This window comes from Labrus bergylta, chromosome 17, assembly GCF_963930695.1.
Source record: "Labrus bergylta chromosome 17, fLabBer1.1, whole genome shotgun sequence".
NCBI lineage: Eukaryota > Metazoa > Chordata > Actinopteri > Labriformes > Labridae > Labrus > Labrus bergylta.
The window spans coordinates 12,850,968-12,972,898 of record NC_089211.1 but is presented as its reverse complement, the minus strand read 5'-3'; the positions used below and the strand labels follow the sequence as shown (position 1 = coordinate 12,972,898).

Below are 121,931 nucleotides of genomic sequence, written 5' to 3'. Positions count from 1 at the left end.
CCGGATCGCAGAGGGGGGAGCCAAGTGAACAACATACTGGCGAACAGAAAAGGTAATGCAGCCGTTTGATTACCTGCACAGAGATCGTAGCAGTCGCGGGCATACACTGCACTGACTCCAGTCACAGGATATAAATGTCACTCCCCCCTCCCATTGACTTGAGGTGGATTCTCTGGATAATATCATGCTGCATGCTCACATAAGCTCACTTGGACTTGTTGTTGAAAACATATTAGGGGGCTAGCAGGAGAAACTCTGGGTGAAGTCCAACGGAAAAATGTGTCTGTTTAGGCGTTTTCTGCAAGTATGAAAGTGGTTTGCTTTGCTGGAGGTTTTGCTGTATTTCATTTAAAGAGCCCATATTATGCCCTTTTTGGGGTTCGTATATTTCATCTATGTACCTACTAAAGTATGTTCACAACAGCTAAAGTTCAAAAAAAGTGTCTGTTTTCATGTACTGCCGCTCCATGCACCGGCTCGCTTCTGACTCTCTCTCTAAGGCTCTGAAGTGCCCACGTTCAGAGTCCCCACATGTGCCAAGTCTGATCTGATTGGTCGGCCTGTTGGCTCTGCCGTAATTGGTGAGTCGCTCAGCACGGTTCTCGGAAATGTCCCGCCCCTTTTACCATAATGGGAATGCAGCCACTTTGGCTCCGTCCGAGGGGAGCAAAAACATTAGCACCTTAGCACTACTGTGCTACCGCAGGCTACGGCACATCGTGGGCGTGCTACAGAAGTTCACGGGCGTGCAACATGAGCTGCTGGGCTTGCCACAACGAGCCAATGGGCTTAGATCAGTGATCTCACACTGACAAGACGTCACACTGGCAAAACATTTTCGAGGGGGGCTAGAACCGAGCGTTACATGCAGATGATGCTGCAGCTAACAGGAGGAGGTAGGAGAAGCCATGCGTTTACGTGGACTTTGCATTTTTGCAAATGGATGTGCCTAAACATGCACAGGATACATGGAAAACACACTAAAGAGCATATTGTCATGTCCAGCTCAGGGTCTTAGGTTGTTTTTATTTCTATCTGGTTTTATTTTCTGTTTTGGGTCACTAATTTCTCCTCTCGTTTCAGATCCGTCACTTCCCGCCCTCATGTGTTTCCCACCTGTGTGATTGTCTGCCCCGTCCTGATTGTTCCCAGCTGCATCTCGTTGTCTTCCCCCTCACCCTACTATTTAGTCTGTAGCTTCCCTTCCTTCTGTGCCAGTTCGTCTTCGACCCCTGTGAGAAGCGTTCAAGCCTTTTGTTTCCCCTTTGATCACTTTTTTGGATTGTATCTTCTTCAAGAGTAAAGACTGTTTTTTCCCCCATCAAAGACTGCGTCGTGAGTCGTGCTTTTGGGTTCACTTACCTGTGGTGTTGTTACACATATAAAACCAGAAAAAGCATAATATGACCCCTTTAATGTGATGATGCCTTTGAATCTGAATGTTTGAAAGCTTTTAATAAGTTCATGACAGAGTGTCAGCATAGCCCTAACCCTCCAAATTAAGGGATCAAGTTGTTTAATCTAACTGTCAGAGGCAGGCAAGGAGAAAACTGATGAAATTGACAAGAAACAAAAACACATTATATTACTAGTTCTCAGTTACATTGCAGTTTAAGAATGATAATCAACATGATACCTGAATGCATGTGAAGAAAAAAAGGAACCCCCAACAGAGCTCTTCTGCCCTGAGAATTTCTTCTTCATTATTGACCAAACTTTGTACATTTCTCCTGTATTGTGACAGAGAGAGAACCCTAACTCTAATAATTTGTGAGTGACCTCAGGTGCTAAAGTTTAAACAAGCAGATGGTTGTTTGCAGTCATGCAGATGTTGTTTCATAGTATTGAAAGGGGCTTGTTTGTAGTGCACATCGGGACTGTACACAGGTGTTCTTGATTATAGGTGGTGTGACTGGCAATAGTTTAAACAGCATCACATGCCTGAACCACATAGGACTGGGCTGGACTAGAAGAACTGGAAAAAACATTTCTCCAAAATCAAAAGCTTTCTGCTGTTGTCCGTTTCTGCATTTGCTCACTCTTAAGTTATATTTCCTCATAGCCTATACTTTATTCTTTAGCTCAATGGTTTATGTAAAGTAATGGATGCTCCAAAACGGATTAAATACTGATGAGATCGACAGACATTACATTTATACTTAATTGCAATAAAAAAAACAGACGGATGTGTGGCTGTCTTTTGACATGGTCCTTTTGCTCTTTACCTGTCACAACATTTAGTCTGAAAGAGTTAGAAAAAAACATCGTATCTTTTAATCATTAGGTTTATGATGTCCATAAAAGTCATCAACTCTCCTCTGGGAGAAAAGCTATTTTGGTTGAAAGGAAAAAACACAAACCGTTTGGATCGATCCTTAAGAACAGAAAAGGTGATCAAACTTCGGGAATCCTGTGAAACAATGATCTTCTCATTTCCATGTTAAAACCACACGCATTGCACATTTGGGTGGCTTGAAGTTTTTACTTTAGTTCTTCAATTAAAATGCAGCGTGAGAAAGGCGTCTAGGCCCACAGAGAAATCACACACAAAGCAGAAGAACCTTGATGTAGTCACAATCCACAATATTCATTGGTTTACAAGAATTCCCATCACATCAAAAAAGAAGAAGTGATGGAATGTTTGCTTGTTTATTACAGAATTTAAAATAGATTTTTTAAATAGATTTTTGCACACCAGACACTTCTAAATTAACATTTTGCAAGGAAGGTGTTTCTAGGAAGGAAGTATTTCACTACAAGCTTAATGCAGTCTGTTTTTAATTCATAAATGTGATCTAACAAAGGTAAAAAGGGCAAATATTAACCATATATGATTTATATTGCTTGTAATTGGGATGAAGTAAACATCTGTTGAGTATTTTAACATAAAATTGTTTGAATGTGTTGAATTAAAAACCCCAAAGTGCAGCGGCTCCACTGGGCCTACAAACACTGGCTTGAGAACAAAAATATGAACACCACAAGGGTTAAAAAAGCCTCAAGGATTCCCAGGCCACATACTTCCACACAGAGAGCCTTTTAGGGGATTAAAAACAATCTCTTTAAATGTCTTTAAATAGCTGTTATGTAAACAATCAAAACAAGTGATTGCACTGAAAGAATAGTCTGCAGTAGAACAGTACACACACAAAAAAAATAAACAGTATATGGTAGGCAATACGAGAAGTTGATGTGATTTGTTTAATTGGTATGACGAAAAAAACAAGACACGTTTCCTTTATTTATCAATTCCCCTTTAAGAAGAAGGTAATGAAAAGGTTAATTGTTTTTGTGCATCTGCACTGCATTCACACGTTGCTTTCTAAGCTGCTCAGCAAACAGCAGGAGGAAGCCAGATGACTGATGCTCAAACACACTGAAAGATACAAATCATCCCCCTGAATGTGGAGCCCGTTAACTTCTTTTTCTATCAATAATCAGAGACTCAATGTTCTCGCTGAGCTAATTGTGGATTTTAACTAAGAAAAGCGTTCTTTTTTTTCATCTGCCGGATCCATCAGCCCAGGGTGAGGCTGCAGTAAAAGGTAAGGTTTGAGTAAATTCTCTCCATAGAATAAGCCACATTTTGCTGAACCATTTGAAAGTAATGTCGATGGATGGCCTTGTGATTTGACTATAGATCTGTAGGCCTCAAACATGCAGGGGTGTGTCCACATTTTTTTTTTTTTACTGCAGAACTGGGAAACAGACTTATGAAGGGGTGAAATTAAGTAGAAGTAGAAAAAGCTATTTTTTATTGAATAATCATATCTTCCAGCAGTAAGTTATGCGTTACATCCCAGTACATTTTAGTCCCGCCTCTCACAAGAGTGATAGCCAGTGATAGCCACATCTGGGATTGGACAATCAGATTTCTAGTTGGGGCAACTTGCCACCCCCTGAAAACACCCCTGCAAGTATGCAGTGTGACATTGAGTGCCAAAACTTTTAATTTCAATATTGTATTCACTCTATCAATTAGAAAGGCCCAAAGCCTCTTTGTAGGGACAGCTTGGTTTGAATTTCTATTCCCAATGCACCAAATATTCTCTTAAACCTGCAGACGGACCATCATGTCAAGCTGCCCAGACACTCTACTGTTTCGTTTCCCCGCCCACACTGACTCCATCCTCAGCAAAATAAACGGGCTGAGAGAGGCGCAACACTTCTGTGACGTCACACTCCTCCTCTCAGGTCCACCAGGAGCCACTGCCCAGGCCCGTTATTTCCACGGTCACAGAGTGGTCCTTGCTGCGTCCTCAGACTTCTTGCGGGACCAGTTTCTCCTGCACGAGGGTCAGGCTGAGCTGAGTGTGGGTGTGGTTTCCAGTGTGGAGGTTGGGTGGAGGCTTCTGCTGTCGTGTTACACTGGGCTCTTAAAGGTACAGTATAATTCTGCTCTCCTACATCTTTACTGTGATACATAGCAGAACATCCAGGTAACCGCCATGACGCTAAAATGAATACAGCTGGTTGGTGTGTTACAGCAGGTTTCCTGTTGCACTGTACTTTCACTTAAGAATTAATGACTGTGAAGGTTTACGATAATTATCAGACAGGTTCTTGTTATTATAAGGCAGGTTAAGGGACAAATATCAAGAGTAACATTACCAAAACAGAATTGAGGAACAAACAAACTGTTGCTACAACAAGAGTGGGTGTTATGTGGATATGGAAGTGAAGGATGACTGAGAGTACTTTGCTCAGTGATTGCAGCTTTGTTTTTGTGTACATTTCCTAATTGTGAATGTTTAGTTCTTGAAATGTGTGTTGTTTCAAACTTCAGGTCCCCCTGAGAGAGCTGGTGAGCTACCTGACTGCAGCGAGTACGCTCCAGATGACCCAGGTGGTGGAGAAGTGTGCCCAGGCCATTTCCACTTACCTCGATCCCACCCTAGCATTCTTGAAACTGGATGGACACTCAGAAAGGGAGAGGGAAATCCAGCAGCAAGACTGCAGCCACTCAGGAACTCACTTCAAAGTTAAGGAGGAAAGGGATGCAGCCCAGGCCAGCACTAGCAACCAGGAAGCCAGCACTGAGGAATGTGGGATAGCTGTGATTCAGCTTAAGTTGAGGGTCAGCCAAGGAAAAAAGGCAGAGATTGAAGAACTGTGTGAGGTCAGAGATGACAAGGGAGCAAATGTAGACAATGAAGAGTTTTTTGAAGGTGCATCATGTTATCTGGAAACCCTGGAGTTGGAGGAAGCTGGAAAAATCCCACTTGATCAAACAAACAAGCCATCATATCAAGCTGATCACATTGCAGGTGGTTCTAGATGTAGACCCCACTTTCCTACAGCTGTCTCAACTAGTATTTCTTCAACAACTACAGAAAGTTCTTCTCAACTTGAGGAATTGTTGAACAATACTAGTAAACAAGATAAAGGAGAAGAAGAAGAGGACAAAAGAGAAGAAAAAACAGCTAAACCACAAGAATGTAGAGATAAAGCAGACTTACATCTGACACAGGATTCAGACAACCCATTGGTCCAAAGGCCCTACTTGTGCAGGAGGTGTGATAGAGTCTTTCAGCACCTGGAGAGCTATGTAGGCCACCTGAAGGAACACAGACAGTATCTGTGTTTGGTCTGTAGGAAAGTATTTTCCCAGAAGAGCAACCTGACCCGACACATACAGGTCCACACCGGTGTCAAGCCTTTCAGGTGCCCGCTGTGCCACAAGACGTTTTCCCAGAAGGCCACGCTGCAAGACCACTTCAACCTGCACACAGGAAATAAGCCCCTTAAATGTCACTGCTGTGGTGTGCACTGTGCTCATAAACTGGATCTCAGGCGCCATCTTAAGGGCATTCATGGTAAATGCAGCCTGCAGAACCTGCTGGAGGCTGTGGACTGATAATGAAGTAGTTACTGTGGAGCATACGAAAAAAAATAAGGTAACATTAAGCACAATATAATTCTAATAATCATGACTTGCGGGGTAATAAATATAAGGGATTATAATTAAAATTGTTTTGTTTTGTGTTGCAATGGTTTTTTTTGGTTGTTTTTTCTGAAACTGAGGTCACATAAAAGGTTTAATTAATTAAATGATAGAAATATATTATAATTATAATGTGACTGATAAGTGGGAGACAGTATTAATAATTAAAAAGCTATAAAAACACTCAAACCAATAGAACAACTTATTGAAATAGGTAAGAATTTCCCTGTTTTTCCCTCATATTTGATTTATTTGCATAGAGTTTAGAATCGCTGTAATAAATAAAGATTACTAATAAAATACAGCACATGGAGGGACATAAATAACACATTTGTTGGAGAAGTTAAAACTTCATTTGGAAGTTTTGATTGGAGCCCCTGGATATTTTCTTGTGAAAGAGGAATTTTCCCATCGATAAAATCAGACAAAAGAAAAAAAGTTGTTTTACTTTCAATACATTAAGTAATTTATCTATACTGAAATGTCTTTGTCTATACAGTTTTTATAATTCTGAACATTAACCTAAAATACGTCACGCCAGTGAAATTGGAAAGATATTTACAGATTAACTCATCAGCTGAACATTGCTTTTACAAAGACCTGGTGTTTAAACTACAAGCTATACACAAACTAGTTGAGACCTCAAGTAAAATTCTTGATGATAATAGGCCTACATTTACACATCACACATGACATCTCTTGTTTATACAACAATTAGATTGGAAAACTGCTTTCATGGGATTTTAGGGATTTCTGCATAGTTACATTTGGTAACATAATAATAAATAATAACTGCACTATTACATGTTCTAGTGCCACCACACTCAAAGCACACGTGAATCAACTCCTCTTGGTTGTACTATATACTTTGGAAAAGTTTGCTTTAGATATAATTTTAAGGATTACTTTATAGGTATGATAATCATTAAAGTCACTGTTGGATATATTTTCACAATCACATAACACATTACATCCTGTTGTTTACACTGCAGCACTTTGCTGCTCAGCAACCTGACAATATAAAGCCTGGTCTTCAATCCACTACTCTGCCAGATAATTCCTTCTTGTTCTGTAGTAATATGTGCACTTTCTCATGGGGCGGCTGTGGTTCAGTTGGTAGAGTCGTCGTTCCTCTATTAAAAGGTCGAGGGTTTGATCACCAGCTCATGCAGCAACATGTCTGATGAGTTTTTTCTTATACCTACTTGTGCCAGCCTCTGCTTTAAGGTTCCAAATAAACCAGAACCTAACAATTAATTGTTATTTTTTTTAACAATTTTCTGCTCTTGGTAGTACTTGCTGGTATTAAATGATCATCTTATGACTGCCTCATGCCCACAGCCTTGCAACCAATCAGATAAAGGAGGCACAGCACTAGCCAATCATGAGCCATCAATTAAGCTAAGCTGATGAGACAAGAAGTGCTTCAGTACTTACCAAATGGATTTAACATGTTGGCGGAACACCCATCACAAAATATGAAGTTCAAAGTTCATCAAGTTGACTGGCTACAGATTGATGCTGTGTTAATGCAGTAAGACACCACCTCAGGGCGCTAGAGGACACGGTAATATTACGTGCACTAAGGAGGTGAAGGAAAATAAAGATGAAGTGAAGCATGTTGTACATCCTTCCATACAGTTCTTGTTTTTACAAGTGTAGAATACTGCATTATGAGCGACCAGGATGGAAATTGTTGTGCCTTCACCTGCACCGTTCATGCCTTGCACAGGGGAACTGGCTATTTCTTTCCCTACTTGGTTACAAGATATTCAATAACTATATGCTAGTTATCATTGCTAACGGAGATCGCTGGCCAGTTGGAAGGAAATGTGCAGTACTTTTTCGTGCGCTGGGACAAAGACTGTTTTACACTTTGCCAGACACGGATACTACCTTCCCTTCTGCTGTGGATGGACAGAAATAACACTTTTTTCCCAAAGTCGACGTGATTGCAAAGCAGCACAACTTTCATAAGACAGCACCAAGACCTGACAAGACGATTAATCAGTACCTTGCTTTATTACTTGAGCTGGCTGCTACCTGTGAATTTAGTGTGATGGAGGAGCAAATGCTTTGTGATCTGTTGATTCAGGGTGTTGCAAATACACACATACAAGACAGACTGTTGCTGGAACCGAACCTCATCCTATACAAAAAGCTACTACACTGGCTCTGCAAATTGAGGCTGGACTACCGAAGATTGACTTTCTCTCCAGAGCCTGTCATGTAGATCAAATGACAAAACAGCAAGAACTGCTCCTGCACCACCTATGTGGAGCTGAATATTGGACCTTGGGAAAAGGTTGCCATTGACATATCAGGTCCTTTAAGAGTGCAACATGGCACTGCTGTTGAGCCATCACTCTAACTGACTACTACAGTAAGTGGCTTGAAGTAGCTTGTGTCTCTACTGTAACAGCAGAGGCTGTTATTCGCTTTTCAACCTAATTGTTCTGTCGTAAAGGAAGTCCTACATGGTCTTCAAGGATATCAGTTACCTCCCATGCATTCAGCATCTTTTTGAGAGATGCTCACAGATAGTAAACACCTGTGCTGCTGTGTTTACTATCTGTGAGCCAATGGAGCCATTGAGAGGTTCAACATATTTTTGAAAGATTGCATACAGACTGCAAAAAGAATGCACAGACCATGAAACCCAGCATTAACAGAGTTCACAACTACTGTACACCCCACGCCTCAACAGGAGGAACTCCATTCAAGCTGTTAAGGAATAGGAACATGGGCATAAAACTAGTGTCCTTCCTGTTTCACACAACACTAAACCACAAAGGAAAGTGCAAATAACAGCATGTCAATGTGATCTTTTCAGCTACGTGGACAGGGCTTTCCCTATTTTTTAGGACACATGACATGGAAGGACATAAAAAGTTAACTGTGCTGCACATATGCTCTGCACTTGTACTGAAAGCTGTTGCTAATTCCATTGGAAGTAAAATAGATGACAAAGATTAAAACGTTTTTGCAACCTCTGCATTAGCCAGGTTGCAAAACAAAACCGATGCCCTCAACATCTTGCAGTCACTGAGCACTGTTTTATATGCAAAACACAACAGCACACTGTCCTTCTTATTCTGAAAGCCACGCAGGAATTAATAAAGGCAAGACCCTTGAAATGGATGAGACGGAAACGGTGAAGGACAGCCAACTAGCTCAGGAGGAAAATGATGAAGAAAAAAAGAAATGTCTGTAAAATCATTGGCAGATCTCCTTTCACCTATAAATTTAAGGAAGGTCTGGAAGAGGTACAAAGCGGATGTCCAAGCCCAACTTACTAAAAATTCATATCATTGCCATGGCATTGTTGATATCCTTTTCAAAAGCTACCTGGGCATTTTCCACTTTGGAATTTGGAAAGGTATGCATCAGCCAAGGATGAAAATAACTTTGGCCCAAGTAAAATAAGGAACACAAACGGCCATATGTAGAGATGGTTTGGTATAATCAAACACTCAATCTGTAAAAAGCAGAGATGGCTGACACCAAAGACTTTCATCAAAAATTGTATGGCTATCTTCACTGTATTTGCCTTTATATGTAGCATTGGACATGTACATGTACATACATGTAGCATTGGTATAAAGGCAAATATTCTCTTTAAAGAATCATATAGCTGACTCATGTTTTGTCTGCTCTCCAGCGTTTTGAATTTGGACTGCAGTAACCATTTTAAATGCTAGGTGTCAGACTAACATATTGGTCCTCTAAGATTTTTCTCTTTCCCCTTGTATGTTTATGGTCAGAAGTGACAATTTAAGTGAAAATAAACAGGTAAATTAAAGACAGTAATTGTTCCTTCCGCTGTGTGCAATGGGTGATATTTTGAAGAAAATCCAAGTTAAATAGATAAATGACTGAGTTAACACAAAAAATGTATGTAACCTCTTGTGAGCTGTCTCACTTGCAAAAATACCTTTATTGGCAAGTCGGTCCATTGCAAGAGAGAGAGTATGTCCACAAGTTGTTGCTCAGAATTTTTATGGAAAAGGACAAGAATGCAAAGTATATACTGTATTTGTAACTGAAATACTAACATGGCCCTTTCCACTAACTCCCAACTTACCTGATGTTGGTGAAGCTATGTCATCAGCCATGTTGATCTGTGAGACAACACTCCCAGAGAACATTAGGAGGGAACTTTCCAACATGACCGTGGAGCCATGTGAATCTTTTTTTTAAAGATTTATTTTTGGGGCTTTTTGTGCCTTTAATGTAGAGATAGCACAGTGGATAGAGTCGGAAACCAGGGAGAGAGAGTGGGGAACGACATGCGGAAAGAGGCCACGGGTGGAGGCGAACCCGGGCCTCCCGCTCAAGACGACAGCCTCAACACATGGGTCGCGCGCCCCAACCACTGCGCCACCAGTGCGCCCCACACTGATGACTTCTTGAGGGTGAAACATAAGAATGTAGGGGTGTTTTTGTGGCTGAACCCATTCTTCCTTTCGAAGGTGGTGAGTGAATGAGGCTGTGGAATTGGAGGCATTTTGTCATGAACAGGCCTGCCAAGGGGGCATATTTCTTCATACACAGTAAGAGCATTGAGGGCGTATGTTGATTGTACACGGCAGCTGAGGCAGGCACACACTCAGCTGTTAATAGTTTATGGTAACAATTGCTTGGGCAACCGGCTGTCTAAGCAGCGCCTGTCCCTCTGGCTAGTTGAAACTATTTCTCAGGCCTATTCATGTCAGGTGTTACCAGTCCCTGAGCATCTGGTGGTTGACTCGAGATGTAGAATGGCAACTTCATGGGGTTTGCTATCACTGATAAATGTGCAGCAGCGTCATGGAGTAATCCATTCATTTTTTCCATATTTTCTAGAAACAATGTGATGTCTGCATTGATCAGCTCCACTGTTTTATGTATCTATGAGACATAACCATGACTGTCACCATCTCTTATCTTGATGCTCAGAACTGGCTGAGGCGTTCCAAGCAATAGGAAGACATGTCTGCCCAGGATGCTTATGCTGTGGGGCTGGCCTCCTCAGGTCAGTCACATGACTTGTTGATATTATGGTCAACAAGTCATGTTTAAGCTTCTCTGTGTCAAGGCGCCAGGTGTGGCTAAATTTTGCTGCAGGATGCTAAAGGATCTGGACATTGTTAGGCCAAGTGGAGGAGTTTAAGTATCTTGGGGTCTTGTTCACAAGTGAGGGTAGTCTGGACTGTGAGATTGACTGACGGATTGGCCGGTCGATCTTCGTTCCAACCCTCACTTATGGTCATGAGCTATGGGTAGTGACTGAAAGAATAAGGTCTTGCGGATATAAGCGGCCAAAATGAGTTTCCTTCAAAGGGTGGCTGGGCTCAGCCTTAGAGAAAGGGTGAGGAGCTCAGACATTCGGGGGGTGGGGGGGGCTCAGAGTTGAGCCGCTACTCCTTTGCAAGTTGAGATGGTTTGGGCATATGATTGGGATGCTTCCCTTTGGAGGTTTTCCAGGCACGCCCAACTGGGAGGAAACCCCATGGTAGACCCAGAGTTCGCTGGAGGGATTATCTATCCCGTCTAGCCTGGGAACACCTCAGAATCCCCCAGGAGGAGCTGAAAAAAGTTGCTGGGGAGAGGGAAGTCCGGGTTGACTTAGGGCGCGGTCACACTGGCCATCCGTACCGTGCCCAAGCAAGCTTCAACCCTAAAGTCCAGTTCGTTTGGCCAGTGTGACTGCTCTGTGCTCAGGCACGGTACACTTCCTTGGCTTTGGCACACTTCGGAGAGGTGTGCTTCGGCATGGTACACTTCATGCACGAGCACAAGCACGCGGGTCACAACGCTGACAGCCTTCATTATGGAGAAATCCAGAGTTTCATGTCTGACTAAAATGACACAATGTAAGCCACAAAATTGCTGTCATGTTCTCTGTGTCGTTCTCCAATGTGCGGGTGCGGACTCGGCCGCGCGTCTATTTTATTTTTTAATTTATTTACGGCTGTGTCTGATTTAAATGGCTTAAAAAGTAGCCGCAAAGTCAGTAAAGTAGCTGTCATGCTCTCTGTGTTGTTCTCCAATGTGCATAATAACATAAAGCGTTCATATGTTGTATTACAACGTTATGTACACGAGGTAATCATGCTTAAGCACGGTTAGTCCTGGCCAGTGTAACCGCAGGTCCGTGACGGCCATTGTGGGAATGGAGCAGCGGGGGGGGCAATCGTGCTTGAGTACAGCATTGTACGGATGGCCAGTACGACCGCGCCCTTACTGCGTTTGCGGGCGCTGCGACCCAACCTCAAATAATAGAAAGAAAATGGATGGATGGACACCTGTGTCTCTGGAATGGGCTTTCAGTATCTTCCTGTGTGCCCTTATAGTTAGTTCTTAGGTCTGCTCATGCTCTGTTCAATGTTTTACTACTCACCTTTGTTTTTTTGCAGCTCTTTTATGCTGACACGACAGAGAGCCAAACGAGTCCATCAAAAATGTTTAATTTCTACAACTTTTGCATTTATTGATGATGTACATGCATAGTGTGACCTATATCTAATGTTTTGTACTTTTAGTTTTTCCTTCTGATATGTTTAGTAGCCTATAAGAACTGCTGTGCTTAATGTTCAGTGCTTATGTATATGCAAAGAAAAAGTCTATGATATAAATATTCAAAATTCCTATGGTAATTTAAACGTACTGTATCTCTCTGATGAAACAGAACGATTTAGTATTTATTGGTAATTCAAAACTTAAAAAAGAATGTGCTAATTGTAAACATTTTTTTCTGCTACGCAGTTTGTTTGTTAATATTATTTCCATCATATGCTATTTAACACAGTTGCACTTGCAGGTGATTAATGTGCTCCAGCCAAAAGTATTGGAAAATACAGACGGACCCAAGATGTTAATACCATTGTTTCTCTTTTTGACCTGACTGTGATTCTTTGCAGTTGGCTGAGCATTACAGTATCAGTAAGTGGGTTCTCCTGCATGGCTGAGAGGGTTTCCATGCTCTGTCACCCCACTCTTGAGTCTTGAGCTTCATATCTCTCCTTCTTTTATCCTCTTGGCCCAGAAATCGAGTAATCATCACCAATCTCAGTGAACACCAGTCATGTTGAGCTTTTTGAGGCATCTGCTGAACAACTGAATTGAAATTTACGAGTGGGTATCAAACACAAAGTTGTACTGCTTTCATATGAATGCACAATATAATGTTATATTATGAGCAAACTAGTCAAAAAAACTTATATACAATTATATTATATTATAATTATATACCTATAATTTGCCAACATATGCCAAAACACCAACCTTTTCATGTTTGATGCTCACATACACATGGTCAAACTGTTGAATTCAGGGCATATCCATTATGAATGAGAGATATAATAGAAGGATGAGGTGGTTGGGAGGGTGAAAGAGTAGTAGACAAAACTGGTGGAAACAGCTCAATGCAATGGCATCCAACATACAACTCACACACTGGAGAAGGCAAAAGTAATGTGTGTGTTAGTGTTTAATCAGTCCAGGTCAGTACACAGAAAAAATCCACAAGGCAAACAAATCCAAAGGGGGGAATTAAGATATTTCAGTGTGTTCAACGGTGAGTAGCTATAATACTAATCTACATCTTCAGACTTTGCATTTTTTATGCAGTCTATGGGCATTTGACAGGATTTTGGTACTGAAAGTGTTATGGTTTTCGTATGCAACACATTTCAGAGGTTACTGGTTGAATGGAAGCATTGAAAAGTTGGCCATCGTTTCTAAAGGTATACAGGTCTGACAGTAGCGTACGGGATCTCAGGTTGTTAAAATACAAGCTTTGAAAAAAAACTCTTCAATAGGAATGTAAATGAACCAAAGTAAAACTGCTGTGTAATTGTTTTTTTTTATAATGCTTGTATTTAACACAAAGTATGCATAGGACATATTGCAAAGATTGACACTGACATTGTAGTGTTTGTTGACTGTTGTAGAGCAAACCCAAGTGCGTTGCTGACTAGATATATATGGTTTAAGGGCACAGTTATGAAAACACTACAAGCCTGTTAAAGCTCATTTCGATGACTTTGATGACAAACACTGTAACTATACTGTCAAGTTGTTCTCCTGATTACTTCAGCAGCATGATGATGCTACATAACCTGCAGCGTGGGGGGGTTCTTTCTCTATGGTTATAAATTCATCCCTTTTTAGCAGAACAGTCTATAGGGCTATGTTTTTTTCAACATGGTTGTGTTGTCTATAAGATTAAATAATCTAAAGTGCTTTTACTGCCAGTTTATATTAGAGTGTTTGACATCTTGATCCCCTGTGAGGATCAGTGTCTAGCCTCTTCATTATGGACACTTCTAATGCAAACAGCTCACTTCAGACAGTGAGTCACATTTAACTGAAGCATCCAAATAAAACATTCACTTCGGAAGGTTTCTCTTTCCACCTCCAGACTTGTTATGTAACTGAATTTGAGTTCCACAGTGCCAAATGCAACATGTTTCAACTGAGGCAGGCAGATATTCACTAACCAAACTAACTTTTTCAAAAGGGGGGGATATAAAAGATATCAGGTTTTGTGTGTGAGTGACCTGGAACCTGGAATTACATGTGTACAACAGTGAGCCAAAAGAGAGCAGTACAAACTGGTATGACACAGGTCTTAGTTAATAGTTCTTGCATGTAAAATAATTGTATCTCTAGCAAACATTTTCTCTTCTTATATGTAGCCTATCATGTGTAAATCAGAAACACATTTCATCCTAAAAAATAGCTCTAGCCAATAGGTCATTGAGGGGAGAGTTGAGTTATAGCCTATGGAAGTCATAATCAACATGGAGGGGAAGCCTGTTGTCAATGAAACTGTTCAATTATATTGTAAGATGTCAGACCAAGGCTATTTAAATGTGCAGGATGGAGCTATGTGACTAATCTGATATTGCCTACCTGCAGGCTGCCGTTTGTCAACACAATAAATGGCTGGAGGACGAGCATAATAGGCCTACTATATGAAAGCTCTAGCAAAATATCATATCTGGATTAAATTTGACACTAAATAACATGTAGGCGTATAGCTTTACAAAAAAAAACAAGACCGACTTCAGTTTCAAAGAAATGCTGCTACATCCCGAAAATGACAGAAGAATTCGTAAGTCTCGTGAAAGAGTTGGAGATAATCAAACACTACAGCCTCATTATCGCTAGACTATAGCCTTCGTCATGGGGAGGTACAGACTTCAGATAAAAGGAAAAGTACACTGCCAGTTTTCCTTCCTGTTCTGGGCTTCTCTAAACGCAGAGCTGCATTAAAACAAGCGGGAACTGCGTATGTTTGCATGTGAGTGGACTTCCTCCTCCTCGTAGGCGCACTTGCTGAAGCGCATCCTCTGCTGCTCTGGCTCAGGCTCTCTGTCTGCTCCTTTAAAAGCAGGCAGCCCACGCCTCGAAAAGCGGCTTGTTCCGGCTTGCCTCTTTACATCTTTTTTATCCTTGCTCACAACGTCAAAATAGTGCCCCCCTCCCCCCCACCCCCCCACCACCCTGTGTCTTAAAGTTGCGCACAGGCATTTTCAAGCACCGTATTAGGGCTAACTAAACGTGGTCCCAGACGGACCATATCGGCGATGCATAGCGGTGCTTTAGCTCTCCGCCTGTGCAGCCCGGTGGGTGAAGCTGAGGCGCATCTCGGGCTCCGTCACCGGCGGAGCGATACCACCATCTCCTCTCAGCGCTGGTTTGACAAACAGAGAGTGTGTGGCGCGCTGTACCTGAGCGAACGTGTTCGTCATATGCTCGCAGAAAGGGGGGCAGAGGACCAAAACTGGACCAAGGGACCTGTATCTAATGCTCTGAAATGCAGTGCCGTGTCATTCTGGGGTCAATAGTTATCTATCTGGGCTGGCTGCAGTGACTGCTTTGCATCTGATGAAGATTTTTTTTAATTTTTTTTTTTTTTTACATGTATTTTGATGCGCGTCTATGGATGAATATGTTTACACTGATGCTGTGGTGTAGTGCGTGAGGTAAGTGACTTATCCAGAGGTGCGTGCTACTTTCTGCTGCTCCCCTCTCTTCTCTTTTTCTGTTTTCCCCCCCGGCCTTAAACGAGGTTTCTTTTAGCAGCTTCAGATTTCAGAAATAACACCGCAAGACCTGGAACTCTCCAAATTCACTGTCATTTTCTGCAACTGGTGCTGATGGAGCCTTGCATGAAGGCTGGTTGTATTCAAATAATGGGCCCTGGCCCATCATTGCACAATATGAAATTTAAACGAGTGTTATTTTATGGAATCTAGGCAGGGATTGCATTATGTAAAGCAACATAAAACTCTTCAAATGTGGGTAAATATGTGATTTTGGAATTAGCGCAAATTGGATATTTAGAGTGGAAGTTCCTCTTTAGTCTCAAACTGACTGCTTAGCCCCAGAACATTTTCTTAGTTCAGGTGTTGCATGTAATTCCCAGCAGCCTTCAGTCTGACACTGTCATAAAGTTTAAGTATGCAGCAGCTTGTCAAGCTGTAGGTTACTGCAACCTGCTGAGGCAACATGATATTCTGACAAAATGATCCAAGGTTACAACAAACTGATGCTTCCCCAAGATTGCGTAACTCTGGGCTGCTCTTCTTTCTGCATAAACTCTTCACAGGGGGGTAACAAAGTAGGCCTGGCCTATACTATACAGGATGTTCTGTATATGCACTGCAGCCTTACGGTTGTCCTGCCTCTCATCCACAAACTACCCCCACACACTGTGATGACAGCCATAATGAATTAATAATCACACAGACCCACATACCCCCACTGTGCACTCAAAAACAAGTGAGCGAGACGTGGTGGAACAACTGTAGTAACCCTGGCGTCTATTATGAAGAGAAACATTTTCATATGACAGGAGAGCTAACTTCTCCAGCCAAATAGCATTATCTTATCCTACAAAAACAAAAACAAATACTAAATGATGTGAAGGGTAATGCTTATTTATGATGTGATTTGATGTGTTTTTCATTTCAGACTGGAAGTGCATTATAGTGTTTATTACTTATTTCCCTTAGAGAAACATACTAGACCATATCCACTACAGTTAGTGTTTTTTTTGTTGAGCCTAACAAAAGATTAACAACATCATCATCAGTGTTAATGTTTAACTTTCTCTTCATCTTTCACCTTCCTGCAGCAGTTTCAGGAAAAGTTTTCATTTCACAGTCATTGGCTGCAGCTCCCCCAACCCACTGAAATAGAAAGTTTAGTGTTTCAGTCAGTATAAACACAGCCTGCTTCTATTTGTTTCACTTCGTTTAAAATAAGTTATATTATAATGAGTAAAAAGTGAATTTCCTTCTATTCTTCTGAGCTTGCTAAACTTTAAAACAATTTTACAGTATTACAGGGTTTCTTTTTTTACGAGAATATACTGTTGTGGGTGTTAAGTTTCAAATCCTGTTGTGTGTTGTGCACTAGTCTGTTTCAAGACCTCGATCAAATGTATGAGGTCATTTAAGCAGCCTCATTCAGTGAGTCTGTCATAGCACCAATGAGAAAGATTGCTTCAGTGAAGAATAGTACTGTCTTGAATGAAAGAGTCATTAATCATCAAGTTTTTTTTTTAAATAGTATTTGCTGATTTAATTCCATCTTCATTGTAACTAATATGTTTTTTGTAAATTATCCAGATTTAGTAAATCTGCTCCCTGATAAAAAAAAAAAAAACACCAACCCAGTCTTGCTGATTCTGTGATATACCAATCACTTGTGTGCTTACTCTTGCTCTTTGACATGCTGGTACATACACACAAACTCGCACACAAACACACATACACTGTATGGTATGTTCTAAATCTGGGGTCATGGTGACACCGAGAAGGAGTCTGGGGGCTTCATGTTACTTCCGATAACTCTGCTTCAGGTTGAACTCATGTTCTGCAGGGAGGTTTTAGTGTGTGTGTTTGTATGTATATGTCTCCGTACTTTGCCTATCTTATCCCTACTGGTTGTTGATTTAGTCAAAGTTTTAACTTGTTGTTTATTGTTCAATTTTGTTTGCATTTTGTTCATATCAAGATGGCAGAAAGCATGGAGCATGAAAAAAGGGATGACAGGCAACCCTGTGGTGTGTGCCTAAGACCACGAGGTCATGAGGAGACCACAGACTCACGGCTGTCTGAGCTATGATGTCAGTTTGGCAAACATATCATAATTGCTTAAATTGATATATTTTTTTAAACAAAGAATGAAATGTTCTTTCTATTGTTTGTCCCCTCCCAGTTTAATGGCTGATGTGTCTTCCTACATATTCAGGAGTGAGATAGAGATATTCTGTTTTATTCAGTCCTCTGGGCCTCAAACTGAGGTTTCATAGTGACAGTGAAATGCCATGGCACAGCGGCACAGTGGCACACACACTCACACAACAAATGCCTGCAAGGATGGAAAAAGTCACATACACACTCAAGTTAATTCTGAAGATCCCAACACAGCCACATCCACTACTACTACAGTGCTAACCTTAGCTCCGACTATAACTTAAACCTAATCTCTACATGAGGGTGTGTACTGCGTAGAAAGCCTCCCATTGGCTAATTGCTATTCCACCTCCTTCTATTCTGCCTTCGCTTGCGCTGCTACATTTCTAAGCTTGATTTAAAACCTTGTAAAACGCAAAAAAGAGGTTGTCTTCCCAACATTTCAGCCAAAATATGGTGAGAAGAATCTGCCAATGTAACAACACTGACCTTCACCCCTATACAAATCTAACTTTAACAAAAAGTAAGTCTCATATACCTGAACCAAAGTCCCCTGAAGAGTGACAGCGGGCACTCTGCCTACCGATGGCAAAAATGTTCTCACCTCATTGTTCACATGAACACTTTCTCCAAACAGTCTCTCTCTTTCTTTTCCTGTCTCTGTCTGTCTTTGAGATGTGCCAAAGGAAAGTCCCCCCCCCCCCCCCTTACAGAGAAGGGGGGGCCAATTGAGGACTCACTGTCCTGAGCCAGATGATAGCTCGCCAACTGTTGGCTGTAAAGACACAATGTACTTCTCATCTTCCCTCCCTGTAGAGTGGATGGCTCAACAGGCCCCTACAGCAAAACACTGCTTAGGTTTTATGAAATTCTTCTTTTAAGGACGTTTTGCTCTTAAAATGTGATGTTTTTGCTCACGTCTAAAATAACATAACTCACAAACGTGTCTTACACTATAGGACCAGAAAGACTAGATAGATAATTTTCTCATTTGAGATAAATCAGTGGGGGAGAGAAGTATGAAGAAGTCGAGGTTTCAAGCAATAATACAACACGCCCACTTCTCCCTGTCACAAGACTGGTCTTATTCATGACTGTGGGGGCTTTTTGTGTGTGTGCATACATGAGTAGTTATCCATTCAGGCAAGTAATGAAAGTCTTGTGTACCTCGTGATATTCTGGACTCCCCATGTAGGCCTACGCTGTAAGATGATTATTATAAATCTGCAATGTGCACTTGCTTGTATGAATCCATGTGTGAAGGAATCATTTGGTCTGTGTGTGTTGGCACAGGCTGATATTCTCTGTTAAAAAAAAAAAAAAAAAAAAAAAAGGTGTAGGCCAGCATTTGTTCAGTGCAGGAACAGGTGGCTGTCAATGTAACTACAGTCCGTTTATCACTGTGGACAGCTGCCCCCTGAGTTTGCACCATGCACTCCCTGTACCGCGGTCACACAGGGGCTCGCATAAAAACTGCCCGCCTTCTTCTTCGTCTCTAAATTTACCCTTGAAGCAGTTTCTTTACTGTTCTTGAGACGGTGGTACAGCAGTTTGTGAGGTAGCATAGTCGTCTTATTTGATGTTATCTCTGGGCATCTCGCGGAAGGTTTAAGATGACGCACGAAGTCAGAGCGGAGCTGTCCGTGCAGCCAAAGAGGGCAACGCGGGAGGCGCGCGCTGCGCACAGCCTGCAAGGTGAGTATACCTGGCAATATACTGCTGGGACGGCGCCATTGTTATGCAAACGGTCGACATTGAAATACATAACTTATTTAATAGCGCGAGCAGTCCCACTTACTTTCATTTTTCTCATATAATGTTCACATTGCAATGTAGGCTTTTGTATCTGTTTTCAAAAAAAGTTCTTGAAGCTTGTACAATTTGGAGTCTTTTTCGGGTTATATTTTTCTAGACATTTAGCCTTTGTTTTGACACATGCACTTGTACGAGACAATAGGCGATGCATTTATATAAAACGAGGCCCTCATCTGTTCCCATGTTGTCAAAACATAGACACAGTCACACTCAGATTCCAGTTTAGGTCTATTTAAAACAAAACATGTAAGGTTAGTTAAACAAGACGCTTGGTCCTCTCTTATCTGAGTTCTTGTAAGAGTTTATTTTACTGTGTCTCAGCCGTTAGTTTCTTTTTTGACACCTGCGCTCTGAAGGTACCAGCTGTTATTTTTGGTTTGCAGTTTGAACAGATGTGACAGATTCAAAGCAACAGGTGCTGGCTGTCTGCTGTGCCCCAAAAAAGAAGCAATGCTATGCATAATGGAGCCAATACTGGTCCTTTTGTTTTTTTTTGTTTTTTTGTTGTTGCCATGTTCAATTGAATAATAAAAAAGGGTCTAGAGGTCATGGAAAGAGTAAGATCACAAAGGCGTGATTGTACTGTTTTGTAAGAAAAGGAACATTTCGTGCTGTGAAGCACTTTAGGAAATTGTACAAATAAAGGACATTTTGATAAGACGTGACAGGAAATCAGTGGAAAAATAAGAAAAGCCTGGATCAACACAGAGTTTAGGAGTGGGTTATGTTTTTCCTAGAGCCAGAGAGCTGTAGATGTCAGTCAGAACGAGAAGTTGACATACTATATATATCCTGGTGGCTTTCTCCTATTTTGTTATTTGGTTCATTCACTGCCTGCATGTTTACTCACCCCCACAGCCCATCCCTTACTCATTCGAAACTTGTTGAAGGCAGAAGTTGTTTCATAAAGTGAACTTCTGAAAAGTTAAAGATTAAATTGCTATACTTAGCAATAAGTCATGGCATTGTGCAGCGTTTTGTGCAGGGCTTTGGAGTTTCTGATCTGCTCAAACCAACCTCTTTTATTCTTGATGTTTTTTTTATCTCTTCAGATATTGATTTGTTTCTTTGCCTGTATTTAGAAGTAAAATACTCATGGCAATCAAAAGAAAGACCACCAACTGGAGACCCCAAATATGAACTCCTTTAAAAAAACACACCCATCAAAGCAAATGGTAACTTCGTTCTTCCAGATATTCGTGGTCATGTAATTAATGTGAAAAACATGAACTCAATAAATGGTTCCATCGATAAAAATGTACAACAAATATATGCTATTTATGCATATTGGTAGAATTCGATGATTTGAAATTGTAACACCCAAAACCAAAAATTTAAATTATTATTATTTTTTTTTTATTTCATTGGAAATGATCAGAAACCGAATAGTGCACTTATTTTAAAAGAAACAGAAAACAATGCATAAAAACACATGTATCTAAGAACATATTACACAAGCACACAATAAACGTCAGACACCTTTATCTAAAACTCTTAACAATGTCAGCTGTACTTGTTGATGTAATTGTATGTTCTCCTTTAAAATTGAAACTGTCTTATTACATTATTTTGTTCTGTGGGTTTTTTCAGTCATAGTGTTTCTGAACACTCTCTTCAGTCAGCAGTCTCTACAGTCTATGTAATGACCTAACAATGGCTTCATAACTTTGTGTCTTGTTTCTCATAGTCATTACTGGCTCAGGTGAGCAGGAGCTGTTGTCAGGCCTCGTTGTCATGCATTCACCCTGAGCTGGGTGACGCCATCCTCAGCGTAGCAGCGGCAGGATGCCGGTGCAGGCGGCCCAGTGGACAGAGTTTCTGTCCTGTCCCATCTGCTACAATGAGTTTGACAGCAGTGGCCACCAGCCCATCAGCCTGGGATGCTCCCACACAGTGTGTAAGACCTGCCTACACAAACTGCACCGCAAGGCCTGTCCCTTTGATCAGACGCCAATCAGCACGGATATCGACCTGCTGCCGGTCAACTGCGCTCTGTTGCAGCTTGTCGGGGCTCAGGTGAGTCAGGAAGAAGAATGGCAAGTCAGTGTCAAAATGTGTAGACGTTTTTTTTTCGTTTTTTTTTCTTGTGGACTTGTGTGTGCTTATGTTGTGTGTCTCTTAGGTCCCAGATGTGCAGCCGGTGAGCCTGAGCAGTCCAGCTGAAGTTGAGAACTATGAGGCGTGCAGGGTGTGTGTGGAAGAGCTGGCTCTCTACCTGAAACCGATCAGTGGAGCAAAAGGTTTGTAGGTTTAATTATTTGTGTGTTGTTGGAGAATTGTCGACACATTTGTGAGGAGAATGAAACTCTTTGTACTGAATGTGTGGGAGATGCAGTTGAGCTGCCTGTACAGCTTGGCATTCATATTTCTAACACCTCTCATGACGCCTGAATGCTGAAAAAATCAGCTTGCTGCGTAATAAGACAAGGCAGAAAGGCCCTATTGAATTTCACTTGTTCCGGTTGTTGGTTCAGTCAATTATGTGTGATGTTTACTTTGTGGTTTGTCATTGTTACTGAATTAGATACTTTGAACAGTTCCCTCTGCATCATGGTTTGGTTCCTTTAGATGTATTTGTGAAAGATTAGAGGCCTGATAACTCAACCATTAAATGAAGAAGCTTGTCAGTCCTTATTAATTGATGGCCATGACAGACTTGTCAATGCTGCTTGTCTGTTAATTTTTGGTTTTGGGTGCTACATTTCTTTGTTTGATTGCTTTACATTAGATGAAATATTTCCTAAAATGACAACTTTTAAAAATGACAAGGTTCCACAGAGACACTGTTTTTAATACCCTCTACAGGTGTGGCGACACTGAGTCCAAGCGTGCTCAGTCGGCCGATGCAAAGGAAGCTGGTGACGCTGGTGAACTGCCAGCTGGTGGAGGAGGAGGGCCGTGTGCGTGCAGTGCGGGCAGGCCGGTCTCTGGGCGAAAGAACAGTAACTGAGCTCATCCTGCAGCACCAAAACCCCCAGCAACTATCTGCCAACCTCTGGGCAGCGGTCAGGGCGCGGGGCTGCCAGTTTCTGGGACCTGGTGGGTGCGAAAGACGCACAGCACTCATACATTTCTGTAATATAAATATCATTCATCAAAACTCATAAACCTTTGAGGCATGGCTTCACATTTGATTTTAAAGACATTTAAAAAACAAAACACACTTTTCTGAGTTTGTGTTATTGTTGTAAAGCCTGTTGACGTTTTGAATGCAACAGGATATAGCCTATTAGTTGACTGGACTCATGGTGTCCAGTAGCTGTCTTGTGAATAGTCTAAATTGCCTGTTAAGATTGCCTCATCAGAATGACTGCTGGTGCTGGCACCCGGTGTCCTGTGATGATTACTCATAGGGCAGATTCTGACGGGAAACTGTTTCTCATCATGATAACAGAATGAGTTTATTAACAGTCTGAGGACACCTGGTTCAAAATGAGTTTGTTGTTTTGTTTGAGGATGACATATTTTCCATACTTTTCCTGCATATGCATGATTGTTGAATATGTTTCTCTTATTCTCTATATTTCTCTCCCACTGTCTCTTTCCCCACCTCTTCTGACATGTTTTCATCAGCTATGCAAGAAGATGCACTGAAGCTGGTTCTTCTGGCCCTGGAAGACGGCTCAGCTTTGTCCAGGAAGGTGTTGGTTTTGTTCGTAGTCCAGAAGCTCGAGGCTCGCTTCCCACAAGCCTCTAAAACCAGCATAGGCCACGTGGTGCAGCTGCTCTACAGGGCCTCCTGCTTCAAGGTACAGGTACCAGGAGGGAGCATGCAGACAAAGATACACAACTAAACATTGAATACGTGTACATTTAAGAACATTTGAGCCACAACAAGCTCTTAGGATATAGTCTACGTCAAAGTGAATTAAAAAAAAAGCTCAGTTTGCTGATTTCCCAAGAACACAAGCCATAATAAATGACCTGATTAAATGAGGGGTATTTAAATAGATTCTCATCTACCACATATTCATTTACAGCAGAGATAGTGCTTCAACTGAATACTTTCTTTATGTCATCAGTGATTCATGCTCACAAACACAATTACTTCAGATTTAGTCAAACCGTCTAACGAGTGTCACAAAACCACTTTTCAGTTGTGGATAACACTTCAACTCAACTTGACCTGGTTCAGCATGAAAAGCTTTTTCATTCTCTAAAGGGCGAACTCATCCTGCTAACATCTTGTCCTACATTAAAAGTCATGTCTGTAATAAGGATACAGGCTTCTGCGGGGAATATTTACTATGTGCAAGTATATTTTTGGGTCTGTTATCTAATGACAGACATTGCTGGTAGGGTAGATATGCCAGCTATCTGTTGTGACGTAACAGCAGTTTATATTTGCCCTTGTTGCCCCGTCTTGCATGACACAGATAGACAGAACATAGAAGCTGAGAAAGATAGATGGAAGTGAAGGAACGGGGGAAAAAACCTGCGGAGGTGGAAAATAGAAAGATGAAATCTGACTGTGTGTGGTTGTAATTTGTACTGTTACTCTGCAGATTTGTAAGCGATACAGTACATGGTGTTGGTGTCTTATGATGATTACTCATAGGGCAGATTCTGAGAAGGGGAAATACCCTTCATGTGATCTGAATTTGAGTTCATTAGCCTGAAGACACCACAAACAGACAATCACTAGTTGGTAAACTGAATATGACAATTAGTATTTAGGACCTACCAAAACATAATAGTATTTTATTTTGAAGAAACCAATCTCCCCTAGATGACTATTTCTTTTCTCAATGGTAAACATCTTCCAGTCTGACCATACTGTCTCTCTCTTTTTCTTCTTTCATTTTTTTTAAATCAATCTACCGTCTCAATCCATCCTTTTCCTCGTTGTTTCTCCCGCCGTCATCATCTCTCTCATCTGTCAGGTGACTAAACGCGACGAGGACTCCTCGCTGATGCAGCTGAAGGAGGAGTTTCGGACGTACGAGGCTCTGAGGAGGGAACACGACGCTCAGATCGTCCACATCGCCATGGAGGCAGGCTTACGTATTTCACCTGAGCAGTGGTCGTCTCTGCTGTATGGAGACCTGGTCCACAAATCACATATGCAGTCAATCATTGACAAGGTACCAGTATGATTTAAAAGCTTGGCAGTAGTAACAAACTTTTAGCATTGACTATTGATAAACTCATGTATAAAAAAAAACATAGTAAGTAAAACAAGCCTCTTGAGAACAGACACATAGCTCAAATACCTTTATCTTTTTTATTTTTCTTTAAAAGGCTCACTCTCCTCTTCCATCTTCTGCTCCAGTTGCAGTCTCCAGAGTCTTTTGCTAAAAGCGTTCAGGAGCTGACAATCGTCCTGCAGAGGACTGGAGACCCTGCCAACCTCGCCAGCCTTAGACCGCACCTGGAGCTACTTGCTAACATAGACCACAACCCAGGTAGTAGCAGCAAACTATTACATTTTTCAGTCTCAGCAGTACTTTGTTGAGTGCGAATTGAGCACATTATAGCATGCCAACATACTTAAACAAGATGCTGATCAAGATAATCACTAACTCTGTGCAGCATTAAGATGTTAGTGTGTCATTGTGACAAGTTCAGCATGACAATGTAAGCATTTAGCGCAAATCAGCATTGTGGAAAAGTAAAGCCTGATAGAGGAGCCTAGCATGAGTGTAGCTTGGTGTTAATTGATCCTCTTTTCATACAGGATAACTTGTCCCAGACATTTTCTTATATGTATGTCATTTTTTATTTAGTATAAATTATAGACAATGATAAATCTCAGGCGCATGTGTCCTTGTCTGAGAAGAGTGTTTTACCTCGACTTGAAAGAACCAGGATGTCTAATTTGAAAGATTTCTCTACTAAAGAGACTTAACTGGTGTTGTTGATATGGCTGCAGATGCACCGGCACCTTCCTGGGAGGAGCTGGAGAGTGTGATGCTAGCCGTGAAGTTGGTGGTTCACGGACTTGTGGAATTTATACAAAACTTCAGCAAGAAGAGTCATGATACTCCACAGGTACTTTAATAGGTTACAGGAATAGATTAAAACAGTCTTACTAATTAAATAAGAAAGATGAGATAAGACGATTACTTAAATGAGCTTGGCAGAATAGTAGTGCCTTATAATTTGGGGATTTGAAATAAAATTAAAAAGATTTCTGGTGCTCCAGCCAGGCTGAGGGGAAGTCTACTGACATGGAAGATAAGATTTTCTGTTTCCAAGAGCACATTTTGTTCCTCCTGCCTCTTTGTTGGTTTAGATAACACAACATGGTCCTTGTCCACTTGCAGCAGAAGAGTAATAATGTAACTCAGACAGAACAAAGTATATTCTTATAATCAGGAGATAATGTAGCTGTTTTCTCTTACCAAGCTCATAGTATAGTTAAAAAAAAGATCTGTCAATTAAGAGGCCAACTGTTTTGAAAAAGCCCTGCTATAAACTAATTTATTTCCCATAAACATTTTTTTATGATATACTTGTCACAACCTACAACAAGGCTAGAGCCATATGTTTAGTATTTTGGTGTGGCAAAACTATTTGTCTTAATTAACAAAACGGCTTAATGTCATGATGGGAAAAGTAAAAAGTGATGGAGGCAGAGCAGAAGCAGAGATATTTCTTGTTCAAGGTGTATAAAAAAAAAGTGTGTTCATTTAATTTTTAGTTACTGGAAGTGTATCGTTTCCTTCCGCAGCCTCAGGCCAACAGCAAGTACAAGACCAGCATGTGCCGAGACCTTCGTCAGCAGGGAGGCTGTCCCAGAGGAACTAACTGTACATTTGCTCACACACAGGATGAGCTGGAGAAGTGAGTGTGCACTCATAAACTCTCAGAGACTCTCCTTTCTAGGTCATCTGTGTCCACACATCCTTTTTAAACTCCATTTCTCTAAAGTATCTACTCGTATTTATTTTACACAAGGATTTACAAAGACCCTCTGTGACATGGGTCTTCCTTTTTATAAGGATACACATGTGCAAGACTGCAATTGTTGTACATTATTACAAATCCTCAATCTTAAAACGTTTAAGAAGATTTATCTCTTCTGAGGGAAAAATGAATCCAGCATAACACAAACATAAACTAAAATCCTAAGATCCCTGTTTTCCTGTCTTCTTTTTACAGATTTAGACTAAGAAACAAGAAGAGCACCAGTGTCAGCCGTGCGTTCCCTCTAGCACCAGGGGTTATGGGTAAAACCTTCACCATGGAGGGCAGCCTGCACACTGATGTGTCTGCAGGAGTGGGGCAGGGGCTCAAAGGCACAGGGGAGAACACAGCTGCCCTGACAGAGGGATTGCCCAGCCTGACTCACCCTCAGCTGGTCCCCAGAGGGGCTGACGTGATTGAGGACTTGAAGAGAGTGGTGCCAAACGGATCCAGTGGGGCTAACGGGACCAATGGGCTTCCAGGCACCAACAGAAACACACCTGGCTCAAATGAACAGTAAGATTGATAAACCCAATAAATCATTGATGCTTGTAATTCTTCGGTTTTGGCATTTAACCCATTGAACCACAACTACATATCATCAAAGTAAAGAACATTTAAATGTAAAGTTTCCTGCGTGGTCCTTGACCTCGTTTACATTTGATTTCATGCTGTCAATTCCACATTTACAAGTAACCTGGGTATGTAGTCTTCATTAGATTTTGCAGTTTGATTATGACAAAAAATGCCCTGCGAAAAATGCTGGATGTGCTGAGGGGAAGGTCTGACTTTAGGTATCACCAACTGCAACCGAGCGGCATTTTGTTTTTTGGCCTTTTCTTCATGTTGATAGTGTTGAAGAAATCATAAAATAAATATCTGATGTGTATAGAGAAGGGGACAACTGCTGTTTTTTTTCTATGTGTTGACATTTGATGGCTTTTTGGGTTTTAAGAAAACTGTTAATGTCCATAAAAAGTGCATCCAAAATAGTTGTATTTACTATGTGTTGAATTTAGCAGTTGAAAATGTATAGGTTTTGTGGTCCTATTTGTTATCTTTTTTGAATTGTTAATCTACATTTATTGTATACGCATGTTCAAAATAAAGACATACATTATTCTACATGTTGCCTTTTTCTCCAATAGAAAGCCAATCTCTCCTTCCAGAACTCCAGTCAGCCACTCTTCAGCCTCGTCTCCCTTGGCAACTGTTGGACGGGGCGATGGTGTTGCTCCTATGCCTAAACATGGTCCTTTCCTTCTGCGTGCACCACATCCTTCTCAGGCGTCAGAGCTGTACTATCATGATCCCCACTCTGCATATGAAACCACCCATTATCCCCCAACATGTGAGAAAAATAAAAAAAACTTTAAGAAAAAAATAACATTTATCGTTGTCTTGGAAAGTACAAATGAATGTATTTTACTTTTCATTTCTCCTCCTCAGCATGTTCCTACTACCCATCTACTCTTCATCCTCCCCACAAAACTTGCATGGCTCGCTTCCTTCGATCCTCCAACGTCCCAGAATCCTCCCTGCCCCCCTCGATTGGCCCTCCACCATCTTCCTACCCCGGCGATCCTCAGACGCAGCACCCACCTGTCTCCTCCTCTTCAGGATACCCACCACACCCACCTAGAGATCGTATGGTACCTCCAGCCTTCCATCACCACCCAGGGCAGCCTCCTTATGGGCCTCTGGCTCCTGCTCACGGTGTTTATGCTCCCCTATATGACAGCAGGAGAGTTTGGAGACCCCAGGTGAGCAGGCTGTTAATTATCAGGTGTTAAGTCAACCCTGTTGTACCTTTTACTTACATTGATTTTTTTTTTAAACATTACAGCTGTACCACAGAGAAGATGCCAGGAGTAACTCTCTGCCCCCAGAAGTGCTGCACTCCTCCGTATACCAGCCTCCACTCAGGGAGAGATTCAACTCTTTAGACAGCAACTACTGCTCTGGAGCTGAACACCGGCTACACAGGGTAGGTCAAACAACTCACATCTTATAGGAGTGCTGTAACCCTTCTGGCCATTGATTGGCTGAAAATAGTCTCTAACTCAAGTCCATTATTACAAAGATAAAGGCAAAGATTACAGTGTAACAAGACTTAGAAAAGACCAAGACCTTCAGGGATTCAAACCAAGATTTAGACGGGGAGTGTCCAGGTCACACACTGTATGATAAATTTAGAATAATCTGTTCAAACCAAATCTATATATCACTTAAGAATATATTTTTTTCATTCAATTTTTTTTCTTTTATCGTAGCCTGTACACCACGTGCTTATCTACATGTTTGCTTTAAATGCCTTTGCAAGCAATCGGCTGCATTTGAAATATGATGTTATGCACACAGTTACCGGACTATTTTAAATCATACAAGGCACAGGCAGTTTAGCAATATCCCCAAATCCCCCTCAAAATACAGTTGAGTGCTAGACTAGCCTGAGACCTTTGTAAAGTGACCTTGAGACCGGCCTTAAAACCAAGACTGATCTTTGAGCACTACAACACTGGCTGAAGAGGTTATTTTCAGTGATCAACGAAGCTCTGATTCCACCAACATTACTATTTAAACCGAAGAAGAACGGTATATCAATCACATAAAGTCTTCTGCCTGGCTTTTACTTCACTACTGCTTGTCCCACTTGTTTGAGTCATGTTGATTCCACATTTGACGTTAGCAGTGCAAAGAAAGAATCTATTTAAAGAAGTCGTACAATAAGAGAGATAATCCATTCTGAGCCATACAGTAATTAAAAAATAAATCTCTCTGCCGAGGGTTATATTATAATGAGTTGCTTCTTGTTTTTCTCGTCGCAATGGAATGGAACCAGTAAATCCAGTGATGAAACCTATTATTGCCTGATGTCGGTCAGTCTAACATTGGACAGATTTATTGCTGGATTATTTTCAGTTTCACGTTTCCTTTCCTCCGCTTTTTCCTTTTTCCACCCACATTTCATCTCACCTCTACCTTCTGTGCCAGCCACAGAGCTGCAGTACGAAGCAGCCTCCTCTGTAGTCCTCCCACTTCTCACCCAAATATGTCTCTGTATGCCCACTCACTCCCATCCTCCTCTCATAATCTTAAGAGTATCATCAGTATGACTACTGCAAAACTATAGTTATCCAGTCTCATCAATGATTCTGTGTGTAGCCATATTGGCTACATTGGAGACATATTGCAAATTACCAAAATTGTATATATCCTAAGTGCGTTCATTTGTGTCTTCCAATACGATCACATCCATTCTGCTTTCTTTATATACAGTAGCACATTTTAAAAATATTAAAGTTAACCAAAGTGCTGCACCGTCAATGAAAAGCAGAAATGAGACATGGCAGGTATTAAAACAAAGTGACATAAACAAGCACATAAGAACACTATAAAATATAAATATAAGAGACATAAAAACATAAAACACATAACAGCCAGTTAATCTCCTTAAAGATACAGTGTCTTAAAAAGGGATGTTGAAAGCTGAAGATCTTTGTAGTAGACTATTTCCCATCATATATGCAGCAAGACATTTTTTCCATGCACTGTTGTGAGTCAGATAAAGTCAAATAATCTCTTAATCGTGCAGGCAAAATTATAATTTTTTTGGATTAAAGTACCAATTATACATTGCAATTAATGCAGATTAAAGAACCTCCAATAGGAATATTTAGTATACCTCTTATTTCCACCATCAAATGTTCATAACATGGTATAGCAGAGCCTTATGCTTAGAGGGACCAAACCACAACGTATTAGCTTTCTTTGTTCTTTCTTCTAAAGAAAATTACTGGAGAGTTGTTATTGCAATGCATTATGTTACATCTTATGCATCTGTTGTTATTGTTTCCACCACCATGTAATCAGTAAGGGCCATTTTCTCTTTGTAGAGATGTCTAAACTTGAACACTTCTAACAGAACTCTTCGATCTGAGGGAAGGTTTTGCAAAAAAACAGATTTACAAAATTGATAAACTGGAAGTTAGAGTACTGTGACTGCAGAAGTAAATCTCATGGTTTCAATACTCATTGGTTGATTAAAATGGTTAAATATATTATTATTATTTTGATATAAGTATCTGTTCTCTCCTTTTTGACTTTGTCTGTGGTATCCTATGCTGTCTATGCAGGATTACGGCCGTGTTCCTCTGGGTTATGAGGATCTGTTTAGGAGGAAGCAGGAACAGTGGGCTCATCATCACCACCACCACCATCACAACGCCAACAAACCCTCCCAGTCCTCCCCCATCTTCACCATTGATTTTGGAACAGAGGTAGGAGGCAAATTAACGAGACAACATATGTACACTCCCGAATGCACACTGTTGCAGGCTTTAATATGCAACTAAAATATAATGCCAAACGGACCAATCTATTACTGTTTGACAGCAGCCTGCTTCAAGGATTAATAAACAGCTTGTGTATTTTTCCATTTTTAAATATATAGGATTTCATTCCCATCCCAGAAGCTTGCGCTTCCGCTGTGTCCAATGCTATTTAAGTGGGAGATAGTTGCCTAGCAACTGTGGAGGCAGATATCATAGCAAAACACAATTGTGGCATGTGTGTGGGTGTGTGTGTGAGAGATAGGGAAAGAGAAAGCGAGAGTAGGGACTTTAACAAGCAGTGACTCAGGCTTTCGGCAGAGTAAAGCTTTGTTCAGCGGCACATCAGATAAGACGTCCTCTTCAAGAACTGAGCTCTTATTAAGGAAACCACAAGAAGTTTTTAAGTGTTTTTTAATTAACTCAATTTAATTTTGATGCCTCTGTCAAATGAGAAAACAAGATCCATAGTGAGAAGGAGCAGCTTTTCTGGTTTTTGAAAGTGGAGCACTTGCCCACTGGTTGGCAGCTAAGTGGCATCATGTCATCGCCATCAGTGAGAGCATAAATTCAAATCAATAAGCAGCCAAGGCAGTTATATTCAAAAAAAGGCTATATCTGTAAACCTGCACATTTTGTTCAATGATAATCATATTCATCTTTCATCTTTATATAATCATCATTACCAATCACACTATCCATCTTCATGAATCAGGTCCAGTGCTTTACTTAGGTGAAGTTTAAGGTTTAAGAACTTATCTGTACTTTCTACTCTCTACGTTTCAAAACAGTCTCGTTTGCATTATTGTATGCCTCCTCCCAACATCAACACAGATTTCAACCAAACAGTAAGAAACACATAAAAAGTATCAAGACATTGATGAAAGTAAATCCGTAAATATTAATCACATCTGAGCAGATTCAAAGCAGACACACTTCATCCAACTTGTTAACTCATTTAAGGAAAATAAATGTTAACTTTATTATTTCAGAATATTGTTCTTTTATTTATTAAGTTAACATTTCAAGCAGTAACAGTTGGCACTGTAAGGACATTTAAGAGCCTGCCGCTTTCATTGCACAGTAAAAAAGATTGAATTACTTCTTCTACATTTGATTTGATTTTTACACAAGCCTTTTTAGATCTGCTTGAGTATGTATGAAAGTACTTAAACGTCTGCTTCAACACATGATTTCTCTGTCTGATATTGGCCGATTAGTTCAGGTTTAGAAGCCTATACTAATGGAGAAGTTTGTATCACCATCACTACAAAAAGCCTCTTTCTTTCAGCATGTGGAAAGCAGTGGAGGTCAATGCGTTGGGTGCCGGTTCAGAGGCGAGGAAAGTTTAGCGCACTACTCTCCGTGGTCCTGTGGTACCATCGGCCCCTGCCTCAGCCCCTTTGAGCCTGAAACACTCACAAACACGACGACTCACTCCTGCTCAGGGCACTCGGTGAGACAAAAGACAGATCTCCATTTATTTTCAATTCATTGGTAGTTGCAGGGAATGTTTGCATAGTCCCTCTGTCTTACATTGTCCATGTTATTTATGCAGGACTTGGACAGTAATGCAGGTGGGGATGTTGGTGTTACCAGTGTGGGGAAGCGATGGCTGCATTCTTTGGATCACTACCGGCGCTTGAAAGATGAGGACCCGATCATTCCTTTTAGTGAGGGACCGATCATCTCAAAGTGGGGTGCCATATCAAGGGCAGCTCGGACAGGCTACCACACCACCGACCCTGTCCAAGCTACAGCCTGCCAGGGTAGTGTCAGCACTACACCCATCAACTTTAAAGGTGAGGAGGGATAACGACACAGGCAAAGAAAGTAGACAGGATGGTTAGCATGGGGATAAGCAGAAGAGGAAGGAGAAAAGAAGTGATGTAAATAGGGATTTTATTTCCTTTCTTTGTAAGATAGGATTGTCTGAGAGAATCCTGTTAGAATTGAGCAATTTATATAGTATAGCTTTGGCTTATGCTAAATTTGAAAAGGAGAATAATTGATACGGTTATAATTATTAGGTAAACTGTTGTTTGTTTTTTCTCTAAGATTACAACCCGCATTTGGATCACAGCGACTACAGGTGGAGCTCCAGAGGCTCAGACTCTTCCAGCCACTCTAGTTTTTTAGAGAGGTACAACACACAGTCGCACGCACTCTCACACACACACACACACACACACACACACTAAACACAAAGCAATTTTTGCTGTTTGTGTTAGCATATTTGCTCTAACTGTATGTCTGGCTGTTTTCACATACGCACAATTTTCTACAAAATTTCAGAACGCATTACTGCTGAAAAAAAAAAGTCATTATTCACAATAGTTCCTCAGAACTTAAAGATGCCCCTGTCATACAGGAGACGGGGGTCTCAATAACAGAACATGACGATAAATAGACGCTGTAGTTGTAATCTTTGACCCATAAGATATCCATGGTGGTGAGAAAAGCCGAGCCTGATACTACAAAGACAGGATACATCATATCCAAGCAAAATATTATTGGTTGTATATTTTAATTATTGTCAACTAAAGTGTGGAGAAGAACAAACTGGATTACATCTGGTAAAGTTTCCGACTATGATCTGCTGTGTTCACTCACCACCTTACTCTGCTAAATTTACTAGCAGGCTGGCAGGAAAGAGTCTGGATAAGTCAGGTGAAGAAATTCTGCCGTGTGTCTTCACACATGTAGTTTACGGCAACATTTTTGGGAAATTTTCAGGAGTTTCATGTTTGAATGCAGCATCTGATTCACTATTGTTATGCAGTCTTTTCCTCTTTGTGACTAAAAATAGCCCTACTGGCTAGTATAACCCACTGAGCAGCCATAAAGGAATCCGGAAAGCCCTCTGCTCTGTTGTCTCTGATGCAAAAATATCCATTAAACAACATATCATGACTATTTTCATTGTAAGCAATCTTCCTAATTAACAGGCCATTCACACTTTATATAACTGACTTTATGTAGTTTTACCTTTGTTTTTACATCCCATGCCCAAAATAGACTACTGTATGGTTGTTTGTGGTTTTTTTTTGGTTTTAGTGAGCTTCACTGCCGTCGCACATCAATAAGCAGTGGCGAGAAAATTGTGTCGGATCTGCAAACTCATCAAACAGTCTACAGCCAGGATCAAGACCGAGCTGAGAGCGAATCTGACCCGGGTCGAGACATTGAACTGGAACTGTGTGCACTTGACATGGAAGATTCAGACCCGCAGGAGATCAAGTCTCAGGTTTGTTTGATTTTATTACACAGAAAATGTTAACCATACACAGACTAAATGGACCGTGTCTATCATAATCTTCTTTTTTTTTAAATTATGTTTGCCTCTCAGGATTCTTTAGACCTGGCCACTCAACAGTCTCAGGATGCTTCCAACCTCCTCCCACCTTCCTGCTCCTCTCCCCTCCTCTCCTCTCCCATGGAGGAGCAGCCCCAATCAGAGGGTCCTTCGACAGAAAAGATGGACTCTCACCTGCTGAAAAAGATGGCCTTCAGGTGAATCCCCATGGCAAACATTGTTTCACAGGATCGCCCTCACTCTTGAGTGGTCTTGGACTCGATGGGCTGACAGCGTGAAAGCTCCGCGCACAAACACACACACACGCCACTCTTTCTTACTCTCGTCTCTTCCTTCCCTCTTTCCTTCCATCCTGTGTCTGTTTTCCAGGAAGTCTCTGTCTCCTGGAGGGTTGGTCTCCGGAGGCCTGGGAGTCTGCAAGCTCCTGATGCGTACTGGACCTCCTCGATTGGGGGACACCACTGCCACAAGGGTCTGCCCTGAAACATCTGTGACAGGGATGCTGCTCAATGGAAGCTAAGGGCACTCCAAGTCTGACACTGACTTGCACCAAGCAAGAGATCACCTGCTTTTCTATAACCAGATCCTGGTTAAAGGGACTACAAATTCCAGCCTTCATACATGTCAATAATATGCCTAAATAAAGCTTAACAGACATAGCTCAACAGCAGCAGCGCCGCATAGTAAAGTCCAAAATAAAACATAATGTCCTGCCTTCTAATTGGTTTTCTTAACCGCTCTTACAGCTCCACAGAGAATCATTTAACACTTTTAATGCCTATTAAGATGTATGACCAGTTTGCCCTTACAGTTAATCCTGAATATGTTTTTGTTTTCTGTTTCAACCCCTGATCAAAACTGAGGAAGACTTGAGGTCACAGTATCTTCCTTACATGTTTTAAACGACATTTTACTCCTGAAGTTTACACACCATGTCGTTTTTATTTTCTTTTTTTACATTCAACATGGCTGACAGAGATGAGTCTTTTTTGTACAATACAACATTTTCTGTCTGATAGAGAAAACATATACTGTTGGAGAATTATCCACAGTCTTTCAAGTTTTCTTTAGAAAACTATTTATTCCATGTTATTCTGTCTTTTCACTTATTCATCATGCTTCAGACATGTAGAGCTGCTTGACAGCGAGTCGTCTTGACATTTCCAGTCAGATTCTGTCCTGCTCCCACTACTGAGGTTTAATGCAAAGAACTTATAATTAAAATAGCAGCGTCATTATTTCATTCATATCATTTGCTGTCATTAAATTGCTGTTTAGCTTGTTTGAAGCCACTCAGCTACTCAGATGCACGAGTTAGAATTGTATTTCAGAATTATGAAAATCTACCTATTATTGTTTACGCCTTGCTCTTTTTTTTACATCGTAATGCACTGATTTTAATTAGCAAGCTTACATGGCAATGCCCTTTTCAAGCTACATGCCACTAGTTCATCTCTCAACTTTATGTATGGCTGCACTGAAAATATTCACACATTCAAACAACGAGACAGACATGATACACAGATGATGAAGAAACTAAATCTGGTTTTAATTTAAAGCCTCGGAGAAGATTAGAGAAGAGGTCACACATCATCACTGTGATTCTTTTGCAGTTCTTATATGGTCATATGGCCTTTTATATGTTGACCTCTAACTTCAATTAACTGTCATGAGATCACATGCACAACAAGAACACATTTAAATGATCACAGATAACCGGAGGTCAGGTGATCAGTGAGTGGAATGCAGGAGGAATGTCAACAAAACAACGATGTATGTACACTTCTCGTCTTTATTCACTCTCTGGTGCTTTGAACATGTTTTCTTAGTTAACTCATTCGGCATCACTTAAGACTATAAGGATATTATTGAAAACAACCCAATGTATTTTTAGAAGGAGATGAAGCCTATTTAGTAGCTGTTTAGAAAAGACACGTTCACACAAATTAATTCTTAAAGACTTGTTCTTTGTGTGCCTGCAGTCTTTATGGCATTTAATCCTGCTGACTGTGATTGATAATCAGTCTCACTGCACTCTCTTTCACTCTCTCACAAACACATAACACACAGAGTACATGTGTGCATGAGCTTTCATTCACACAGACAATAACTTTGAAAAGCTGTGGCCTTTTTCTCCAACACAACGGACTCTTTCCTCCAATTTTAAAAGGTGTAAGCTCTCAGAAACTGAACACTGGTAATGACATTGTTCTAGCCCTTGGTGTTCTTTTGTGCTTTCCAGTCACCTTAAGAAAAATGGAAACAGTATTCAGAGGTTATGCATGATGTTTGAAGCTTAAGCCTACTGATGTTAGAACCACCACTTCTTATGTTTCTTTAAGCTCTATTCTGTTTCACTTTTTCAAATGTTTTGTTTTAGGAATTGCTAACTTCTGTGAAGTTGTGTGCCAGGGTATTTTGTATTTTAATTTTACCTAACAGAGACAAAACATATTGTCTTGTCGTCAGAACACTGTTTTGTTTCATGTTATTTTGTGCAGTGTGGCTGATTCCCATACAGACTAACTCCTTTTTATAGATCTTGTCGTGTGTTTCTTCGTCTGAATCAGTTCAATAAATAGCATGAAAACATTTGACATTTTACACAGGAATTAAAGTGAGGAAGACTGAATTTGTTTACACCTGTTTTAAATCTTAATAGATTTGTGTAGGATTGAGAAAAGTGGGGCTTACTTTTCTTTGAATCTTCAAGCTTCCACTTTAATTTCCTCTCAGATTTTACACTGGATCCCATTTTAGTGGATGTTAGAAGTGCTGAACTTGAAAAAAAGTTTTTTTAAGGTTCCAAGTTAAAACTTAAAAAAAAACCTTGAACAATGAAATAGTGGACTAGGAACCCTGCTGAGGGGTTTCCCTTACCCCCCACCCAACATACGCTGGGAGTAACAAAACAGCACCACTTGATGTTAAGATAGTTTTAAAAAAATGTCTTGCAGAGTTCATTTCTGTGATGAAAAGGCAAAAGCTGCTGCAGGGATCTGGCTGCTCTAAGTCCTGAAATTAGCTCAGCTACCCATTTGTTTACAACTTCACTTTTGAAGTCATGTAAGTGCCATGTTGTGTACAGTACAGTACAGTACAATCAACCCCTGATATGTCCTTAAGCTTTTCATATGTCTCAATGTTCCTCTATGAGAGAAGGGAAAGTGCTTGGTCAAGAACAAGAAGTGAGATACATCTGTTGCAGTTCTGCTTTGTTCCATTAGAGGGGGCTAGATCCTTGTCTGTCTGAATCACTCAGGGAAGACTTCAGTTGCTCAGCTAGTTTGGCTTTTTCTACTTTAATTTCTCTCATATTTTATGGAAGTATTTGCCTGAGTTGACATTTTGCTAATAGCTGGCACTTACACCCAAAGCATTAAAGAATTACTGCTGATTAAATTGTTTGCCAGTGTTGACTTTGCTGTGTTTTCTTTTGCCTCTTGTTATCAATATTGGCTTTGCTATTCCTGTTCTCATAGGAAAGGGATGGGTACTACTGCATGATATAACAGTATTGTGAGTACCGAGCTAATGTCACAGTGATACTCCTTGTGTGTCCACTGCTATAGTGGCTAACTACTGTACACCACACTAGTCCCCATCCCATTGATGCCAGCAGACACACTGCACCCTTAACCCTCTCCTCACCCTTTTCTTCCTGCATCCTGCATGCGATATAGTCCCTCTTGTGATGGCGGAGGAGTATTGATGATTCTGTAGTTGTGATACAACACTCCAAGCGCTGTAAGAGTTCTGCACATGCCCACTGTGTGGCCACGTCAAGTGCTGAAGTTTGCTTGCAGCGTTCTACTTGTTTGCTCTTGAAACTGAATTATTGTTTGATAGAAGTTATACTCTCATTATGACTATTATTGTTATTACCACATGAATTGGTTGTCGTGGTATTTTTCATTCTTGGTCAATTCTAAGTCTTTGTTTTGAATTTGAGAATTTACAGGAAATGTTTTTTTATCAGAAAAGAAAGTGTTTCATTGTTCTTTATTACATGGAGAAAAAAAGGCTGTTTGTTGATTGTGAAACATGATGAACTGATGTTTTCTGACTATTCATGTCTGTATTAGACATTTTATTTGAAAATCTATTGTTCGATTGAAATGTAAATGAACTATTAAGAGATGGTACACATCTGTCATTGTATACAGTCTGGCACCATCATTAGATGGACTTATAGTATAGATACTCATTTATACAACCTGTGATAATCAGATCTATATTTCAATGTTTCAATCAATGGGGCATTTGTATAATGTTTCAGAATAGGGAAAATAAACTCCTTCAGAGACAGCATATGTCAAAACGTCCCCGTAATGAATAATACTGTTACGTATTCCATTTATTTCCTTGGAAATATCACATTGTGAAAGGTTTCCCTTTTTACTTACTGTAAAGGTAATGCAGAACAGGAGTGAATACAACCTATGGTGAACACTATTGATGTGCTTTTAATGATGAATGAAACTGTTTGAATGGTATTTGACATACTGATTGAATTTCTGTGTGTTCTCTGACTTTTCATCTATTGCGCTGACTTGCAGACAACGTGGCTGAACAGCATTCTGCTTCTGTGTTGCACTGAGAGATGCGTAAAAGTAAGATTTCAGCACATGAAACTGCATGCTACAATTAAAAAACAACAACAATGGATAAGGCTTCTTTTGTGATGATTGTCCTCATTTTTTATTGTTGTATAATCACAGGAAATGATATGAATTCCATTCATAGGCCTTTCACTACAGCAGAATAGTATTTATTTTATTTGTTTATTTAACAGCGACACAGGCAATGAACATTGCTTCATATGGAAAATACAAAGTAGATACCATGCATGCAGGTTTCTAGCCATGGCTAAAAGCAACACCTGTATTTATTACTTATGTTAAGAATATTAAATTAAATTAAATATACAGAGTAAGAGTATATACTCCACATTCTTATCCCTACCTTTCATAAATGATCTGCAGCATTTCCAAACCTTTTTTTTTTATTTTATTTTTTTTTACATTTTACAAGGGTTGTTGGATTTTCCTGAGCTGGGAGACACTGAAGAAAACAGATCTCACATTGTCTAACTCTAGTATAATGTTTCAGTGTAGTGAATCTAACAACACAAACAAATGTGCTTACAAACACAAGAGGGTGCTAAGGAATCTCAAAAACTGGCATAGAACATTGGAGGAGAAATAAAATTGGAGAGGCCTTTGCGGCTGTATCACAATACATTTTCCATGGTAAACAAAAAAATCTAGTGACGTAAACATGTGTGAGTGGAACCAACTCTGCACTGTAGTGACAGGCTTATAATATGTTAGAGAGGAAGAAAGAAAAGCTTTGTGTTACAAGCCCCCGACTGGCTGGACAGGAAGGGCCAGCATGACCACAACACAATGAGAACAGTGGGTGTGTTTCTAACTGCTGACTGCTGTGGTCTTGTGCCTGATTCACAGAGATTAATCGCCCAGAATCTGCTGTAAACACACAGATGCAGTCCCAACAAAACTACCCTTCAATGTGAAGTAGGTGAGGAAGGAGATGACACAACTAAAAAAAACATCTCTTGAATGGGTGTATGATCATATTTACTAATTTATCTTTAAATGGCCAAAACACTAAACTGTAGGAGGTAGAACATTTAAAAGTGATTTTGATCTCAGTGAGGTAAAAATGATATGAATTTGCAAGAGGTCAATCCCAGTTTAAAGTTGACATCTTTATTCTAAGGACAGGTAAAACATTGTTAATAAACTTGGGCAATGGGGATGTATAGGCTACTTATACTAGACACTAACAGAAATCACACAAAATAATAACTTGAGAAGCCATAGAAAGTGTCAAGTTTTGACCTCGCAAACATCCTGTGAAGACAAAGGTGTTACATTTAGCAGTAATCTTAATATAGTTAACTCTTAGCTAGAAAAAAACAAAACAATAATTGCAATTGATAAAAAATAAGGTGATGACTTAGATATGTCCTTAAGATCTTGACACTTGCCTTGACGATAGTTGAGACTCCTCCAATTTGTCTTGGAACTTAAAGTGGTCCTCAAGACTCACAGACACCTCTGCGCGCATCATGCCGAACCTTCACGTCCCCCAGCACAAGCGGCAGAGGACTGACAGGCGCATGCGCAGTTCCGGTGTCAGCGGGTTGGTGGAGCTTGTGTTTACAGCTCGGCTGGATGCTGATGTTGTTGGGAAAGTGTAATGTTGGGCCACCCGCCATTGGAATAAATATAACAGTGGGAATACAGGTAAGCTGTTTTGTACATGCACATACCTTTCTCCTCAAAGCTCAAAATGGTTGTGTCTTTTGTTATGAACAAATATAGCTACCTTTTTGTTTGTTGTAACTGCCTGTGTAGCATGGCTAGCAGGCGTAGCTAACTAGCCATGTACAGTAATGGCCCGCATGAAAGCTGCTTTCAGCGACGGCCTGTCAGCGGGGGTTTATTTAACAAATGTTTGTGCATAGCTTTACGTGCGTTTGCATTAACACAATGTCGCTGTAGTTTATCTAGTTGGCCACTGTGTTGTTTGTCGTTCTTGTCGGGACTTGTAATCGACTGCTGTGTAGCTGTCTAAGCTAACATGAACTGGGGGCAATGAGTTAACTTCAGAGCTAGCTAGTGTTCAGCACGCCCTTGTGTTATCGAGAAAAAAGGGTCATTAATCTGTCAAAATGTATGAAGGCTCAGAAAAGTTTGTGTGGTTGCAGTGGCATGAAGCAGATTTAATTGCTTCTACAAAAGTAGGTGTACCCGCTGCGACCAGAAAGCCAATTAATGCCTGCTATCAGTGTACCGAAATAAGCATTGTGGTGTAGCCTATGGGCTGGTAGTGTAAGGTTTCTGTACGATGAGTTATTGTGGAGTAGGCTATTTACTTTTCCGAGTCCACAGTGTACAAAAAAAATCACATCTACGGTTCAGTTTCCTGTATTATACCACTGCTGCTTGGCTGGGGCTACTTTAGTTCACTTGTTTGTGGACTGTTGAACAATAAAACAATAAAACAATAAAACAATAAAACACTACTACTACTACTAAAGTGAATCACTTGTTTAAAGGTGTTGCAGATATAACAGTCTGTGCAGCAGATGTTTAATCCACTCTGTTTTGTTTGTTGAAGTCCTGTTGTTGTCGTCACATGAGAAGGGAGGGACCAGCAGGTATTATTTGAAAAAAAGTCTCTTGTCTATGTGCACAGGTAGACTTTTGAAACACTTCAGATTTGAGAGTTGTCTGCTGGCCTCAATGACACACACACACACACACACAAATATACAAAAACACACCAAACATATATTCTGCATGAAAAAGAGCTGAACTTGAACAGTAAACCTTGATATTGCTGCTGTGCTATAATCAACAAAGTGGCTGTTTAAATATTGGACATGGTTTTTTAAATGAATACGTTTTCGCCGACATATTTTCTGCTCTTCTTTATTTGTTGAATGGTTCAAGTTATCCTCAAGGTATTATCTATATTTCTCTCATTCTCCAGTTTAGTGAGCCACTAGAGGTTACATCAGCACACTAGCGGGTTTAATTGATTCATGTTTTTAACCGACTAATGTCATTGTCCATAATACTTTGGTTGTTAGCGGATGGAAGTTGGAATACTTCCTACTATTAAAGAACACGCAATGAGCCAAATGTGCCAACTGTGCCAACTGTCACTCCACCTAACTCAGTGCTTTGTTCCTGTTCTGTTTCCTGAAACTTTCCATTACATTTAGTCCTCACATGTTCAAGTATTTGCATAATTAACAACAATCAATGTGTTAAAGGGAAGGAGGAAGGTTAGTGCTCCATATATATTTTGTGTTATACTTTTTAAGCCAACATGTAACCAGTATGATTTATTTTCCTAGTTATATTGTTATGTTTGTCTTTTACAACATGTGTAGTTGCTTTAAACACACTCAACAAATCAAAACAGCAGTTTTAAGATTCCGCTGATCTACAGTTTATAAAGTGAGGAATAACAAGAACGAACATAAACACTGTTATTCATGTGATCAAGGTTAAAACTATTTAATACACTATCAATATTAAGCTAGCTCTGAGGTCCAGCTTCTTGTATGAAATGGAAATAGAAAATAGCAACATTTTAGCATGTGCTGTCCAACTTCTCCCTCCAGTGTAACCATATTAAAATCATGATGAATGTAAGCCCACTCGCCAGAAGCAACGTAATGCCTGATGCACTTTCTGTTTAGATTCTGATTCCACACATTTTTTTCTTGCGTCCCCCTTGTGACCTTCCTGTAATTGCTCTATCTGCACTTTCTAAGTTTGAACTGAACTCTGGATATTCTGAAATCCTGACAACGCCCCTCTGATGCACCTGTCATTGGGGGGGTCTGGTGTAGACTGAGTGGCTTGGCAGTGGAGGGCTGTCAGCAACAACTTCTTCTTTGACTTCTTTGTGGAAAAAAAAAAGATTTATTTTGTATGGAACCCCTGAAGTCCCAAAAAGTAAAATAAATATATCTTATGTGTGCATAAGTTATTATCTTGTAAGTTCTCACTCAGAAATAGGCAAAATTACTTTACTTATCATCAACTAAATACACATCACAGTTTTATAACATAAAAAAAGGATGTTGGTTGTTTTGTTTGAATATGTATTAATGTAGCAGGTAATTTACAGTAGATTAAGGTTTTAGTGGTTTTTAAGGTTGTGCCTGTTTTCATATGTGGAGATCTCTGGGTGAGTGTGAGGATTCCCTCCTAATTACTCAGATCAGAAAAGTAAATGTTTGCCTGTTATAGGGAGCTGAAATTATTCAACCTTGCAGTCATCCCCTGCAGAGGGTTCAAACTTTAATCAGTGTTTAAAATCACCGATTGCCCATTAAATATTTCATGTTTTGATCTTCCTGGTTATTTTTGGACGGTATTAATGTTTTATCGTGCTGCTGCCGTTTGGATTTCATAATAATGCTTCCTTTCAAATGTCTGAACAGACAGACATGCAAGACCCACAAATATGTTTCCCATGTTTTTGATTCTTTTTGTTGTCGGGCAATTTGTGTTTTTTGTGAAACTAAGATAAACTCATACATTTGATCAAATTCATCCATTTGTTAAGCTTGAATGGATTCCAAAATGCAGTTAATTTCCGTGTTAATTTTAAATGTTTTAAAAGTGCCACTTTTGAATTTGATTTTGAAATAGTTACTTGACAGACACTTTGTCTGTGAGCACATTCTCTAAACACATGTTTCCTTTATAAGCGGTTGTATTTGTCTTTATTAACCAGCAGAGACACAGCAATGTGTGTGAACAGCCGCACATTGTTAAGCTGACAGTGGAGGGGTTTGTTGCTTCATTTCAGAAGTTGAAGGAAGGCCTGCACTGTGTGATCCGTGCAGTCATGTGAGATTGTTTTTTTTTGCTGAGTGTTAGACATTCAGAGGTTTAATTTCTGGATATTCAACTGGGAGTGTGTTCTAGCTGATCTAAATGATGGTAATATTCTCAGCACAAATAACATTTAAATGAAGGTATGCATGAGGGCTTGTGTGTGTGTTTCCTTGTTTTTTACAGTTCATGTCATAAAGAACAGAGCTCCTCTTCTTTTACCTTTCTCTCCCTTTCTTCTGCACCTTGTTACTCACCTCATATAAGTTCAGCCATTTCTGTGGCTGTATCTTCCTCTCCCTTGTGAGGTGCACACAAGGCCCAGCTGGCAGCCCAGAACAGCCTGTTCAGCCAGAGAGTGGTAGAGGAAAAAAAAAAGACAAGGGCTGAGATTCCTGCTCATTTTGAAATAGAGATTGATGTATGAAAAGCTTGTAGAATATACGCTTCAATTGTCAAAGTTTCCTAATAGTCATTTAGTCTAAACTGTTCTTATGGTGCATTGCAGGACACACCCAGACTTGTTCAACCTAAATACTGTTATCACTTTACATATCTGATGAGTGTTGGTTAAACCTCAGACCTACTACACCAGACACTTTAGTTTGTAATCTTAAAAATACAGTTCGGAACATGATTGCAACTTTTTTATGAAGCATATGTTAGCAACCTGCAATTGTTGAAAATACTCATGAATGTAGTATTCAACTGCAGCAGCATAAAGAATCAAATGCCATTGCATGTTTTGCATATTAATATTATTAACTCATCAAAAATGTTATGACTGATCCTTAAGTCAATGCCAAAATACATTTTCAATTATTATTCAAGAAAAAGATGCCAAAAGGTGCCAGAATCCAGCTTATCAGAAGGGAAGAATTGCCACAATCAATTATAGAAAATAAATGTTGGTTTTTAATTGTTTTTCAGGCAAAATGGCTATTTTTACTACCATTTGCGTATTCTCTCTTAAATTTAAAAAGCACCATATGGTGTAAATTTGACTCCCTGTGCCAATATGTAAGTGCCATATGTACTGAGCTGACGATTCAACCTTTTGTTCAGGCAACATACTGTACAGTAAATTGCAGTAAACAGTACGGTAAGTGCAGAGGGTTTACAATACTGAACGATACTCTCAGCACTATCTGCAGCACTTGCACCAGAGCATTTTTTTAATTGAACCTTTATTCAACCAGGTTGGTCCCATTGAGATTAAGAACCTATTTTTCAAGGGAGACCTGGCCAAGACAGTATCACACTTGACCAGATATTTCTTGTTGACATTGTAAAAAATGTGAAATGTTATCTATTACATTCCAGTGTTTAGGGATGTGGCTCTTTTCTCCCTCCTTTGCAGAGTGATCTCTTTGATGCTCAATCCTCATAAAACAGGTTCAGTCACTCTCTTTTTTTTTTTTTTTTTTTACCTGTTGTCAGTGGCCTTTTCCCTAATGCGCAGTTCACTTCTGCCATGTTTTGCTGATATGAATAATCTAAAATTTGGCCCATAAATGTAAAAATGAGGCCCATGAAAAATACTGAATATGTGCTGGTGATTTTTTTGTTGTTGATATAAGAAGAACCGTAATTAAATGCATAAGCAATAACTCCCAGTCCTAAATAAATAAGAAATCCCAAATACATAACCACTAAACCGGCATTGATTAATCTGAGTGTAGTTGAAAGCTATCTTGAGTTTCATCTGACTGTGCCATGCCTCCATCACTGCACGTTTAGATAGAAAAACAATCGTATTCATTGCAATAAATGGACAGACCATGTGTTTGTTGGTAATGCTCATATTGCATTAAAGTTCCAAATTGTTGAGTAGCCCTTTAAAAAAAAAAAAAAAAAATGTTACAGGCTGTTAAGATTACTGAAATTTAACGACTTTAATGACCGTCTTACTCGATGGCGATGTCTTTAACTTGAACAAAATTGCCCCTTAAGCATATAATTAATAGAGCACAATGATATTTTAACGTAAATGAAAACAAAAATACATGTAAGAAACAGGCTGAGAACCAAAATGAATGAAAAATGTTTGTTTGAGCATTTGCCTGAGTATCATCACTTTTGCCAGAGGTAGTTTGGACTAAATGAAACACTGAATGACTTGTTGTCACGGTGACAGAAACAACAGCGCTCTATCAGAGGAAACTGCTTCCTGCTTCTCTCCCCCTTTTCTTCTCCTCATCCCTCCTTTCCTCTTCTTTCCAACATGCTGCTTTCAATTGAATCTTATTTGAAGAAAGTCAATGTTTTAAACTTTAAAAGATATAAAAATATGTTGAAACAGACACCCGGAAATAAAAAGGAAGGTTGTAGCTAGTTATTTAATCAGTTAAAAAATATAACATGCTCACAAGCCTAAAAAATGTCTGCCAGTTTAAGAAATGTAGGGACCTCTAAAACATGCAGGCAGAAGGTGATGCTATAGCTAATTTCTGTAACAATCAATGGTGTGATAGTGGATTGTGTGTTGTTTTTGGCAGTGTAACAAAGCACTGTAAAGGTTGATAAAGAACAGTGTAGCGTGGCAGGAGCTGGCAGAGGGCTGTGTCTGAGGATTGGGAGGAAAGCAGCATGACAAGGCACCCATTATAAGCCTGTTGGAGCCGCCAGCTAGTCAAAGACAGAGAGTCAGAGGGATGTGTGTGTGTGTGTGTGTGCACATGTGCGCCTGTTGGGGAGTGCTTATTTGTGTTCATAATACAGCTGCTTCTGCGTGTTAGTGTGTGTGTGCCCAAGGTACGTGTGATCCAGTATGAAACAGTACTTTCTCTCTGTGTGACTATGCCAAACTGCGAATGTTGATAAGTTTTCAGTGCTTTAGGAGCTTTTTTTTTTTTTTTTTTAAATAAAGGATTTATTAGAACTAACTGGCATTTTTTTCACAAAACAGCACAAATTAAGTCTCAGCTTTAAAAAGACCTTCACACATTAATTTATCGAACTTAAAAACCCTTTTACAGTGTAAACAAAGAAACAAGCAATACATGCAAATAGATAAATAAGAAAAGAAATGTAAGCAATCATAAGCCAGAATGTTGATTGAAATTGAAACTGTATTATTTGCCAAATACACTCATGGTTGGTTCGAGCTCTACTGTTTTGAAGCCAGGTGTACTGTATAGCTCTCTGCATCATGTTCTGGTTCTACAAGTGAACAGGCCAGGTCTCCCTTGAAAAAGAGATTTCTAATCTCAATGGGACCAACCTGGTTCAATAAAGGTTAAATACAAAATAAATACAAATATTAAGACAATATGGAGATACATTGCTGTATCTACTGGTTGTCGAATGGCAGTTTTAGGGACTCGACAGGTAGCTGTGAACTACAGTGAACCAGGCTTAATTGTATATTTTAGCCAAGTGGCAAGCTCCGGTCTTCAAAAATGAAGCCAATGTGGAAGTGCAAAATCCCACAGATTGTCAAGTGTCCGCTTGAGGCTTTCTTCAGGAACACCAGAAGTCACATACACACCACAGCCAAAAGTGAGCTCCAGCTCTCAGCCTGTCGTTAGTTTGACTGAAAGTGAGGCTGAGACAGCCGTTCCTGCATGGCGGCTGCTGCCAATGAGTCTCCGGAGCCCCCTGCCATAACAGATGGCTGATGTCACTCGGGCTTCGTCCATTAATATTTACAGTCTATGATTTTACCCAAAACTGGACCATGATTCTCAAAATGAACATCAGATTTACATCAGATACAGACTACATCCTCTCTTATATAGCTCATGGTTGTTGATTAGTCTGATTTCTTATCTGTCCCTCTATCAAAGTAGAAGCTGTGGTTTACATGAGATATTATGGCAGTACTTTAAAATAGGTATTATTAATCAGCCAAAGTGCTGCTGGCAGGATCAGCAAAACCTAAGACCAAAATATGGAAAGACTGAAATTCATCAACACTGAATGTGAGGAAACGAAGTCGACTAATCACTCAGGGGACAAGTGTGCTAAAAATAGAAATCAGCTGCCTTTGAGCCAAAAGTAAACATCTGCAATGTCTCTTGAGGATTAAAAGCCTGAGCAGATAAGAAGGCACTGAGGAGTGATGCAGAAGTCCTTCTTAGGTTGCAACTGAGTCAGGTGCTCTTTTTCCCCATGACTCGTGGGTTTTAATTTGATCAACTGTTTATAAGTTATACAAATTTGTTAACTATATGATATTTTAAACCTAAATAACAAAATGTTTAAAATAACGAGTAAGTTACCTGTGTGTTACCTATGTCCTGATCTGTTGCTGAACATGAAACAGGCAGCAAACTATTCCACTTCATTTTTTCAATACAAGAGAATAAATAGCACACTGGACTTTCAGAAAATGACCAGTTCAATCAGTATAGACTTAAGTTAGAGTTTACAATTATTTATTTAACAGTTTTAAGAAAAGATAGTCTTTGGAGATTAGACTCAGTCATGATGACTTCATGCACTCAGAGGGGTAGCGAGGCCGACAGCAGGATAGGATTTCCCTACAGAGTCTAGACACTGGTGGTGGTGGTGATAGAAGAATGCAGGATGTGATGAGGAGTAGTTTCTGAGGCTGTGTCTGAACTCTGCTGAGCTGGAATGGAGGTGACAGGGGCGGAAGAGGATCGCAGTGATCGCACTGAAATGACAAACTGACTGTGGAAAAGAGAGATAACAACAGATTTTAAAATGTGACCGCAGCAGGATGATTGGTTGGCAGAATCGAGTTAATGCCCCAAATCAGCCGATCACGATAGCAGGGAGATGGTGGAAGTGATAGAGAGGGAGTGGCTAAGTTAAATGAAGAAAATGCAATGAATGTGTGAGAGAATATAACCAGTCTTCCTGCTTGAACTTACGCTGAGCTCCATTTGTTACTAAAACTGTCAGTTTACTTTACTCTGTGTTTTTGCCCTAAGAAAACCTCCATTGAGGTTCACTCTGGGTTGCTATAACAATGTTATCATGAGTAATACACAAATTATTAACTGCATTGACCTTTCTGCTGCTACTTTTCTATTGTGGGATCTACTCTGAATAGGAAGGGCGAGTTTTTTTTTGACAAGAGAGCAACATGAAATAAAAAAAGCAAGTCCAAGGAGTGTGAGGCAAGCCCTTATTTTAGAGCAGTAATGGATGAAAAACTAAGGTTGAGAGAGATATGGTGGGTACAGAGAAAGAGGGACGCATGAGAGAGGATGAAAGAGAGGAGTAGAGTTGGGGAGAAGGCCAAAAATAGCTTGTTTTGGTCTCTTCTTGAGCGTCTGCCAGAACCTTCTGTTGCTCCTTTCTTCCTGTGTTACACACATTGGCAACTAGCTTTCTCAAGCAAACAATAGAGTTCAGGTTACTCGTTTTAATTACGTCCTCAGTGCTATAGTTCTTCAATTTCCACACATTTTATTGAACATTTTGGACTTTTGGAGGTTAGAATTAATCCTGTCTTTTGCTGCCCTTCAATCATGAGATTTTTGAGATGTGAATTAATCGTTTATTCATTTTGTGCAGACATATGATGTCTTATAAATTCCATTCCATTGGTGGAAGGAGCTGAGTGAAGGAAGAGCTGTAAATGTGCAGCAGATTTTCCCTCTCGATCTCAGCTCACTTTATTTGTGGTTGTGGCAGCAGGCCTGGAGTATAGTCATGCAGAAAGGAGTGCATGCAAGAAAGTACTTTCATTCAGCACATCTTTTTTTCTAAGTAATATGTGTTTGATGTACTTGAAGTGTTGGTGGGTTACCGCAATTGAATCTTGATAAGATGCAGCACTGGCATGGGTTAGGTAGATGGTCGTTGTAACCAGCTGGAAAGATGTTTCTTAATTTCTCATGTTCATATCCATAATCCTTTTCCAATGACACATCACCACGGCTTTGCATTGCATCTAGCGATTTTTCAAACATATCGCCTTTAATTGGCTGAGATTGACAAAATATCCTGAAATGACCCACAGACCGTCCTTTCCTCTGATCATTCCTGTATTCTCTTCCTCATTGTAGCCTTCACTTTCACCTGATATAAGCTTCTTTGCTTGACCTTTCTTTTGCCACCTCTATTTTCTCCTTTTAAGCCCCACTCTCTGGGTTTTTTCCAACGCTGCCCTCAGTTACCTTTAGGCTTTAACAGACCTCTTAAAGAGAATAATAGAACCTTTTCTTTTTAGTGAGCTAGCTAGGATACGGTTCAAAGTCAAGATTCCAGTTGCCTTAAAAGATGCTTTTCATGGATTTCATCACATCATGACTGTTTTCTGCTTCTTTTCTTTATTTACATTTTTTTTTTTTCTTTTTCTAGGGGATTTTGCTCATCATCTCCCACCACTTCCTCCTCCCGTCTTCCATTCATGAGCAGCGTGGCTGAGTTTATACAGCGGCAGCCATGGATGACAAGGGCTCGGTGGGGAAGATAAGCGTGTCTTCGGACTCAGTGTCCACCCTCAACAGTGAGGACTTTGTCCTTGTGTCCCGGCTGGGGGACGAGACACCCTCCTCCACTAATAATGGTAGTGATGACGAAAAGACAGGACTGAAGGTAAGGATGGTTGGGTGTAGGTATGGATGCAGGCAAAAGGGATAGAAAGGAGACTTAATGGATGCACTGGTCAAATCAGAGTTTAGGTGCAGAGTGTAGGGTCAGCAACTGGTGCTCCCGCGCCAAAGCTGGCTCCCTAGCAATAATATCTGGCCCGCAAGATTAGTTTGATTGTGACTTTTATTTATTTTGATATTTCCTTAACAATGCAATGACTATCAGAGACAGACATTCACACCATGGAACAGTTCGGGAGCAGCGCTGCAGACAACGGACAGCGCCTGGTGCTGAACTAAGCAGTTATCACCAGAATGACCTCCTTTTAAGTCTTTTGCAAAAAACACAATAAATTGCGTTTGTACTGTACTATTTGACTACAGAATACATAATGTGACGAGCGCGCTAATACACTGAATGGACATTGACAACGTCCAGACCTCACTGAGCGCACAGATTTGTAATAAGTGTGCTGCCCAGTGCACATCGTACATGCACAAATACAGTTTAGGAAACCGTCCCCACAGATTAGAGATTTGCAAACTGAGGGTACGAATTTGAAAACAGATTTTTATTTTGTCTTCTGTGTAGCCATATTGTACTGTACAGGTTTAAAAAAACAAAAAAAAGCACTGTCTTGCCCTTTTTTTTGTAGGTAAAGAGCGAAAGAGGAGGTGATTCTGGGTATAACTGTTGCTGCCATGACGGTGCTTTGATTCAGCACCAGGCGTTGTCCGTTGTGTGCAGCGCTGTTCCGTCCGAACATGAGGTCGGGCGAGGTGACTCCTAAGTGCGGTTGTGATGGTGTCCTAACATGTCCACGGTTTGCTTGTTAATATCACCGTGACAGCCCTAGCTGAGTGTCTGATGCCTATTGACATTTACGGTATAAAACCCTTATGGATACAACTATTTCCCCATGAAAAACAAACAAAAAGTATGGTCATTGCATATTATAATGGAAGTAATAATAATGGGAGTCAAATGGAAAGCACTAATTATTTTCAAAATAACAAAAGTACAACAGGACCAGAGTGCACTGGGCTAAATGGTATCATTTTAGCAAACTGTTAACTCACAACAATTTGCATGATTTACCCAAACATCTTGAAGCTGATTTCATCATTCTTAGCAGAGACTTGGACAACTACTGCTGTGATTCATAGCTTCACACAAACACAAAGGGAGATATAATACTTGGTACTAGTTTGCGGCTATTTGCTACAACCTGTTGGCTTTCACATGAAGCCAAAACACAAATGGTGAATGCCAGTCTAAATGGGCCTTTCTGCAACAGTGCCACAATAAAGATCCCAGCATGATGCATTTATAATCACACATTGCTTCCTCAAAGGCGAAATATGGTTGTCCCAGTGTGATGTTTCACATTGCATTAGTGGAAAAGTGATAGGCACAGTGTGTGAACACACAGCTGGAGCTTCACATACCCGCTCAGAGATGATCCGTCCGGCCTGCTGTGACGTTACCCATCGCCAACTTCTCCCTATTACGCCTCTGTGACTACCTCTGACGGTGGATCGGTGGCAAAATGACTCCCCTCCACCATTCTGCCTCCATGCATTACACATTGCAGACAAGAAGTAACAGGAGCGTTGGTAACCTGCCTTGAACTGGCAGTGTGCAAGAGCCAAAAGACTATGTGTGTTACGTGTACATGCATCCCACGTTGCAGTATGGTCCTTAAAATGATCTGTGGTTCAACTGTTTTTAGCTTGAACTCCAAATGATCCTAATTGTCAATTAGTATTGTTTGAAGTACAAAAAGAAGGCTAGTAAGGGCCAACACAGTCTCATGGTAAACCACTGCTAACTGCAGTGATGGTAGCCAAATCATCAAGAGGTTATAGACACATAGACTTTATTTTGAACCCAAAATTAGAATAAAATAATAAAAAACAAAACAAAAAGTAATAATGTCCGAAAAAGAGGGTATATATTCCCTACCCCTTTCTAGTCACATCAGCGCACAAGTAAAAAAGCTCTGCATAGATTTGAGGCTTACCTTTATTAGAATTGTAGCTCAGGGGTCTAAGTCCATACTCACTCCGTTATAAACAGGTTGTGTTCATCACTCACATGCTAAGTCTCACACTAACCATGAGGTTAACCATCTTTGGTCTTCCTATCCACATTCTCACTCAACTTTCTTATCGTTGGTTTATCTAATGTTTCTAAGATGTGTGTGTGTTTTTGTTCTTCGTCACTCTATACTAATACTAAGGAAGTTCTTTAATCCCCCAAACACTCATTTGTTGTGTAAATCTTGTCATTATCCCTGAAGTCTTGAAGAATACTTTTGATTTATGAATTATCTTATTGTAATTGGTTCTTATTATTTAAGAAGTAGGCGATAGTGGAGAAAGAAATCCGAAAGTTAGCTGAAATTCTAAGAAAATTGACCAGATGTTATGCCATATTTTACCTTTTCTACCGGTTTGTCATTTTTTGTCAGTACTTCTTAATTTTAGAAAAAATATATCCAATCTACAGCCAATCAAACGCTCCTGTTAGTATACAGATGTGCTATTTCACCACAATATGTGAATTACAGTGTGACCTCTGATAGCCAAAAGAAGCGCTGAAAGGTATTGCAGTCAGCCTCTCCTCTCCTCTCCTCCTCTCCTCTCCTCTCCTCTCCTCTCCTCTCCTCTCCTCTCCTCTCCTCCTCTCCTCTCTCCTCTCCCTCGTAATAATGTTTCATTTTTTAATGTATTTATTTAAGTAGCTTCCTTGTATGGTCATACTGTGTCCATCAGTTTGCATCATTCCTGTCCACGTGTTGCTTTGTGAAGGAAGAGATTGTTGCTGTAATGTTGTGAAGTTACCAGCAGATGGAGCTAGCAGAACACTGAAGTTGCATTTACAGTTGATAGAGCAATAGCTTCTTCTTGTCGCCTGCTGTGCGTGGAGACAGCAGTCTTGAGTATAGAGTCTGTTGGATCACATCACTTGTTTTGATAGAGCTGAGTTAAGGGATCAGTTTCTTGCAGCAAAGCTGTGGTGATCTCTGCCATTCGATGGATGAAAAGCAGTGCCTCAAACACACCCTTTGTTTTCAGTATATACCGGTTCAATCCCTCCATTCACTTCGCTCAACCATCCAGTTATTATGTATTGGTTTTTGTGTACATTTCCCCTCCCAGTCAACCCATCCAGTCAGAGAGGAGTCAGTGTGTCTAAACTTGTTGTTTGTTATGCAGGTGATTTCTGAGGAAGGGGTCAGCTTTAAGGTCAGTCTCTTCTCTCACTATCTTTTCCTGTCCTCCTCTTCTATCTGTTTTCTCTCTCCGGCTAGTATCTATTTATTTTCTCTCTTTCTGTGATGTGATTCCGTGGTGATTCTGTCTGTGATTATTTGAACTCGATGTACTTTTGCCGGCTGTTGAGTGATAGCTTGGCTAGCATCTATGAAAGACTTAGTTACACCCATTAGTTGTATCTTACCACTACCTTGGCTTTTTTTTTTTTTTTGCACTACCTATATCTACAAGGCTCACTTCAATTGCATAGATATGCCGTCATGTCAGATGTGTGACCCTAAATATAGAACTGATAGGTACTTTATATCAGCTTCGAATAATAAGAAGCTTTGTAGCAAGAGTTGCATATTTGCTGTAGCGGTAGAATCCGTTCTGCTACAGTTGATTGCTTTTGTCTAACAGCAATGAATCTCCCATGAAACCTTTAAGAAACAGATATTATTTTTGGCTGACTATAGGGGAAGCCTACTTGGTAAATATGTGTTGTGTTCTTGTCCCTTATTGCTTAGTCCAGCAGCGCCATCTGCAGCTGAAGTTAGCTCTCAGCAGTTCGGAAAATGTGGATTTGCCTCCTTTTGTGGCATCTCATGATTTATCCACATAAAGCCTGGTGATTGTCATTTTTTTTTTTTTTTTTTTTTCAATAAGCTCAAACAGTTATTGTTGACATGGCTCTTTGAATGTGTTGATACAGGGTTTTTTTTTTTAACAACATATACTCACATACCTACTAATCACTAATATGGTATGAATGTAATGAAAATATAGCTCTGCATGTAAAAAAAATGGAACACAGAATCTTTTCCCTGAAATCACTTTGATAAATTGATTCTAAAATCACCGTTCAAGGCAAAGACATGCACAATTTTAGAAGCTGTAAAACTGAATTTTAATACAGTAATTGTTGCCTAAAATGAGCTTGTATTATTACGATATTATGGAGATTATTATAATGATTTTATTTTGTAACTGTCACTTTTTGTTATTAGTGAATTTTTGCTACTTTATTTGTCTAGTTTTTTCCTGCTCCTTGATGTGGTTGTGTCTGTTTCTATGTGTGCGTGGTGTGTGTTTCCTCTCCTGTGTGTGTGTGTGTTTATGTATGAATCAGATTGTGGGAAATGGAAGTGAGCAGCAGCTCCAGAGGGAGTTAGAGGATGTCCTCATGGAACCATCTGTAGCTGACGCTGGACTCGGATCAGAAGCAGGGATGGACAACCTCGGTGTTGGTGACCATGTCCTCCTGCCCACTACTGCATCGCCTGTTCCTCTGGGTACAGACCCTCTGAGCGCACCGACGCCAACTAAGCTTGAGATGGTGCTTCCTGTTCAGACGGCTCAGGAGAGTGAGCTGAATGAGAGGTCGTACCGAGGTGAGACATGGTGTGACTTCTCTTGTCGTTCTTATGTCTTTAAAAGGCACACGGCAGTTCTGTAAGTGTTAGCTTTGAAGTCGTGTTTCTTAGACAGCCAGAGTTTTATCACACATAAACACAGGAGTCATTAAACCAAATCCATAATAATAATACATTACCCAATCTCTCCCTCCCCCTACAGGGGATGAATCATCATCAGAGGGCAGTCCTTGCAGCCCCATCCCAGATGAGGACAGCGTTGTGTTCAGCCAGCTGACATATCTTGGGTGTGCCTCGGTCAACGCCCCCCGCAGCGAGGTGGAAGCCCTCCGTATGATGAGCATCCTCAGAGGGCAGTGCCAACTCCCCCTGGATGTCACACTGTCTGTGCCAGGCGTTTCTGAAGGCACCGTCAGGTAGGGGGGAACATATGGATCATATAAGTTCATCACTTGGATGATTAATTTGGGCTCTTTAATGTTATAAATTTATATGAAGAATGTAAACTGTGTACTTAGTGGTCACATGTCATACAAAGCTCACATACACAAATCCCATTTTAAAACAGCGACTTTGAAGTAATCAAAAAAACGATATTTCACTTATATTCCAACAGGTTGCTGGACCCTCATGCCAATACAGAGATCGCCAACTACCCGATCTATAAGATTCTGTTCTGTGTGCGGGGCCATGACGGCACAGCAGAGAGCGACTGCTTTGCCTTCACTGAGAGCCACTACAACGCTGAGATCTTCAGGATCCACGTGTTCCGCTGCCAAATCCAAGAAGCGGTGAGGGTTCGAGCATTACTTTAATAACTGTTATAATACTTTATATGTGTTCTGACTGCAGAAACATTAACAGACAGACCCACAACTTTGTGATTCTGTCATGAAAACAAATACTCAACAGGTTTTGCTTGAGTTGCTTGACCCCTTTCTTAAATGTCTTCAGTTTAAATAATGGGGTACAAATTCCACTGTTCTGTATTGTGCCAAATTACTTGAAAGTGTAAAGTTCACATGAGGCATTTGCAGTCTTGGTTTGATAAATTAAGTGGATATGAAAGCCTTTTTGTTACTTTACCACTGAACTTCTTTACTGGGAACAAAGGCTTTAGTTTTGCCACACAGTGCAAAGGGAATCATTTCAAAGAGCTTAACCTTGTTTCAATATAAATATGTGCCCTGACTTCTGTTTTACATCAGAATGTAATCATTGTAATGATTCCGTCATTTAACACACAATCACATGAATCAAAACAGAATAATGTTGCTGTAGTTCAGAAAGTGAACCAAAGGGGGGAGCAAAATGTTAAAGTCTTTCTCAGTCTCCCCCACTCGAGTACATACATGTTTACACACTCGTGTTGGCAGCATTATTCAGGCTGACCCTGTCTTAAATTATTGATCTCTGTGCAGCATGTCTGTCAGGGTTCAGTGTTGGAGCTCCCTCTGTGGTCCCAGAGAGATTATGTCATGCACTGCAGGCTTCAATATGTTATGTACACTTTACATAAATACAGGGCATAGGCAATCCCAGTGGCCACCTTATAGGCTAGAGGAAAATGTCATCGTTTTAATACTGTAGGTTCCACAGAAATGTACAAAATATTCACACATAAAACTAGGTTAAAGTGTTCCCTCAATGTTCAGTGACCTGATTCCTCACTCGTGGAAGCACTCTCCTTCAATGTCGGTAAGAGCCCCCAGACAGACACTGTTAAATCAGACCCACATCGTCCCACTCCCCAGCATCTAGACACCCGTCCCAAACACACATGCTCACACTAAAACACGAAACACACACACACAGATAATCCCCAGCACTACTACACTTTCTTACCTAGTAACTGGAAATCTGTCTTTCTTTCCTACTTTATTCTCCACTTCCACAGTCTACCTCTTGTCTCCGCCCCTCTTTGTCCTTCTGAACCTTCCTGGAAACCAACTAGTGTACAATGCCTTAAGTTCTTTTTTAGGTTCTCTCCTTATCACTATAAGAGTAGAGGGAGTAGGTTTGTTTGTTGGGTCCTTCTAAAAGCTGCTCTAGATCGTAGTTGTGATTACCAAGATGGTGCCGCCGCAAATGGTTGCCATGGTTCTGCGCTCTCACGTACTTGTTGTGTTTTTCTTTTGTACATTGAGAGCACAGTTCACCGAAGTAAAATTCCTTGTGTGTGTAAGCATACCTGGCCAATGAATTCTGATTCTGATTCTGATAGCTAACACAAGCTTCAAATCCACAGTAAACAAACTTAAAAGTTTTTAAACTCATCTTTTTGTGAATTAGGTGTGTAGCTATACTTTTAAATGTATACACAATGTAGCTGTACCAAAAGATACACATACTATATCTCATTACAAATGTTTTATTTGGAAAACATAATAAATAAGTGTTCACATACACACAAGAAACTTTACCATTCAGACCTAGTTAAGGTATGGCAGGACTTCACATCTGGACTGGAACTTTTTGATGCCTTATTTACCTCAGCTGTCAGACGACAGAAGAGCTCAAGTCCATTTACCTTCGAGCTGTCCACACCAAGTGACCCAGTTTTATAATCAAATTGTAAGTGAGAGCAAAAGAATGATGTACCCATGGCATACCACAATTTAACAAAAAGAAGCTGAAGGCAAATTGAGTTGATTTCTTTCAGATTTTGTAATCCTATACTTCTTGAGAAGGTTCTGCTTTATTTATGTCTCTAAACAGATGTGTTATTTTTGTAGCACATGAAGCAAACTACCTTCTTAGTCCTGCTCTGCCTCCATTGTGCCAAACCTCCCAGTCAAGTGCAGCTTGATTCAAATCATTAGAGCTCTGATAGAACTGTTTTCGCTGGAGTAATTTTAGCTCCTAACACAAATTAGATCACATGTTTAAAAAGAAAACTCGGGCATTGCAAATAGATCGTTGCCATGATATAAGATAAAACAGTTTTTCCAAAGATTTGTGTCGGTAAGTTTTTAAAGACAATGCTGCTAAGTAAGAAACAATAAGATATCCTGTAGGGGAAGTAAAAACAATATAACACGTAACAAGTTCCAGATCTTAAAAAGCTGCACATTTTTGGATAAAGTCTGATTACCAATCCAAATTATGTTATGTAATTACCTTTCATAAGAGCTCTGAGAGTCAAAACAGTAGTGTTTAAATATTTCCTCTGCAGATTTGTAAAGCTGCAAATTATAAGAGTTAAACTTCCCTCACAAATGCTTTATCAACTGCTTCAATAGAAATGAATATACAGTATATGACAACATTTTAGTTTTACTTGTTTAAGAGACGCTATTCATTGTGAGGCAGGAGCTCACATATGCTCATATGCTCATATGCTCTGCAGAGAAACAAAGAAACATAGAGACCTTTTCTGGCCCTCCTGTAAATCACCGGATTGTTTATTTATATACGTCTATTTATGCTGTTCTTTAGGATAGAGTATTTGCCTAAATATTTTCAACATACAAATGTGTACTTTGTCCAGTGTCTCTCCCTCACAACCCCTGTTACACTGTGAGTCTGTGGGAAACCTGCTGTATGTAAACTGCAGACTGACTGGCTGCTGAAGGTCATTCTAGTTATAAAATATACATTACTTGTCAGGATGGTATTTTTGCTGTACATGTCCCTGTCTTGATAGAGCTCCTTTACTGTTCACACAAAAAAGGACATTTGTAGACTTTTGAAATTGGTCAGTGTTGGCTCCAGGATTGCTTGAAACTCCCGAAAACAACAATTCTATTGTTTATTTTGTCATAAACAAGGAACACAGGGGGGTTACCCCCATCACACTCTGCTCATTCCCATCGCTTATATCCAGCCGGTTAAAAGCTGCTTTAAATTCTGGCCTGTACAAAAAAAGAAAAGAAAAAGGAAAAAGAGCGTTGTTATTGATTGATAACAGCAGTTTCCTCACACCATCTCTCAGTCACTACCCCCAGGCTTTGCTGTTTACCAGAATAAGAGATGATCCAAAAACCACTGTTCTGTGGGCCTCTAGTTGGGGGAGCCCTCTGTTTATTATCACACACACATGTCTGTGTTGGAATAATCACAAACACAATAGAATACTTTATCATGACTGTAAGCAAAGCCAACAAATCTAAAGCCTTGTGAGGGGAAAATAACATTAAGTAAATGTAAATACATCATTACCACCCAGTTTGTCAAAGTTGGCAGTCTTAAAGCTGCCTCACACTCCCCCACCATGAAGCAGCAAAACAAGAACATAAGTGTCTTCAGTTTTTTTTAAATACTGTCAAATATAAAGTATTTGTGATATTAAAAAAACTGGGATTCATTTTTTTTTTAATTGGTGGATTTGAAAAAGTATATGAATACTAATACTTATTAGCACCAGATGCGGGTAGCTCTAGAACTTGCTGGCTATCATAAAGCTTTAAGAATCTCAAAGCGCTCATACTTTCCCTCCTTCCATGAAGGTAAGGTAGCTCCTTCTCCCTTAAAGGCAAATGGCCACACAGTAAGGATGGTGATGCAATACATGGTACCCTCTCATAAACATAAACATAGAATTGTGAAGAACGGCCCAGCATTTACCAAATGGTCATTGATATAAAATCCAGCTATTTTAATCTACAGAGCTAGTTTAGAGAAGCTCATGTAGCTTGTATAGCGCTTTTCTAGTCTTTTGATACTCAAAGCGATTTTACACAACAGGTCACACCTACCCATTCACACACTGATGGAAGTGGTTGTTTTGTAAATTAACCATAAAAAATAACTAATACCATTCACACACATTCATACGCCACTGAAGCAACGGGATCTACTTTGGGTTAAGTGTCTTGCCCAAGGACACATCGGACATGTTGCTGCAATTGAGCCACAGTCGCCCCATATAAACTGTATATGAAGTGCTCTTCTTTCAAAACAAAATAACTTGACAAGCAATCAGACCAGTATCTGTCATTATTTTATAGGAAAAAACAACACAACACTGACTGTTCTTGAACTCAAAATGCATGGATAGGAGCTAAAAATCCAGCTCTTATAAGGATTAGGCCAGTGGGGTCTGGAGGTCTTCCCCATGGAAATTTTGATCATTAAATATAATTTCCCTTTATTTTTGAAAAAAGGAAATTATATCATGCGGATAATCGCATTGGCGTTTATAATTTTAGGAATAAATCCTTGATAGCGGCATTTTATTGGTAGTTGGATATTTGTGTAGTGCATGTGTGTAGAGCAGCGTAGTGAAAACCACCAAAGGCTCTCTTAAAATATGAACTTCCTCTCCTTGCACATTTCTTCCTCTTTTGTTGTTTGGCAGTGTGATTTTTTTGTTTTCTGGGGCACTGAATTGATTACGATACAGTGCCACCACCAAAATGACAAATTCACCAGGTGCTGTACTTGGAACTCTTGTGTTCTCCATGAAAACACCCGTCAGACTTTGACGAGGGCCTGTGGAGGTACAAAATTAGGCGGCCTCAAATTTTTGAATGCAGGAAGAAGCCTGTACAGTATTGACCTCAGTTTAACAGTGTGTAACTAAATTTATTCTACACTTTCTGTCTTTTTAATTCCTGCAGGTCAGTAGGATACTGTACAGCTTCGCCACAGCATTTCGGAGGTCAGCTAAGAAGGCACTCCTGTCATCTCAGCAGGCTGCCCCGCTCACACCTGACAGCGATTTGTTTACCTTTACTGTCAGCCTGGAAATCAAGGAGGATGATGGGAAGGGCACTTTCAGGTGAGACATGATGAACATGCAAACTTGCTGTCTGTATTGTACAGTTAGAGATGGAACCATTGTTCACTGCTCTTTTTTCAGTCATTTTCAATGATAGTGGAAGTGCCACATTTTAACAAAATATCAATCAATTGCTCAATATGTCTTTGTATAGCACCAATGTACAACAAAGCTATGTCAAGACAAAATTACTAAGAACAAAAAAAATGCTACAGAAAAAACCCTTTCTCACCATAATACCCATTACACACACACAAACTGTATATAAACCGTATTACCCATTACACACACATATACATAAACCATATTACCCATTACACACACATAAACAAAGATACAGGCAGACCTAATTTAGGGGAGTTAAGTGTTCTTTAAACATTAGGACCATAACCAGAGCTGACAGTGTTTTGGCAACATACAAATGAAATTAAAATCATGCTAATTTGGAATCACACTTTTTTTGCAAATCGATAATACAAAAAAACAAAACAGGTTCCCCTGTTTGTTCATTTCAGTCCATCCTTCCTTGCTCCCCTGTATGACTGAATTCAGTCTATGTTGTGCTATGTTCAGAATTAGCCTCAGAGTCTCAGCGTATTTGGTAAACAAATCAAAACAAACAATCCAAAAATAGGCCTGTGGTTATTTTCAGCCAGCACACATTTCCTGCTCATTAGCTCTCAGTTGATTATGTTTGTGTACTGAATGCAAAGAAAACAGTTTTCACATGCAAACATGCCTGAACTGTTTATTGGGTGAAAAAAGAAAAGATGTATAACTGTGAACTCTAGACCATCTGTAGGGGTGTACTTCAGAAGAATATTTCAATCACTTCTTTTTGCATTGTGTTCTTAAGAAGCCTGTTTATCTTTAGGACCTGTAAAACCACGAATTAGTTTAGTTCACTAAGCTCAGCTGTATCTTTTACTTTATGTCCATTCTGACTCAGGGTTGTTGTGATTTAAAGCACTGTCTGAAATTATTTCAGATTCCAAGTGTTTGCAATCAATTTCAACTTGATCAATGGATTTTTAAACTGAAGAACCTCTGTTCAGGTTTAGGGTTTCTTCAGTGTTTCCTCAGGAATTTCTGTCAGCGAAGGTTTGGACAGTTGATTCCTGTTCCTGTCTCCAACACTGCTTTCAGAGCAGGAAAGAGAACCAGGAGCAGAATGTTTGAAAACAGCTACTATGCTTGCTTTTATTATGATAAATTGAGCTATTTGGAACATGAACCATCAGGTTTTCTCCTTACATAGGGTTTCAAATGGCAGTAAATCTACCTTACAGAGTCACTGTTAAACATATCACTGTGTCTGCTCTATAATTCTACTCTGCTTTTGTCACATCCTCTCTCTTTTTTTCTGTTGATGATAATTTTTGATGTAAGACTATGGGTGATATTTATTTTCTTCACATTTTCAGTGCTGTAGCGAAGGACAAGGACAAGCAGAGCTTCAAGCTGCGTGCAGGAATGGACAAGAAAATAGTCATTTATGTGCAGCAGACCTCCAATAAGGAACTGGCTATTGAGAGGTAAAATGAACACGAGCACATATTCACACACACAAGACTCGAATAGCCTTAGAATAAAATCCTTCCTAAATACTAGTTTATTTTTCCAGAGTTTCTAAGATGGAGCTGCAGCATCAAATCAGTGATAACACTGACTTATAATGCAGTAACTTAGAAGACATAATAAGCCAGATATAAGAATATAATCATTTTTAATTCAGCCAACTAAGTGATTCAATATGTATATCCACACAAACCGACATTTGCTACTGTTTCAATGTGTTTGCCCAGACATGACCAAACAGTCATTCAAAAGGAAACACCCAGCTGTAATTGTTAAACACACAACGTTTCATATCCGCGTGTCGGCCCCTGTTAGCTTGAAAGCGTTCCGGCACAGCTCTTACATGGTTATTAATGTTAGCGTCTCTTTTCCACGGTCTAATAAATCGGTTAAGATGTAAACATTCCATCTTCTTTTTTTGTGGACTTCCATCTTCACAGTGGGTTGTTATTGTTTGATGAAACCCAGAGAAGGTAAGGCTTGAAGTGCTGTGTTTAATATTCCCGACGATCTGGTCTGCGTTAGAGGATCAGTCCAGGAAGCTATTTGCGGTCTTATGTGATAGTTAACAACTGGTTTTACTCTATAGGGAGATTTATTGTTCTGTGTCTGGTTCCCCGCTCTTGCTCTGCTTCTTCTTTTTTTCTCACCCTTTTTCTTATGTAACCTTATTTATTTCTCTTCTCTTTCCCTCCAACTCGCCTCTCTTTGTGTATGCGTTGGCTTGTTTGTTTTCATGTATGTGTTGTGCGCTTTCATGTGTGTCTCCTCTCCAGGTGTTTTGGTCTGCTGCTCAGCCCTGGGAAAAATGTCAAGAACAGTGACATGCACCTGCTAGACCTGGTAGGTGACTATTTTCATGCACGTATGAATGTGTGTATGTGTCCACATGAATTTGTGCGTGTGTGCTTGCTAACTTCTCCCAACACTTGCCCCTTCAGGAGTCAATGGGAAAGAGCTCCGATGGGAAGTCTTACATCATCACAGGAAGTTGGAACCCCAACACGCCTCAGTTCCAGGCTGTGAACGAGGAAACGCCCAAAGGTAACGGCCAAAAATCTGCAGAAAATTCTAAGAAAACAGTGATTTGAGCAGTTATTATTTCCTTGTGGAACATTTCACTGATTAGATTTGTTTCATACATTGTAAAGACTTTCACACTTAAAGTATCCATGTTTAAAGGTGCAAAAATTCAAGATAAGGTTTAGTTGTGAAAAAGCTTAGCTGTGAAAACGCAAAGGCAAAAAGAAAGACATTTTATGGAAACTAAAATATGAAAAAGAAAGATATCATCTCTTTGTTCTGTACATCAGTGTTTACTACAGGTGGTGAAAAGAAGAGAAACAGTCACTTGAGATGACATTAACGTGTTTTCTTCTTTTTTCTAGATAAGTTCATGTACATGACGACAGCAGTGGACCTTGTGATTACAGAGGTGGAAGAGCCGGTGCGTTTTCTGCTGGAGACGAGGGTCAGGGTGTGCGCCCCAAACGACAGGCTCTTTTGGCCTTTCAGCAAACGCAACTACACTGAGACCTTCTACCTTAAGCTACGACAGGTATCAAGTCAAGAGCACAATGTCTATGCATGATCAAATCAATTCAGATGATGTGGCTTTCTTTTTGTGTTTCCTATTTTCCCTATAAAGGTAATTCAACAGACTTTTAAAGGATCAGATGTCGTTTTTTTTTTTTTTTTTTTACTATAAAGTTGGTCTGAGGTATTCTCCATGCGTCTCTCCTCAGATGGAGCGTAAGGAGCGCAAGAGTCCTGCTTCCGACACACTTTATGAGGTTTTGAGTTTGGAAAGTGAGACCGAGAGGGAGAAACGGAAGACCACAGCGAGTCCCGGCATCCTGCCCACAGGGCCAGGTAGCACGGTTCCGTCGCCACCTGAGGATGATGAAGAGGAAGGTGATTGGATGCTGTCTTACCTTTTTTTTTTTTTACTTGGCCTCTTCTTATTGGATTTCTTATTTTATTAAAAGGGACACAATAAAGAAGAACTGCATATATATGTTATTTGAAATGAAATCCCTGGCAGAGCAAAAGACACTTTTTTCTTTATATGAGCCATATTAAATTATTCTGTTGAAATGTGACCACGAAGCAGCACAGAAGACTCCTGACTGAATCACATGACAAACATTTGATGCTTTTCAAACAGTTATTGCAGAAGATCATGTCAGACACACAAACAACCCAAATAGATGCTAAATGGGAGTGATTAATAGATCAGTTTACTTTCCCTCTGAAACACTGATCTATTGTGATGTCCTTGGCAAAGACTGACCTTTGAAAAAATGGTGCACATCTACCATACAAAAATACATGTAAAAGTAATGCTGGGCAGCAGAATGAAGTTGAACAAATTGATCTGAAGCAAACAAGCCTTCTTAAATATGCTGCATACTTTCATATATTTTTTGCATGTTTTGCATAGAAAATGTAAAGCTCTACCCTGTGGGGATGTACCTGATATAGACTTGTGGCCCACAGGAGTGAAAAATCATGTGGGAGATCAGACACTGTGTTACAGAACTGTTTGTTCTGTATTCTCACAGAGCACTTAGCTCCCAGTGCTGTGTGCTAGTGTGTGTGAGGTTTTTTTTTTTTTGTATGTGTGTGTGTGAAAGTGAGAGGTATGGCAGATGTAATAACTGAAGTATTTTTTTGTATCTGACTGTGTGTTAGACTTTGATCTGCTGGCTTTGAGGTACAGGGTTGGATTCACTGTTTGGACTTATTGTCCTTTTATTTCTACTGAACTGTTATTGTGACTATTTAGATTCCACAGTTCATTGAGATTAGCCAATTATTGTCTTTTTGGACACAAAAAAGTAGATGATAAAATGTTACATTGGGTATGTATTTGGTTTATCAAATAAAAACATAACTCGTTTAGAGAGGGTCACATCTAATGATGCAAACATGTCATTATACATCTTAAAATAAAGGGTCTTCAGGTTGGTGGATATTTGGCTCCATGTTGGTAACATAAGTAAACAGAAAGTTTGAGACCAATTATTGTTTACTTGACTCCATTTTACCTCTATGAGGTGTAGTTGAAGGCCACGTTTCATTATGTAGGATAAGAAAAGGACAATAACCTCGCCTGTTTTTACTCCGTGTCTAGATAATGATGAGCCGTTGCTCAGTGGGTCTGGCGATGTTTCCAAGGAGTGTGCAGAGAAGATTCTGGAGACCTGGGGAGACTTATTATCCAAGTGGTAGGTCTTTGTTCCCTTGTTACATCCTGTCGTTCCACTTCGATTGCGGCTCAGAAACTACTCATACACACAAATAATTCATATGTTTGTCTGTGTGTGTTAGCGTGGTTTATTTGAATGAAAGAGCAGCAGGTAGGAGTTACTGATTAGCAGCTTATTAAGATGGCTTCCCTCTTCCATTAACTTTTAATCAAAAGCTTGTGACCAATGGAATAAAAACTAGTTTTAAACTAGAGCCCAGACTTTAATAAGCGACAAGTTTAGCAATACACACACACACACACACACACACACACACACACACACTAAATACAAATCCCCCCCAAAACACATACACCACACTTTGTCCCTGTATGTTGTTGTTTGTTTTTAGAGTAACTGTAGACATTTAGAGAATTCATCTAAACGTTGTATTTTAGAAATCATTTGTTGTACCTTATATCTGTTGGTTGGTTTAAATCTTTTTCTTTTTTTTTGTGCTACATTTAGTGTATCCTGACTCCCATATTAGCATGAAACCAAAAACACTGAATCCTTTGGAGGCATTTTTCTCACTTCTCAAAAAAAAAATACTTCTAAAAGAAAGGGATCATAAGACCAGCCTTTCATAATACTTGGCTTTGTGCAAGCGATAAGTGTTTTTGTGTGTTCAAGCCAGAGTGTTGCATTGTTGCATTGTGGGATGTCGCACTCTGGGAGCGAAGAGAGGCAAACCACAGAAAGGCCTTTACAATTTGATGCCCCCCAGGACCAGGCCTGGCCTTACTAACATCACATGTGCGCACACGCACACACACACACACGCACACACACACACACAAATACACATGCATGCACACACACAAACACACCATACTTTTGTTTCCCTTCTTAGTCTCAACAGAAAATGCCACATATTGCATAACTTCATGCCTGGAACAAAAAAAAACAAACAAGCAGAAAATAGAGAGGGATGAATTGAGAAGGGGGGGAAATGAGAGAATCATCAGGGATTCTCTGTCAACTCCAGTCAGGGATAGTTGGATTGTAAGGTACAGCTGTGCCTCCAAGTTTGCCGTCCTTTCACCCTAAGACCTGTTCATTTTTACTATGGATAGAGTTCAAACCCTTTTCTGACGAAGTCTGAGTGTTTCTCCATCTGTTAAGATGAGGGAGGGAAATCATTAAAATGTCTCCGTGTGCTGCTGCAATTTCTTTTTCAGCTCATTGTCTTCCACTGTCCTTTGCTTTCCCATGCTGCTAAAAATAGTGCCGTGTTAAATAAAGCAATGCTGCTGTTCAAATATCAGGAGAAGTGGGGTGATTAAGCGGAAAAAGAATTTAAAGAATAAATCACACTTTTCCCTGTACAAGAATAGCACATTTCAGTATTTGATTGATTGTATCCCCTGTTTGAAGTGGAAATGGAAACATGAAAAAAAGAGTGCTCTGCATTAAACTCATTCTACCTGTGGTATTAGGTGACATAACTCCTCATTGACGGGATTTTGGCCAAGCAGAGCATCTATGGAGATGATGAGGGCCCTTTTTGGACACAGTGCAGAGCAAATCAAAGCTTGTTGTGGATGTGTTAGGCAGGTGTGCCTGATATATCCATGTTGATTGGAGAAGCACAACTCATTTAATGAGGATTTTTGAGTGCTCAGTGATTGATACTGGTAAAGATTACACTAAATAAAGTTAAAAGAATGATTTGGCCATCACTGAGTCTTCGTCTTCTTCCTTCTCTCAGGCACACAAACTTATCGGTGCGTCCTCGGCCGCTGCCAGCACTGGTGCGGAGCGGCATACCTGAGGCTCTGCGAGGGGAGGTGTGGCAGCTCCTGGCAGGTTGCCATAACAATGACCACCAGGTAGAAGAGTACCGCACTCTTATTACAAAGGTAAGACCGCATTTAAAAGTATTGCCTCTGTTAAGATGGTCAGGTCAAACGAAATTCCCATGATCACCTCATGATTTAGTGTTTGGAAAAGCTGTCCTTTTTTTTTTTATTGCATGACTCATACCCAAGATAAATCATTGTACTTCTACTTTTAGGCCAGGTTATTTATTGATTTTCTGTACCTGAAAGACTTTTTCATTTTGGTGTTCGGTTCATGCTCGTTGTAGCATTTTTTTGTTGCTGTTATCGTCCTTGGCGATGATTCTTGTCGTGGTTGAACTTTTTTGAAAGTACACCTCAGGGCCACTGATGGTTCTGTCTCACAAGTTTCACTCTCGTGGTTCAAACTTGTGATGGTAACCACAGCCGCCCTGTAGGTCATACCAGCTGATTAACTTTATCATTATGATTATGTAAGTGATATTCATAGGTCCTTAGAGAGGACATGTGATTATGTAGCGTTAGAAATTAATAAGACTTGGCTTTTTCTAGTAGTTAAAAGTCAGGCTTGAGCCAGAAATAGCCCATATTGCACTACATGCTGTGGTATGCTATAATACTAACACTATAAATGTCCCAACAAAGTAGGTTTTAAGTGTGTTATATTGTATGTATAACTACATAGCTCGTTATGGCTCTGCCTGTTTGCCTCTACTCTGCATAACTGAACCTTAATGGATGTACAGAAACGACGAGCAGGCTTTTTTGTTACTGTGTAGGTCTGTCTGTGTGGCCATGCGTGTAAAGATCAGAGAAGACTTGCTCTCCTTGCTGTGGATGGTTAGCCCCCCTGTGGGCTGAGAACAGTGTGTTAGTGTATGTTGCTGCTCTGTCCACTGTTCTTATGTAAAGGCAACATCCCCGGGCGGGCAGCAAGCTGGGTCCCAGGTGGTGACAAGATGTTGGTGTGGGCCCCCCCCCCCCCCCCCCCCCCCCCCAGCTCTCTCACTCTCGTTTTTTTTTTTCACTCTTTCAGAATGCATTTGCCTCTTTTTCCTTCGTGCCCTTTTTCTACCTCTGCCTTTTCCTGTATTTTGGGTTACATTTCTGGCATGCGATGATGGTAAACTTGGATACTTCAGGGTTAGAAAAAAAGGAGGATAAACTCTGTTTTTCTGTTAACATGAATGGCATGAATGGAATCCCAGCTTTTACTCAGACAACAATAACAGTGGATCACAATGCCTGTGTATTGATAGTCACTGGATAGAAACCTGGATAGGAATTTATTGCAGAAGCACTAAAACATTCCAGATTTGTACGTCAGCCAACGAACACACGGAGAGAAGTGTGGAGAACACGTGCAGACATATCTGACTCTGACAGAGGATTTCGTTTTTTCTATTATGTCTAATTGGAAAAAAACTAGGAATGATAGCCAAAAAAAGTTTATGGACGGTAAATGATTTATTTAGCACAACATTTAGTGAGCACAGTTTTAATTAATATTTTTTTTATCAAGACTTAGACACAATGGGCCTTGTAAAAAGGAAATGATCTACAACACTTAAAAAGAAATAATTGAACAGAAATGTTCATGTTACTTAACAGAAATAGCACAATGGTACCTTTGAATTGACTAGGAATGAATTCCCGTTCACATAATCAGTGTTGCTGTTTGTAATTAAAGTGTATATATTCTAATTTAGTAACCCTTTCTTTCCCTATTTCAGCTGCTATTTTAATATTTGTACATACCATACTCATGTGCCAGCTCCTCATTTGTTTTGTGTGCTTTATTTGTTCAGCCTATGTTTGTGTGTATCTCTTTGTGTTGCATTACATTGTATGCACATCATGTCCTAGCTAGTGGCCTCTTTTGTACCCTAACCCCTGCAGAACGGGGTGTACATCCATACTTGTGAATGCAGGGCATTGATGGAAGTGGAAGCAGGGCTTTAGGTCTCAGACATTGGACCTCTTCCTTCCCTTTGGAGCTCTAATGAATTTTCAAACATGAGGGTCCCTGCCAAGTACTGGAAGTACCCATCAAACGCTGAATGAAGACTCATTAACACTCCACCAGTAACCAATTAAGTCATTAGGCTGTGTTATCTATGGCCCACATTTTGCATTAGCTGCGTACACTATAGTGAGTAGAAGAAGGGTTACTAAGTTTGGCAAAGAAATACTTGATTGATGCAGCAGGCTGGTCCAGTGCATGTTGATTTAAATTTAGGGAGACAATTTTTAAAGGTGGTGCGACATATTGGCAGGCCACACTGAATTATTTTGCTGAGGGGTGGAACTTTTTGACAATATAATAGCATAAAACACAGAATAGTCCTAGTCTTCAGGAAAAGCAACTGCAGGCGGTCTGTTTTTGAAGCACTTCTTGTGATATCGGTGGGAATTCTTGCCACAACCCAACAGCAATCAATAAATCATCATCAACTTTTATTTAAGTTCTCGACCCTCATTTACAGTGATGCAAAGAAAAGATAAATGACAGACAGAATGAGTTCAACAAAATGAGTTAAAGCTACCACAGGAAATCAAATCAATAAATGAGCAATAAGAACAATCAAATATATAAAGTAAAATAATTTTAAAAGATTGAAATTTCTACGATGACCAGTCAACAATTAAAATCAAATAAAACAGTTACAGGCAGGTATTGGGTGGTTAAGAAGAATATTTCTAAATTGTCCAAAAGGGATGAAAGTGCTCAATTTCAGGTCATGTTTTAAAATATTCCAAGAGTTTGCAGCACTAACGCTAAAAGCCGTTTTCCCAAGGTCAGTCCTGGGGTGAGGAACCTGGAGAACCAGTCCCTCACTCAAGCTGGTTAAAAATGGAACAAGGTTCAGATGTAACAAGGAGGCGATATATGATGGTAGATTTCCAGTAAGGGCTTTATCGATAAAAAGATGTCAGTGGTGTTGCGTCTCGTAGTAAGAGAGGGCCAACCAACTTTACATGGAATGCTCAGGAGGAAAAAGGAAATAACAAATCCTATGTCTGTCGTCCTATGCCATGTGGACTAAATCTAGTTTAGTCTTGGAAGTTTTTATTTTCAGTGGTTTTTTTTGTTTTTGTTTTTAATTAAAAGCTGTTGTGTGATGGAAATGTTTGACATTGAATGATATTAAGCTATGGATCTTATGAGCTTCCTTTTATTAGAGGATAGTTCATAGTTTTTTTTTTTTTTTACTTTATCCTTAGATTATTTCTTTATTGGTTATGTGATTTTTGCATAACTTCTATATAAAGATGGATGACACATCTCCAACTCATCCCATTGTACAAAAGTAAAGCCAAAACACCCCATGGCTGGCGGTTAACATATTGCACTAGTGACATCATGAAGAGTCATCACTGCAAATAGACTCTGCCAAACATTCAGCTGCTTCCACTAGAAGATATCAATAAAAAAAATAGAAAAACACATCCAAACATCAACATGGTTTTTCCAGCTTAACAGGTTATCTAGGTGTATAAAGATACCTGTAGAAGATAACCTGGTTGATTCTTTATTTTATGAATAAAAAAAGGGGCATGATCTCCTACAGACCGAGGATCCAGCACCATCTCCTCTGTTTTAATTACATTTACAACAAGGTAGTGAGCATCACTCTACTGACCCAAATGAGGGTCAGAATGTGAGACATTGTTCCTGTGGTGTGTATATGAAGACACACACATAGATGTCTCAAAGACATGCTGAGCCTGTGTCCTGTGGAGAGTAAAAACAAGCGCTCATAACTATCTGTCTGCCTACCTGACTGAGCCCTGCCTGCATAATGACCCTTCTGCCTCTTTCTACGCAAGTTTAATAGAGGCCTTTCATTGCACATTGATCACCTTCAAACCCACAATCCCCAACAGTTTGAAATGAATAGATTAGGTTCTGGAAAGTCTAGTGGAAAAATAAAACTAGAGAGCGGGGAATGTACTTCTGTTTTAGCAATTGTTCTAGATAAATGGGAAAAAGATTTTGCAGATCTGTTCTCTAGGTGCAATGATTCATTTGACGATGCTTTCTTGAAGGAAACAATCAGCTTAAAAGAGGTAATGGAGTCTGAAATGTTATCAGATGTAAATAATAGTAATAGGTTTTTGAATGAAAATTTTTCAGTGGAGGAGGTAAAAATTGTAATACATACCGTTAAAAAGCAAATTGAAAAAAGGAATTGACGAACTTTCAAACAAAGTGCTTAAGTCTCCAAAGCTGTTCAGTATATTATATGAGTTATTTCAAAAATGGAATTCAGACAAGCTAGAGCATGTATTGATCATGTATATGTAGTCACCTCAATAATATGTGCTGGAATGAAGGAAAAGAGATCAACATTTGCTTGTTTCATTGATTTCAAGAAGGCGTTTGACTGGATAAAGATACATGAAGATGACTTACAGATTATGCTGAATATTGTTGCAGAATGGCGCTTGAAATGGAGAATAGTGGCAAATGAAGACAAAACACAAGTCGTACATTTTAGGCAAAAATCATTAGTAAGAAGTCCAGTTATATTTAAATTAGGCACAACAGTGCTATCAAAGGCTGATCAATATAAATATCTTGGCTTGACATTGGATGAACACATGACTTTTAAAGAAGCTGTGAGTGTTTTGACTCAGTCAGCTGGTTGAGCTCTGGGATCTGTACTGAACAAAGTTAAACACTGTGGTAATCTGGGATTTCAGATTTATACACAATTCTATCTTTCATGTGTGTGTCCAGTGTCTGATTATGCTGCTGGTGTCTGGGGGTTCCTGGAACATCAAATATGCAATTATGTACATCAGAGAGCTCTGAGGTCCTTCTTGTGAATGGAGATATGGGATGGGAGCCTCCAAACATCAGACATAAATGTGAAATGCTGCTTTGGAATAGACTTGTAAAGATGTCGGACAAGAGACTCACTAAAAAGATTTTTATTTAGGACAAAGGAGATAAAATCTGTTTCTGTAGATGTATGGTGCAAACCAAAACTAAGAAGATTGCTACAGTGTAGAAGCCTACACTAAGTTTAATTTAACCAAAAGACAAAGATCCCTCTGCGCTCAACTACATTCAGGAACATTGCCTTTAGCTTTAGAGACCGGCAGGTTTAATGCCATTCCAGAGGAAGACCGAGTTTGTTTGTTGTGTGAGTTAGGAGAAACTGAAAACGAGATTCAGTTTTTGTTTAACTGCCAGATGTATGCTGACATCAGGGATGTTCTTTTTAAAAGAATGTCTTCAATTTATGTTGATTTATTTTGGCTAGACGATTATGAAAAACTTTGTTTGAGTTGTGTTTTAAAAAAGGAACCTTTGTTATAGCAAACTTTGTTTGCAAAGCTTGGGAAAAAAGACATAACACGTTTAAGATTGAACTGTGACAGGACTTTGTAATGTTATGATATGTAAATGTAAACCACTGCAACTGAATTCTTTGGTGTCTTATAAGCCCATGAGGGTTGGACACTTAGTGTGCATGACACGAAAATAAATTAAATCAATCAATCCATCTACCTGTCTGTCTTAATAATAATTTATATTTGTGTACGCTTGTCTCTCTGACTTGTATCCAAATCTGTTTGTGCTCTTGTCAGCTAGCGTGCCTTTCTGCATCTTCCCGTCTGCCCGATGGTTTTTGTTTTGTCACACTTGTCATCTTGCTTCTTCCTCACTCCTCTCACTCTGTCTTTTCAGACTGACGTGTCCACCCCACTCCTTTCCTGTCTGTCTCTCTGTACCCAAGGTTTATGTGTGCAATGCTGTTCTGACTTCTGCTGGGCAGAAATGGAAAGCTAGGCTCTAGGCTCATCTTACCAAGATAAATATCATGAATTTTCGGACATAAATGACATGCTTTATTGCTGAGCAGTTCTTTGAAAGTCCTTTCATTTCCAATCCGAGCAGGCATTTCTTTCATCATGAAAATACTCAAATGGGACATCAGCCCAGCAGTATCTTTTATGTTTCTGTTGTATCATGCTGATAAAAAGGTTGGCACAGTGTGACTCTTTATTTTTATATTTATATGAAAATATATATTTTTTTGTAATTATCAGATACAATTCAGCCAGAATAGCAGCCTTAAGTTTAACTTTTAAAGTGATAAACAGAACTTGTATGCCATTTTTTGGGTATGTAGGAAGTTTTGTGGTATATCGTTAAAAATCCAGAACACGATGGAACAAGACATTCAATGTAATCCATCTTAAAAATAACTACAGGGGGGCGCCGGTGGCCTAGTGGTTGATTCGCTCTTCCTATGTGCAGAGGCTGTATTCCTCTAGGCGGGTGTCCCGGGTTCTGGCTCCTTTCCTGCAAAAAACAAACTCCTTTGATTGAAATCCTTCTGTGTCTCTTTGTGAGATCCAGCAGACACACACACACATCTGCTTAATAAATGGTGTGCGCATGTAAGTAGTTTGAGAATCACCAGAGGATACTTGAGTCACGATTCAATATAATTGCGATTTTAAACATTTTGCGATATGTTGACAATTACAATACAATATATTGTGATTTGAATTTTTTAACTGAATATTATGTCCACAAAATTCAACTAAATCAAGAACTGTTTCGTCAAATAATAAAAAAATCGTCAGTCTACTCATCTCACTTCAGTCTTTTTATTTCTACACAACGGGAGTGAAGCCCACAGACTGACCAACACTGTGATCAAAGTAAAACCCTGTAAAAGGCTGCATGCACCTCACAGTCTGAACTGTTAGTATTTCAGTCTATTGGAATTTAACTGGGCACAAACATGTACTGTATTTTTACTTCATTTTTAACAATGCAACTTGTTCAAAATGAATTGTACAACCCCTTCAGCAATTCAAAGTTAAAAAGCATATTTACTATTAATATAATAAATATATCGATACTTGCCGGTCATGAGACAATATAATATCGTCACGCAAAATATCGCAGTACTATGCTGTATTGATTTTTTCGTCCACCTCCAGTAAGTAAGGTGTTTGATAATTATTTTCTTTTTTTTACCACTAAATTTTTTTAAATTATTTTTCAACAGAAAAACATCAACAAACATAACATCAGAATAATTGTCATCAATTTTAGGTCATAACCTAAGCAGTGCAGTTCACAAAGGGTCTTCAAATAGCTTCTGTTTAATATTTATTTTCAAAGCTCATATGAGACAAAGAACATGTTTCTGTAAATCACTGCAAACTTGTTATTCACATTTGTCTTTTTTTTGTAAAGCTGGTGTCCCTGATGATCAAATAACAAATACTGTTATTGAAATGTTAATAATAATAATAATAATAATAATAATAATAATAATAATAATAATAATGATAATACATTGCAGGTGCCTTTCAAAGTACTCAAGGTCACCTTACAAAGCAGAGATACAGCTTTTTATATTACAGTCAGTTGCTCTCTGATTTTTAAAAGCACTTTTGGGAGTTCAGTTTTTTTTTTTTTCCCCAGAATGAATGCTGTTAACCAGATAAACAATAGTTTAGTTTGACAGAAGAATATGAACAGAATGAAACTCACTGTCTCTAACACGAGTAATCATCAGCTTTTTTCTCCCATAAAATCTGATATTTTTTTGTAAGAGTTTAGGGGCACTGTGTTGCGTGTCTGCTACTGCAAGCTTGACCTTCAAGTGTTGACATTCTGCGAGTAAGCACAAGTTAGACAGCTAGCAGGACGGAGTTGTTCTCAGCTGTGCAACCAGGCGACAGTACATCACGCTCTTCCTCTCTCCTCACTCTCACAGCACTCTGTTTCCTTCCTTCAGTTTTGTCCCTGCTTTATCCTCTTTTTCTCCCCCCCCCCCACCGCCTTTTCTTAGTCTCATCTTTGATGCGCGCTGTGCTTCCTTTCACTCCCTTCCTCGTGCTTTTTCTCCCATTCCTCCACTTCTCCCAACCCCTTTTTCATCGTCGCACTGTGGTTGTCTATTTTTAGCTCCTCGTGTGGCGGGCAGAGGAGGTGCGTGAAAGCATGGGAGTGTGTCTGTCTGGGTTGCGGGGGAGAAAGGTGCAGCCTGGTGTGCGTGTGTGGGTAATGTTTGGGTCTCCATCACGCTACATCAAATTGCCCTGCACGAGACACACTGCAGTCTTCTGAAAGTCATTAGGATGCAGCACGTAATCTGACAGTGATTACTACCCACTGAAATGTCTAATTTTAGTGCAGGATTCTGAGTAATTAAATGCAATCATCACATCATGTGATTAAAAAAAACATGGTTGGTAATTACTCCAGCACATATTCGGCAGGATCTTTAAGTAAAGCACTTTGAGGGGCTAATCTGTTAAAGGGAAAATAATAAAAAAGTGCTCTAGAGAATCTTGAAATAAAATCCTTCTCTTGATGTTTCCATGAGAGAGATTAAAAGATATCTGTTGAGGTCATGACACCTGGGTATAATGGGCTGTTTTAAATCACCTCCCAGGCCAAGCATCCTCTGAAGCATGCAGAATCAGGAGCAGGTGCACAACTGTTCAGGGCTCATAGGACTAATAGAAGAGGGGCATGTCCTTGCACTGAAACACAAATGCATGCAAACAATACATTTTCTATTTCAAACATTCTACAAGAGGAAAAGTATCAGTATCAGTCTTTCAGCATATGAATGTCGCTTGTACCGTGCTTACAGTTAGTACCTTTGTTTTTATATATGACCATTAGACCCTAAGTACTGTAGATTTGGCCGCACAGTTGTAGACTCTCTCACTCACTCTCACTTTCAGATAATCATGCAGAAAGTTGCCAAGTTCAACAGAAACCAAACAAACCACATTTATATCTGAAAGGACCCCAGAGGAAACTCAGCCATTTGTGTAATTGTGCATTACATAAGTACCATTGTTATGCTAGGAGTACCATGTAAAAGACTAATAACGTACATGTGAACTTGTGTGTAGTTTTGGAAGGGGGGGAGGGGGGGGTACCTTTAAGCATATTTATGTTATGTGAATTGTGACTTCATAACATTTTTGTACGATCATTACGTTTCCACAAGATACTCCATTTGAGGTTAACAAGTTTAGTGCTTATATAATGCAGTTCTTTATCTTTAAAGCATAACAAAATCAGGCTAGTCCAAGTTATCATAAGCCGTCTTTTTTTTTTTTTTTTTTTTACATTACAGAAATTCCTTTAACATTATTTTAAACCAACATATTTCTCAGGCATAATGCAGCCCTTGGATATATTTTTAGCAGCACTTCATTTTTATTGCTGATCTGAAGTCATTGAAAAGCATCTTTCTCATTCTCCTTCACTTGCAGCTTGCCTCTAAAAGGCAGAGCCGGCTGATAATTGCATAATTACTTGCTGTGTTAGTGATTCAGCTAATTACACACAGCTATGAGCACATATTGAATTATTCTTGCTGCACTATCTTGTGTTCTCATCTGTCTCTCACGCTTTTTAAGTTGCAGTGGTTTATTATTAGAAGATTACTAATGAAAAAAATCACTGAAGTAGCACAATTTGATTTAACGCACACACTTTTATTCAGTATACATAGTGCAGTCTTTACATGAGAGACAGAGTTTAAAAAAGGCATCAGCAGATGTTCTGCCTTCTAGCTTTGCTTTTTATCTATCAGAGAAGATTTTAAAACCACAGGAGAGCTGGTTTAACTCGTGGCCGATGTAATACAGGAGTATGTACAAATAACTTTGAACATACTAGGACGCACACAGCTTTAGGGAGAGCTGTCCTGTGCTTGATGTACTTGGTTTGCTTTGTGATTGATAATAGTATCCCTTCTAAATTGTACCAAAGCATGCAGCTATTGTTTCATTGCGAATTAACCTTTTTTGCATTGTGGGTATGAAATTTGAGATTCCTACGGATGAGGATATCCAATGGAATGGAATTATCATTAGAGGCTTCAGATATGTTAACGGTTCAAGCTGGTTTAGGAAGAGCTCGGTTAACACTGCATGCTTCTGATTTTAACAGTGAGACTGTATGTTTGAATTTGCTTGTGGTGATTTTGAGAAACATTGGCACACAAAAAAAAAACAAAAAAAAACAGGGAGGGATGGGAGGGTGGGCGAATGAGGCAGCCTCGTGCCTTTGCAGTTAATCATTGGTTGGAGCCACAGGAAATGGGAGTGGCCTATGTGCCACTGTTTCTGTAGAGAGAGAGGCAGAGGGACTGGGAGTGAGAGAGGGTGGAAGAGAGACAGCAAAGAAGGATAAAAGAACACGAGGGGGGGTTCTTCCAGCATCGGTATGCCTTCCTACCTCATTTCCACTCCAGACATTGTTGCTGCTCCTCTGGATAGAAATAACAGCTGAGGTGTGTTTGAATGTGTGTGTGTGTGTGTGTTTTAAATATCAGTGACCCTGTGCGCTGCCTACATCCTCTCAGCTCGTGGCAGTCTGTTGGGATCTTATTGGGAAAGACCAGGCAGAAAGTGAAGTGGACAAGAAAGGTGTTTCAGGAGCAGCGAGAAACAAGAGGAGAAGAAGAAGAAACAGCTGAAGAACGGAATAAAAGAAGAAAATATTCCTAATAGCTCCTGTCAATTTATGGAGGCAGAACATTACACGATAATATCTTTTCACCGGAACATGCGTCTGTGAGTCTGTGGAACTGAGACAGATAGGAGGGAGCCTCAATCTGTGCTTTCTGCAGCTGCAGCAGATGTTGAAGACATTTCAGGCTTTATAGGGAGCAGAGGTATTTTAAGCATAGATAGGACTGGAATTCCCTTTTAAACAAAGTCGCATTTCTTCCTGTTGTTTTCATTTTTATGCCTTCAGCTGGGAAGTTTATTTTTCCGGAAAAAGAAAGAAGAAACGGAATACCAACATTTCTGTTTCTAACTATTATTTTTTGTTCGGAGGTTTTGTGCATGCATCGAGGACAAACAAAGGGGGCTTCCTCACCGTCCTTTTCCATCCCTTCTGCATTCAAAATGGCAGATGACAGCAATCTCAGCATGAAACCACAGCATGGAGCTCTGTGTTTGAACTGAAACTGTACAGCTGCTTTCAGAAACAGCCAGCTACCCGTCCAAACACAGGTTTCTTCGGTTCATCCTACCCTTGAAGGGCCCGTCCGACAGGTATTCCTGCCCAAGATGATGAATTCCTCCTTGGATCCACTGAACCAAAGCACTGCTGACCCTTCAAACGTATCTGCTCCCTTCTGCCTGCTTGAGATAGGCTATTCCCAAGCTTTCTCCACCTGCCTCCTTGAAGTCTCCATCATTCTCCTCCTCACTGTTCTGATTATTTCCGGGAATCTTGTGGTCATTTTTGTCTTCCACTGTGCCCCCTTGCTTAGCCATCACACCACCAGCGCTTTCATCCAGACTATGGCATACGCTGATCTGTTGGTGGGGGTCAGCTGCCTGTTCCCATCGCTGTCCCTCCTCCATCACCTCCAGGGCCTCGACCCCAGACTCACCTGCCAGGTGTTTGGGTACATGGTGTCTGTTTTGAAGTCAGTTTCAATGGTGTCATTAGCGTGTGTGAGTGTGGATCGCTACATCGCCATCACACGACCTCTGACTTATGCTTCTCTGGTAACACCCTGTCGGGTCCGCTTGTGCATTGTTCTTATATGGCTCTACTCTGCTCTGGTGTTTCTCCCAGCCTTCCTTGGTTGGGGGAAACCAGGTTACCACGGAGACGTGTTGGAATGGTGCGCAGTCGAGTGGAGGACAAGTCCAGCTTTCACTACCTTCATTGTTGCTCTGCTCTATGCCCCCGCTGCTCTGACTATCTGCTTTACCTACGCCAACATCTTTAGGATCTGTCGGCAGCACACCCGGGAGATCAGCGAGCGCCATGCACGCTACAGACCCCAACAGCTGCAGGGCCCAGGACCAACAGTGGGGTCTGGGGTCAAAGACAACAATGCAAAAGAGCAAGGACAGTTGCCCAACTTGTCCCAACCACAAAAATCCCAACAGCAGTATCAGCAGCCCACATCAACATACCCAGACAAACGATACGCCATGGTACTGTTCCGTATAACAAGCGTGTTTTACATCCTCTGGTTGCCCTACATCATCTACTTTCTGTTGGAGAGCGCACGGATCTACCACCACCCCGCGGCCTCATTCCTAACCACATGGCTCGCCATCAGTAACAGCTTCTGTAACTGTCTCATTTACAGCCTCTCCAACTCTGCCTTCAGGAAGGGCCTCAAACGCCTCTGCTCCTTCTGTTTACAGCGCAGTGGCAACGGCTTCGGGGTTAGGAACACCAAAAAGGCTTTTGTCCTTTCTGTAGAGAAAGGCTGCTTAGGGCCGGGGTATGGATACGGACATGGTCAAATAGGAATTGGCACAACATGTCATGTGTGAAGCACACAAGAAGAAAACCTGGTCTGAACTTTAGAAGATGCCTGATTCAATTGCTGTTAAATGTCTCCTCCTTTCAGCTTAAATATGCTTTAAAGAGACACACGGAGGCGTTGATCTGCCACTGCTCTTTCTGTCGCATTTAGAGGTTACACGGGCGTCCTCTTTGCACATGCCACAGCTGGCAAATACAGAGGAGAGGAGTCGAGCAAAGCACTGAAGGAGGAAAAGTTAAAATGAAAAGGTGTTTGAAAAAGACAAGGGAACTGAAAAATGTTTTACTGTGTGGACAAAGTTCATGTATGAAAGATTTGAAAAAGGGTTCCCCACAACCTTGGGAGACGTGAACTACCGGTATTTTGAGGATGAGCAACATTTTATCCTTAACTTATTTTGCCAAAATAACAAAATGTTGTAAGAGAAATGTTCAGAAGAGATGTACATGTAGTATTTATAACATTGGGACATATGTTTGACCGGATTATCAGCACATGCTGATTTGAATGCAAAAAGAAGAAAAGAAGGAATGAATGCAAACTGAACACTTGCCTGCTGGTATATGAAGCACTGAGGATTGTCTGCTAAGAGCAAGCTCTTTTAATGTTTTCACTTGCACTTAGCCCCTCAGTATCACTCAGAAAGGTGCAACAGTGTTTGTGCATCATGCATCTGTTTCCAATTGGCTAAAGAAAGTCTGTCAAAAAGAAGTGGAAGAAATGATGTCTGCCTGTTTGCATTGACTGAACTGATCCTGATGTGTCAGCATCAAGACGTCTACCAATGGACTTTTAACTTTTTGATTATTTATTGATGTTGTAAATAACAAAATGTTATGTCTTCAAGTGAGCTGTTGGTTCACACATTGGACCAGATTTTTGTAATATGTGATATAAATTGCTACCCAGCTTTGCTGTATGACTGTTAATCTGAACATTGTTGTCACATTCCTTTAAAAAAAACAAATCTTCATTGCACTTTCATCATTTTGATTATGTGTGTCTTTCATTACCGTTGGAAAGGTAAAGCAAGACGAAGAAAGGACGTATGCATCACACTTATTGCTCACAAATTATGGAACAAATATGGGCTCATATTTTTACAGACTTTTGATTGATGGCAAAAAAGTTAAGCATGTGGATGAAAGAACCTTGAACTGTGATGCTCGCCCCCCTGGGACCAGAAGTAGTATTGTAATGAATAGTGGTAAATGGGTGAAATTTCACATTTACATAATGTCACATATCTAGGTATATGCTGTATTGTGACTGCACTTAGTAGCACATGTGCAAACACAGGCACACATGGCAACACAGGAGGATCACATTTAAACGAAAGGGACAAAAAGCCCATTGACTCTGCCTGCAGGCCAACCATGAAGAGGGTTCTGACCCCTCACCTCCATGTGTGTGTGTGGGTGGGTCCGTGTGCATGCAGTCTGTTTCCATCATCTTGTGACCATGTGTAAGTTTGTGGGTTGTTTCACTCTAATACGATATTTAATGATGAAGACCAATAACGGGCTGCATTTTATCCAAACCTGCAGTATGTGAAAACGACCTCTAATTTGAACAATGGAGGCTTGTGCCACAGTTTATTTAGCTGCAGGTAATCTAGCTTTATACACTTTATGTAATCTACCAAAGAAAGTTCAACTGATTATCTTGGTTTCATATTTTTGTAAACATCTTAAAATTGGAGATTTGGAATAAAACAGGTGGTTTTTCACACTAAGGTAGTGTAGGTTCACTGGACTGTGTTGGCTCGGCGATGCCTTATGTGCTCGATTATGACTGTTAGTATATGTTGTCTTGTCAAAAACACACAAATTAAAGTATTTTGGGGAAATGATTTCCCCCTTATATTTATAGAGGGCTCCCCTTAAAGGCATACGACTGTTTTCTGTTTAGCAAATGGCACAGACTGGAAAATGTATGTGCAAAATTTTTTGCAATCATTGTTCTTAACGTCTGTAAAACTTAAAAAAGGAGCAAACACGTCTCAAAATTGTTAACATGTTTGCGTGCGTGCGTGCGTGCGTGCGTGTGTGTGTTTCTGAACGTGTGGATTTGACCATTTGCTGACTAAGACTGTTTACTGTGTTCTTGCTGGGTGCTAACAGAGTGATCAGCTGTCATTGCTTTATTAGCAGCAAACCACTTCCCTTCAGAAATACTGTATTGTTTGAGTGTATATGTGATGTGCACTGGTGGTAGTCAGATTTAAATGCTGTCTTAGTTTAGCTGTGATCTGTGAAACATTGCCAAATATTGTCAACTTTCCTATTTATACCTTATTTTGGTCAGAAATGGCGTGTACAGAAATGGCGTGTACAGAAATGGCGTGTACAGAAATGGCGTATTGAATGTCTTATTGTCAAACAAGAGGAATTTATTTTTGTAAATGACTCTGTCTTTTCACTTGTGAAGTGATAAATGATGCAGATTCTTGGTGGAGGTTTAAAGCATGATTATAATTGAAAATGAGTGAAACCGTGTTTTAATGAAGATTTATTGTACTTAACTTGGACATTCTGTCACTATTATTTCCCACAGTAGGTAATGGTACAATTTCTCAGACATGTTTTGGGATAAAGGGCAAAGTGTCTTGGGAAATTAGTTTGCCAGAACGTGATCACATTAGCGTTCACGGCGCACACACACACACACACACACACACACACACATTCCATTTTTCCTATGGGAAAACAATCGGCTCTCATGATCTCAGGGGAATGACACTCTGGAGGTGGGTGTCTGGTGGTGTAGGGCCATGTTGGGTAGGATTAGAGTGAACAGAGGGAATATGGACTCATGGGCTCTTTTAAGAAAGACATTTGTAGAGTAAAATGTAGCATTCTGAAAATAAGATGGAGGAATAGATGTTGGTGGGATACAGCCCTTCATGAGTTCATAATACATAAACTACTCATGAGTGAAAAAAGACTATCAGGGGAAGTGACATCCGTATAAAAGTGATATATAAAAGATAGGGAGATTAAAATGGTTCCTAGCTTCCATAGCTACGAGCTGAATATTGTTTCGTCATATTTTACACGATCACTTCTATTTAAATCCCCTTTACAGATACATTAGAGTGTAGCTGCTGCTTTTTCATCTCTTCTGACTTTATATGCAAACAGCTTTAGGTGCATCACTACTTGTGATCATCTGGGCTGTAACTACCCAGATGAGAAAAAGCAAATCTGAAAAAAAAAAAGAAAAAAACATTTCTAAAGTTTACTGAAAAATAACACCATATTTATACCTTAGCTCAGATAAAAGCAAGTCTTGTATTGAACTGTATCAAAACTATTTAACACAAAGTAAATAAGAGTTGTAAGTTTGAGGAGAGATTGTACGTTTCTGTACAGCCTCACATAGTAGAGCACTTCCACACACAAACGCACAACCACCCACCCATTCAATGGCATTTCTTTATCCGTCCTTGAATCGGTATTTGGTTTTCTTCATTGTTTTCAAAAAGTCTGTAAATAGGCCACACACACACACACTAATGGCTGACTCATGACCCAGCTGTTCTGAGGAGCAGATTATTCTCCCATTAAGATCAGACTGACCAGAGTAACAGCTCAGCCTGGAAACTTCCCAAAAGACAGTCTGCACATGTTTTTTTTTTTTTTTTTTATCAACAATGAATGCTGAAAATGAACAATGGCTCATTTGTTAGTCTTAAGATTGAGAAAATAAAACCATTTAAGTCTTGTTTCACACTAAACCAATGTTGTATTTCGTACATCATGGTTGTTGAAGTTCTGATAAGGTTTTTTTGTATGATGGAAAACGTCAAAACATGTTTCATTTTGTTATCATGAAAGCGGGTCCCTGTGACAAATAAGATACCATTAATTACATGATGCTTTGTAGGTATAAGGCCTATATGGTGTTATATGTAAATGTACTTAATAAATAAATGTGATGCTACTTCTATGTATTCATTCTTCCTTTCACTAAATACTTTTGAATTTTGTCTTGCTGCGTGTGCTATCACCTTCTCTTCCTTCACACGGGTTGAATTCCAATAGTTATCTCTTGTCTAGTAGATTCAAAAACACATGCTTTGTTATTTAAAAAAAAAACAGGAAAAAAAAGCAGAACATTGTCACAATAAGATTGCGGCTAAGTACTGCTGGCAGAACATTAAATAGTCCAGTCGATAAGAGAAGTAAGCTTTACACCAGCACAGATTTATCCATCATGTGCTGTTTCTGGTTTGCTTTGGTTTAGATTGATACAGATACAAAAGAAAAATAGTTCCTGTGTTAACATGCTGTAACTAATCTGTAATAAAGCAGTACCATATTGGTGCAGGCAGTGTCTCCGCTTAGATCTCAATGCTGTCAAAGCTGCAGTGAAAATAGTTAAAAGGGAAATAAAGCCACACTAAATGTAGGCCATTGTATTTTGGGCAATGTTTGTAGTTGATGATGTTGACATTTCCATCCACGGTGCTCCCATCTCTGACTGTCATCTCTGTTTTGATCAGAGTCGTATTTTGCCTGCTCTCCTGGCACTGTAGCAATTTATTGAGTGCACAAACAAGTAGGTCATGAGACGGGTGATTAAGATTTAATGATGGATTATGCTTAGGTGAGAAAACAGCATTGGGTTGCTTGAGCGTGGGCTGTTGATTACAGATAATTGTAAAGAAAGATTGAAGAAATCACTGCATTTTACTTACATTCTCTTTATTTAAAACAGATGTTGTGTTTGTGATGTATGTACATGTCATGTATGCACTATGCTTCTAATTCTCAAAGCTTTAGCATTACTTTCACATTCATTGTTTCTTCTGTGATTTAGAATCCAGTGAAATAACCAGTGTGAATCTCCTTTGGCTCTGGTTGAGGGGCAAGGTTTCTATCAAGCTTGATAAGTTTCACTCCATGTTCTCTTGGCATCTCAGCGGGGTCCTTTTGGAGCAAAGAAAGAATAACAGAATGACATGTCAGCTATTGTGTTGAGTCAGAGAAAATCAGGGACATAAACAATAGAAGGCTCGCTCCACAGCCTTCCCACGGAAGCTCTACTCCGGTACCTTATTCCTAGCTGTAGAGACACACACACACACACACACACACACACACACACACACACACACACACACACACACACACACACACACACACACACACACACACACACACACACACACACACACACACACACTGTATTTTTTTTTTGCCATTTTTGCCCTACCCCAAGCAAAGAGTTTTTTAAAGTGAGTCTATGAGAAGATGTTTTGTCCCATGTCTTTTATTAAGATTCTGAACAGTCAGTTACGTGTCACTTACAAAGACAGTGCTTAGAAAAACATAATGGTTGTTTTTCACTTCAATGGAAATGGAGCATGAGTGGCTGTAGCAGATGAAGTCAGCTTGATGGCAACAAGAACAGAGGGAACTTTTGGTTGGTGGTGACTTATGACAGATCTTTGGCAAAAAATGTTTTTACTTATTGGTATTCATTAATCTCATGTGAAATTGGGAGGACTCTTAATCCAATTATGCATCCAAAACTGTATATTTCTTTGACATCAATCATGACCAGTCCGTGCATTAAGACAATGTTTGAAGATAAAGAAATCAAAACCCAAATGTAATTCCTCGCGCTAAAGATGTTTAATGCAGGTTTTAATCTTTTCACAATAAATCTCACCTGTGGCGTTCAAATTCAGAGCAAGTTTGCCCTCGGCTAAAAATAAACAGGGAAGAGTAAGTGGGGATCCATCACTATTTCAGAAATATGTAGAAGAAATGGCACATCCACAACCCCCTTTCATCATGTGTCTTAGCAAACATCAATTGTCAACAATGACTTCTTCCAAGAGAAATGCCATTAGTTTATGTCGCTGCGGACCCTGACTCCTTAAACTCCACAGCTTGACATATTTCCACTTTATCTATAAGTTATACAGACAAAAAAAAAAGTGTGAATTAGAGGCTGTTTGTAGACTCTTTCTACCTTTTGAAAAAGCCAGGCTAGCTGTCCCTGCCTTCACTTTATGCTAAGCTAGGCTAACGGCCCCGTGGTCAGAGTTCAGTAATTATCGTCCAGACTAGGAGCAGGGTTGATCCTTACATCTCACTTGTGGAAAAAGTAAACAAGTTATTTTAACATAATTATGAGCTATTCTCTAAATGTTCACAACACACCGATTATTCAATTGGAAACAAAGTAACCCATTTCAAAAGTCTACTCTGATTCTGTATTTAAGTATCAGTAACATATCATTCATGTGTTATTTTGTCCCCTTTAATTGTTAACACATAGAAACCCTTACCTAAGCGTTTTCTCTCTCGTCCCTCTCTCTCTCTATATATATTGTTTTAAATCTCTCTCTCACATTTCCTGTCCACTATTCTGAGACACTGGTTATGTTTTCTCTCCCCTCTCACGCTACACTCATTCAAACTTCTCTTCAACCCAACAGACACACGGACAGAGAGGAAGCTTAATTGGCCGTTATGTCAGAGGTCTTTGTACATGCTCTCAGCACTTCAGATAAGTATCACTAAGTGGTGCTTTTAGAAACATGGATCTTTATCATTCACTGAGAGACTAAAGCACGGTTTAATGAGCCCTTTACACTGGATGTAGTAGCCCCACCCCTTTGATCAAAATCACACCCATACCAATCACTTTTGCTGGGAATTTTGAAGATTTCTGTCCGGTCTGTGTGCTCCTTTCAATGGACGATGTTCAATCAGATTCAAAATATGTGTTGCTTTTATTCCTGCCAGGTCTCGCTGGAAAAATATGAAAATCCAAAAGGAAAAAATATTCAGAGTAATTGCAAGTACTGATTATTGTCATCATTGATAAATCAGCCAATCATTATATATATTAATTGCTTTCTCATTGGGTATATGACATGTCAAACTTGTTCTTTGTTTCAAATTTATATCAGAAATGGGAGAAGCTAAATGTCCAACTCGAGGACCAGAAAAGTTGAGTCTTTTTTCGAACGTTTTTGAATGATAAAGAGCGTAGACCTCTACAAAGGCCATTTACTGAGATTATAAGAGTTGGTCCAGATATGGTTTTATGAGAATTAACCTCTCAGTTATGTATTTATTATGTACTTTCTATTGGAAGTATTAAGGATACCTTACTTTTGCAAAAATAACTTTTCCACCAAGTTGTAATGAAAATTAGGCGAGTAGTTTTTCATTGATAATTCTGACAAACAGTCAAACTCACAGACTGCACACTAACATAACTCCCTTGAATGGAGGTAGGAAAGGCAAATTAAATGACATCACAACAGACAGTGAAACATTTTCTGAAAGTCTGATCAAACCAATGATTTATCAGCTGATCATTTCGAGGTAGTAGAATACATACCTACAGAAAGTTACTTAGACGAGGCAAGAAAGATAAAATCAACAAAAGTGATGTCAGGTCAGTGGATCAGATCTTCAGCCTGTCTTTAGAAAAGGGATTTTAAATTATATTTAATACACCAACCATGTAACGACCAGGAAACAGATCCTACTTTGACCAAAATTACTCAAACAACCAACATTACTCAAACTTCCTAAACATACAGTGAAAAACACACACTCACACTCACACTCACACTCACACAGCACTCACACGCACACAGCTTTCTCACACACACACGCACACGCACACACAGAGACACACAGTATTGGGTGTGGTGGATGTTGTGGAATGAGTTTTTAAAAAAAGCCCTGTTGTTGGTCTCTGATCCCATTAGCTCACTTTGTTTCATCGTTCCTTTCTTCCTGTATTTCGTTGTTATATTATTTATGTGCCCTTCACTTCCTTTGTGGAAGTTGGAACAGAAACCTGGGAAAAGGAGAGGGCGGGACTTCATGGTTACACTGACAGAGAGGCCAAGCAGGGCTAATAAGCTACAGCAAAGAGATTTGAAAAGCACTTCTGGAGGGATTTGTGAAATATTTAGCTGTCATTTATATCTGATAGAACCACAGGGCTGGAAGGATGGCTTTAATAATAGAGATTTAAATACTCTGCAGGGATTCACTGTAAGCTTCAGTATATTTCACTTTTGAGCAAGGCACAGAATGCTGACTAACGCAAGGTGTATATTCTGATATACTAGGGTGTATTAACGTCTGTTAAGGAATATCTGACTTAAAAATAAATCATAGCCTAATTTTTCATCCGCTGTCACCCCAACATACAGCCCCAGTTTCAGAGCCACTTCATCTCCAAATTCTGTTTGAAGATATCATAAAATGTGTATTTGAGTTGCCATGTTACTCCCACAGTGTCTTAGAGTAGTATGACTTATTTAGAGGCCGTTTGTTCCAAATACACTGATCATCAATAATGAATTGAGTGCTGATTAATATTTTCTTCTTAAGTCTGTAGTCTGGAGTTGTTCCTTTGTGTGTATGTCTGTGTGTTTTTGGTGTGTGTGTGTGTGTGTGTCTGTCTGTGTGTGTGTGTGTTTGTGTCTGTATGTGTGTGTATGTGTGTGTGTGGTGCTCTGTCATCACTCTGAAGGGATATCCCAGAGAAGCATGTTGCTCCGGGCTTGTTTATGTTCCGTGTGCTGCGTGGGTTATGTACATTGCTCTGTATTTATTTCAGTGTATCCTGAACTTAAACAATCTCCTCTCTTCTCATACTTATTTTTATATTGCAATATGGACAGTTAAGCTCCGTGGATTGAAATGTTAGAGTTTGCAATACCATGTGACTGGGAACAGTCCTAACTTGTCTGTCTTGTAATCATATTTATGATCACTTTAACTTTTAACTTTTCCTACATTTATTACACAGCTGTGTTGAATACTTGATTCTGATTGGTCAATAACTGCATTGTATGATCTGCTGCGGATCTGCTCGCCGTACGTTATTCTATACTTACCCAGCATCCATTATGTTGGAAAATATTTTTTTTAAATGAGTTTCTGATGAGGAAATGTCATGTTAAGAGTTTCATCGAGTCGAAAGTAGGACATACGTGTTTGATGGAAAGTGCTAAAGTCGGACATATATTAGTACAAAACCTTATGAACCTTATGGTCCAAAACTTTACACCACCTAATTTGGCAACTCTCGTCATCAGAGAGACACATGAATGGATGGTTAGCAACAGCATGTTAGCATTGTCAATCGTGAGCTTGGTAGCATGCTGGCATTAGCACTAGGCTTAAAGCATTGCTATGTCAAAGTACAGCCTCACAAAACTACTAGTTTAATAAATACTTGTGTCATTACGTCAACAAACATATCATGTCAGCACAATTTAAATAAGATGTGCTATCTTATACTGTATGCTTAGCCAACTCCAGCAAAAAGAGAAGTGTGGGCTTTATTCCTTTAAAAACAATTTCCAAATATACAATAACTTGTTCACAATATATATTAAAAACAATACACTGCTGCTTTAGCATGGCTATACACTCTCAGCCTTGTGTTTTTTTCTGCCAGAGGCACCATTTATTACAAACAACATCAAATCATTTTTTTTTTATAGAACAAAGTGCACACACAACAACAAAGCAGCACCCTATGGTGCTGATAGCTCTTATCCTGTTTGGAAACATTTGTATTCACACCTCCACACATCTCCTGCTGTCTGTTTTAGTCATCCGTCTCTCCTGCCCTCCAGACAGAAGGTCGTGGAGTTGTTTTGTTCTGTTACAGTTTGGACTTGGTGGTGGTAAAATGTGTTATGATGAAAGCAAAACACAGTCGTATCAGCCTGATATTGAATGCAGTATTTTAGCCTCTAGTTATCTTCCTATTAAATGACTTCATGTGATTATCAACCAGACATACTGTGATGTATTGGCTTCTTTCCAGGAGTGAATTTAAAGAGTTACGTGCAATATGTCTCATTCTATGTCAGTGTCCATATGGGGGGAATAACACAGACTCAGATTTTCATTTCTGTCACACACAAAAAATGATTTTTCTTTTTGTGCGCTGCATATATACGGAATTATTTGTAACTCTGGTTTGCATTGTTTGTCTCTGCTTGTTCAACTTGACACTTAGGTGTTTTCGTCTTCTAAATGTATTTAAATAAGAGCATAGATGTACAGAGACAGGGAGATGTGTACAGTCTGTACTGTAGAAGAGAACACTCTGTGCCGCCAGTAATTCATCCTGCCCCTTACTATAAATCTCACCAATGTGAACACTGACCACTGCTGGGCCTCTGTGGAATTTATTCCCAGCAGTAGTTGTCCAATAAAACGTCTTGAATCTCTTAATGACTATATTTCTTTCTGAGGCACACCGTCCATACTTATGTAACCCACCTTTCCCTGTTTGTCTGCCCCTCCCTCCTGTCTGATTGTTAGGAGTCTCCTCAGGACAGTGCCATCACAAGGGACATCAACAGGACTTTCCCAGCTCACGACTACTTTAAAGACACTGGAGGAGACGGACAAGACTCCCTGTACAAGATCTGCAAGGTAGGACACACAAAAATGAGGATGTTTATTGTTTACATTACTGTTTAAAAATCAACGAGGGGCCATTATTGAAGTAGTAAAAATATAAAATCAAAATAAATTTTCTTTGGAGATCACTTTTCATTTAAAACAAATCTGAAAAACTGAAAAATAATGTAAAGAAAGCTTCATCCACAACTACAGCTGACTGTATCACACATTCCTTGTGGAAAATTGTCACAGCTTACAGTCAGAAGTATTCTGTGGAAGTGGCAGCAAAAAGTGAAATCTGTCAAATATTTGTTAGCATGAAAAGATAAGACGGATAAAAACAGATCTTGTAAGGATGGGCTGCAGGTGTGAAGGCAAATTGTCAAATTTCCCCCCTGACTATCTGGAATGTTTCCTTCCAGCACCCTTATAAAAAGTCTGCAAGAACCTTATCTTAATCCACCATGACCACAGCACTAAGAAACATTTAGCAAAGTTGCAGTGGCAAGCTAAAACAGCTTTTAAGAGGCAGAAACCTTGAGCAGAACCAGACTCGTGTTGAACAGCCATCAGCTGAAACTGTTAGGCTTGGAAAGTGGGATAGAGGGAGATATAGAAAGAGAGAGACGGATTGAGACAAACAGAGCAACAACAGCAGCAATGAATACAATAGATTAATAGCTACAATGGCAGTAATCATGATTAAAGTATGTGCAGTATTAGCAGTAACAGCTAACAGTGTTAATAGACTGATCAATCTAATATAAACATTACTAACTGTAATGATGATGAAAGGTGCAGGACTGATTGTATTTATTATAGAGGTTGAAGTTGAGCAGCTCTAAGATTCACTTTACTATTTATAATAATGATGATAGATGTACGGCTGATACTAATAGTTGTAGCAGTTGGAGTTGTTGGGGGGGTGCGCAGCAGCCGCCCGCCCACACCAACAATCCAGAGGAACCTACAAGACAAGAAGCTCAGAAACCCCCACAGGAAGATATATTGTTTTGGTAGCAGTAGCAGCCATTGTGAAGAACCTCTTGGAAATAATAGCAATCGGCATGTGCTGCAGAGTCACATTTCCCTATAACACGGTGTAATTACTGCTCTAATGACTGGCTGTACAGTAGGTCTGATGATAAAGTTAGTGGAGCAGTAGTGAGAGCAGTCACAGCTAAAGGCCACTGATCATTAATTAACTCAAGAGCCACTCTGTTTCTGGGGGGTTCAGCAAGTTCAGAAGCGTCAGCGCCTGTCGAGAAATGCAACAGGTTTGAAATCGAAAAAGCCCTCGCAACCTTCCATGTAAGGCGACACAGCTGACAAAGCACACACACACGCAGTGCTGTGGACACACACTTGTACACAAACAGAGGAACTTGTCTCTAAATACGTATTGATCATCATGTGGCAAAGCTTTCTTTTCCTCATGAGGATGAACACGTGCCTTTACAGTGGAGACACGAGTGGTCCGGCTGCAGTTTGATCAAAGCTTTTTTTTTTTTTTTTTTTTTTCCCCCTTCTTCTTCATTACATTCATTATGTATAGCTCAGGTGAGGGCATCCATCTCCTTCCAGACAAGCACCTCCTCAGGTGTGTTTGAATAATTCAGTGGGCCCCCCATTTCCTCTGTGTGTGGATTGATCCACACTTTGTCCAGCTGACTTTTTCTCATTATTTGTGTTTGTAGCTCACTAGGCCACTACAGCCCTTTTCCAAACTCTCTCACTCTTCTTATAATAACTCAATTGCATCTGTACCAACATCTCTCTCCAACCCTTTCTTTGTCCTCTCTGTTTGACTGTCCTCTTGGTCGAATCACTTCACATCCTAACCTTATCTATTTTCTTTTTTTCACTGCTTTTTTTTAATGCCAATTAAGAGCCTGTTAACAATACAACCTTTTTTTTATTTATTTAAGATTTTTTTTTTTTTGTTTGTTTTTTTGTGTGATTTATTGTAGAGATTGGAAAGTGGATATAGTTGGAAATTAAGGAAAGAAAGAGTGGGGAACGACAGGAGAAAGGAGCCACAGGCCGCATTCGAACCTTGGCCACCCGCTTGGAGGACTATAGCCTCCTTACATGGGGTGTGCACAATAACCACTAGGCTACCCTCGCCCCCAATACAACCATTTTTAAAATACTAACAACATGCACTTCAACATATTTAGATTTCTATAATGGGCAAACAGAGCAGATATTTCCCTCAACAACTAGTACATCAAAATGTAAGTGCTTTGTACCCAAACGATTCTACTGGGGGTTCAATCACTAAATATTTATGCATTTCTATTTGACTCATAAGACGATGTCCATGAATGTTATCTTAGGTTTTCTGTGTGTAATTTGTCACTTTATTTTTATATGTTTAATTTAAAGTCGTGTTTAGCTCCTGGTGTAGCTCCAGGCTGGCAGACAACTTGTCAACAAATCCCGTTCAGCGCTGCCTGCTACTGAACTTGCTCTGGGCTGTTTTCTTGCCAATATTCTTGCTAATATTGGCTGTAACTTAAAAAAAAAAAAAAAAAGTTTCCCCATTAGCTGTGAATTTCTTTATTCTGAATTTCATCAGAATAAATTGTATCATTTGATTTTATGATAAAATATAAATACAGTTATATGTAGCTTTCAAAATTGCAGGTGACTCAACATCTAGAACATAATAAATACTTTTATTTGTATTGCACTAATCCAAATGTGAACAAATCACACAAATAAAGCACAAATGAATGTCTGAATGACTAAAAACATAAATAGAACACCAAAGATAAAATATGAATGTTAAAAGTAGCTTGACAAGCAACAGCCCAGAATGTTCTGCAATCATTTCTTCTCCTTCATAACTTTCCCAATTCCCGGTGAGACATATTTTCTTACTGTGTGCACCTACTTGCCTCTGTTCTCTCCCCCAGGCCTACTCTGTTTACGATGAGGAGATTGGCTACTGCCAGGGACAATCCTTTCTGGCTGCTGTGCTGCTGCTGCACGTGAGTTCCAACATATCAGAAAAAAATCTTTCTTTTCAAACAATTTGAAGAGCTCAGCAGGGACTGTTTTGTTTTCATTTGACGTCGGTATCTTCTGTGACATTCTGCAATGACGGAGGATTGGTCTGGCTTCTTTTGGATTTCCAAAAGCCTTTGTGTCTTGTATTCACTGTAGGATATGATCTTTTACTTAGGAAGAATTCACGTGCCAGGTGGCATCTGTGGGGCACTGACATTTGATTTTCTTAAGAATTGTGTGTTATAAATATTCCTGTTCACCCGCCACCTGAGCGCCCGTGGTTCAGACAAAGGATATTATCGCCCCCTAGTGGACAAACAAAGTCCTAAAGAAGTTGGAGGAAAGATGTGTATCAGTTATAATAGTTTTTAAAAATGAATGAATTGTTTTATGGAAGGGTTGGGAGATAATCACTATTTTAAATTAGCCTCATCAGAAATGTTTACTAACTGCATGTGTTGGTCTGTTTTTTTTTTTTTTTAGATGCCCGAGGAGCAAGCTTTCAGTGTCCTCGTCAAGATCATGTTTGATTACGGGCTCAGGGACCTTTTCAAGCAGAACTTTGAAGATCTGCATTGCAAGTTTTTCCAGCTTGAGAGACTCATGCAGGTATGTGTGTCCCATTTGCATATTTTTTAAAAGTTCTGTTTTTAGATTTTATTTAGACTTACCGTTATGGGTATCCTTTAGTGTGTCACTTAGATGGACAAATATTGTGTATGAGTTGGTCAACATTTGGGTTGATGTAGTTTTGTTCTCTCTTTGATTTGTCAATCTTTCCCTTCCCTTAAACCCCCTTTATTTTCTTTTATTCTCTATACTTATCTTTTAATTTACTTCTCGCATCTTCTTTTCCTCCCTGGTCTCCTTCCCCATTTGTCTGTTAACCCCCCCCCCCCCTCTCTCTCTGTCTGAAACAGGAATATATACCAGACCTCTACAACCATTTCCTGAATGTGGGTCTGGAGGCCCATATGTACGCCTCTCAGTGGTTCCTCACCCTCTTCACAGCCAAGTTTCCTCTCTACATGGTCTTCCATATCATTGACCTGCTACTGTGTGAGGTTGGTATGCACAGACACAAACATCAAGACCAAACACAACTCTACTGGCTGCAAATCACTCTAACTTTTAAATTGATAAGATTTTGGTTTAATTTAGTATTTTACCTTCTCCAGTTTCCCAAAAACAAAAAGAGAAACTTATTGTAAGGCATGTAACCAAATAAACACTTGGCGCGCACATTTTGATCAGTTATTCAATGTTTCTTGAAGCTGACTTGCTGATAAATGCATCTACTAAAATGCTCCAGAGATGAAATAATAAGGTTTTATATAAGAAGCATGAAGTTAGATAAGTTTGAATGGATAATCACCTGAATGGGTGGCCTGTTGGTCCAAAGTCAATAGACAATGTGAGACTAGGAGAGAAGAATTTCATGTCAGATGAGACCAAAATAGTTTTTCTAGCTAAAACCAAACCATGTCCCATCCATTACCTGAATAATACCATCATTGTGATGATGCATGACACCGTGATGCTGTAACGGTGAATCATAGCAGCAGGAACTCAGAGGACGTTCAAGAGCGAGAAAATGATGGACAGACCAAAATACAGAGAGGAAAATCTGCCACACATCACAAATCACACTCACAGTCACGGACTAAAGTGAAGATTCACCTTTCTACCTGGTGGTCCAGGCAAAGACAACTGGAGTGTCTGCACAGCTTTAAGTAAGCCAGCCAAATCCCAAAAAACTTTGTGCTGATAACTTTAGATTTCTATTCTTAAGCCCCTTCCCTAAAGTCTGACAGAGATTGAAAGGAAGAATATAAGCAGTTTGGTTGAAGATTCTTTTAGCAGCTGGTGCAGAACTACAATATGAAGTCTTCTTGTTTTGTACTCGATGTAGTTCAAATGTTTCTCTCTTTACTTTTAGAATTATTGTGGAAATGTTTCCATTGGTGAAATGTATTTTTATAGTGAGTCATAACACACTCACTCTTCACTGTTTTCAGTGTTAATGCATGTACATTTCTTTTAACTTACTAGTTCCTCAACTGCTGAAAATGTTTTGTATTTTTAGGGCATCAGTGTGATCTTCAATGTGGCTTTGGCACTTCTGAAGGTAAGCTGGCTCTGTCAAATTTGAATATTGATTAATAACCAATGCACACGTATACACAATACACAAATGAAACCTTTTTTTATTGAAAGTCAATTAGGCCTAAAGACTGCTTAAGCTTGTTTTGTTCTCAAAAACCTGTTTTTGTTTTAAAATCAAAAGAAATAGTCTCGGTTAGAAATTATCTTGGGAATAAATCTGAGCACAGCAGCCATCTTTGGCTTGTAAAATGTGTGGCTAAGATACTTTTGTGTTCCCGTCCTTCTTTTTCTTCAGACATCAAAAGACGATTTGATCCAAACAGACTTTGAGGGTGCTCTCAAGTTCTTTCGTGTCCCGGTTCCGAAGAGGTATCGTTCTGAGGAAAATGCAAAGAAGCTGATGGAGCTGGCCTGTAGCATAAAGGTGAGTTTAAAGTGAAGGATGATGAAGAAGAGTGTGAGTAACCTTGATTTCAGAGTACAAATACAATATTTGCAAGTCACTTATTTAAATTTAAAAAAGTAATGGAAAAATATTCAGAAAACCTCAAACAAGTCTTTGTTTATAATATAAGAAACAGAAAAGTTTTCAAACATTTCAGTCTGCTAATCAAACGTGAACGATTCAGTGGTTATAAAGAATTGATAAAGCCTCTTTTCCTCCCCGCAGTGCTACATTTATACCACTAGGGGTCACTATTGAATTTATAATCCTGTTCAATAGCTATGAAGAACTCACACAGGCCTCTCTCTTTTCATCTCTGTCTCATAAACACACACACACACACACACACACACACACACACACACACCCACTCACACCTGTGTCCTGGCCTGTTTTGATCAACCTGGCCTAGTTTGTAAGGTCTGCCTTTGAAAGTAACTTTGGGCTAGGATATTTATTAGAACAAACTTTTCAAAGCAGCCAGCACAGAGAAAGATTTAAGTCTTTTGGTTCCTGGTCAGACAGGTGTGCAGCTGAGAGAGGCGCACATGAACTTCTACAGCGTGGAGAAAATCTGGTGCAATATGTGGTTATTATCCAGAGCTATTGTTGTGGTTTTAGGTTTTCTCTGACCCATTTGAATAAAACCCCCTCATGCAGTCTCTTCAAAGCTTTTGCCCTCTATTTACTGCATACTATCATTTCTACTGTAGCACATTATTTGGCAAGAGAAAGTCATTCTAAGAAGTCATTATACAAATTGACCTCAGTGAGAACCGTCGAGTTGGATCTGGGAATTAAATCTGAGTGAAGGTAAGCTAATCTGAAGCTTGGATGCCACTATAGGGAGATTAACAGACCAGATTACTGGTGCCCTCATTGACTGATGATACTGACTTCTGATTGGAGCGCAAATCTCTTTGAGTTTCCACGTGCTCTAACTTTTTTTTTGCCAAGGTATAAAGTCACTGTCAAAAATCTCTTAGTGCCTTTTTTAAACAGGATTTAGATTGTGGATTATTTTTATGACATGTTTTCGTAATAGATTTGATTTTATAAACCAGTGGCTAAGATCCAACATACTGGTCCTTGACCCTTTGAATCGTTGACTCCATCCCTATTGTGGAATACAAATAAACCGATAGAGGCAGACAGGGTTGTTGTGAGTCTGATGGAAGACAGTGTGTGTGAATTCTAGTTGATGGTATTAAGAGAGAACTCTCTTGACGATCCTCCTAAGTATCAGGGGGTAAAGGTCTTAATGATTTTTTATACTTTTAATTGAATATTTGACACGAGACGATGTCAGGGTCAGACGGGGGTCATTTATGATCTCTAGGAGTAGCTGTTACACCTTCTTTCTCTTTTAGTCTGTCATCCTTTTGACTCCTAAAGCTAATATGCAACTTGCCCAGTGAATTTAAATAAATATCATGAACGTGTGTAGGGTTCTTTTGTTTGTATTAGTCCCCATGTCTTTATGTCTAGATTATATGTCATACATTTCTATCTAGTGCACAAGTATAAGTATACAGTAAGTGCAAGCTGTGGCTCAGTGGTAGAGTTGGTTGTCTCTAAACCAGACGGTCGGGGGTTCAATCCCCAGCTCCTGCAGGCAAGGCACTTTGGCAAGGCAAGTTGCTCCTGCAGCGTTGGTGATTTTTTTTTTTTTTTTTAAAGATTTTTTTGGCTTTTTGTGCCTTTAATGAAGAGATAGGACAGTGGATAGAGATGGAAATCAGGTAGAGAGAGCAGGAAAAGAAGCCACAGGTGGGATTCAAACCTGGGCCGCCCGCTTGGACGACCACATCCTCCGTACATGGAATGAATAAATGAATGGATTAGTTAATTCTGATGGACACTTCACATAGCAGCCTCTTCCATCAGTGTGAATGGTTAGGTGTGACCTACACTTTGAGTAGTCAGAAGACTAGAAAAGCTCTATACAACCTCAAGTCCATGTACAATTTACCATTATCAATAAGTAAAAATAAAGATTTTATTGGTTCAGATGAGCTGAAACAGATAGAGCATGTTGTCTTAGAATATTCATTAAACTCTAAAAGAAAAAAACACAATACTGATGCCACTTCACTTATTTATAATTGATCCATGACTTGTAAGATGAGAAATATTTGATGTGTTAAAATGATGACTGTACTTGAGAGAGCTCTGGTTGCTGTGTTTCTGAACACTGAGTTGTAACTTCTGGAGACCCAGCTGTCTGTCATGGCTGTGAGAGGAAGCGGGAATGAATAAAGCACAACAGGAAAGGAGAAGCATGAGGCAACACCTGCCCTGCCCTGAATGACCTCTTGTTCTTTTTTTCTTCCTGTACCCTGGCTCCCACTTACAGAGCTGAAAGTGAAACCCAGTACACTTTAGGGAGCACACAAAACACACACAGGCAGAGACACACTTAGAACAGGACATGGCCATGCCGTCCCAGATCTGCCAACCTCATTAGGTAAAGCCATTAGGTAGAGCCCACCATATTTATACATGGTACATATGTCAGCTGATATTATCAGGCTCATATAACATACATATTTATAAATGGATGTATGCCTCCAGTGGGAGCTAATTTTAAACGTTGGGTGAACATATGATGCAAAAATATTTCTTTGGTTGATTTAGTAATGTGTCATTACCTAGTTTTTCCAGTAGAGGGCCTTAAAACTCCATAGTTTACAACACTCTCAGCACTGTTTGCGGCACATGTCAGAGCATAACAGCATAGCAAAAAGTGGTCCACGCTGGAATTGATTGACAATGAATAAACATATTAGACATTTATGAACAAACTTATGTGTTTAAGAAAGAAGCTTCTTGTTTTATGTCATATCCAAATAAAAAAGTGTATTTACATTTAAGCTCAAGTATTCATGATATCAGCCACTGTTAGGTAATCAGTGAATGTTCTCCCTTATCTTATATGATTAACTGTAATAATGAACTCAAGATTATAACAAGCACATGCGGCAATGCACCCAAAGGCGACACATTGATGTTGCGGTCATAACCACATTCCATTTAAAGCCACAGAATGGACAAACAACTCTTAGTGCGACACAGTGTTGGTCTCTCTTTATGCAGAGAATCGGGCACACAGTGTTCATTTCATGTTGGCTATTTCTTTAAAACGTCCAGTGTATGGCTATCAGGCTAGTGAAGGCCTGTTGATGGCATTAACTAAAAGCCGTGTGTGTGTGAGCTGTAAATGTAGGCATGAATGAGACTGTAAGTGTGTCGTTTTTAAAATGAAACACTGCTTGGGTTGTGTTGGTCTAAAACACTGAACCTGTGTACCAAATTGTCTGTTTATTTCTTTCAGAATAAAAGTAACAGACACGTAAGCTGCTGAAGTGTGTAATGAATTAAACCATTATATCCATTATTAAAAATTCCAGTGTTATGTCATCAGCTCTCAGAGTTCACTGACATACTCATACTGCTTTCTGGGACAACTCAGCACCTCTTTTGAGCTACTTTAATTTTTTTACAAGCTGATAACAAAATGCTGTCATGGTGGATTGGCGCATAACATCAGCTTTACGTTTGAAATTTTACAATAAATCTTAGAACTCAATAAAAAAAATGTGACAGAAGTTACTCTTGGCAGTCATTTTCCAGTGAACCTCCCTGTCACACAGAAATAAACAGTAGCAGACTGGGCCTGTAATCTTTTCAAATGTTCCTCTTCGTTTCATTCTAATGCTGGACTAAACTAAAGAACGGTAAAGGCCAGCAAAGCTTATAAATCATGTGTCCTTGTTTACAAAAGGATTGGAAAGACTCTCTCTCTCTGGCAGATACCTCCATTGCACCAGCCACATACTATTATACTAGTTTATTTTGTCTTTCATAATGTTTGTAATTGTTAGTGTTGTACTCCATACGTGTAACATTTTTTTTTTTTGTGTGTGTGTGCTCTATTTGCACGACAGATCAGCCAGAAGAAGCTGAAGAAATTTGAGAAGGAGTACCAAACGCTAAAGGAGCAGCAGGAACAACAGGAGGCGCCCATCGAGAGATACGAGGTACTCACGAGCACGCAGTCTTCACATACACACTTTATGCTTTATGTATTAAATGACCTCTCCCTTGACATGTATACAAAGTTTACATTAAATGATATCCCCTTTCAAAATCAAGTGTACCCTTAAACCAAGAACATCCCTGTTGTTGTTGTTCTTGTTGTTGTGCTTCACAAATACAAACGGGTAAAGACATAAAATCAGTTTTCTGTTCATTAATACAACACACTAGATGTATTATTAGTGTTATATATGATGAAGAGTATCTTGAAAATCTGTATTGTAATGACGCCACCACTCAGTCACTCCTAGGTGTAGAAAACAGATTGTGTTACTCTTGCACAGCACAATACTAGCCTCCAAACTGTGAGAGATTTCCCACAGAACAGAGATTTATTTTTATTATAGACCTTGACAGTCCTTGTTTGTAAAAGAAAAACTACACGGCCCCAAAAAAGCCATTAATTGTACATGCCATAAGTCATCCCAAGGGTAACGGGGTGGAGGTATACAGTACAAGATCATCAATTACAGTGACCAGGCTTCTTCTCTGTTCGCGATTTAAAAGGCTTCTGATGAGCAAATACAATTTTTTTTTATAGATGAGGTACCTTGAGATGTTCTTATATTATATTGCTGAAGAATATTTTCATAGAGTGAGTCCCCATTTATTTAAAGACAAACTGATGTGGAAGACTGCAGTCAGATTTTGGTTTAGTCCATTTGTTTGCATCATTCTCAGATACTAAAGCATATTAAGATGATCTCTATTACAGTTTTTGTACCTTGGGCTACATTTAAATGCTTATCAACTATTTAGTTTCTAATAGGCCAATCAATTTGCATTAGAGTCCGTTTAGTTTCTCTTATTTTAGCCAATATTAGAGCATTAAAATTGACTTTTCATTCAGCAGAAAAAAGACTCATTTTGACAGGATAAAAATGAGCAGGCTTATTTAAACGATAAATGCGTACTCTAAATGGAATAGGCCTATTATAAGGTCACCAGGCAGGACAATTGGTTAAATTACAACATGTCATCACCAGGCGCTCAAGTTTTCCTGTTATTGATATTTTAACCCTCTTCATTTTGTAATCTCACAGAAAATGTTTGATGTAAATATTAAATGGACTTGAGTTTGTATAGCGCTTTTCTAATCTTCTGACTACTAGCCATCCAGTCCAGTTATTGCTACAGCTGTCTGTTGACGTTAACACGTTGTGTCCTGTTAAACATTACAGCAACTCTGACTGTGTAATTACACTCTCACCTGATCATAGTTAACTTATACACCCGCCAGAGAAGAAGACATGCGTTCACATTCATGATTAACTCCTTTTTTCTTTCTCTGTTATCTTTTCACTTTCCTTCCTCTTTCATGCTTTCACACTTCCCTCACTTCATGCTGCCTTTTCTTTTTCTCTGTCCTACTCTTTTGCTCGTTTGATCTTTTTCCTCTTTGTCTCAATTGTATACATTTCCTGTTCCTGCTGTCTTTCTCCTCTTCTTTTCCTGCTCCTTCTAAATTTCTCTCTTCCTCCTTCCAGCGGGAGAACCGTCGATTGCAGGAGGCTAACATGCGTCTGGAGCAGGAAAATGACGACCTGGCACATGAACTCGTCAGCAGCAAGATAGCCCTGCGCAAAGACCTTGACAACGTAAGACAGCAAGGGGGATTATTTGTATGTAACTGTGTGAGTCTGTTTGTATAGATGTTCGTGAGAATGTTTAATGGTCGCTTCTTTAATAAGCAGGGTGGTTGTTCATGTGGCAATAATTGTGCAAGAGCTGACGCAGTGTGAGTCAAAGCAACACAACATGTATGAAGCAAAAACCTTTATTTATACAGCCTTAACAGTCACAGTCTTTATTTACAAGACTGGCTTTGGACAAAGAAAAGAAAGAGAAAGATAGAGAGGAAACTTAAGCAGAATGTAGCACACAACTTACTTTCAATGACCTCACAAATATTGGGTTATTTGGTGTGTGTGTGTGTGTGTGTGTGTGTGTGTGATTCAGGCTGAGGAGAAGGCAGACGCCCTGAATAAAGAGTTACTGCTGACCAAACAGAAGCTGGTGGACTCCGAGGACGAGAAGAGACGACTGGAGGAAGAGTCCGCACAGGTCAGAGCCACTTTTCAACCCGATGTCTTTATTTCAGTCATCAGTCCTGCTTTTCTTCAAACCTCATGTGGCCCCGCAGGGTTACAGATAGCAGAACGGCTCAGCACTATAGCATCACAAATTCTCAGTTGGAGGAAACATTGTAGAATTATGGTGAAAAAAAACCCGTCTTAAATCTCGCCTCTGTGGGTCAAGAGGGAGTTGGTGATATTAATGTGACAGGCTGTAGCTGAGCGCTCTGTCTGATGGTCAGTGCCAAGAGACAGCAGGTTTTCCATCAAACCAAACACTGCAGTACATTTAAATTCTCCATCTTTAGGTACACTGGATTAAAAAACTGGAATTACCTTCTTTTTTTTCTGTGAAGCAAGATATCTGGGCTCCTTACATGTTTGCTTGTCTTGAGTTTGTTTTATTGTTTTTAAAATGCAGGGATAGGTCATATGTCTTAATAATTACATATACTTCTTGAGAGTTTACCAGGCTTGATTTAAAACTATTCTTATCCTGGCTACTGGCCTGAGCTCGGAAATCAGAATAAGAGTTAACTTTATTTTCACTTTACCTAAGTACAAAAAAAACTATGTATGGCAATGTAAGTGTGAACAAATCTTATCAAAACAGACATACAGTGATTGATTTAGCCAGGTCAGTCCTCCAGGCTTAAGGGTCTACTGCCCACTTAACGTTTACAGACAGATCAATGTTGAGAAAAAAAGTTGAAACTAATCCCCTCTAGTCTCGTCCTCTGTTAATTCACCTTTGTACACACAGTATGTCTGTCTGTCTTAAAACATGCCCTGTCTCCAGACCACTCTATGATTATTCTGTCTTTTCTCCATCTGTGCTTTTTAAAAGAGCCTAACATGTCGTTTTCTACGTCGATGTAAAACAGAACATAAAGTCTGAACATTTTCAAGGCTTCCTCCATCATTCCTGTCACTTCTTATACTCTCCACATTCAAACCTTAAATGTGAAAGGATGTCGGCTCGTCATCTTTGATGTTGATAGCTTGGGTTCAGTGAAGAATCCTCCCTAATGCGGAGGAAATACCTTTCTGTTTCCATGTGTGTTCAACGCCGTCCTCCAAACGTCTCCTGTCTTGTTGAGTGTGTGTGTGTAGCTGTGAGTGATTTATGTGCTAGCGTAGAGGTCGTGAGGAGAGCGTGACTTTGCCCTGAGCTTCAGGTCTGCCAATACCCCTCTCTGTCTTCTTTACATGTCACACAGTCTCCGAGGCCTCTGCTGCTGTCCTTGGTATGTGCCCTGTAACATCCTGATGGTAACTATGTGTGTGCTTGTGTGTGTGTGCGTTTCAACAGCTGAAGGAGATGTGCAGACGAGAGCTCGATAAGTCTGAATCAGAGATAAAGAAGAACGGCTCCATCATTGGAGAATATAAGCAGGTATGTACTGAATGTCTTTGTTGATTTTTTTTTAACAGATATCATCAAAAAGCTTCTCATAACAGGGTTTGTTCCTCCCAGTTAGCATGTTCCCTCCTGTTTAGACCATATTTGTGAAGTGTGTCTCTCACAGGCACATTTTAGAGAAGTGAAACTTTAAACAGACTGTCACAGTACTTGTGCTTTTGTTTTTTGGTTTATGTTATCTTTTTATAATTTATAAAACTTCCCCTTTCCTTTATCATTCTGAAACACACGGATGAATGTTAAATGCACTTTCACTAGCTTTCTAATATTTTATCATGGCCAATCAGGTGTTATTGAGTGTGATTGTAAACTAAATTGTAAACTAGTTTGATCCGTTTGCATGTTTTCTTTAAACTGTATTTATACTTTTTCAAGGAAACATACAGATACATATGAAAAACCAACAACAACATTCCTGTCAGCCCTCACCCTACCCTGACACCAGAAACACTACACAATTGAGAAAAATACCATAAAACTCATAATAGTCTAGGCTTTGATTTACTTCAGTCTATGAAATGACCCTGCCTTTTTTTTTGGGACAGGCTTTTAATTATTTTTAAACAAAACAGCAAAGATGGTTAAAGATTATACAATCGTCCATTTACACCAGAAATAGTATTTATGTACAACATGAGGATATTTGTTAAGAAGTTAAACAATAAATCACAAATATGATCTTACTTTGTAAGACAATAAGAAAACGTGAAGGCCTGTTTTTGTTCCAGCATTATTCTGACTTTCTTAGACAGATTTTATAGATATTTTTGTGTCTGCAGCTTTGTCTCTTTATTTTTCATCCACACACTATTTCAGCTTAAAACTCAGAGCGCCTTTTACTGAGACTGGCTTTTATGTCAAAACCTGCAGCTACACCAGGCTACTATAAGGGACATGACCTTAAATCGGGATGGGCTTTTATTAGAAGTTTTACGGTGTGTGTATAGTATTTAACAAATCACTCAGTAAAAAGAAAAAGGATCAGAGTCACCATTGATTTTTTACAATATAGGAATAAGGTAAACAGATATTAATAAGAAATAGAAGCATTATGTATTGAAAGTGCACAGGATTGCACAGTCGAGATGTACAGTGGATTAGGGAATACAAAGTTTAGTCTAGTTTCACTGTTGTACTGCTCGATTATTGCACAGATCATTGTCCACTTTGGATTCAGTTTTGCACAGCTGAAAAATAAATCACAAATAAATAAGGCTTAATAAATAATAAAAGGAAAAAATGTTGTTAGTGTGTAATAAACATGCCTTATCATGAACTCTGTATATTTAAAGAGTGAGTCTTTTAGCTTCTTTGTTGAACTTCTCTGTCCTTATCTCCTCTCTCCTTATTTGGCTCTTATTTTAAAATCTAAGCTTGGAACGTGTCATAACAGAGGTAAGGGGTAGCAGCCACAATTGTTGGAAGATAATATTAGATCAATCTGATTTCAACAGTCATCTAGTTTGTGAAGCCGAAACATCTAATTTTAGTTTTACGTATTGTCCCTAAGATGAACTCGGAGCTTGTGATGACTGAGCTTGAGAGCATATTTTTGAGTTCCCGTCTCTCTGAATTCCTCTTACAGCGAATTTCATCCCCTCAGATCTCATCCTGTCACTTAATGCTTAAATATAAACCTTTCCAGATCAAGTATTATTACCATCAGGGCAGAGGCATTATGTAACAATCCAGCACCTATGTCTCCCCATGGGGGCCAACAGAAATAGCAAGAGGACTGATTTAGAAACAGATCTTAGCTTCACCTGAGTCTAAAAATACTGACAGCGGCGAGAAATTGACAGCCGATATGAAACAGATAACAAGAGGTTTCATGAAGGCGAGAGGAGCCGATGGTTCAGAGTGTGTTTGCGCATTTGTGTTTTGGATGAAAGCAGCCTTCAAATTGTCAGAATGCAGTGGAGAGAACTGTGCTGAGCAGTTCTAAGTGTGAAAATGGGGGCTTTGACAAAAATAGTTTCTTTTTTTGTGACAGGAAGAAGGGGGTGATAGATGGAGAAAGAGGGAGAAAACAAACAGTGGAGGAGAGGGAGGGAGGACAGCACAATTGAGGCCCGTGGGATTGACAAGTCGAGGAATGCCCTGAAATAACCTGCATTGTTTTCCAACCCAGATAACTCTGGTGATTCTTCAAATACCATCTCCATATTCCAGTCACTCTGAATGCCAAATTATTTTTTTTATGGGATTAGAGCCAAGATAGCTTTGTGTGCTAATTGCCCCTCCAGCTCACGAGGACAGAGAAGCGTCTGTTAGAGTGGAAGCTAAAAGCGGTGTCGAGTGCTGTAGAGGAATACCCGCTATACGAGTGGAGGCAGTAGAGATGCACTCAGGCGAGCCGCTACTTGCCAGCTGCAGCGACATGTCTCTTAGGCCTTGTTAGCATTGGATTCATTTGATATCTTACAGTTTTCGAAAACGTTTCACCCTGGACACCAAATTATTCAAACCATTTTTGGATTGCAACCAAACTCTCTATTATTCCCCACCATGAATATACGGCTTACATACAGTGTTGAGCAAGAAAAAAATTAATTTTCCAAACAGTAAAGCCACAATAGCCTGATGAATTATTGAGCGAAAATATGTAGAACAAATAAGACTCAGATATTCATAGAAAGGAAATGGAATATAAGAAACATGAGAACTAAAAATGGCCCGTGGGTCTCATGCCTGAACTGACAGAATCATTCAGACACCTTGTTTCGTGGTTGTTGTGGTGTTTCCAGTCATTGGTCTATGGCTTTGAAATGTCCTGAGTCTCTAATTTAAAATGTGAAAATGGTTTTCATCAGCTGGTTTTGAACAAAGGAATGAGAATCGTTGCAAAGAATGGTTTCATTAGAAATTGGCAGTAAAGGCGACGTTTTCTAGTCTGCTAGCAAATCGGCCACTTGGTCATGCTGTATGGAAAGTAAGACGTTCTTATTTATACAACAAGGTTCAGCTAAGGAGTCATGTGAGTTTACCTTTGCTACCTCACAATGGGTTCTGCAGATCGGTCAGTAAATCAGCACATGTATAAGATTATAAGATATAGATTTATAAACAGTTCAAGCGAGTGGGAGAAAAAAAAAATCAGAATTCAGGAGGATTTGTTGATTTTGCTTTTTATCCATACAAAGTTTTTTTTTTTGCAATATGAAAAACAAGTTTATACCAAATGTTTATGGAAATGCATAGTGTGAAACATGGGAAAGAATGCAGACAACATCTATCAGGAGTTTAAAGAAGCAGTATAATGATTGACAGCTTGCTTACAGATGGTCCAGCTTTAACGATTCCTTACTGGAGACTGACATCTTACACAGGCTTGAAATCCCAGCAGAACACACTGCCCCCTTCACCTTATTCCTCTCAGCCCTTTTGCAATCTTAAGTAAAAATGTGATGTTAAATAAAAACAGACTAAAGCCAGATTAGTCCATAAACAACAAGTTAAAGCTCCTCAAATTCAAACGTTTTTGAACAGGCATGCACGATGAGTAGTGATGAAGGGAAGATACAGAGATGGGTAGAGTAACGGTAGTTGGGAGGAAGCGATAAAAGACATGTAGGAGTAGAAGATGCATATCTGCTTGGCTAAAGATACACAGATAGATGTATAGATTGATCTCTACAGGAGGAGGTGGAGATTTACAGTAAAAGCAACAGGGAATCAGAGATATGCAGAAAGCTGATAGAGAGATGCAGAGTGTGTCTGCAGAGAGGTGGGATGACCCGATGTTCCTGTTAGGATGACTCATGTCACATTGATCGCTCTGTTCATCGGCAAGCTAGAAGCACAAATGTGTGGGTGTGTGTGTGAGTTTGTATGTCAGTCAGCATGTTTGGAGCTGTGCTCTAAAAGGTGTACTACTGCAGGAGAGCAGAAAGAGATTGTGTATATATGGCAGGATGCACATGTCATACTCTGTGTGTTTACATCCTGTTAGCCCCGCTGGAAAAACAGCCCCTTTATGACATCACTAATGGACTTAACAGTAAGAGTAAGAGGATGAAGACTCTGCCAGCAAGACTGATTTATTAAGTAGCACAAACAGAGGAACCTTGTTGCCAATGTGCAACAAGGTTGTGCACATTGGCGTGGTAAGAGGAGGCAGATTAAAGAACTTGTCTCACTTAGTGGAACGCCCTCCCCTTTTTTTTAACCCCAACAAAAAGAAAGCAAATCTGGTTTATATTTAACCTTATTACACCCTGGCTCAGTTTTAAGAAGAATACTACAAGCGTGTTGTGCAGAAGGTTAATAGAGGGTGACTGAGATGTTCAACTCCCCAGCTTTAGCTGTTTTATCACACACAGTGTGTTCAGTTATGTATTCATCTGCTAGAAACTATGTTACTTATAATATGGAGCAGTATATAATAGAAACACACTCATATTTACAAGTAAATGTAGCTATGGATAGAGTTTTTTCTATCTGCTCCTCTAGTTCAGAAAAATCATTTTATAAATTCCTCTATTGTTTCTGACATCTTCTACCTTGATCACCACTTCATTTAAAGTGGAGATTTTATAAAAAAAATACACTTAATGTTTTTGAACATATATTTGGATAACCTGAGTGTCTACCAACCCACAAAATGTGAAATAAACCCATCAGGTCCTTTGTTTGTGGTCTGCATAAGTCTTACAACACAGAGAAAAGTGCTCCGTTTCAAATCTGCTCTCCTTGTGATGTCACAGTGGGATTCTGGTTAAAAAATACCCTCCCCTGATATCTCCACCCATGGACTTCACCCCAGCCTAGAACAAAAAATTTGCGCAGGTCTACCATTTTAATTCTCACTACAGAGGAGTGATGTCTACCGGGAAAACTCAGGGGGGGGCTCATTGCATTTAAAGAGACACACACACCAAAACGGAGCGTTCTGAGAGAGCTGGTTTATACCGGGTCACAAACCTCTGGTGCTTGATTCATGTTATATTTTGACCAAAGCACAGCACAGATGTTTCATTTAGACCACAGGAGACTGTTTTTAAAGGTGGAAAAGGGTTATGATGTGTCCTCTTTAAAGCCATAATGTCATCTTCATTTTTTGTATAACTAAGAGGAGCCCAAAGTTGATCCCGTCCCTGAACGTGCACTTGAAATATTCTTTGACAAAATAAAAATCCTCACCTTTTAACTTTACGAGGGAAAATGTCAACAACGGCTGACACTGACACACCAGCTGAGGTAACAGGCATTTAAAATAAACACATGGAAAATCTTGATCTTTTATTCTGATGGCCGTAGTATCATAAAGAGGCCTCGGTGTGCAATTCAGTCGATGTACTAGCAGCTAATCACTCCTTACAGTAAGTTTAACAAACACTTTGCAGCTCCATGCCAACGCTTCAAATCCTCTCTATTGAGTGTCTTGTTACATGGGCTCAGTAGAAACTCAAAAACATTGTGGGTTTATTACTGATAAAGCTGACATCAGTCCTCTAAGCTGACAAACCTTTTGAATAACCTTCTCCTTCTCCTCCTCCTCTGATTCTTTTAGATCTGCTCCCAGCTGAGCGAACGACTGGAGAAACAACAGACGGCCAACCGAGGAGAACTGGAGAAAATCAGGGTGAGCGTCACACACAAACCTTCAAAAACCTGCTATTTACTCTCAACACATGCTGTAGAGAAAAGGAGCTTTAGAGAAGCCTTATCCCAGAGCTGCTCTATCAGAGTCAAATGTATGACCATAAATGTGTGTCTCTACGTTATTGTTTAAAAAAAACTGCAGATCTAAGGATTCTGGATTATTCCCTCAACCAGTAATCAAGTGTTAGAGGATATTCTGTTTCTTTTGTATGTTACTATTTATTCTGAACACACAGTCATATAAGAGCAGTGACTCCATTTGTAAGAAACTATCTTCAAACAACAAGTTTTCATCTCTCACCACCTGAAACTCTTGTTGCCGTGTCATTGTCCCGACTTGAGACGTTCAAGAAGAATGAGGAGTTAGTTTGATGAGTTGGAGCCAGGCGTCTCACTTCCAGCACTTGTGCTCTTGGCTTATGAACTGTTTGTTTAGACTGTAGCTGGGAGATCGGCCATTTTGGCAGAGAACTCAGTCAGTGCTGCCCAAGGACTCACAAAAGGACACACAAAAGGTTTACTGCACCAAGGACAAGTTGTGTAAAAGATGTAGCAGGGCCTCTGCGTGTGGGGTTTTCTTTTTCATTATTCTTTAATAATGCTGCAGCGGATGAAAGTGTCAGCAGAGCAATTATAATTGATGTAGAGAAACTGTGAATGCAGTGAGTAATATGATATATGGTATTGTAAGTTAAAAAAGTCATAATTAAAGTTGTTGTAATACTGACATACTAATTGGCTCAAACTTAATCTAAATTGACGACTGAAACGATTTCAGCTCGAGCTGCTCAATAAACACTCTCATCCACCCTGCAGTGACGGGTCTAATATGTGTTGTATTATTACTACTCAGCTTTGACAGTTTTATCCAAATGAAATGTCATATTTTAAGGAAATATTTATTCAACGCATTCCTCAAGCAATTTAGGATAAAGTTCCAAAGGTACACAACTTTGGCTGGGAGCTGCGGACAATGTCGCTATTTTATTTCAAAATCCTGTCAACAGTACTCTCAATGGGCTCAGCCTAGTAAAAGTTTGTGAATAGGATGTTGTTCAGCAGCTCGGTCTGTCTCTAATAATAGCTCATCATATATTAGGGCACCCAAAAAAAAACAAAAAAACCTCTTTGACTAAAGCCAGCAGAAGAGGGGAAGAATAGATGGCTTGTGTACAACACTAATGAGCTGCAACGCTTCAGTAGCTTAATGGAACACCGTCGACTCTCAAAATGTAAAAAAGATCCTCTCTGCAAAAAGAAGGGGCTCATTCAGAATGACATAACTTACTGGAGATATTTGCATTTAGTTTAGACACATTTAGTCTTTAGTTTTTTTTAGTCTTGGTCTTTCTTTGTTTTATTTGTAGTGCTTGTGCACAATTCAAAATAGACGATAAAAGGTTCTAAAATAGTTTCAGCAAAGGAAAGTCAAGGTGCCCGCAAAGCTGTCTTAAAACATTCAGCCCAAATGATCTGACGCTTTGATTTCTTTTCCTGGAATTCTAGAACAAAAAGAGTCGTTTTTACATCTGCTTTGCACATTTTTCCTCTTCAGAGTCTGAGTGTTGTCTTGGGAAAATTGTGCTCTGAATGTAATATTGTTGAAAAAATCCCTTGTGCCTTTTTTTTTTACGGCCGGTTAAAAGCAGAGAGAGCAAGAGTTGAGCTCAGTAATTTAACAGTTACATTTTTGAATATCTGAGACGTTCAATGTCAGTAAATCAGTTAATCCTTTAATATTTAACGGAAGTTAAAACTACAGTTAACATTAATACGTCTTATCAATAAACAAAAACAAAAAAAACATCAGCATTTGGCCGCCTGACAGCAGACAGTCAGTGTTTTTTCTCATTATCACCAGAACTGCTGTTGTGTGTGTATTCTGTGTACATCACTCATGATGTACAGCACTAGAAAGTTCTGATTTGTGTGATTCTAATTTCAAGATCTAACCAACACAGCAGCCACAATCTGTCAGACCATCAACAAACAAACACAACTTCCTTTGCCGTCTGAAGGTCTACTGTACTCCTCTGGTCTTTTGCATCAGCAATCATCCTCATGATCCAAATCCACTCAAAGATTTTAATCCAAACACATGACATTCATAAAGATCCACGGAGTGATTCAAACTTTCCCTCCACTGTTCAGCTGTTTCCTCTTCACTAGTTCCTGACCTTTCCACTGACACCTCATTTGACCAATCAGGATGTTCCATTCACCGTTCCTTCTTACGCTTCTGTAGCCAATGTGGAGCCTCAGTGGAAAGGGGCCTTTCTTTCTCTCCTCTCAGTGGCTGTGTCACACATGATGCAGATGTGTGAGTTAAAATACAGATTAAAGGGTCGCCAGTTTCGTCTCATTGGAGAGTCAGGAGCAAATGTGGTGAGCAGACTTCAGTTGGCAAAAGTGAATTCAAGTAACAAAATAATGTTAACAGAAACCAAATTTAACAGAAGTTTTATCCTCTGTTTATAATTTTTCAAATGAACGTACACAATTAATAAAAATATTAATGTTGATTATTTACAGTTAAAGGATGTGTGCCCAGCTCTGGTAAAAAGCTTGAATGCAGATGACTGTTTGTTTAATGAAAAGCTTGATTTAGGACATCTAAAGCGGCGGCTGTGGCTCTGTGGTAGAGTCGTGTCTCTACCGAGAGATTGGGTGTTCGATCTTCAGCTCTGCCGTATTGTTCTTAGGAAAGACACTGATCCTCAAAGTGCTCTGTCTGCATAGACAGCGGTGTGTGATTGTGATAGCACTGATGGACAGTCGAGCACATCCTCTGTGATTCTGGTGTGAATGTAACATCCCGTGTAAAAGTGCTTTGAGTGATTAGAAGACGAAAAAATACACTTTACAAGTCCAAGCCTATCTAGAAGTTATGAAGTGTAAATTATTACATGAAGGGCAGGAAATGAGTTTTTCCTTTCAATGACACCTCCTTGCCCTTGCAAATGTCTTCCACTTTCTTTAGAGAAAGTCATTAAATGTTCCTCGCTGTGACTGAATAAGAGCTTAGTTAAGAAGGTGGGTAGTTATGTAAAAAGATATTAGCACAGGTGATCTGCTGTCATCCATTTGACCTGAAGTCTCTTTGCCTATGTGCAAAAATCAATTATCACCCCTTTTTTTTTTCCCACTTACATGTTTTCTCTCTCCTCTTTCATCCCTCTCTAGTCCAAAGTGGAGGGATGTGAGAAGTGCAGCAGTCTTTTCAACAAAGAGGGTCGTGTGCGGGCCGCTGTGACCTCGGCGCCCGCTGGGGGGGCGGAGGAGACGGATGAGGAGAAGGAGGGCTTGAAGAACCAGCTGAGGGAGATGGAGCTGGAACTAGCCCAGACCAAACTGCAGCTGGTGGAGGCTGAGTGCAAAATCCAGGTACACTGACAAAGTTTTGACCTTAAACAAACTCTACACGGATTTCTCATCATGTTCTTTTTTTTCTTTTTCTTTTTTTACCTATCCGATGCAGCTTTAGCAAATCATGAGTGGTCCCTTGACTGATTAAAATACATTGAAATATGCTAGCTCAGCTTCCATCTCAGGTCATCTACATCTAGCTAATGAAGACCTTGAGTCATAATGAGTCTTGTGTACTTGGCTTTGTTGTAGTGACACATTAAATACTGCTTAGACATCCATTTAAAAGCAAAAGTCTCTGTTTTAAGTAGAACACTGTTGTCTTGATAAAGACTGTGAGAAGTCTAGGATATAACTTTAGCATGGATAATTTCCAGTTCAAAGTGTGTGAGACTTTTTGGGACACCCATTTCATTACATCTAGCGACTGTGTGTGTCATGTGCAAACAGTTTGTTGGGAGATTTTTTACTCTCATGACTGTATCAACCTTTGAGGAGCAGAACAAGAGCAGCGGAGGCTCGAAATCATAGCAAACATGTTGCTACTAACAAGATTAGTTAAAGCAATTTGGAGCGTTATTGGTGAGCATGACTAAATTACTGAATGATTGATGACACTGCAGCTTGTGAAACAGCATTAAGGTGTAATAGAATTACAAACGGAACAGTCATGATAGAGTGTAGGGTGTTTTTAATGTTGAAATATACAGAAATAAACAAACAGATACCATTATGACAATTCACACGACTTTTTTTTTTTTTTTATCTGTCAGGATCTCGAGCACCACCTGGGTCTGGCCCTGAACGAAGTGCAGGCAGCCAAGAAGACTTGGTTCAACCGAACGCTGAGCTCCATCAAGACTGTCACCGGGACCCAGGGAAAGGAGACCACCTAACCTGATGAACCCCGTTGTCCAGTTTTACCCCCCCGATCATACCTGGATGTTCACACTGAAACCTCTGGACGTCTAACCTAACACAGCGGGCCATGAACTTTAACTCAAACACTGACCGTTAAACCCCAGGATGACCATAACTACAGACTGTGTTTGTCTTCTTAAAATGTGTCCTGATGTTTCCCTGATCTAATCAGCGCAATTTATTTCTTCTCTTCTCCAACTCCAATGACTACAGCGGCCTGTGCTGATGAGTAGGGGTTGGGAAAAAAAAAAAACCACAGTGGAAGTACGACGGTACCACTTCCCCCAGAGGAACAATGTGCTTCCACTGGTCACAGAAAGTAAAGCATTAAAAAAAAAAAAAAGAAGCTTCATTTATCTCTGTCTTTGTACTGCTGATGTAAAAGCCCAGCAGAAGGAAGGTAGGACCTCTGAACTGTGTCTGTCCTGACGGGATAGAGAAGAAAACACTCCGTCCTTCCTTACTTTTCTGCGCGCTGCCCTCTAAACTACTGGCACAAACCGACCAGTCCCTGTACAACGTTTGTTTTAGGTACGAGAGCTAATAGACGCCTTTTCAAAACTGAGCTTTTTCTAATTTACGTTGAACAATACCTTTTTTTTTTCTTTTTTTTTTCTATGTATGTACATGAATGTGCTTATGTAAAGAGGATACGTGAGTGTACGTGTGCATGTTTTCTTGTTTTGTTTTGACTGTGTGAGTGTACAAATGTGAATGACTGCATAAATAACTGAAGAAACGTTCAAATGTGTGTATAGAAGGAAAGAGGGCGAGAGCGTCTGGAAGTCCAAGGGAAAGAAAAAAAAAGCACTAAGGTCATGAGTGTGTGCATGCATGTAAGGGAATTCTTCTTGGTCGTCTCCTTTAATGTTTAAATGTGTATATGAATGATGCTAAAGAAAAGCTTGCTGACAAAGCCTTGATCTAGAGGTCGATGATGTTGAAACTATGGGATATGAATTTATCATTTACAGTAGGAGGTCTGAAAGCATTAGAGCCGTTGTGATTTACAGACTCCCCACTGAAAAACATGCTTGAGGTTTGTTTGGTTTGGATCTCCCAGCACAAAAAACTTAATCAGCTCCAAACTGCACAAACTTCTGCGTGTCACGAGCAGTATGTGTACGCATGTTAGGAGGACACTGTCTAACCCCAGAGCGACGCAACGCTTGTTGAAAACCATAAACACACTTGTAGGTGAAGGAAAAATGGAAAACGCACAACGTTAAAATTACTGCTGCACTTGAACACATCCCTTAAAAACCTTGACCCCCCCCCTCACCTCAGTCTCCTGGTGCCAGTTTCTCTGCCGGGTCACATTCAATACTTTTTAGGGCCCTCTTGTGTTGTGTTAACTTTTCACAGTCCAGCGTGCTCCTTTACTACTGCAAACGCACAACTACACACTGAAATGCACTTTTTATTACTTAAAAAGGCAGGTACAGAACAAACACTCAGCGGCCACTTCATTAGAAACACCTGCTGGTTCGAACAGCCACCTATGTCCTTAAACAATGCAGACAAGGTCGACCAAAAGCAAAACGAGCAAGATGGTGAACTCAAGGCTTCAGAACCTGCAAGCTAATTGATGACATCCCATTGTCCCAGTGTAGAGGGAAGGCACAAGCCTTGACTTGCTGGATCTTAGGTTTAGTTAAGATGATGAGGAAACCGTTGGCAGGTGTTAGCCAAAGCTAAGTGATGTAGCATTACAGTTTCTGTTGTCGTATCATAAGGGTTCTCTTGGCTAACATTAGTGTTATTTAACATTCGCTGACTGCCTCAGACTACAAACAGCATTATTTCTATCTAACTTCAGCTCCTTCTGTCTGCGTGACAAAGTGCACATCACTTAAAGATGGATCCAACAACATGACATAAAGTCATGTTTTTTTTTCTTCTGGCTGCCTGCACTCAACAATAGCAGAGCGCCTTAGGAATGGGGTGCAACAGAACAACCAGAGAACAAGCTTCCAAAATGTCTAAAATAATGGAATTATTGTGAAGCACATTCGAGTGAAACCACGTCAACATTTGATAAATGTATGCCTTAAATACATTTTAAAAAAACAGGTGTTAAACATTAAAGTGGCCTCTGAGTGCATGCAAGGCTTGAAAAGTCACGCCCATAAACGACTCAAAAGGGTAACTCTGCACCAAACGTTTGGATCAATATCACCAGAGTAACACTGTCAGACTGATGTCACAGCAGGGGGTCAAACTTGTATGTGTTGTAAATCAGTCCAGAGGGGATCGGGGGTTATAAAAAGTGCTTACTCGTGTGAGTTTGTGTGCGTGTGTGTTTCCATTTTCAGCTGAGTAGAAAGGGGGTTCAAATATATTCCAGTTAATTCATACTTTACTCGTCATATTAGATTGTAAGAGAGAAAAACTGAAACATCTCTATTAGTCAGTCTAAATAAAACTGTTGCTGTAAATTGCATCAAACTTGAAGGTAGAATCTGATTGGCTGAAATCCACTTGCGATGTCAGAGGTAAGGTCCTGATGAGGTCTGACGGCCTCTCCTCTAAAGGCACTGGGTTGTAAATAACAAACATGAAGAAAAGGATTATTGAGTTTTTGTTTATGATTTTTCTACTCTGTAACTATAACTAATGTTGCCTACTTGTACCTACCTACCTGCTGCCGTGCTACAGTTTAATCCACGACGACGTTTTCTGTTTTTAATGTTCATATTTTTGCTCTGAGCTTTCTCAGTCAGACTGCTGTTTGGTTTATTAAATGCCAAAACGTAGCTTTGTCATCCAACAGGAAAAGCATTATCAACGTGTGGGAATTGTAATAGTGTAGGATGCATTGTGTATACTTCATGAATTTCAATATATAAAGATATCAACACAGGAGTACATTTGCCTGTCTCTTTGCTTTGCTCTTTGCATATTACAGTAAATGAAAAATCTAACTGCAGCTATTTTCTCTCTTCTCTTCTTTGTTCTTTTCGTTACAAGTTTATAGAATCCTAGTCAACAGAATTCTTTACAAAGAGAGATTGATTGATTAACTCAATAAAGATGACTGATGGAAGTAAGGGCTTTAAGAACCTGTCAAGAAATGACATCACAGTGCTTGTTGAACTGTGACCAAAGTACTCTTTCCTAAGACTACATTGGAAAATAAAATAAAAAACATTTTATTTATACCTGCATATTTTAGCGCATCAAAATATAATCAATCAGTGTTGGTTAACAAAAAATGAAGAAATCACTAAGAGCTCCATTTTCTGATGTGAATTTCCACAACTTAGTGACATTTTATAGACTAATCTAATAATCAGGTAATCGTTCAAATTGGGCAAAAGGCGCAAGAGTTCTCAAATATGAGAACTTGAACCTCAATGAAATAGTCTATAGATCAAATGATTTTGGTTTAAAACTGAGATCTTATCAGAGATTGTATAAAAAGTATTACAAGACCCCTCACTGCAATATTCTAATCCTTAGTTCTGCGGACACTACTGTTCCTGCCACACCAAATAATGTGTGTGCTCCAAGCTTAAACTTTGTTAAACCTTTTGAACTTTGATCAGCCAAGAGGCTAATGCACTCTTTTTCATCATCAAGACAAGCGAGATGTGGAGAGTACATGTTTCAGGATTCACCTGGAAAAAGTGTGATATGATCTAAATTGAATGAAACACCGAACACTGTGACATTTTTGGCAAGTTAATCAAGAAAGGAGGGATTACCAAATTTGAATATTTAAATTGACTGTGATAATTCTAAAGCAAAAGGCCTGATTTCACCTCTTCCTGTATCCAGTTTATTTGACAAATGATTATGCCTTGTATAGCTAAAGATGCACAAAATATCTCCTCAAGTAGCCGTTTTGAATTCAAAACACTCCCTGATACCATTTTGACTCTGTTTCTGACAACAAACACCTCCCCTAAATCACTTTGAACAAGAATAGATGACAGCCAATGTTGCTTTTGAGACTCTCACCCTTCTCAACCTGTTACCTGAAATCTTAAAAAGGTGTTTAAAGTTATTCATCTGGCAACGTTTTGCATCTTTATCCGTTTCCTGAGTTTAAAAACTGCTTCTCTTGAAAATTCAAACATGTAGATTCCTCTTCCGTATCCTGACTAACATTTCATATTGCAGCTGAAGAGTAGAAGAAGATTAAAGAGGCTCAGGGCTGTTGTAATAATGAGACTTCTCTCACTCATCTCTTGGGAACACTTCTCTGGACATCTGAGAGAGTTTTGAACATGAAATAAACCCATTTTCTTGGTGCTAATTATGTCTCATGAAAACAGTTTCTATCTGTCAGCCAATTGAGCGAGTTGTTTCCCTGGAGCTGGATGAATATCTTACGTTGGCTCTGGTTCTAAGTTCCCCCTCAGAGATGGTCCATAACATATGGTCACACTGTTATCTGTGTCAGGGAGGAGCTATTTTCACCATGGCCTGAGTGTATCAAATACAGTGTGCTCTGATTGTGCTCAGGGTCTCTCATATATCATTTTGCACTGTTTATAAGTTACTGCAGGCCCATCAAATTATCACCTTCAGTAACGACGGCCGTTGGGATGTTGGCTCTGCCACCATGACTGCAGATTGCGAAGCAGCAGGCATGACGAGTTTGAAAGCGGGTACCTGCAGCAGCTGGAGGTAACAAGCGTCAGCATTATGCAACAAGCCTGACACCTTCCCCTCCCTCCTCTTCCTGTCCTGTGTTAGAGAGCTAAAAATACAGCCAGCAAGGCAGCAACAGAGAAAAAAAAAAAAAATGTGAAACAGGAATGCTGATGGGACGGGCGTCTTCAGTTGCTGCTCGGCTCTTGGTTAATGATTTGTGTGACAGGGATGAAACCCGCAGTGTGAGGGGCAGTGTGGGTCTATTTCGACCCCAGAGGCCCCCCAGCAACCTTCTGAACTCAACGTCACCTGATCCCCTCAAGTCATCTCCTGCTACTTTAGCCGCCAGTAACTTAAACAAGTTGAACATGTGATGTGAAAAGGCCCCAAATAACCTCGTGCTGCCATGTTGGAATTTTGAGTTAGACAATGAAATTGGTATTCTTCAAAGCTTAATATTATTGGTCAGTGTTTCAACATAGACTGTTATGAATGTAGCCAGTGTGTCATCACTGTTTAAAGCCTAATGTTCAGCCTTTTGACAGTCACCATGACTGTTTGTTTGTTCTATTGAGCCACAGGGTCCTTTTAGGAGAACAACAAGGAGGCAACCTCTGCCAGTGCAGAAGTGTAAATAACTGCAGTTACTCGATCTGAAGCTGGCTCCCAAAGCTTCCTCATAGGGGCCCATAATAACATATCAATATTTACAGTAGAAATTAGCATCATTGGCCTCTTCAGATACTAAAGGGTGTTGTTTTTGAGACTGCGTCAATTTTTTTATACAGTCTATGAGAAAACCATGAACAGGGTTACTTTAAATAACCAGCCTCTCATCACTATGGCAGCCATCATTTTTACAGGGAAAGAAAACAACAATCCTGACTCCTGTGCAGATGATCCACAAATAATTCAAGGCACAAGAAACACTTACATTACATGGCCGATAAAGCTGATTCTGACATTTAAGAGCTAGCCAGGTTTTCAAGCATAAAAACCTATACTTGATAATAAGAGCTTTATTCAAATAATAAAGAATTAAACTTAACTTACCCAGCTGTCTCTATTTTTAGTCTTGTTGCGGTCATGCACCTGAAACTGTGTTTACTGTCGAGTGTGCTCCTTTTTTGTTGTTTCTGTCCTTGAGGTTGCCACTTCCTTTTGAACTAAACAAACTGATAATCTATTAATCTATGCTAACTCTACTTTTGTTATGATATATCCTGGAGATATAACACTTTGAACAACAAGAAGATAATTGAACATATGTCTGATTTTTAAATGTATAGATTATCCACCATATTTTAAACCATTGACAGCATGTTTTTTTGTGACTCATAATTAAATCCATATTTGGATAAACACAGAATTCTGCACTATATACTGTATGCCAGTAGACTTTCATTAATGTCCCTTAACTTTCAACAAATTTAATTTACATCACTGCAGTTATTTGCAGATAACAGTGTTTAAGGTCATAAACATGTCAAAGCAGAGTGCAAAGATACTTCATTACAGCAGTCAAAGCTTTCCACGGTTAAAACTCAATTATCCAGAATTCAAACATTAAATGATGAAAAAAATCAGTATGGATTTTAATTTATTGAGGAAAAGAGAGGTTAACAGGCCTTTTTCCAATGGTTTCAAACAGTACAGAGTGTAGAGGAGAAAGAAGAGGCCAGCACTCACTTGAGCGTTTGATTCCCTTAAAGCTGAATATTATGATTCATCTGAAACTAATCGGTCCAACCACTCATTCGTAATTATTCTTAAAAGCTATATGGGAGGTTTTTTTTCTTTATAAACAAAATATGTTTCTTACAAAAAACAAAAACAAAACAAAACTCAGGAATCAGCCTTCATGAACTCGACACAGTGCGTTGAAACAATCATCCAAAGTATCGTGTTAATCTTTAGGTCCCACTGTTTGGGGTTTCTACCTTAAATATCTCAGACAAAGCTGCCTTCTATGTGAAGTGTTTTTTTTTAAGTACACTACATCAAAACAGGAGGAGAATACATGTCGGACCTACTCTGGGATCGCCCAAGGATCCATATAAGGTCCTCTCCTGTTTGGTGCCTGTATATTATACATGCATGTCTTTAACTTTTCTGTAGTAAATACACAAATGCAGATGATGCAGTTTTTTATGTCCATTCAAATAAAAAAAAGGGAAGTTGAGAACTTAACAAAAATAATGCTATATTGAAATGATTTATATTCTCATTCTTTTTCCCCCTGGGTCAAATCTTTAATGCATGATTCTCTTGGTCTTTATCCTGAAATGACCTCCCCAGAAACTATAGCAACCCTGTACTGCCCTCAGCTGATCACCAGAGTGGCTGAACAGATTGTTTACCAGTCACCTCATTTGACAACCATCTTCCATATAATTTGAGCTGCAGTGATATCCCTTAAGAATGTTTCTAACATGTTAACCAACACAGGGGTAACTCCAAATAATGACTTCAAAGAGCTATAATTGAGAGGCAGATTCAGTTTACAGGCCTTATTAAATCTTCACCAGCGATGAAGCTCTCAATAAACAGTCACCGATGACCGGTGTCAGGAGGGAAGGGCTTGGTCCTGTCAAATTACTCTGATTTGTGAGTATTTTGCAGCTTCCTGTTACCAGCTGAAATATAACATGGGTCATCCCGAGAAGCTGTCAGCCATCCAAGGTCATTTATTACTCTTCTGTGAATGAATGTGGACCATGCATCGGGATGCCTCTGGGATTCTGTGTCTTATTAGTTTTCCAGATTAGTGTGTACATAACTGTGAGATCAGGGGACGTGAGAAGAGGCACACAGCCAAGTTTTATCATCAGACCGTGATCTGATATTTTTGCTTGATCATGTCTCATCCTGACAGAATGAACTATTATCCTCCTCGACTACACGCTTTCTTGGCACTTCAAAGCTCTTTATTGTCGTTAAAAACATTCTTGCTGAGGATTTTTGTTTTGTTGTATTTTAGATTTAAAATAGTCATGGTGGTTGGCATGTAAAAACAGGATAGCATTCAGATGTTTTGACACTTCTATCTACCTGTATTTCTATAGAAGGCAAGCTTTCAGCAAAAAAGGAAACCAGCAACATTTGATACATTAAAGAATCCACATCTTTTCAGTAGAGTAATTTTTCTGGATAACTGTCATCTGGAGAGTTTAATCCTCACCTTCTTGGTCTTGTTTGCTTTCTCTTGGATAAATTCCCCTCTTTTTCTCCGTGCACAAACATACTCATTGGATTTCAGGATGATTGGCGGCAGAGGCTGTTTGCTGCTGGTGTTGACTGTTGATGTCACTGGATACTCAGACTCAGCCGTCAGCAGAGCTTCTCTGAATGTGACTGACAGCTCGGGGTGCTGAACAGCCATGTGCTGAAAGTCTTCTTAGGAAAACCTGCCAATTATCACCCATAACCTTTACTGTGTGATTATAGTTTGACATAATGACAAGAATTATCACTCGTAAGTGTCAAATGTGGCAATCTTAAGGTACAACTATTATAACATTTGATAAGTGCCATCCTAAACCACACCAATATATTGGGCTCAAAATTACATTTTTGAATGGTGCAACTTAAATAGACCAGATCGCTATTAAGGTCCACAATCAAGAGATTCCTGACTTTTTACTTTTGTTAATTGACAGTTGTATATGTCCACTACTTTGGTTTACGACCAAATACCTGCAAAATGTTTTACATTCTTATTAGTCTCAGATGCAACTTGAGTGAGCTTCTGGAGATTTTATCTGACTTCTGTTACACAGACTTCAGTAACAGCCGACACCAAATCAATTATTGCATTGCATCAGTTTGACTGAGGTACTTACCATAACTGTTAAGTTAAATTTAGGTGAACATCATACCAACTAAACTTCAGCTTGTCAAGATTAACATTTTGAGTATGTGAGTATGCTAACATTGGCACGGAGCACAAAGAGAGGGAAGTGTCGCCTCACAGAGTCACTAGTGTTAGTGGACTCATTATCTTATTTAAGTTGTAAATTCAAGTTTGTCCTGTTCTACCTCAAGCAACAATATTTTCATTTTTATATTGCATGATCATGATTCATTTAATTTTCATTTTTCTTTTGGCTATTTTCTGCCATAAAATGTCACCTTTTTTTTAACTGGCCTC

The 121,931-nt window shown here is 39.6% G+C and overlaps 4 protein-coding genes across 8 annotated transcripts; all 4 read left to right on the top strand.

The window, feature by feature from the left end:
* Positions 1-2,441: 2,441 nt before the first annotated feature.
* LOC109981243 (zinc finger and BTB domain-containing protein 6-like) lies at positions 2,442-7,026 on the top strand. Of its 2 annotated transcripts, XM_065965217.1 has the most exons (3): positions 2,442-3,545; positions 4,064-4,382; positions 4,787-7,026. In XM_065965217.1, exons 2-3 carry the CDS (start codon positions 4,074-4,076, stop codon positions 5,855-5,857), a joined length of 1,380 nt encoding a protein of 459 aa, XP_065821289.1. In that variant the 5' UTR covers positions 2,442-3,545; positions 4,064-4,073; the 3' UTR covers positions 5,858-7,026. The 2 variants fall into 2 exon arrangements, with proteins under 2 accessions (XP_065821289.1, XP_020485604.1); XM_020629948.3 differs by having other exon boundaries at positions 2,442-4,382.
* An 8,447-nt stretch (positions 7,027-15,473) lies between these two features.
* rc3h2 (ring finger and CCCH-type domains 2) lies at positions 15,474-39,180 on the top strand. 2 transcript variants are annotated; one of them, XM_029278089.2, is made up of 20 exons: positions 15,474-15,918; positions 21,641-21,969; positions 22,076-22,193; positions 22,759-22,992; positions 23,527-23,702; positions 24,837-25,037; positions 25,226-25,358; positions 25,826-25,944; positions 26,627-26,739; positions 27,058-27,378; positions 28,011-28,213; positions 28,312-28,625; positions 28,709-28,849; positions 30,999-31,142; positions 32,485-32,649; positions 32,752-32,995; positions 33,252-33,336; positions 34,251-34,440; positions 34,543-34,706; positions 34,879-39,180. In XM_029278089.2, exons 2-20 carry the CDS (start codon positions 21,739-21,741, stop codon positions 35,027-35,029), a joined length of 3,447 nt encoding a protein of 1,148 aa, XP_029133922.2. In that variant the 5' UTR covers positions 15,474-15,918; positions 21,641-21,738; the 3' UTR covers positions 35,030-39,180. The 2 variants fall into 2 exon arrangements, with proteins under 2 accessions (XP_029133922.2, XP_065821393.1); XM_065965321.1 differs by lacking the exon at positions 15,474-15,918 and adding an exon at positions 19,565-19,833.
* A 1,467-nt stretch (positions 39,181-40,647) lies between these two features.
* Positions 40,648-116,044, top strand: LOC109987117 (rab GTPase-activating protein 1). 3 transcript variants are annotated; one of them, XM_020638102.3, is made up of 27 exons: positions 40,648-40,781; positions 50,178-50,414; positions 53,633-53,662; positions 54,804-55,065; positions 55,250-55,463; positions 55,664-55,838; positions 60,609-60,769; positions 62,194-62,304; positions 63,124-63,190; positions 63,289-63,391; positions 63,736-63,905; positions 64,093-64,261; positions 65,484-65,577; positions 67,310-67,460; positions 90,043-90,156; positions 93,048-93,122; positions 93,625-93,750; positions 94,062-94,205; positions 95,228-95,269; positions 95,543-95,671; positions 99,640-99,732; positions 101,278-101,388; positions 101,750-101,854; positions 103,178-103,261; positions 108,801-108,872; positions 112,076-112,276; positions 113,032-116,044. In XM_020638102.3, the coding sequence occupies exons 2-27, from the start codon at positions 50,262-50,264 to the stop codon at positions 113,152-113,154; spliced, it is 3,279 nt and encodes a 1,092-aa protein (XP_020493758.2). In that variant the 5' UTR covers positions 40,648-40,781; positions 50,178-50,261; the 3' UTR covers positions 113,155-116,044. The 3 variants fall into 3 exon arrangements, with proteins under 3 accessions (XP_020493758.2, XP_020493759.2, XP_020493760.2); XM_020638103.3 differs by lacking the exon at positions 53,633-53,662; XM_020638104.3 differs by lacking the exon at positions 50,178-50,414 and having other exon boundaries at positions 40,683-40,781.
* LOC136183215 (probable G-protein coupled receptor 21) lies at positions 77,451-84,901 on the top strand. Its single transcript, XM_065965859.1, has one exon. The coding sequence runs from the start codon at positions 78,486-78,488 to the stop codon at positions 79,716-79,718; it is 1,233 nt and encodes a 410-aa protein (XP_065821931.1). The 5' UTR covers positions 77,451-78,485; the 3' UTR covers positions 79,719-84,901.
* Positions 116,045-121,931: the final 5,887 nt, after the last annotated feature.

Bases quoted from the DNA above. Each gene is read 5' to 3' on its own strand.
- LOC109987117 (XM_020638102.3), top strand. From the start codon at position 50,262: ATGGATGACAAGGGCTCGGTGGGGAAGATAAGCGTGTCTTCGGACTCA. The intron at 63,191-63,288 runs GTAGGTGACTAT...TTGCCCCTTCAG, and splicing joins ACATGCACCTGCTAGACCTG to GAGTCAATGGGAAAGAGCTC. The intron at 108,873-112,075 runs GTGAGCGTCACA...ATCCCTCTCTAG, and splicing joins GAGAACTGGAGAAAATCAGG to TCCAAAGTGGAGGGATGTGA.
- rc3h2 (XM_029278089.2), top strand. From the start codon at position 21,739: ATGCCGGTGCAGGCGGCCCAGTGGACAGAGTTTCTGTCCTGTCCCATC. The intron at 25,038-25,225 runs GTACCAGTATGA...CTTCTGCTCCAG, and splicing joins TGCAGTCAATCATTGACAAG to TTGCAGTCTCCAGAGTCTTT. The intron at 32,650-32,751 runs GTGAGACAAAAG...TTATTTATGCAG, and splicing joins ACTCCTGCTCAGGGCACTCG to GACTTGGACAGTAATGCAGG.
- LOC136183215 (XM_065965859.1), top strand. From the start codon at position 78,486: ATGATGAATTCCTCCTTGGATCCACTGAACCAAAGCACTGCTGACCCT.
- LOC109981243 (XM_065965217.1), top strand. From the start codon at position 4,074: ATGTCAAGCTGCCCAGACACTCTACTGTTTCGTTTCCCCGCCCACACT. The intron at 4,383-4,786 runs GTACAGTATAAT...TTCAAACTTCAG, and splicing joins GTTACACTGGGCTCTTAAAG to GTCCCCCTGAGAGAGCTGGT.